We start from the raw sequence: 144,179 nt of genomic DNA on the forward strand, positions 1-144,179 counted from the left end.
CTCAAATATCTACCAAAAATATTGAATAACGAGTAATAATCTTAAAAATCATGTTTTAATTATCAGTATATTTAATGATTTAAATTCACGACATTTTATATTTGGAGGTTTACTATACATAGTTGTTGTGTTATACAGTATTACTCTGTGGCCTTGTGTTTGGTCTTAATCAGAAACTTCATTGCCTTATGCTCACAGGCTTAATTACGGAAGTTCTTTATTGTGTTTTGTAATCCCCTGTTTCATCCTCATAAAGTGTTTAAGAGTTGTTCCCGATCCTTGACCAAGCTATGACGGTGAAAAAAGAATGAACTTAATGCACAAAATTAATATTGTTGTATCCCCCTCCACAAATGGAAGCTTTATAAGATCTTTGCGAAATTTGCAATATAGTTTGGTGTAGGTGCATTATTACTTGTGTGGTTTGACTCACTGATTCGTCTCCTTAGAAATAATCAATCGCGCCCACTACACAACTTCCTGGTTATATTGTATCAGTAGTTTCTAAACCGATGCTTTATCGTTATATCAGTCTTGTATCGTCAAGTTTTGCTCAACTCTCATGTCAGTGATTTAATAATGACAACATACATTTAGCACCTATTTTACTTACTGGCCTTATTGGACTGATCAAATGAAGTCACAGACCCCCGGCTGGTATTCGTACAGGATTGCGGTTGCTAGAGCGGCTCTTACCAGGACACGACATACCTTTACGAAGGCGAACCATCTTATTCCAATAGAGTGGCAACAACCCCACAAATGTTCGCGTCAACCTGAGAAATACTCGTCTTTTTCGCACTCTTACGAATCTTTCCGCACAGACACATACGGAATATAAAATAATTTAAAATGTATGCACTTATAGCAAGAAATCCAATCAACACAAATAATTTGTGAATGTAAACATTAATAATTATATTAGATACTTTTTCAAACTGAATAGAGGCAAAGAACGAAATGCATTAAATAAAATCGCTGACTAAGGAATTGAACTCATAAATATGCATCGGATGATCATGTTAGCATTAAATTTTAACATCTTGTTTCCAACTGAAAATTGAATGTGTATTATAATATGTTCTTTTTTGTTACCACTTGTCACGTGATGCTGTATTCGCATCAACTTTGAGAGGTCATTAGTGGCTCTCCACACTACGTTGTGCTCTAGACTAAACGAACTGGGACTACATTCATCATTACCTAAATGTAAACAGAAGCGAAAAAAAGAAACGTTGTTTCAAAGCTGGCCGGCGTAGAACAGGAAGAAGAATCCCAGTTATCTCCCTTATTTCGGCACAACCATTTAAAAAAATTTCGACCGTTAATTTAGATAACCTAATTCAAATCCCTGTTAATTCGTCAACCTTTGTGTCAACTATCCAAGAAATACCTCTGCGCATTGCATTATTCAAGGCCCAGTCAGTAGGACCACCGGAAAAGCGCACAGAAATAGTTAATTTTATCAACGACCAGAATGTTGACGTATTTTTCTTGACAGAAACATGGCTAAAAACATCAGGCGATGAGCCCAAGTGTGCGGATCTAACACCCACTGGTTACTCCGTCAAGTCGTTCCCCCATAATTCTTGCATAGGTGGAATTGCTGTCATCACAAAGAACTCCATGATAAAACGTCTTAACTACACCACAACATTCAATTTCGACCACACATCGTTTGAACTAGTCCAAACCACACTCACACTGGAACAAACATCAGTCCATTTTTTTCTGCCTACACCGCCCTCCTCCTAGTAGAAAAAACAAGCTGGCTGACTCTCTCTTTTTGGAGCAGTTTCCGAATCTCCTGGACTATGGAAATTCGATAGGTGGCAACCTGGTTATTCTTGGAGATTTCAATTTTCACTTTGACTGTCCCGGAAACTCAGATACATCAAAACTCCTAGATTCCATTAATGTTTTCAACCTCAAACAGTCAGTTAACCAACCCACCCATAAACATGGTCACATTTTAGACTGGATTCTTCATAGACCTGATGATACCATTCTAAGGTCCTCCCTGGTATCCCATGACCTTGCATCAGATCACCTCTGTATTATATGCCATCTTGACGTATCAGTCCCTAACCCTCCACCTTTATCTGCTACTAAGAGAAACCTCCGTATGATAAATAGAACCAAACTAATGCACGACATCCAAGCAAACCTAACAACTTGTTTACCTCCTACCGCAGAACAACTCGATAACTTTCTGCGTTCATTACTTGACAAACATGCCCCAGCTACCAAGTGCAGAGTATCAATTCAAAAGTGTTCTTCATGATATAGCAGTGTTAGGGACCAGCTTCGCACTGCTAAAAGAGACCGCCGTAAAGCTGAGAGGCTCTGGCTTTCCACCAGACTCACTATTCATAAGCAAATCTATGAAGTCGCTAAGAAGAATGTCACAAATATAGTCCATGCAGCGAAATCAGCCCACTACACTACTAAGATCATGGAAAGTTCCAGCTCCAAAGAGCTCTTCGAGATTACTAACAAGCTAATGTCAAGTAACAAATCAACACCACTTCCAACTACCTTCTCTCCAGTCGACCTTCCGGACATGTTTGCAAATTTCTTCCATGACAAAGTACAAACCATTAGAGATAAGCTTGACACCACAATTTCAATTGACTCGTCGTCACCATACAGTTGGGATACAGAATTTGAGCGGCAACCATTAGCAGCATTTGAACCTGTCTCTATGGATTTCGTACGTACAATCCTGATGAAGAGTGCACCAAAGTCATGTGAACTTGATCCAATTCCAACATACTGCTGCTTGAGTGCTTAGATCCAGTATTGCCTTCACTAACTGATGTTATTAATACCTCTCTCTCATCAGGGGAATTCCCATCATTTTTCAAAACTGCCATTGTAAAGCCTCTGCTGAAGAAACAAACACTAGACCATAACGATTTAAAGAACTACCGCCCAGTTTCTAATCTTCCATTCATATAAAAAATCTTAGAAAAGGTTGTTCTATCCCAGCTTGTATCTCATCTAAATTCAAACAGTCTTTTTAGTAATGTACAATCTGCATATCGCCCTTGCCACAGTACTGAAGCTACTCTTCTAAAAGTAGTTAATGACATTCTCTCTGCGTTGGATAGCGGAAAGATTACAGTCCTCACCATCCTTGATTTGTCTGCAGCATTTGACACAATAGACCATGATATATTACTTCACCGTCTCCAGCATGTATTTGGCATTCATGATACAGCCTTACTTTGGTTCAAGTCCTACTTGGTCAACAGGACACAAATTGTATCTGCAAATGGAATACACTCCAGCCCAGTTGATCAATGTTGTGGTGTTCCGCAGGGGTCTGTTCTTGGACCCGTTCTCTTCATTATGTACACTCAGTCGCTCTCAAGTGTCATAGATCATCATCCAGTGTCTCACCAATTGTAACCTGATGACACCCAAATATATAAATCTAGCCACCCAACTGAAGTAGATGCTACCATCCAAGGCGTAGAGAGGTGCATTTCTGATGTGAAATCATGGATGACCTGTAACAAGCTGCAGATGAATGATGATAAAACTGAGGCCATTCTGATCACAACACAAAGACTTTCTCATTCACATCCTTTACCTCAAACAATAAATATCAGCAATGCCAACATTAAATTCACACAATCAGTACGAAACCTAGGTGTTACTCTGGACACTACTCTCACATTGCACCAACATGTCATGAACATATGCAAGGCTGCATATCTTGAGCTGAGACACATCAGCTCAATTCGCAAATATCTTTCAGTTGATGCCTCTAAAACACTTGTGTGTTCATTAGTACTTTCAAGACTGGACTATTGTAACTCAATTCTGTCTGGTTCATCTCAATATCTACTCCAGAAACTTCAAAATGTTCAAAACACAGCTGCTCGGATCATACTTAGAGTACCACGATCAGAGCACACCTCACCGCTGCTCTGTACCCTACACTGGCTATCCATTCGATCCAGAATCAAACACAAAATTTGTTCTCTGTCCTACGTTTCACTGTCGGACTCTAGTTCAACATACCTATCCAACCTCACCCATGTGTACACACCAACAAGATACTTACGCTCCTCTTCTGACAATCGTATACTCATTATCCCACTATGAAAACAAAGTCATATGGACAGCGTTCTTTTGCATACCAGGGCCCAGCAACGTGGAATGAATTGCCCACTGAACTTAGACACAAAGTCACATATTTCGACTGCAAGAACAAACTTAAAGACCTAATAATGTTTCCTACCTGAAATATTGTCAGCATGTTTTTTATTTTTTTTTAAATGTTTTTCTAATTTCATGGTGTTTGTTTTTGTAATAATATTATTATATGTTTTTTATGTTATAGGTGTTGTCTAATGTTGTAAAGCGCTTAGAGTTTCTAAAGATTAGGCGCTATACAAAGTCCCCATTATTATTATTATTATTATTATTATTATTATTATTATTATTATTATTATTAATTTGGTACAAATTTTAAGGCGCCATAGCGGACAAAAGCTAGTCCAGTCAGAACGTTGCCGTTCAAATCGTACCGTCATATGTCGAGAATTCCAATTTCACGCGTTGTATCAAGAATGCTTGTCCATAAAGTTAAATTTTTAGGTCGAGATTTTAGATTGTATCTGTTGAATTAAACAGTAGTGGTAGAAAGTTTTATTTTATATGTCGAGGTTTCAGATTGTGTCGTTTGAATTATACGACAGTGGTAGAATTTACAATATCATTTGTCGAGAGTTTCAGTTTAATTTGTTGAATCACATTGACTGTGCTGAAAGTTCCATTTCGTATGTTGAGTTTAAAGGTTGCATCTGTTGAATTACACAGCGGTGGTTCGACATTTTATTGTACTTGTGTCAGAACTGCTGTTTTTATATGGTGAATAGATATGTTGGTGTAAAAAGTTACATTACACAATGAGACTGTCCACTGTAACAATTCAGAATAATATCGAGTATTAAGATACATCATTCGTCTGTTCAATTATGAGGCGCCAAATACATTTCATTTCAGTTTGAAAGTTACTATTCACAGGTGGAGAATTAGTATGAATTTCCTCACTAGAGGTCGCTCCCGTGAACGGACCGCCTTATTTTTAAACAAGGAGGCTGCTTCTCGTTGAGGCTCGTTTCTCTTATCAGGATATAAGTACAATGAATTTGGATTTCTCCACATATGATTCTGAAATTTCAACCACCGCTGTGTAATTCAGAATATAGAATGTAAAATGTCGACATAGGAAACTTGGTTATATATTTGTTCTTTTAGATGTATATTGTTATGTATATCTATATTGTGTGTTAATTTTTTGATTATAGATTATAAGGGTAATTTTTAAACACATTACATAGCTTTAAGATAGTAGGTTTGTATTTTACAATGATGTGATTTTGGTTGAGTAAACTTGTTATTGTTGCCTTTTGATTTTAAAAGCTGCAGAGGAAATTTGTTGAAAAATTTGAGTTGAGGTTGCGGGATTCCCCCAGGTGACATAATTCCGGATTGGTTAACTGTAAATGGACCTGATCTTGTTGACAAGTAGAATATTTTGGAAATGATTATTCGACCCTCGTTCTGATACTGAAACTGCGTCTTAGTTTTTCATATAAGGTATGTTTACCTGAAAATTAGTTATTCCTACCTTAAACATCAGTTTTAGAGGAGTCATTTAGTTCTTGTCCGTTGAGAGGATTCAATGTATTTCAAATGAGGTACTCATGCATTTTGGATTCAGTAGTGTTATTTATATTTAATTGTATTGGGTTTTGAGGTCTTTTATTCGTTATATGCTTTGGGTTATGTAAAATTGTTTGTATTATTTTGTATTTGACCTGCCCAAAAATCAAGTTCATTGTGTAAACAACATTCTTTATATTTCAATGAGTGAAGGATAAATATTATGATCATTATCTTAAGCTGAGTCGAAGACACGTATTTTTCACACAGGTAAAACTGCTGTACGTTATGTTGAGGTTTTGGTGGCAGACCTTCTAATTGTAACTTAGATTGTTCTGGAACAATTAATTTTTGACCCTCATCCGGGTCTTCTTTTTATGTGTTAGTTTAAAAAAAAATATAAACCTGGTTTACTTGAAAATTAGTCATTCGTGCGATAACATCTGAGCAAAATCAGCTGTATTATCATTATGCGTTATTTTGATTTGGGTGAAATTATTTAATTAAAATTATTCTTCTCTGGAAATACGTAGTGCTCAGTAATAATATTCTTTGGCAGAGAGACTTGGAATTATAGTGAAATTCAAACAAAGATATCTTCTTTGATTATATTACTGTGATTAACAAAAAGACTGTTATCTTCTTTGATTATATTACTGTGATTAACAAAAAGACTGTTTGTACATCATTACAATTCAGGACATTGGTACATTAGTGCAGTAAAGACTACAGGACACTACAGACACATCGAAACCTTCAGCACTGGAAATTATTTGGAATACCACTTTATTCAGAACCTTATTCAATAGGAGATGTGTTAGTAATTCTATGATTTTTTGGGATCAAATTCACAATACCGTAAGTTCTTTTTACATTTTTCACTTTTTGTATTCTAGGAAAATAAATTTGTTGAACTTTGAAAGCTTGTCGCTTCTCGCTCCTCTTTTATTTATTTGAAGACCACAGAGTCGTAATAGTAGTTTATTGGAATTACTGTAAATTCATTTATGGACATTTTGGATTATATCATTGTGATACATCAAGACTCTTAGTAAATCAAACAATTCCAGACTATTGGCACACGATCGGACTTCATTCTGAACACCACTGGAACTCATTTAAAATACTCGATATTTTTGGGCTTGTGAAAGAACTTTCAGTACTAGATTTAATTTACCGTATTGTAAATTATTTTCATTTTTTCCCTTTGTATGATAGGGACATAAATTGTTTGTTGCATTTTACAAAACTTGTTGGTTTTCACTCTTTTTTATTACTTAATTTAAGACCGCGGACTCCTAAAAATATGCTAACTCAATTTTATATAGTGCTATGACTAGATTTTCTGGGTTCAGGTTATGTGTTTGTTACTCTGGTTGCAATTAATCCAGTGTAAAAATTCACTCTATTAAATACGATGAAGCTTCTTAATCTTTGCACCATGCCTTGTAATTTACAATCCAAAAGGTGTCCTCTGTTTGTCCTGTTTATTCATACACGAAACAATTTTGTAACGGTAACGTTATTTCCAGTAAATCACGTTGATCTTTCATACATAATTAACTAAAATTATACTATCACAAAATGCTTGTGTTACTGGAACTGGTTTACAGATTTGCACGCCAGTAGTAAAGTCGACTTGGTTAGTATCCATATAAAGTTCTTATCATTCGTATTTTCTGCTCAAAACCAAAGCTCGATGCTTTCTGCAGGATTCCTAAACATGGTTGCTTTTATTTCTTCACGCAGACTGCACGTTTCAACTCTCCCCAGTTAAATGGAAACTATATTTTCAATAAATCTTTGGATACACGCACCATCTAGAATCGGACTGAAAACACTGGGGCGATCTCTGCAGAAGTGTCAGTGGTGGATCTTGAAGTGACTTAGTTTTGTGAAAGATAGCCATGAAGATTGCGCATGGAACAAATAGCTATGAGGTTTCTAATCCATACATGCAGAAAGAGGTTCATCATTCTCGGGCCTACAATATCTAAGATGATAGCTGGGAATTCAAAACTCTCGTGTTCATTTTGTAAAAGTGAACTTAATTTAGATATGAGTTGTCGTTTTGAGAGAAGACTGTGGATGCTAGAGTCCTGAAGTCTGCCTTTTAAAGCACTAAAAGCTTCCAGCGACTACATTAGACTGCAGTAATTGTTTTGAGAAAGACTGGTCTTTCTTGGTTAAAATGTCGAAAAATGTCATACCAACGTGTATGATGATGATGAAGTTGTAGTTTTCTGTGATCTCAGGAGGTAAACGGCGCCAGGCGTTTTATTCATCGACGACATCTCGGCCTCAGGTGATGGCGACATTAAATAGTTTGCTGCCAAGTTGACATTGGTGACAAGGATGAGAGCATCTGCATTCTTTCAAGAATACTTTTTGGCTTTCTCATTATCTCCATAGGTAGCTGTTTGCAAACTGCCACCAATCTGTCTACTTTGTGCAAATTTTACCTCAATACAGATCATGAAGACGTGCATGTGTGTGTGTGTGTGTGAGAGAGAGAGAGAGAGAGAGAGAGAGAGAGAGAGAGAGATTAAACCTTTTATATGCTTTTTAATCCTACCATTGTTTATCTGTAATATGAGAGAATTAAACAAAGGCTGCTTGCATGTCCCAGTACAGATATAAAATCAGTTAAACACGCCAGCTTAACAGTGAAATGGATGCTAAATTGAACTAAATGCCAATGAGAATTACAGTAATGATCTTATTACTGAGAATAAAGGATCATTTGCTGGAAATAGGATGCAATCACGTTGATTGCTGACATGTGCCTTATGTACTATTAACCATTAGAATAGATAATTACTAATTATCATATGATGAAATACACAATTCAGATGCAAAATATGCTTCTATAGTGAAAATCAAGTGAAAACAGATTAAGGATACTTTCCTTATGATGAGAAAATTCTTTGCATAGCTCAAACTTAAGAAAAAGGCACAAACTCGAATGCATTGTTGTGAATGCTGGCTGATTTGGATCGTGGCTGATTTGGATCGTGACTGATTTGGACCGTGACTGATCTGGACCGTGGCTGATTTGGATCGTGGCTGATTTGGACCGTGGCTGATTTGGATCAAATACAGGTTGATTCTGACCAAATTATGGGTCGATTCAATCCAAATGCCAGACCGATTCGAACCATATGAAATATTATAAGGAAAAGAATGAAACACACATAACTGATTTATTTAAGTAGTTGTTATTGTATTCGCACACAAAGGATTACTATCTTTGAAAAATGTTTTGATAAACTGTATACATCAGACCAGAATGGTCGACTTTAAACACTATCAAAATGTTGTATATAAAGTGACCGATGACTTTTATTGATAGTAGCGTTTTCTTCGCATTATATTCGCCAAATAAATATTGTTTGAAGAGTTACTGAGAGTATATATATATATATATATATATATATATATATATATATATATATATATATATATATATATATACATACATACATACATAGAAGGCTAGGATTGTCTGCGATATTTTCACTCCTAATAATTTGCATAAAATTAAATAAATAATGCGTTATGAATTCAGAAATAAATTAACATATTGTGCTTGAAACAAAGTTCAGTAAAATACATTGCATCTTCAATCAGAGAAAAACACCCTTTTTGTTGCATTATCATCTTCTTTTATTATTATATACGAGGTCCACCAGGAAAGCAGAATATTAACGTATAATATTAATGTATGATTTTTTGTTGAAATAAATCAATTCTGAGAGGACTCCACTTTCATTTTTGTTTTTTAGTACCATTCGTATTGTAATACAAATATAAGGTATAAAGATAAATGCTTCATAAATCTAATAAAAGTGGCTACATTCCCAAATGAGTATATACTGATGAAAAAAAAAATCTAAAACAAGTGGCTACATTCCCAAATGAGTATATACTGATGAAAAAAAAATCTAATAAAGTGGCTACATTCCCAAATGAGTATATACTGATGAAAAAAAAAATCTAATAAAAGTGGCTACATTCCCAAATGATATATACTGATGGAAAAAAAATCTAAAAAAAGTGGCTACATTCCCAAATGTGTATATACTGATGGAAAAAAAAAACTAATAAAAGTGGCTACATTCCCAAATGAGTATATACTGATGAAAAAAATCTAATAAAAGTGGCTACATTCCCAAATGAGTATATACTGATGAAAAAAAAATCTAATAAAAGTGGCTACATTCCCAAATGAGTATATACTAATGAAAAAAAATCTAATAAAAGTGGCTACATTCCCAAATGAGTATATACTGATGAAAAAAATCTAATAAAAGTGGCTACATTCCCAAATGAGTATATGCTGATGGAAAAAAATATAATAAAAGTGGCTACATTCCCAAATGAGTATATACTGATGAAAAAAATCTAAAAGTGGTTACATTCCCAAATGAGTATATACTGATGAGAAAAAATCTAATAAAAGTGGCTACATTCCCAAATGAGTATATGTTGATGGAAAAAAAAAATCTAATAAAAGTGGCTACATTCCCAAATAAGTATATGCTGATGGAAAAAAATCCAATAAAAGTGGCTAAATTCCCAAATGAGTATATACTGATGGAAAAAAAAATCTAACAAAAGTGGCTATATTCCCAAATGAGTATATACTGATGAAAAAAATATAACAAAAGTGGCTACATTCCCAAATGAGTATATACTGATGAAAAAAAATCTAATAAAAGTGGCTACATTCCCAAATGAGTATATACTAATGAAAAAAAAATGTAATAAAAGTAACTTACTCAGACCAACATATAAATATGGACGAAAACAATATGTTACAGTGCAGAACCCGTGTTACGATTTTTTTTCAGCGTTAGTAATTGTAATATTACTTGATAAAATATTGCGAACTGTTTTGCACGAAGTTGACTGGTCTGTTTTTGAAAATATTTCACTATAATACAAGATAAATGATCTTACATTATGTCCAAATACAGTCCTGCGAGTCATTCTTTTGTGACCCGCCCTAATACAAAAGGTCAGTTCTATAACTATAGTATATTGATACACAACGTGTATGGCCCATGAACTCTACATATCTGGTGTTGAAGATGCTGGACCACCCTGATATTGTCATTTGATATCTGTACAGAACAGTAGCGTTATCTCGCATACAATCGGGGTTTTGTTTTCCTTAAAATACTGTAATGAACTGCTCAATGCTTCATGTACCTGAGGAAAAAAAAAATATTTTCAACAACTTTCAAGGTCATGTTTAAATCCACGAGGAAAACGTAATAATATTTCACACGGTCCTAATGTAGTCTGAATCAGACTGACATTTGGTCCCAATTAGCCCGGTCCGGATCAGCCAGTACCCATTCGTGAAACTATCGAAGAAGCATGACAACGAGACACTAGCGAATTACAGAATTTGATGCAAATATATGTACCCTAAAGACCCTCTCATCTGACTTCCGCTTCAGCAAGCATTTTTTAGCACTTTGATGGCTAAACCAAGCTACAGGATGTAGCTGATATTTTTAGCACTTAGGAGGGCTGGATTTAAGAGCTAGTGGATGTTATAACTAATGTCATCAGCTAATATATACCTGCAAAAGAAATGTGATGTTTCTTGGAAAAGATCAAGTTATTATATGGTTGTGTGGGTGTCTTTATTTCCGCATATTATCTATATTTCTGCAACACGATGTAAATTACATAATCCTGTCTCTACAAACCATAAAGGAACACTCGTAGATGTCCAGCATATACCCTACTTATGATTAACGCTCAATCCACGAGAAAAAAATAGTAGATGTAAAGAATAACAAAACAAGAAATATGTTTTAGTTATTAAAAATGAATTTATTGCGATATGGTAACTTGCGACTGATGATTTATCTTGTGTGACAGAGAATAAACAGTTTATGATACATTCATGTACCTTTACATACAAAAAGAGACGATGTTAACGTTCTCAATTCGCATTTTAACATTCAAGTTATGACATAATTTGAATGTAGAGTATATTAACTAACAGGATCAATCATCAGTGCAAAATCACAAAATGGTAACCAATGTATCTGATCACTTGCCTGGGTTTAGAATGCTTTATAAAACATAAAAAATTAAAGAAATGATTTCGGAGAATACATTACCGATGCATATTTCTAGCGTGAATTTTTGTCTCTTAATAGATGGCATTTTAAGATCTAGCTATTATACTGTAAATTAAATTATTTAAGTTTTGTTTTGTTTGGTTTGGTGGGATTAACGTCATGTTACAGCACATGATGGGCTATACCCGGCGGCCACTATTTTTGGCGGACAAAGAACCCAGGAAAACCCACAGGAAGGACCACAGACCCATAGGAAGCTATGGGCATGCTCGAGCCATGACTCGAACTATTGTGGACCTAGGTCAGACATCAGCGATCTGCAAAGGCGAAAGCCTTAGACCACTTGGCCACCAATGCTCCCTTCTGTAATTATTTTAGCTGCATTAGTTTTGGGTAGATGAAGTAAATTCAACATATTCTTGCTTCAAAAATGTCATGGCTTGTTCAGTGACAATACTTAGATCTATAAAGTTTTTGCTAACAACATGAATCACCCGGAAGATCTGATACATTTGAGAAAATTGCGTGCTCCTGCATAGTTTCTACTGCATGCAGGTCTGTAAGCTATGCAACTGAAAATGCAAAACACATACAGATCATTCGTTATTAAAAATAATGATAATTCTGCATATAAGTGTAATTTTTTTTTCTCCAAGCATTGCCTATTCGACAAACCGTATCATCAAATGCAGAAAAGCACATGGATATATACATGAATACGTCATATTTACCGTCATTAGGCATGTTGCGATATACTTAATTTAAAATGGACAATTTGTGATAATCGTACCATACAGCAGGACCGAACGAAGTACCTTAAGTATGCAACTGCTCTTTTATCTTACCCGATTTTTTTTAGGTAATTTTGCTAAATTTGTTTTTTTCTTTCTTAATTCAAATCATTCACAGGATTTGCTGCGAGTACCTTCGCACACATTAGAGGAATCGCATACTACTACAATAGTTCTCATACTTTAAAGCAAATTCAATATACATACCATTTATGCATACAAATATGGTTTATTTGGGATAAATAGCTAATGGTAAGTGTTTTTGATTTTCTTTAGACGGGTATTAAGAACAATGGACTGATGCTACACAGAGATATACATTTTGGGTGAGAACTACATTCGCTGAAAGAAGAGAGGAAAAGAAGTAAAATGTAAAGATGCAAATAAGTAATTTTATAGTAAATATTTCAGGAATGTTTCGGAATAATCTTTTCTATTATCAGTAGCGCTTACAACTGTGAGTTCAATGCGGAAAGTTTTATATCCATTGGTAACAGGAATACATGTAATATGGCTGTCAGTCTTGGGTTCGGTTTGACTAGATTATATGGCATCTTGATGTTTGCCATGTGCATTGTATGCAAGGCCAAATGCAGATGAAAAATAGAATACTCACTGCATCCTGCAACTTTATGCAACAAGATAATTACAACAGCTCAATAATATCACGATATTATTGTGTGAACACTTAAGTGACAGCTTTTTAAATAAATAGTTGATAAATTTTCACTTATCACATACTATACGTAACATTTTGTTATGTGTGTGTGTGTGTGTGATTTGGATTTTTAACATACCTACGATGTCTGCAGTGTGGCAGTTTATGGTGGTGTCAAGCACCGGTGATTTCATGCCGCAGACATGTAGCATCTTGTTCCCAATCCCATTATCTTGACACCAGGTCGACCAGTCCTAATATTAACCTCTTAATGTCGAGCGATAAGCAATGCAACTGCTATAACTATTTTTATGTCTTTGGTATGACTCGGCCGAGGTTCGAACCCGCGACCTCTTGCATCAGAGGCGGACGCTCTAGCCAATTAGGTGACCGGAACGGTCACATGCCAAGAAAGGAGGTAGGTAAAATATGAATGCTAATCATACATCATTCATAATCAGTAAATAGCAACAGCCAAACAGAGGCTCCCAGGTAATAATGACAAGATGATAAAACCGGTTTCCTATTCGGTACTTTAGAATCACATATTATAAATATGCCACAGCTATCTTTCTACATATTATGTTGACTAATTTAGTACCGCTTGAAGTAAATCTTTCTCGTGTTGATTTTGAATTCTGATTGTTATGAAAAATTCTCCAGTCAGAAAAAGAATATATTTTTATTTAGACATCAATCTACTGATAATATGAGGAATAGAAGCAGGACATTCACGAAAATCGAGTGTGAGCCAAATGTATTGGACACAATAAATGATTTATCATGCATGGAGTGACGTTTAAACAGACTGTTACAAACGTTTGTAAAGGCAGGATTCAGTGAGCAAACAGATGTCATCAGTGACGATGACGATGATGACGACGACGATGACGATGATGATGGTGATGATGCCCTTGCATGACGCGTTATGCCTACTTGAGTCTGGTAGCTTGGATGTTGATTTCTTGGATCAAGTTAATTTTGATAGTGACACTGTCATACAATGTGACACCAACAAGTGAGGATATTGTTTGTGAAATTAGGTATTTGTCAGGAAGCAACATATCTTTCTGCTACTGGAAATTATGAAAAATAAGCATGAACAAAACATCTATATTAATAGAATACGAACATGTTAAGTACTGACAATATCTTTCCATGTAAAAACCTAAAGGACGAATTAAACAACCAGTTCGTCGTTGAAAATAGACGTTTTCACATAAAAATGAGTATTATTGACCGGCTGGAACATATACATGCTGACACTTTCATGTAATTGGGCCACTCTCATCAATAACAAACTCATATACAACCTCAGAAATATTTAACACCTACTGTAACTGACAGGCGTTTCTAGTCAAGTTGGATGGCAAAATCGTAACTGATCTGGTCAAAACAAAAGTCTTGGAGGATAACAATTCAAGTTAGTTTTGTTGCTACTATCTTGTTTCCTTATTTTGGCTCAGGCTTCGCATATTTTATTTTAAAAGTATGATGTGCAAACACACAGCAACACAATTGAAACAATGTAGTGAGAGGGATTACTGTATTGTTTATAGTACAGGTTCTGGAGCAATTGTAACTGGGAAAACATCACTGCCCAGCAGGCTTAGTTAGAAACACCTCTGTTGAAGCTTGGTTGACAACATTTTCATTAAATGTCCGAAAAATCTGTAAACTTTAAATTCTGATGTTTATGTGTCATTTGATTGTTCAACTTGTAACAAATCAAAGACAATCTGATCAAATGGTAATTGAGAAACCCTATGATTAATGCCTGGTTTATCATGGCATTTACCTGTCAAAACCTTTCATCTGCTGGAATAGTCCAGCAAATATAGTGAATTCAGTAAGCGTCTATATATATATATATATATATATATATATATATATATATATATATATATATATATATATATATATATATATGCTGAAATTCTTTAGTCACTAGCCAGACATTTTACCCAAAACAGTATTTTTTGCAGCCATATATTTATAAGATTTTAACATAAAAACATCCAAAGGAAACAAGAAGCTGTTATGAGAAAAACCCAAAACATTGATACACCTTATGTTTAAATATACTGGACAATGAGCCTCTAGCTTCTGGATTAGATGCAGTTTTAGTATAACTAGTATTATCTTTCCATGGTCAACTGGTCTCAAACTAACTGCTTATAAACTATACCACAGAATTTCATCCAACAACAGTATTTTGTCCTCCTCTACTCCTTTTAAAAATTATTAATTGACAACAAGTTGACTTACAATCTGAAAAAATATGAAACACCTAATTGTTGGGAATTCCAATAGTCTTAAAGTTTTACTTGAACAGGTCACAAAATATGTCTTTAAGCATGATAATAAAAGTCAGTTGTTCCTCCTAGAATGAATGCAGGCCAAAGCTTGATATATCTTGTTCCGACGGTATGCTGTACTGATACAATGCAACACAAGCCACGTGGTGCAAGGGACAGATGTAATATCTATAGTACAAACTCTGAGGCAATCATTCAATGTAAGGGCTTTTTAAAAAACTAAGTCTGGGAGATAACATTTCATACTCCTTTTTGTCTCGTGTTTGGTAGCAATAAAGTGTTTACAAAATTTGGAAAATTTAATGACCAAACACACTTATTTGGCAACACCTCTATTGATTGTCCATTAAAAAAACAATGTGTAAACTAACTGCGGCGCAAAAAAGGCAATATCTCCAACAGAAAGCTAAAGCGCACACGTAGTTGTTGATATGTGCAGCTTCAAATGATAAACATCAGAGTGCAAAGTTTCATGGTAATCCATAGAAAGCTGTGAGACTAATATCACTAGCCTAAATATCTGGACAATTGCCAATAATTAACATTCTCCCTCTCTCGTATAATTTAAGGATTAATAACAGTTATCAATTTCCTCCTAATAGTTTGTCCAGAAAATAAATATCTTTATTTTCACAATTGTTCAATGCATCTAGCAAGAACAATAATGGTTGGAAGTGATGTACGTAGGTGGGGTTGCATTATTATCCTTGCTTACCAATAAAGAACACCTGCGTGGTAATGTTTCAGCACCAATAAAGAACACTACATAATAATGTTTTAGCATTCTTTATCAAAGAAAGAATTCTGGTCACATTTCTGATGTTTGCATTCTTTGTGTTCGTAAATCTGACAGTTTGTTCATTGTGTACATGTACTGCTGTCAACAAACATGACCTAGTTCTAATATCAATATTGTTTCATAAGGTAAAGATTGTCTTTGGCAACAGAATGTATCACCACAATGATATATAATTATTATTCACACATCTGGAAATCAGAAAGATAATCCACAATGTATCCTTTTCAAGTGCTTGCATCGATATTAATATTAAAACTCATAATATGGTCATGATTGCCCACTATATGGAAATGAATCCAAATCACTTTTTTGACTGGTTCTGGAATTTAATTGTGGAATACTATTACTGTATTCTGATTATGAAAAGTAAACCAAATATGTCCAAATGAGACTATCAAAGAAAAATATGCTGTTGAATAAAACTGAGACTATAAGAAATTGTGAACTTCTATGTTGAAGAAGCTAAATATTTTATGACAAATAAATGCAAAGCCAGTTTAATGGACTGGAAAAGGTAAATCAAAGATAATAACCTGCACACCATTTTAAACACTTTATATCATGCAAGTTAATCTAATTGTGTGAGAACAGGAATTGATATGCATGGCTGCTTTGTCTCACATAGTACACTCTCCAGATTAAGTATACATGAAGCCTGTAATCACAAGGTAACTTAATGTAACAATGATGACCACTGATTTAATGTAACACAGATGACCATAAATGTTAGTTATTAAAGTGATTCATTAATTAATTCCACAAACTATCGTAAGATGAAATATTTCTTTATTTCACTACTTACATTGTTTAGTGAACTGCTTAATCAAGAGTTATGGACTATGACAGCTGTTTTCAGTATAGTTAATAATACCTTCAGTTTTGCAGTGATCCATAGCTGCATTTAGAAGATTCTGTCATGTACCACATCCAGCTACAAAAGGGCAATAGCTCTAATGATAGGAATAATAATTTGTCGATACGCACATTTTCAGATGGTGATAGTACTACATATCAACAGAATAGATCAAAAACCCAGTGACTTGATTTCACAAAATTTTGTCAGTCATATAGCTGCAAGAAATAAAAAGCAGACAAACATGGTGGGAACAAAGTGATAATAACAATAATATTTAAAATGTTTGATGGCCTTCGACTAATAACTATCACTAATTCCATTTAAAAAGGTTTTGACATGCACTGTATTCAGCTGCACTAAAAAAGGGTGACCCTGTAATGTCTCTTGGACAACTTGTAAGCCCAAGCAATTTGTTAAAGTATGCAACTTCAGGTGATCTTTGTGATATTTAGCAAGTTTCCTGTCAATCCCTTGATGTGAATGACACAGTCCTGTTATGTATCTTTGATTTAATTTATATTGTTTGTAAGTTTTCAAATCTTTTTATTTTTTATTTCATTACATGTCAAAGTATTGTAATTTTGTTTACTAGGAATTTGATATTTTCCAGAAATTAGTTTGACCTGAATGTTAGTCGTAAACCCCGAACTTTGTATCATTTGCTGACCTAGTTCCTGGCCTTGACTGAGAATCAAGTAAACAACTTTTGTATAATTCATTTTTAAAGTGTAAATGATAATAGTGAAACTGAGGCTGTACTGGAATACATGATCTCAGACATGTGAATACCTTCTAAAATGTTCTGCAATGTGATCACGTGACCCTCATTCGGGCACCTGTTGTGCGCATTATTTGTCTGTATAACCTTTGTCTATAAAGAAATAATCTCAGTTGGGATTTTACCATGGACACTGGAAAGGTGTTTGTTTGTGACTAGTTTGGAGTTACAGCAAAGAACTGTGGATACTACAGCACCATACTAACAACAGTATACTTTTATGTTACTTGTTTAGGCTCTAATAAACAGTAACAAAAGAAAGTGAAAACAACAAACTTTGAAAAATTTAACAAATAATTTATTTCCCTGGAAAAACACTAAAATGAAAAAATAAGAACTTAGTTTTAACAATCAAATTCAAAAATAATCCAAGAATAGTCCACAAATTAAATATTAGAAGTCCTAGTAATGAATCGTTCTAATGAAATTTGAGTAAGAGTATCGACGAAAAATCCAAAATGGAAGGCGATGATGTATACTGTAGTCAGTATTGTGCTGTTGTCTACAGTTCTTTGTTGATTCACAAGTAATAATATTCCGGTGTTTGAAATTCTGAATAAAATTTAGAGAAATGTCTTTGTCCAAGAATTCTGTATGAGCACTCAAATATTTCCAGGAAAAAGAATTAATCATTTTAGAATCCAAATAATTTGAAAAAAAATTACAATATAACTCCAAAGTGGTCACAAACACACACTTTCCACTGTAAAAGCCCAAATAATTAATTTCTCTACAGACAATGACATAAAACCTGAATACTTCGCAATTTTGGAAAACCCAGACTTGTGAAATAGAGGCTGTTTACATATAAAATTACGTACCTCAGTATGACCTTGATAAAAACCAATCATTTTACTCCAAAACTAAAATAAAAATAAAAAGTTGTTTACTTGTCTCAGTGATTTCTGAATCAAGGTCAGACACGAAGTCAAAAATAGAAACAGTACTTCTATTATTAGGTATTTATGAAAAGATTCAAACTAAATTTTCTGGAAAATATCAAATTCCTAATAAACAAAAAAACAGTATATTGACATGTAATGAAATTAAAAATAATTTTTTTAAACTTACAAATTAAATTAAATCAAATAAAAATTAAATCAAATATACGTAACAATACGTCATCACCTTCCATTTTGGATATTTCATCAAGACTCGAACTTGAATTCATTAGAACATTTCATTACTAGGACTTTTAAAATTTAATTCATGGATTATTCTTGAATTATTTCTGGATTTGATTTCTTAAAACCCTAAGTTCATATTTTTTCATTTTTTACAGTTTTTCCCGGAGAAATAAATTATTTGCTAAATTTTTTAAATTTTATTGTTTTCACTCTTTCTTTAGTTAATGTTTATTTGAGCCTAAACGTGGCATAAGAGTCCTATCAGAAAAGAATTTCAAGGAATCCAAGACAATACGTTTTTTAACTGCTGAGTGTTGAAATTCTCTCTCATATTCCTCATTGATATGAAGTGATCGTTCATATTGGACTTTGTGGCACCATTTTTATTCAGGGCCAACTAGATGCCATCTAAAGTCTCCTGGTGCAAACCTCATATCAGTATTACCATGACAACAAGATTTTCAAGATGATCATCTGTCAGCCATACTGAAACATTTAAGATCAACTAGATATCATAAAAAGTGAAAAGCTCGGATTGGTATGACAATCCATTCAGGGGTAGTGATATTAAGATTTTCAAGATGGTCATCATAATGCCCTACTCAATTTCAGATCAGAATAATTTTCATTTAGTTACCCACCAAACACCATAAGAAGTCTTCTGGTGAAAGTCCCATGTCAATATGACCATCCATTAAAAAGAAGTAGTAAAAGATTTTCAATTGGCCTCTGTGGCAGCCATAATGGATGTCATGTTGGCCATGTTTTTATTTAAGAACAATTAGACATCACAAGTTTTCTGGTGAAAACATCGTACAGTGTGTCAGTATGAGCATCTATTCAGAAGGAGTAGCATTGATAAAACAATTTAAGATGGCCACTGTGGCAGTTATATGTCAGAGTGGAACCATTTTCATTTAAGACTAACTTAGATCATGGGATGACATGATCGTAGCCCCAATTCGAACCAATAATAATTTTGCAATCTTTTATCTTAACATATTAACTTTTCTACTCTTGTTTTAATTGGCAGTCTATATGGCCAGTATTGTGCTGACATCGTAAAACCACCCACCTACACACCACTGATCCACTTACCAAGCTAGCTACTTAAGAAAAAAAAACATTCTTTTCAATCATATCAAACTAGAGGAAATAAATTGATAATAAACAGATCATTCTTATTTCTGTATTTATTTTAATCATTGTTCTAAAATCTGCTTGAAAAGCTATTATTATTGTCCACCCTCTACTGAGTGAGAGACACCATCTTTGAGTAATCTTGGAGTGACAGCCTGCTGCATTCATCTTAGTTACTTTTGATTAAACAAAGGTGAGGCATCAGATCAAAAGCATCCAGCATACAGTTCATTGACTTAATTCCTACAGTCACGCACATGTACAATACACAGTTAACCTGCTGAGGGTAATATATAGTCAATAACATGTGTGTGATTGGGATTTTTAACGTAGCTTTAACAATTTTTCAGTCACAGCACTATGATGTCGGCAGTGTGGCAGTTTATAGTGATGTCTAGCACTGGGGCATCATGTCGCATGATGTCCCATCCAGTCACATTATCCTGACCAGTCCTAACACTAACCTCTTAATGCTGAGTACCTAGTGAGGCAGCTGTTAGTACCATTTTTATAAATCTTTGGTATAACTCAGCCGGGGTTTGAACCCAAGACCTTGTGCATCCAAGGCAGACAGTCAATAATATGGAAAGTCTACCACTGAATAAACATATTTATTCCTACTTTCGACTGCCCTTGTCACAAAGGGTCTTCTGAGTTGTATAGGATTTATATAGGTCTAGCATGGATGAATCAATGTGATCAGACAAATAATTAACTCAAATCAGTCAGGCACAAAATGTAGGTCACAATAACCTTTGGTTTTATGGGCATTGTAATTACAGAGATGTATCCAATTATCAAGTTTCATGACTGAAGCAGTGCCCAAAAAGTCGCTGAGCATGAAAATACGGAACTTGTTAAGAAGCATCCACTCACCAAACATCATGATTCCAGGCTGGATAGTATGCATATAGCATACCAGAAACTCTTGTGGTCATAAGCAAAATGCAAAGACCTAAATTTAGTACAAGATGAAATATAGGTCAAAATTAATCTCTTTTGTTGTAAGACCATGGTAGTAATGGACATGTATATCATCAGTTTCACAATTACAGCATAAATAAAACTGACAAATGAACCTCAAACAAAATATTTAACCTATATGGGGTCATAAGTTCATGCAAGTCTAAGTCAATTAAATGTGAAATACATGTCACAGTGACCATTTTTGATATGCATGTGTAATAACAAGAGATGCAAAAAATCTCCGAGTTTAAGAATTATAGCAGTAACAGTTTTAAAAAGTGTAAAATTGAACCAAAGACAGTGAAATGGGAAATATGAGTAATGATTCCAGGTATAGCAGTTTTACACAATAGATAAAATACCTATGTTGTCAAAAGCTAAACTCAAAAACTTAACAAAAGCCAGTGAAAAGTAGGTCAGTCACATTCCTTTGCGGCAAGGATATAGTACTAATATAGACCTGCCAACCCCAACAAGTCCGTCTAAGTAAGACAGCTGATTTTTTCCGTAAGATTGACCAGTTTTCAGTAAGGTGTAACAAAATATCAATAACTGCTATTGTAAAGCTGGAAAACATAAATTAAAAGTACGAAACAGCAATGTTTGTAGAGTAAGCGAAGACCTTAATTACCACTTGTACAGTTGCACAAACTTTAGTTCTAAACCCTATGCAACTCAACGGCTTGTTGCTATCTCTCAACTTGATGTAATTCTTGGAAATTCTTTTTCCATTTCATATGACAACATCAATCATATCTCCCGCCACGAGATGTATTCAAATTGGCATGTGAAATCCATTAAACATAATTGTGTCCTTTCCATCTTTTATTCACAAGAATCTGAATGTTCCTTTTTATTCTTCTGTGTTGATTATTAACACTTTTCTAGAGGCTTATTTTCCTTTTTGTCTTAAACATGCATCACTTTTGAGAACCATTTAAAAAAAAATTAAATAATCAACAGTTTGATCATGCAGATGCTTTGAATAAACAGGTGCAGTTTTAAACATCTGGGGTGCTGCTGTAAAGTTAGTTTGGTTCCCTAACTAATTTCACTAATTCTAATACGAAATCCTGATCCAAATAAAACACAGATGAACCAATTATCCAGATTTTTTGGCAACGATCATTTTTCTGTATGTTTTTTGCTTGCATGCCATAAATCCGTATTTTAAGGGTAATTTTTGGTAAGACTTACGGCAAAATCGTAAGAGTTGGCAGGTCTGCTAATACAAATGTGTATAATAATATAGTTTGATGATTATATCATGAATGGCGATGAGAAATAATGGAAACCACAAAATTTGATAATAATCAAAGTCAATTAAGCATGAAATATATGCCACATTGACCTATTTTTGTAATAACAGTGTCATAATCACCATGATTCATCCCCTCACCAAGTTTCATGATTCCAGGTGTACTTAAACAGTGTACAAAAATCCAGAGCAAAAACAACTGCTAATTTTCAAGTAATGTATATATTTATATAAATTTTGTACCCTCCCTTGAGGTATGTACTATGAAATGCAATCAAAGCTGTTGTCTAGAACCTAGGAAGAATGAATGATTGACATTCAATGAAGGTAATGTTTTGTATATTTTAATTTCTATTGTGTGCTTTACCTTTGTGATTGAGAGTAGAATTTTTGCCTACCTGACTTGTCATTTTTTTAAAAAGATGTTTACTTGAATTTGTGTTCAAGACCTAGCCTTGATTATGACCTTAAATGTTCTAGAAATGTTGATAATATTTTATTTTTCTATTAGAAATGATTCACTTCCAGTCCTTTCTATTCTAGGTGACAGTTTGATTAATAAATTTAGGTTGTAAACAAAGTTTTCATTCCTTTCTAAAGATCAGTCTGTGGGATCATTTTTGATGTGTTCAGGTATAATTTGAGAGGATTTATTTATTTAAATTGTTTACTGAAATTACAAAGTGCTCAGTGACTGTTGGATAACAAACACAACTTAGGGATTACTGAGGACTCATTCATTCTGGATTATATAATTGTGATAAATCAAGGCTAACGGTATATTCAGGACTAATGGTACATCAATGCATTCAAGAGCATTAGAATTCATTTCGAACATCCAATACCTTTGGACTTGTGATAGAACATGAAGGATTACTTGGAATATAATTCACAATACTGTAAGTGTTTTTTGAATTTTCATTTTGTATTCTTGGGAAATAAATGGTTTGTTGAATTCTACTGGACTTGTTGGTTTCACTTCTTTCTATCACTTAGTTTAAGACCAGTAAACATATGAATATACTTTTACCAGTGTGGATACTGATATCAACACAAGGATACCTGTAGTACAATAGATATGTAAGCTAAACATTGTGGGACAAATTTTATTCATAAGATTGTTTAATGGATGGACATGAGAATTCCTATTTACCCCCTCTATACAGGTAGGGTTCGGGCAAATAAAAAATATTATTACTATCAAAACAATTTTGAGGATTAACTTCACAAACTTGAAAGGCTGTTGGCCCAAAAAAAATTTTTTTTCACCATTTAAGCTGTATCGAGATTTCATGGTTGCATGTTAAAGAAAGCTGTGCATAAAAAAACAGACCGTGCCATTCAACCAGTAGCTATGATTTACCTGTAAACATTGGTGTAAACAGCTATGTTAAACTATTTATAAAGGAATGGACTTTAGACTCTTCAAACGTCATGCTAAAATTGATATTAAATCTTGCTAAATAAATAACCCAACACAAACCATTGCCATTGAAAAATAAGACAGATCTACTGTTGGATGAATTGGTAAATGGAAATCTGTTATATACAGTCAAACCTGTCTACAGCAGCCATTTGTATGAAAAGGTCAAAATGGCCTTTGAAGACAGGTGACCTCTGAAGGCAGTTTTAGCTCTCAATCATGGTTCAAGACATATTACATCTATCATGTACCAAATAGCATTAGCATTATTATTAACAGTAATATCATTATTATTATTTTGCCTGTATTATTATTAGCAGTAGTAGTATGCTATCAAAATACATGTATTTTGTGTAGCTATTTAGCAAAAACAGAACTAAAATAAAAAGTTCCAAACAAACATTACTGTATCCTCATTTTAATCCATTATGTACATTAGATCTTCACTGCCTCTGATAGTATTGTCACATGTGTTGAAGTTTAATAAATTTTTAGCAGTTCCTTTAATTTACATCTATATATTACCTGTGATTGTGAAACACAAGACATCTTGTTAGGTCAGATGGTATACTCAGGTATGAAAACAGGTGTTCACACTTCAAACAACTGATGGATTAAGCAGTTACTCAAACTAACTGAGATTAAAAGACAGTCAGCTTATGTGAAAGACATTTGATGATTGGGGAGTGAAAAAGCTTCCTGCAGCTATTGTAGGTAGCATTCAGACCTCAAGGGATATATATCACAGGTGCAGTGTATCTCTACTACTGAGATCAATTTTTTACATCATAGATAGCTTTAATTCAAAATCAGAAAATATTAACAGATTCATCCAATTAATATTGAAAAAGATACAAAATCCAATTACAACAATTTTACATTTAAATGAAGTATGATACAATAAAAGCAGAAGATGTTGTTGCTGCTGTTGTTGTTGTAGGGTTTAATGCCATTTTTCAGCACATGATCGGCTATACATGGTGGCCAGTATTAATGGTGGAGGAAAAACCAGGGAAATCCATGAAAAGATAATGAAATGTATCTGTCACACTGGCACAAAAGGTAATAGTAATCATGTCCCTGGATCCTTTTCCCCTTAGAGCAATCATAACCCTTGACATGTGGACTTAGTTGTACCATGCAAGAAGACATCAAGTCACATGATATACCTTTATTTAAACAATACTTTGCTCATCAAAAACGTGTCTAATTTGCAAACCTGAAGTGGTTACTGCAGATATGCTTCAATGACCACTGCTTGGTTCTCGGAAACACCATTCCACTATCTATGGAAGGCATATGACCATTAAGTACAGTAAATATGGGGCATTTACATAGGAAATTTGCTGGAAAGAAATTAGAATGGCCGTTGTGACCAGCATGATTGCCGAATACAGGTGCCTGTTAGGACAGGTTTGACTATAAAAAGATACATAACACAAAGTACACAATTGGTATATTCTTCAAAGTGTTTTACTCCAAGAAGGTTAAAGGTCAAGTTCAAATTCTAATGAACATCAGTTCCATGTAGAGTTTATTATACACCTGCTCTTTGTTTATTTTGTCCACTTGCTTGACACTAGTATGGCATGATTAAGATTACTGACCACTGAGTCTCAAGGGCATCTGGTATGTGGTCTTGAACTAATATGACAGTGCAAAAACGATAATTTTCTTATTAGACTTGTTATGATCATGACCTCTGATGTCTAGCCCACAGAATCTGTAGTTTCTTTACTACCCTAACTGCAATACATCTACAAAGTTTTGTCAGGAAACTTACTCTACAACAAATGTTATTCTGGCAAAGTCTTTTGAGCCACAACGATTTTAACCTTTGAACTTTTTAAAACCTGAAAGCAACAGATTTGTATCTTACTTCAAAAGTAATCCCTCCACAAACTTGGGTCAAGGTAACACTTTTCCTTCAATCCCTCTGACCTTGACTTCTGACTTCAAACCAATCAGCTTTTTTTAAAACTCAACATTCATAAACCTGGGTTTCTTTTTCTTGTGAAGAACTTAATTGTACTTTGACCTGTTACTCCTTAAGTTGAGTGGTTTCTTTTTCTTGTGAAGAACTTAACTTTCGAGTCTGTTGGAGGTAGGTGCTGTAGATCTGATATTTTCATGTAGGAAACAAAAAGATTAACTGAGCATGTCATAGCATAATACACAAACTCAAAATATGGGCATATAAAACTGTCAAAATTATAACAACATAGCTTTTAATGGTGTCTAAAAAGTGACTGATGTGTCTTGCAAGAAAGTGGACATGTATTTAGGTATGGATCCAAAGGCACTAACATAACGTTTTTCACCCTATATGAAATTCCAGTAAGTTTACATGCTGAGTCGTCAATTTTGTAATGTATCCCAACAATGAAATCCACAAAATTGGGATCGCACAAAAATTTGTATGATGTATATTCTTTTATAAGTCAAGTCAAACTGCAAACGGTACAGACACAGATCTGTTGCCATATAATGCACCAGCATATCTGTGTTATGACATTTGTTAGGAGTGATCATTAAAACAATCAGCAAAGACCTTTATCTTCCAATGCAATATGTGACAGCAGATTAGGGTCAATGTTGTTTGCAGTTGTACTTATAAGCAAATATATATGGTACCCCACTAAAATGGAATTCATCGCACATAGCATTAATCTCTACATCACAGCAAAATATTTTACTTCCCAATTTATTATAAAAATTTTCTGTCTTTGTACATGCAAGGTATATCTTATAAAATATCATATTCTATGTTATTACTGTTAGTTTCAAGTTTCTTACACTCATGTTTGAAAGCTGTTCAATTCTGGCAGTCAAATATTTTGCATGGCAGTCAAATAGTTTGCATGCATATAATAAGCTTTATTTTGTACACCACCTTTCAAAAATACCTCAAGCACAGCCTTCATAATTTAAATTCTCACACAGATCTTACAACATATACAACAGAAAGTTACTTAAAGGTGGAAAAATTGAAGTTTCATTCATGAAAACAGAGACAAGATAATAACAATACTTGTGTCATTACAGTCAAAGCACTCTAACATTTTTACAAAAATTATCACAGTAATACTATTTATAGCTCATCTCGATCTGCTTCTTCCTCATCCTCAGATTTGTCTCCATTATTGCTATCATTATCAGCAGCCTCTTCATCATCGGTGTCTGCAAATTCATCAGGAGATTCAAAGTCTGCTACTGGTAGTGGATCCTTCAAATCCTCCTCATCACATAATCCTGCATAGAGAGAAAGAAAAATCTTTCAGTCATGAATTTATAAGAAAGCTATCTAATTTTCATATACATGTACCATGCAATTAAACAAACCAATCAAATATGACAGGTATTAACTCCTTACACAGGTATGTCACACTAAAGACTTTATAGTCAATTCAATTACATGGACTGCTGACATAGTTCTTTTCAATTCTGACACTGAATCATTATTAGAAAATCACCTACTTTTCTATACATCATTTAAGTTAATGGGACTCAAGTGTTATTAGCACAGTTTCTATATGCAATGTACCAAAATTGTACTGTTACGAAGATATGAGAAATCCCTCCTTAAAATCTGAGGTAAATTATGATAATAGTTTACCTTTATTCATAAGCGTAAGAACACATTTTATTAACTAGAAAAGATTAATTTCAATGGATACTGAAACCAGTGGTGTTCAAAACAGTATCATTCCTTGACAGCGAAGGTATAAAGAATACACAGGTTAAGGGCATTGTTGCTAAATGCTCAACCTACTTGTTATCAAGGCCATACATATTGCATACTGATTCTATTTATAACTTTCCATGTGCGCAATGAATTAATGTGCATTATATATGCTCAACCTACTTATTCTCAAGGCCATACATACTGCATACTAATTCTGTTTATTACTTTCCATGTGCTCAAGGAGTTAATGTGCATTATATATGCTCAATCTACTTGTTACCAAGGCCATACATACTGCATATTGATTCTATTTATTACTTAGGCCGATTGAACAGTTTATTACTTAGAACGATTGAACAGATTTGGCCCAATTAGGCTCCGTGCTCACAGGGGCCCTGCGTATTAGTAATTTGTAAAAATATATCTATAGAGAGAAGGTATTTTTAAAGCGATGGAAGAAAATTTTAAGTTCAATATCATATAAAACTTGTTTAAAAGTTTACTTCCAAATGCTGTGCTCAGGAGGCCCCCACATGTAAATCCAGGGGCCCCCCGCCAAAATGATCCAAATCGGGCCCTGCATTTTCTAAAGCTGCTGCTGCATTTCCTTACATATGAAAGACCTTCACATAAGGACACGCTGTCACATTTGGTCAAATTCTGGTAACAGTTTTTTTTAGAGCACGTTATTAATTTTTTCTTTTTTAATACCAGCAGCCATATTTGATGGCAGATTGGCATTCTTTCTATAAACTTGAAACCATTCATACCAAGATGTTTTCTGTAAAATTTGGTTAAATTCTGAACAGTGATTTTTGAAAAGTCATTCAATAGATTTTTATTTTTAATAATAGCAGCAATATTTAATGGTGAATCAGCATCATTTGTATAAATTTGGAAGAACAGAGTTTTCTCTCAAATCTGATAAATTCTGCTGTGCAGTTTTTGAGGCATCATTTTACGTTTTTCAAATTTAAGTATCATTTGTTAAACCTGAAAAGCCTTTATGTCAGGGTGCTTTTTGTCAAATTTGGCCACATTCTGTCATGTAGAAGTCAAACATTTGTCTTTTCTTAGTAATGGCAGCCGTATTTGATTGCAAAGCAGCATGATTTGTAAGAAATTTAAAATCCCTTTATGACAGTATGCTTTCTGCAAACTTAGGCCAAATCCTGTTGAGTGGTTTTCCTAGAAGTCGTTTTTTTTTAGGTATTTCTGTTTTTAGTCAAGGTGGCAATGTTTGATGACAGATCAGTATCACTTTTATAAATTCCAAGACATTTATGCCTGGATGCTTTCTGTTAAATCTGATTAATATCTCTTGAGATGAACTGAAAAGTCATTGAGACGGTTATCTTCTTTCAAGGCACACAAATTTATGCTGGATCAGCATCATTTGAATAAATCTGAAAGACCTTTATACCTGGATTCAAATGTGGTAAAATATTACTGAGAAGTTTATGAAAAGTAATGTTTTGGTTTTCTAGTTTTACTTATGGCAGCCATATTTAACAGATTTGCTCATTTATATAATTTAAAAGCCATCCCCACCCCCCAGAATGCTGTCAAACTTTTATACGGTGGCTTAGGAGAAATCAATTTAAGGCTTTACTACTTAAGGTAATGGGAGCCAGATTTAATGGCAGATCATCATCACAAACCTAATGTGCCAGTGATCTCAAGCTCATTTAGGCCTCTTGTTGAAAGGTGTATCAATCAAATAACCTGTTGTCAGTCATCTGTTGTTTGTCTGTCCATTAGTGCAAACTTGTTACGGATACTAATAAACTACCTGGAGAACTGCCATGAATCTCTGTACACATTTAACAGCTCTAGTTGGTCCTAAATGAAAATAGTACTGCTTAGACATCCAGACTGAATATCTTAATTAAACCTGTTGTTATTGCTACTCTTCCTATGTTGATGGATATACTGGAATGGGGCTTTAAATAAAAGTTGGTCTTAATGAAAATTATGTCAGTCTAACATCCAATATGGCCATTTCAGCAAACTCCTGAAAATCAAAATGACACTTTTTTATCAGAAGACTTCTAATGGGTGTTTAGTTGTACTGAATGAAAATGATATCGATTTGACATCCAATATGGCTGTCTTGGTGGCCATCTTGAAAATCATGTTATCACTTCTCCTCCTCAATGGATAGTCATATCAGCATTGAGTTTTCACCAAAACATTTTATATGATGTCAAGTTGGTCCAAATCATACATCCAATATGGCCATAACAATGGCCAGCTTAAAAATATTGTTATTGCCATTTATCTTTAAAGAATAGTAATATTTACAGGTGTTTGTTTTCTTTACCAAAGACTTCTTATAATGTCTCAATGATTGTAAATAAAAATGGTACTGATTTTATAGCGAGTATGTCTACCATTGTGGCCATCTTGAAAATCTTTTTATCACTACTTCTCCTGAATGGATGGTCTTATTGACGTTGGGCTTGCATTAAAAGATTTCTAATGATGTCATGTTGATCCTAAATGACAACAGTGCATCTTAAACATCCAATATGGCCACTATGGAGGCCATCTTGACAATCTTACTGTTATTCTCCATGAAAAGGATAGTCATATCAAAAATGGAGTTTTCATTAAGAGACTTCTTTTGATGCTGTGTTGGTCTTAATTAAGAATGGTGCTGATCAATGGTGGTCATCTTCAAAATCTTGTTATCATTACTTCTATTCTGAGAGGATGGTCATATCATCATGGGTTCTAAACGAAATGATGCCATTGTGACCTATAAAATTCTGAAAAATCTACTTCTCTTGAATGGATGGCTTTACTAACATTTAAAACAAGAGTCCCTTCAAGGGACTGATGCTCTGCTGTGTGAAAATAATTTCCGGGAATTCCAGAAAAGAGCATTGTTGTTGGTGGTGGTGGTGGTTTAATGCCAATTTACAGAACATGATAGGTTATACATGCTGACCAGTATAAATGTGGATGAAGAACCCAGAAAACCTTGAGAGGAACCACTAACCCAAGGGAAATTACAGTCAAGATTTCTCACATACATTGACATAGCCTGTGACTAAAAAAAATGCAGCAGAGGTGAGATGACAGATTGGTAAAGGTGAGTGCTTTAGACCACTTAGCAACCTGGGACAAGACAAGACCATTTCTTCCTTTTAACTGTGGACTGTTGAAACTATCTCTGACACTCTTCAGCAACAACAAGATTTTCAAATTAGCATCTGTGTGTCACAGAATTGTATAAATCCTTTTATTTATTAAATACATGTACTTGGGTTTCGTTTTTTGTGGACAACAATGCATAAGGATGATTTATGTATATTGTAAAATAATATTTTGAAACAGTAAGTACGGTTCATCCTATGCCACATGTGCAAAGTGCTTTTGATGGGAAGAACCGAATACTTTCAGTGCACAGACGATGTATGGCGACATCGTCTTTGTATAAATGCCTCACCATAAGACTAAATCTAGACAATAAGGAACATCTTGTCAAAGAGTGGTCAACTTTAAGGACTTGCACATCTTCAGCAGTAGAGCTGATCTGAGTCACAGCTGTGGAGCTGATCTGAGTCAACATGGTACCAGCTGTAGCACTAACCACAGAAGTTGACCATAGCAGCTGTAAAGCTGAACCATAGCAGCCATAGAGCTGAGTTAACAGTGTTGCTGGTCGAGTAGCAGGTGATCGGTTGTTGCCAACCGATTGGTGCGTGCTGATTGCTTGATTGACCAAGGAACTGAATGGTGATCAGTGACTACCAATACTGACTGATTGATCGACCAGTGTGACTGGTAGCCAAGTGTGCTGGTGATGGAGTGTGTAACTCCACACATGTAATCTTTTAGCCCTGGGGGTAATTTTGGGGGAGGGTTTGTAATATCCAGTGTTTTGGGATTGGAAAGATATTTAGTATTTCTGTCCCTCTGTTTTCATCATTTTACTATTTGAGTAAAATACTTCATTTTTTTCATTATTTGAGTGAATACATTTTACTATATGAGTAAAGTACCAAATTTTTTACTATTTGAGTAAAACACATCATTCTTTTCGTTGTGTGAAATTACTGTGGATCATTCACCTTTGTCTTTGTACTAAGGTCATTTATTTGTATTTTCATTTGTTGCATTATTAGGTTTGTGCGGATTATGTTAATTTGTCCAATATTTGGATCTTATACACGCATGTATTAATCATAATTCTGTTCCCATTCAAGTCACCATCAAAAGTATTCTGTTGTAAATCCGAAATCCAACTCAGTTATCTTGTTACGCTGTGGTTGACATACCGTATGTCAGATTGGCACTATTTTCACTTAGGACCAAGCAGAAATCATCAAAAGTTTTTTGTGAGAACCCCATGTCAACATGATCATCCATTCAGGGTGGCAGCAAGATTTTCAAGACAGCCATTACAACTGTCATAATGGATTGGCACAATTTTCATTTAGACCCAACTAGGTATCATAAGAAGTCTACTGGTGAAAACCCCATGTTGATACAGCTGTCCAATTGGGAGAACAGATAATATTTTTTAGATGGCCACCATGGTGGTCATATTGAGTCAGTTTCCATAATTTTCATTTAGAAGCAACTAGAAACCACAAATATTCTTCTGATGAAAACACCATTTCAAAATGACTTTCCATTTAACAAGATAAAAAGATTTTCAAGATGGTCACCAAAGGGCCAATCTGGACATTAGATCAGTACCATTTTAACTTAGGACCAACAAGAAATCTTCTAGTGAAAACCCCAAGTTGATATGGCTTTCCATTCTGAATGGGTATCAATAACAAGATTTTCAAGATGGCTGCCATGATAGATATCAGACTGACACCATTTCTTTTTATGATCAAATAGACATCACAAATAGTCTTTTAATAACAGCATAAAGTCGATAAAACAAGCCATCCAGAAGAAGGAGCCATAACCAGACTTAAAGATTTTCAGACATGTTGTCTATATTGGAGGTCATGTTGGAACTATTTTCATTTATGACCTACTAGATATAATTTAAAAAGTCTTCAGTTAAAACTTTCATTCAGGAGAAGTATCCATAACAAGATTTTCAAGATGACAACTGCAACAGTCATAATGGATGTCTGACAAGAACCATTTTCATTTAGGGCCAATTAATCACAAGACTTCTGGTGACAAAGCCCATGACTTTCCAGTCATCAAGAGAAGCCATTACAAAGATTTGAAGCTGGCTGCCATGGAGGCCATACTGGACATCAGACTAGCACTATTTTCATTGGGGAGCAACTAGACATCATAAAATGTCTTTTAGCGAAAACCTCATGGTGATATGCTATCCAATCAGGAGGAGAAGCAATGATAAGACTTTCAAGATAGCTGCTGTGGCAGCTATATTTGCTGTCCAGAGAAACCACTTTGGCTTAGGACCAACTAGACATCACAAGAAATCTTCTGGTTAAAGCTCTATGTCAATATGACTTTCCATTCAAGTAAAAATAACATGATTTTCAAGATGGTTGATATGGTTGCCATACAGGATGTCTGAGCAGAAATATTTTCAGTTAGGATCAACTGGACCATGGGATGAATGTTTGTGTAAAGTTTCATGGCAATTCTCCTAGTAGTTCAGAAGAAGCAATAACAAACTTGGATGATGGGCACCAGATGATGGACAACAGTACATCTTATAAGCATTTCTAGTTTATGATCAATAGAGCTGAACAATAAAAACTTCATTTCTTGCACAATATCATTATTCCAAAATTAAAATGCTGTTGATCTATTCCACTTGCATGAACAGTGACACTGACATGGGTTTTTTGCTAGAACACTTGCTGCAATATTTAACTGGCTCTGAATAAACATGGTGCAGATCTAATTAACATAAGGTACTTTTCTGATGTTTTACAGATCAGACCTAGCTAACACTGGAGTCAAGTCAAAGGCCATTGCATGCATTTTTGTACTTCATTCAGCCTATGATCACAGTGACCAGTACATGTACAATTGAATTTTGACCTGACTTTGTACCAAATCACATTTCAATGGCAGCACTCTGACAGGGATTTTAAGGTCAAAGGTCTTGACTCGAGGATATAGTTACAGTGACCTGTCAGCATGATAACAAATCTGAAAGGATTTTAATCAAATCAGTTTGCAAATATATCTGATGAATATTTTCCATTATACCAGGTAATTTTCTTAAAAAAATAATTATAGATTGAATAAAACATTAGCAAATTATCTTCACACTTTCTAAAATAAGCTGAATGCTTTCCTTTCCAAGATATCATGTTCATGGTCAAAAATCATGACAATGAATTCTGCATCCAGGATATTAACTTTTGTTTTAAAAAATGTACCCATCTAACCACTCAGCCATGGGCTGCATCCAGGATATTAATTTTTGTTGTAAAATCACACAATAATCCTAATTTTGTGTAGATGAAGTTCAGATTACAAGGAAATCTCCGATACCTCCCTCCCATTCATGGGGTTGTATTCGGGATTCAAGATGTCTGTCATTGACACATGCTTGAGAACCATCATACTAAATATGACTACATATGTCACAGTTTACATTATCAACAGGCCCCATCCAGTCAGATGTAACTGATTACAATATATCAGTAAAACTGCAGGTGTAACAAGTTTTGGGAATCCAAGCTAATTATTGTATTGTGGGACCACTGAATCTATTCAGTCAGCTTACCTGCTACCTGTCTACAAATCCTGTCCTCTATATTTGATGAATCTTCTCGGAAAAGAGATATCATGTCCTCCTCATGGTCTTCCAACAATGAATGGCACTGGAGAGATAAAATGCATGCACTATATAAGTAGCTGGCAAAACATCTGGTATTATATGTCACTCACTGAGCTTTTCTTTTGTCCCAGCTCATTACACTAAAGCAAGCTAGATGCAAATGTCTCAGCTGAGGAGAAACAGACAACAAGACTGTTAAGTCTTTCTTTGTGAGACGGAAACAATTGACACAGAGACAACAATTAAAGGAGGGAATAAGTATCCTTATATTCAGTAAAATATTTACTAAAGAAAAAGTATGCATCAATTTTTTTATTATCTTCTTTTAGTTCATTAGTTCTGAGATAAGTGTCAAACAAGTAGGCCAAAACCGGCATGTGGAGCTAATTTCAAAAACTGCTCAGTATTATTTATATTTAATTTGCATTGCTTGTTAGTTTTTTTTAAAGTTTTCTTTTTTCATTAAATACTATTGATTACATAACACTGTTGGACTTGACCTTGTCCAAAATCAAGTTCATTTTCTACCTGACCTGAAAGATTGATTTTGGTTTTGTAAACAACATGTTTATCTCAATCTGAGTCTATAACTTTGGAAATTCCCCATGAAATGCTGGGTCTACCTTTCGTTTACCACAATTTATATAATAATTTCAGAAACAGACTACTAATTATTACTACGATTTTATCTTGTAAACATTTGGAGTCTTTCTGAAGAAAACTTTCCATTAGTTAAGTTTTTTTAAACGAAAATGGTAATTGTGATGAGGTCGAGTAGAGGAATAAACAATCTTGTTTTTCTAAAAATTGTTTATTTGTGCTTCAAGATTGTAGCACAATCAATTGTAATAATGTTGTGTCCAGTAATTAATTTGGGCTGGATTTAATTTATTCAAATTATTTATTATGAGGTCATGGACAAATTTTAAGAAGACTTAGAGTCTCTAATTGCAGAAGTAATGAAGGCAGACAAGCTCATCATGCTAAAGTTGGTGCAGATAACCAGACATGGCCAGGTGCCATTGACAAAAATAGCTTTGGTAAATACAACAAGGGACTCTTAATGATGAAATGTGAGACCACAGAACAAGAAATATCAGCTCCAAAATGTCTGTTTAGAAGACAGGTGCTTATCAACTGAGGCAACTGTCAGGAGGACTGTCCAGTAAAAACTGAGAGAATTACATGGCTCTGGCTGAGCAGTAGGGCATATGAGATTATTTCCTATGCTGAGTCAGAACTGACACGGAGAAATTCTATGATGCTTTGGAGATCAGTCATCAGGAATATCAACAATATTTTGCAGATGGCACAACACTGTTCATGGACAAAGAAAAGGTACTACAAAGATGAGTAGAAGACTTGAACAACATCCTCAATCAACAAACATCTATCACTGAGAAGGCAAATGATCAACTGCACCAGGTGGAAATCATCACACTGATTGCTCCACCAACTCTACATTGAAACTGCGAAAGCAATCAACCTGGCACAGTAGATGCTATATGCCAGTCTACAAAGCCAGAGGCTCAAACATCGCTCAGAAACTGACTGAACAATTCCAGTCAATATGGAATCAAACAACTATATCCAGAGCTGCCAATCCTCCAGACTCACAATTAGTAAAGGGGGGGGGGGGGAATAGTGAATTTTAAAAACAATTAGTCAAAAATTATACCATGACACTAGCTCCATCCACTTTGATGGTCAGTACTTCATTATATGAAAATCCCCAAATAAAAATAAAACACATTATTTACACAACTTACATGTACAAATTTATTAGCAGCCAAATTTACTGATATACACAAACTTCTCATTATTTGTCATTATTTAATACTGTGGCAGACTTGAATTTCCTCAATTGGGCTATGGTAAATTTGTTATCAAAACAGTTCAGGCTTCTTGCCTGGTGGTTGATCATGGTGACAAAAATTGTTGCAAATTTTCAGCACCTAAGTAGGCCTTGAAGTCCATTTTATATTTCCTTACGATAGAAAACACTCTTTCACTGTCGCTGATCTCCTAGAGAGAAAGACAAGTTATGTTGAACAAGAAAATTCACAATGTAATGGTATCTTGCAGTTCTTCAGTCAAAGGCTTGAAGTATTCCAGAGTTGATATCGGCTGGGTGCTGTAAATTTTCCCAATAGGCCTATCTGTGCTTTTTGCTAGCCGTCTACTTTTTCACACTGTCTCTGCCATATGCCCATTGGGACTCGCATCATTGCTTACAATTTATGTCATACATGTACTATATACTAATATTAATAACAGGTGCAACTAAAAGTTCATCTCCTTCACAACTGTACCATGAAACCAGTTGGGAAAGTAAACACTCTCACCATTACAAGCATAAACTGCATCAATTATTTACAATTTACCATGGACTAGCTCCCGCATATCTTCAAGATTTGATTCGACCTTAATTTACAGAACATGAGACCTACTCCATTTGATCTTCAAATGATCATTGACCTCCAATGTTTAGAATGATCTTGTTCTACAATTCATTTCTACAATCTACAATTCAAATATGGAACTTGTTAACCGCTGAAATAAGAAACAATCCTTTAAGATACAAGTTTAAAGTCTATTTGAACTGTGATAAAAAAAAAACCACTCCACATTACTACTATGCTGATGATAGAATGTCTCAGATCATGCATGCTAGGCTAAAAACAAATTGTATTAACTTAAATCATGTCTCTAATAATAAGTATTGCTTCTGTGGTGAAATTGAGAATGCAAAACAGAACGTTCCAAATATTCAAATCTTACAGTACAAATCCTATACACAATCCTTTTAGCTCTAGGATTGAAACATCATTATTTGGCAACCCTATGTTAACTGTAGAAAACAACACACGACTATTTTTAACTGACCTAAATTATTTTAGGATGACCAAGAGATTTAATTAATTGACTGAACTCACAAACTTGTAAACTGCAATTAATTAGTTCTTTATTCATTGTTATGCTTATGTAATTTTATGTATATTTTCTGTACAACCATTCATACTGGCATCAAAATCACTGATGTTATATTTTTGTTACTGTTCGGGAGAGTGCTAATAAGCTTATGCGTTCTTCTGAATTCCCCAAATTATATGATTGTAACTGCATCTGACAAAGTTTCTTAAATAAATATGGTTTAAACTAATTTAGTTGCACAGAAAAACTCATCATAACAGTTCGGCAATTCCATGGTGATGTGGTTGCTCACATTGTGGATGACAACAAGCCATTTTAACCATTCCGAATTATTAAGAGAGTCAATCAATGCTGCAGGTTGACCCCAGCCCTCTTCCGTAGGATGTTCTCTACCATGTTTACCATATCTTCACCCATATATCCTGTGGGTTATATAGGTTTTTACACGCCCTGCACACTCCATGCTGGGTATCTTGGTACAATGACTATACAAGTTCTTTTTCCACACAGCAGGTAGTCAGCTTAGTTTTCAATTTACACAGATATAATTTGTAATAACTGTGTGACGACGAGTCCATAAAGCCTCAGTCCAGTGTTGTACTGCAGCTTAAATAGTCACATGAATTTTATTTCATACAGTATGAATTTTATGACCTGACACTGCAAGTGTAAGCAGCTGCCCATTAAGGATGTAGTTTTCTACACTTCAACATATACACATCCATGACTACTTAAGTTGTATAATTCAGCTAAAGGAAATGAAGCTCGAATGAAAAATCATTAGCCAAGTTTTTTCAATGTTATGTTCTGTTACTTAAGTGACAAAAGTCAATACAGTTAAACTTTAAAAAACTGTAACATACTGCAAACTTGTATTTTTGCTGTTCAGTAGCCTCGACAGTTAATCCCTTCATGGACAGTACACCTCCTTCTCTGGACACTATTCTAACTAAAGTCCTCTTTCCTGTGTCCAGGGTTTTGTGTCCATAGTTTGTGAATTTGTTGCAGACATGTTCGAAAACATCCATTAGATGGTATTCTGATCTGGCATAGGATTTCTGAAAATAAGAACATAAATCTGAGAAAAATTGCTGATAAAAATAAAAAGAATTACAAATAATTACAATGTAACAAAACCTTCTGGTATAATCTGACCACATTTCTAATGCACCTTTCAAAAATCCTGAGCTGCCAACCCTCCCGACTAGCAATTAGTGAAAAGAGGGATAAAAATTAGTGAATTTTAAACACAATTAGTGAAAAATTATATCATGACACTAGCTTCATCCACTTCAATGGTCAGTACTACATTAAAAGAAAATCCCAAAATAAAAAAAAAACATTATTTAAAATGGTTATATGTACAAATTTATTTGCAGCCAAATTTACTGATATACACAAACATCACGCTACTTGACATGACATGATGCTGTGGCAGACTTGAACTTCCTCAAATGATCTATCGCAAATTAGTTTTCAAAACAGTTCCAGCTTCTTGCTTGCTGGTTAATCTTGGTGACTAAAAGTGTTGCAAATTTTCAGCACCAAAGAAGGCACTAAAGTTTGTCCTTATTTTCCTGACAAAAAGAAATACTCTTTCAAGAAATACTGTTTCACTGTCACTGTTGCTGATCTCCAACTGAGAAAGGCAGGTTATGTTCAACAAGAAAACTCACAAACAGTGCTTCAGCATTGGCAGCTTGGAGGATGTGAGTACTCAAGAGCTTAATTCTGCTGTGGGCACTCTTAATTTTCACAATATCTATATGCTTTTTTCTAGCAGTGTGCTTTTCCACATCATTCTGCCACATGCCCACAGGGGCTCATATTGTTGCTTACAATTTATCTGGCACACATGTACTACATAATATTATTATATAATACATGTATGACACGTAAATCTAAGCAACGATACGAGCACCTGTGCACGTTCCCAATTCTATAGTACAAGTCACACAGGTCATGCAGGCATTCAACACTGAATATTTCAGTAATGGGTGTCATTTTTTATAATTTGATTCTACATACATTTTAGGACGAAATGAACCTAGCGGTGTGATCTGGTACAATCCAGATTAAATGTCACATGCTGTGATGTCACAAAGAAAGCTACACACAAGGATAACAAATTCGTAAACCCTACATTGTGATGATTCCACTCATTGTGCTCTTTTCTTGACCCAAGTTTAGTACATGGCCATCAGTATAAAAGACGATAGAGATCGATAAGCTTCATCTGGAAGTTTCTTGATGACACTTATGGTTCAGAGCATTCAATAATCAGGACTGAATAGACTTTGGTTAAAACAATTAGTGTTAAATTTTAAAAGAACAATTTATATTTAATTTAAAATGAATAAGTATACATGACCCATGCAACCTTTACTATATAAAATTCGCCACATGCTATTGTCACTGTGCAAGAAGCATAATGAACACCGATGTCTGAATGCAAGGCCAATTTTTGGTGTACTCCAATCTATACTTCACTAACTGTGGAATACATATCTTTATCCATGGAGGTAACATTTTTTTAATTGTAGTGTAGCTTAATTACAAAATGAAGATGAAACATCAAATGGTAAATGGTTAGTGGTGTCGGCGCATAAACAGAAAAATATGAACTCAAGCAAATTACAGTATATGGTAATCTTTCAATATCTAAAAAATTCCTTCGAAAAATCTGTCTTCATTTAGTGTTTGTTGAAAATAAATTACAGTTGCTATGAATATGTACATATGCCATTATTTTTAAAAATCAGTCAGACCCCAGTTTTTATCATGAGTATTTTTAAAACTTCTGTTCTAAATATAGATTATATGCTTTACAATGCTTGCTACAGGGCAAACTGTATCAACTGGATATAGTTCTACTAACATCGCAATACAGGGCCATTATTGGTATCAGTGATCACTGCTTCTATTTGGACTAGCACTTAACGGGATAAAAGTTATTTTATTCCTGATTTAACCAATTGAGAATTGGGGAATACATGATTTTTTTTAATGCGACGTGAATCCGTGAATTGCCATTGGGAGTCATTAAATTCACACCAAAATTGTGAGGGTTGGCAGGTCTGCTTATCATTCTTTATTCCTCTCTTTCATAATCTTAAGTGATTACTATCCCTTTTTATTTTATTATAAACTTACAATTACAAAGTTATTAGATATGTTGTTTTTCATCATGTATTACAATACTAACAAGGAAACACTCGAATGTCATAGTGGTACAGTGTCTAAGCTCACAAATCAACTAAAGCCTAAACACACTGCCATTCTGTCAAAAGCAGGCCAAGGTCTAAACTTTAAAACTTTTATGGTTAGTTTGTTGAATGTTGTAATGGCTTTAAATCTTGGGACACCTGAAGATAGTTTTTTCCCCTGTCCTATGACTTGTATGCATGCAAAAACCCCACATATTTTTGGTGTCACAACACTCAGCATGTGCATATTTTCTGATTTCTCCAAAACGATATCAAATAAAGGTAAAAAAATTTCATAATTTATGGGCTGATTTGAGTTTACCCAGGATGTACTATGATGAACAGTACTTACACAGTGCAAATCACTCTTTGCATCACTTGTTTATTCCAAAACATATTAGATGCAGATTTTGCTTTTTTCTACCAAATTGCACTCTTCCAGATCACATTTCAGTATGTATATATGTATGTATATAGTTTCATTTAAACTTACAAGTTACAACTGTTCAGTGATATAAGCAATCTTAAAAATTGAGGTAATCTTTATGAAAAGGTACACGTTTAATTGTGCAAGGCACATAACCAACATCTTTTCACATAACTGTTACATGTTCATAAAGAATGACAATATTAAAGGCTAAAATTATTGATACTGAATTAGGTATAAACAATAAGAAAACAGAAAATTAAATACATTTATCAACTTTCAGAATGAAATTACATTAACTTATAACAATTCCATGATATAATCATACATGGCAACCCCAAGTGAACTATACGTGGAGTAGCAATAACAAGAATTTCAAGATTACTGCTGAGGCATCCATACTAGACGTACAGGAAACACTGTTTTCATTTAGGACCAACTAGACATCACAAGAAGTGAAGTTTGTGACTGTTCATGTTTGTTTCTACATGCAATTTTGAACTTTGACCTCCAAGTTTGGGGTTCCATGAGGAACTTGTGTGCAAAGTCTGAGCATAAGTAATAATGCGTATTATTAAGTGGCACATTCATGAGACATTCTTTATTTCAGAAACAGTCAATTAACATGTGAAAATAATCATTACCGTCAGACTGTCTTGTCCCCCAAGACTGCTAATATCTACAGATGACTTTGAGCTAAATTTGTATTCACACTTACTGCCAAAATTGTAGCAAGTTTCAAATGCCATCATCAATGTGAAAAAGAATAAATCTGGTGATTCTGAAATACCTCCTTGGTGGCCTGATTCCCTTTTGAGTCCACCCTGAAACTTCCTGACTCTATTTTCTTCTTGGGATCCACCTGACTTATGCTATAGTTCACCTCATCCACAACTGCTCGACAAACTAAAAATAAGGATATGAAAATTAATGAAATACAGTAGATCTATTTTGGTGAAGAAACTTACTTGAGATATCTAATGCTACTGTTTAATAACTAAATGGAAAATGGTACAAAATACTGGATTTTATATTATCAAAAAGTCACTACACTTTTACTAAAGTATGGTAAAAATGGTACGAAATACCAGATTTAATATCATCAAACAGTCACTACACTTTTATTACAGTATATGAAATTTCATATTTTTGATATACCAACATGTTAAATATCACTTTATGCGATTCTAATGCGATTCTAATTGGTTAAAGCAAGCCAATGAAATTCTTGTGCTGTATTCTCTTTGCTGATTGGCTGTATCGTGAGAAAATTTAATTACTGTACCTACAGGAACTTTTAGTTTTTACTATTAATACTAACATATTTATGGCCATTGTTTACAATCTATTGCCCAAAGGGAATTGCAAAAAAATGTCACATCTATTTGAATAAGACCATTTCACAGATTGGTGCACCATGTCTAGATTATCATGCACTAAAAAATGGCATTAAACCCCAAACAACAACAAAAAAAAAAAAAACTAAGGAAATTGGTGCATTGATAGCATGCATGTGGAAAGGGATGGGTGGTATACTTATAACATGATCATGTCTATCAGAAAACGACCAATTTACACCCACAGGGGCTCATTTTATCATGTATAGTTGCAAGAATAATACAAGTTTCAATAAACAAAAGACTGCTGACTATTACAATAAGGAATGGGTGGTCACTATACAGCCAATTTTTCAAAAAATATACTGTCTTATAATATTTTTTAAATTGTTTTTCAGTTATACAATGTATTATATCTGCCCAGAACATAAAAAAATAACAAACAAATACAGAGCAATCATCCCACTTTAATCGTAATCATCAGCGCCAAACAACCTGCAATTGTAATCGAGCACCTATAATTGACGCTGTGCCTGAATAATATAATAACAGTAACTGTTGTGTGGAACAAAGTGTCTCATCTATGAAGAGTATAATGATGACATTGCTCTGTTTTTAAGCAGACTGCGACACAGCCTATCACAGGGGTGGAACATTATCTGAAAAAGATTGCTTGCCCAACAAAGCAATCTAGTTGCACCAAATTTCTCAAGTTAGTCTCAACTAACACTTGCAATTTACTTACAGTTTTTTAAAGTAAATATTAAATGAACAGCAACTCAGTTTAGACTACAGGGAATAGTATTAAAATCTCTATTAACATGAAATAAAATATATTTTTTATTCATTTATATTTTGTTTTGTTTTTTGTAATTGGAATTTATAATGTTTGAGATAAAGTGAATAATCACCATTTAAAGGTATGTAAAAAAATCTAATTCTCAAAAAATTATACCCATTACAGAAATAGTTGGTACTGAATGCCTACATGACCTGCATGACTTGTACTATAGTAAGCCTCCTGAATGAAAATACTTGTGCCACTGAACTTCATTTAAAGCATTATCTGATGTCAATAAATTCAAGTTTATTTAAAAAATTCAAATTGACTGCTCTGGTGGTCTAGTGGTTGGATGCGTGACATCGTGTGTTCATATCCTGGCTGAGTGATACCAAAGACTTATAAAAATGGTACCAGCAGCTGCTTTGCTTGGCACTCAGCATTAAGAGGTTAGTGTTAGAACTGGTCAGCCTGGTGTTAGGATCATGTGACTGGGTGAGACATCATGCTACGTGTCTGCGGCACGATACCCCAGTGCCAGACATCACTATAAACTGCCACACTGCAGACATCGCAGTGAAATGACTGAAAAATTGATAAAGCTACGTTAAAAATCCAAAATACAGACACACAAATTAAAATCCTTCATAAAAACTTGAATAATGACATGGGGATATTTGGTGAAAACACATTTAGTGTATCCCCTAGGGTGCAAGACTGAGTCAAAAATCACCTTGATGTCAGAACTGGGAGTCAGACTGAGTAAAAAACAAATTTGTTATCAAAACTGGGGGTCATATGAAAAATTTGGGGTCTCTGAAACACAAATGAGGGTAAAGGTAAACACAGACATTATGACATCTAATGGCTGAGCTATGTCAAAGTCTCACAATCAATTATAACTTGAAAATAAAAAAACACTTAACATTAAAATGAGCATAGTCAAACAAGGCTTCCTAGTCTGAGCTCACTTTTTACTTCAGCCACTTTCCTGGAATAAAGAATTCTTATTTTATCCATTTTGATTAATATAACATACCTAGATTATCTCTTTGTTTTCTTAATGCTGAATTAAACATAAAATATGTCTGTCAAGGTGAAACAACCAACAGGTAATGTTTAATTACATTTTAAAACTTTTGGAATTGGTCGTCTAGTCGCAGTATCGTTTTCTTAAACAAGCAATGACACTCAGTCAGGATTACCACATAGGTAACTGTCAAACATTGGCGACACTTAGCAGAATTATGCTTTGCTTTAGTGAATGAAAAAACAATTTGACACACTATTATTAATTTTATGTTAAAGTAAACACAATGTTTATAAAATACCATTGGACAGAAATTGGTTGTGTAGTTACGTGCAAACTTTGAGAAGCTTTGTCACTAAAACTGTGTTGTCCCAAGCTGCTGGGCACTGTATTTTCTGTCTCTGCATTCAGGGTAGAAATTTCAGACGCAGCAACATTATCCTAATCTTTAAACAGAATACAATGGTACCCCTCTTAAATGGCCCCCTGACCTGTCACCGTCTGCCTTTTTTACAGCTGGAATTCCTTGGTTCAGAATGGTGTTCATAAGTACCCCTCTATGACTGCCATCCATTCAATGTTGTAAGCATACTAGTGCATACAATGTCAAATTATTTACCCCTCATTAGCAGACACACAACAGGGTTTACAGATGGAAATCTAGTGAATATTTGTTAATTTCAATATTCAACACACTGACATTTCTTCCAACATGCCAGTAAAATACCTAACTTTAATCCATAAAAGATGCTGTTGTTGTTGTTGTTGTAGGGTTTAACACCATTTTTCAGCACACGATAGGCTATACATGGCGGCCAGTATTAATGGTGGAGGAAGAACCCAGGAAAACCCTGGAAAGAACCACCAACCCACGAGAAGCTACTGGCAAACTTTCTCACATACCCACATTGGCCGAATCGGAGACTTGAACCCACGCAGACAGAGGTGACATGGCAATGATCTGTAACGGAGAGCGCTTTAGACCACTCTGCCACTTGGGGCCCCCATAAAAGATGTAAGTAATCTGATTACTGTTACTACTGTGTTGTTCTTTGTTGTCATGATTTGCCACTTTGACAAGTACAGGCTGTTATTACCACCAATAATTATTAAAATGATAAAAGCTAACGGATGAGCACAGTATTGTTCATTTCAAGTTGGCAAGACACACAGTCACTATAAAGCATAAATGGTATGTCAGATGCCATGGCTCCTCTCATCAATTATGAAATATACCGCCATGACAGGTAATTCTGCACGTCTGAAAATTCTGCGCAATGATACATCATTTCAGTAAACATTGGATTACTTGTTGTTTTCAGTTGAAAATCCAATTTGTATTAAAAAAAAGAACAATCGATTTTTAACTTAGGAAAGTAATATTCATAAAGTGTACAAAAATATCCCACATTTCTGCTCTAAATACATATGAAAATGTGATTTGTAAATGTCAACAGGAAGACCCACTCCATGACCTTCTTGAACTTGTAGCCCAGAAAATCCTATTTAATATTTATCTTTTAGAATGATATAAATAAATACATTTAAAAGATGGAAATGTTTACCTTAGAACAATGCTGCATCTTAATCCAAGTTTCTAATTTTGCAAGAATTTGTCCCACAAGTACTTTATCGTCTGCTACAAAACATTTCAACTTGCCACTAGAATTGGATTCTCAAGAAATTCCCTGGTGTATAGTCTGTTTCTATATTCTCTAGTAATTTAAATGAGATACTGTAAACGAAATACATCCTATTCATTGTTGTTCCTCTTCCACATAATCTTTTAACATGATCAGTTTAGTTGGCTTAATTTCTCTTACCCTTTAGTGGCATTATTATGTTGAATTATGTAAAACCAGCTACAAACCTAATTACTGAACTGAAATGCTTACAGAAAGAGTCAAAAGTACATCTTTTCAAAGCCATGTGCAGAAAGGCCAACATATCGCAAGTCATGAAAACAAAGAGTGGTATTGCAGGTGTCCAAAATTAATATTACTTTGAAAAGAATATTTCAGTGACAATTTCCTCTTTTCAAATGGTTTTAAGCATTGTAATAATTTATTTTCCTCGATCAGTCGAATTCGGTATGCGTTTTGTACCAATATTGGTGACGGAAACCTTAGATGCGCAGAAAAGACTGACAGCAGAGTACTTGAAATGCTACCACAATGAAACCAGTTGACAGCACGTTCAGCTCTCTCACTGATTATGAAATATTCTCAAATTGCTACCACAATGAAACCGGTTGACAGCATGATAAGCTCTCAATGTAGCAGCATTTCAAGTATATTTCACAGTCAATGAAAGTATCAAATATTTAAAAGTTAATTATGCCTTTCTTACTTTATATTAATTACATGTATTACTTGCATTTGTATGATCCCCATCAAGAAAGACTATCCCTCTAATATGGCCACTTTCCTGCAGAAGTAGTGGCCTTATACAAAGGGGGGCATCTGTACTGCAAATAATGCAGAAGATACATGCCTTTCAAAAACTTTAGTACAGCATCTATACCAGGGGTCTCAAATACATTGCCCGTTGGCTGCTTTTGCCAGCCAAGCCATATCCTGTGGCCTGCAAAATGACTGGCATCACAAGGTGCCATGAGAGATAACACAGGTTGTGCAGCCCTTGGGCCATCAAAAATGTCCTCATGTGGCCCTCAGGGTGGTTTGAGTTTGAGACCCCTGATCCATACAGTGTGGTTGCTGCTGCTGATGCCAGTGCCACTAGAAAAGTGTTATCTTTGTTTTGAGATTCACAGATGAAACAACACTAATAAGAAGAATAGTGCAGATGATCTCTCAAAAACAAATGACTCTACAAACTTATTAGCCTGAAAAGATGAAAAAGACAAGTCAAAGTTTAAAAAATGTAATTATCTTATGAAAGCCATAAGTAGCCAAGCTTTCTATATTAAGAGTCCAAAACACCAATATTCAGAACTTGCTTCACACTTCACTTTATGAGCTCCCTGTTTTGATAGAAATGTGTCCCACAGACATCTCTACACAGAGTCTCTGTTTCCAGAACTTCAATTTCTGGTCCATGTCTCTCTTGTCAGAATCTTGTCAACAGTTTTCCAAATTTGAAGGATTTGTGGATCTGGACTTTCTTTTACAAAATACAACAGAAAGGTAAGTCCTAGACTTTTATTTTTAAAAATAAACTTTACAGAGGATAAGGAAAAAAAAGGACATGGGAATAAAAAACAAAGGTCATACTTTGTGGATGAAAGGAGCAAATAAATATGATGAAAGACTCTGAGAAAATATAAAAGTTAGTTTACTAGTGTTTAATACAAGACCAGATTATTTCATTAAATTCAGTTTTTGGAAATCTATTCACTAATTCAGTTTTTGGAAATCTATTCACTAACTGTTAAAAAGGATAAAAATTTAAGTTATGCAAAAAGTAAGAAAATAAATATAAGGTAAAAAAAAGTAAGAAGGTTAGTATAGCAATTAATATTATAGACTGAGGTAAATAAGCTTTATCTTTTGATGCATGTGCAATTTAATGGATTTTGCATTTGTCAGAAGAAAAAAGGTTTACAAGCAATTTGTCACAAAGAAGCACTTACCTGAGCAGGATATGTCCTTACTGAGTCCATCAGTGGTATGAGCATAGAGAAGAAGTTGGAAAGTTACCAGAAGAACTTGTATATCCATGGACTGTTGGTATCTAATGCTGAATAAAATCAATAATGTGATTTCAACATAACACAGGAAGACACATTAATAAGTATTTCATTCAAACAAATTCCCTACTCAAAAAAAAAAAAAAAAGCAAAGTGTATCAAGCAAGATGAAGCAAATGAAGGGCAACAACTCTGCCCATCAGTCGCATACATTTTTTTCTTTTGTACAATTCAAGGACTTCATCAGCTGAAACCCAATTTAGAGCGATTCTTTATAGTAAAGAGAGCGATATTAAGCTCACTTTTGCTATTGATAACTTTTTATTGATAACTTGGTAGACAACTCAAAGTCATTGTGAAGAAATAATTTTTCTCCAAGTGCAACCTTGAACCTTTTGACTCTCAAGCTTCATCTTTATGCCAAATGAATGCCAGCAACAAAAATTGAAAAGTGCTGATAGTGAACTTGAGTTACTGTGCAGAAATCATTTTTCTTTCAGTCAGTGGCCTTGAAAAAAGTGAATGGAATATGACCATTTGCTTCTTCTTGCAGAGTCTTCTAAAATAAATTGATCTGAAATGTAATTAAGCAAATTAAATACACAGATATAGAATAGAAAAGTAAAGTCTCTTCCATGATTCCTTATAGCTGCAAACAAAATTTAAAAAAATAGCAAGGTAAACACATTGAGAATCAATATAGTTGTAATATCACAATCAGTTATCATGGTTGTTAACTGCCATCATTTTTCAATTGTTTATTATAAATATTTCGGAGTGAAAGAGCATTAGTAATCTAATGACATATATATTTGTGACAATACATTCATAATGTTCTGAATTACTGCATGGAAAAAGGTATCATTATTGGGATTCCTTATATTAGGGCTGGAACTGCAACTTTTTCCATGGAAGGACTGCAACAACTTTCCCAATACATGAAGAACCCTGGCTAACCTTACCAAAACAGACCCTTATTAACTCATGGAAAACTGTGAAAGGCCTTATACATGTAGATGGGTTTCTCACGACATAATTAGCCTATTCATGGAATGAATCATTTCATGTGGTAAATGACTCAGCTCTTCTATTACAAGGCTTTAAAAATCCACTTGCCCAACTCACAGGATGGAGCTCCAAGTGGCAGAGTGGTCTAAAGCGCTCACCGTTACAGATCACTGCCATTTCACCTCTGCATGGGTTAGAGTCTCGAGTTCGGCCTATGTGGGCATGTGAGAAAGCTTGCCATTAGCTTCTCGTCTGTCGGTGGTTCTTTCTGGGGTTCTTCCTCCACCATTAATACTGGCCCGCATGTATAGCCTATCTTGTGCTTAAAAATAGTGTTAAACCCTACAACAACAACAACAACTAACAGGATAAGCTCAAATTTGGCTCAGGCAAGCTCATGTTTGCAAGATATTTGCCTATATGCCAGTCCAAAAAATGGCAAAAATGAGAGAGAGATGTCTTTCTTAATTCCTAATGCTTTGTTGTACAAGCTTCATGTTTGGTGATATTGCCAGAGTACATATATCAGCACATTTATTTCATATTTATATGTACCACATTCTCCAAATACTGCCTGCAATTGTTTTCATCTATAAATCCTTTATTTCACATGATATACTGACAGTCTGTCATTTATAGTCAATGACATTCTTCAAATACATAACAACCTTGACTTTTGTCATCTATCAGTCCTTTATTTCACATGATATACTGACAGACTGTCATTTACTTATAGTCAATGACATTCTTCAAATACATAACAGCCTGCAATTGTTTTTATCTATCAATCTTTTATTTCAAATGATATACTGACAGTGTGTCATTGTTTGTAGTCTATGACATTCCTCAAATATGTAACTGCCCGCAATTGTTTTCATCTATCAATCCTTTATTTCACGAGATATACTGATAGCCTGTCATTTACTTGTAGTCAACGTCTGAGTGAAGTGCTGAAAAGTTCATTGATTAGGTGAAACTACTGGAATTTTTCATTCACTAGATTCACTCAATATTTATTTTAAATTTTTTATTTCAAATGAACGTGAATGAATACAGAATTGTACAAGCTTTAATATAAGTGACTTGCAATGGAATTAATGGTAATCAGATGCAATACTGATTACATTTCACAGATCAGGTAGGCAGCAGCCATACAAACAGCTTTATGTAAATTATACATACAGCAGCTGTTGTAATAGTATTTCCAGATGCAGTAAATGGTGGCCATGTAAATAGTCTTTCCCAGTCAAGGTGCATGGCAGCTATGCGAAAAGCCTCTGACATTAATGAAACTTTAGTGACATCTATAAGTTTGAATATTTTGCATCTTTTCTTAGTAAGGCTTATCATCATAATTTCATTAATAAAAACAATCATTTAAACCTTTCTACTGGTTTAGAATATTGGGAAATAGTTAAGATATAAGATACCAAACAATGACAAGTGACCTGCAAATTCTGAATATTAATGCTGCACTCTGAGAGAAGTGTAAGATGCTAACCAAACTTTTACTTTTTTCCCAAAATGCAATGGGTTGAACAAAATACAGTTGTTCAACCTACAGGCACGTCTGTGAACTTTTCTGTGATACTGATTTGACATGTACAAACTGAAACTACAAAGTTTTCCTGAAATAAACATCTAAGCTACTAAAATGTATGAAAATGTATAATTAGCTGTTAATAGTAAATATATCTTCAATTGCTTTACAAATAACTCCTGAGTTTTACAAATAAATTTTACAATAAACAGTTTTAAAGAATGGGTGAAAATCTTTATATTTCTTGCACAAGTTACAAGGAGATAACCGATGAGCATAATAAGGACCAAGTTGTGAAACTTTAATGGTCCGATTTGTTACGCTAATCATTTATACAGCTGACAACTCTAAATATCTTATAATCTGAACACATAAAATTAAATACAAGGCTCTAAACTGATATGTATTACAAAAATAATTCAAAGACTTTTCTTGAAACTTAAATTTAATGCGTGTTGAAATCTGATTGGTCTTTCTGCCGCTTGGTTAAGTCAAATTTTGAGGTGAAAAAACAACAACAACGATCACACCAATTGATTCGACATGTCATGGAAATATTAAAACCAGTGAATTTTACTATATTACTATTTTAAAAAAATAATGTTTCTCTTACATTTTGTACCTATTCCCCGTTAGAGTTCTGCTTCTTAACACCCCTGTACCAAATTTATCGCATGTGGCTTCTTTGGTGCCGCTCACAGCAATAACAAATGATGATGATCTGTAATATTCAGTTCGCTAGTATAGTACAGTAGTGTTTAATTTTTGTTTAAATTGATGCACATGACTAGGTGTTTTTACATTCCTCAAATATTTGTATTACTGAATAAAGTGGACCACATTATACATTTTTCTTTATGCTATAAGCGGTGTATTTACATTTTCACATTTTGGCTGCTATACCATTTTACACCATGATTGTCTTCAGAAGTAAGGGATTACGATTTTAAAATTAAAAATCCTTAAATTGCATACCTACCAATTTTACAGACAGCTTTGTTGATGTTGCTGTTCAGACTTTAAAAAAATGTATGTTGCGAAGTCTCAAAGGGGTCAGTGCTTTAGCTCTACAATGTAAGACATCGACCCTGATTATAGTTATGTTTTGGGGGACGAGCCCCGAAACATAAATATTAGGGTCGATGTCTTACAATGTAGGACTATTGTTTAAAACATTTAATACACATGCAAAAAATAGCTGGTAGACTTAACATTGTCACATATCAGCTGACATAAGCATATGTGCCCTCACTAACGTAATCACAATCACACAGATATTAAGTTCTAAACAAAAAAAAATTGTAAAAAAAATCCACAAAGTTTCTGTCCTTAAAATCCATTATACATTGTAATACAGACCGAATTTGATGCAGTCTTTGCTGCTCTCAGTGGTTTGATTGGAGGTTTGAAAGTAATGAATTTTAATTTGTATACATCTTTGCAATCACTAGAGTCTGAGAATTTGAATTTGTATACATCTTTGCAATCATTAGAGAGTCTGAATGTTGGCACTCAGCATTAAGAGGTTAGTGCTAATTTGTACAGGTAAAGAATCATAAGCGGAACATCTCAAATCATTTTAAGTTTGATGTATATCAGCAAAATGCATACTGCAAAACATTAGTTATTACACATCACTGCCTTGAATAACAATGTTTAAGTCACCTTTATTAAAGATTATCGAGAAACTGGTGATCAACAGCAAGGTTTCGCTGAAGTCGGGTTTTACTCAATATATACAATGCAAAACATGATAATTTTGGTGTTGAAACAGTGTACAAGCATGGTTGATTTTCAAAGGCAAATGTCAAAACAAGGCTGTGATTCTCAAAAGGATGAGCATCTGTGAAGTGAGCAAAGCCCAGTAAAACTACATTTCAGAACTCCTAGTTGATTGAGTTTGATTTAGTGAAGCACAGTAGTAAGAGGGAACATTTCAATATTTGCACACAAACTGCATAAGTGTGCATAACAGCCACTGACATAGCAACACCACCCATATATAAACTAACCCAGTGTTTTTATTGATTTCCAGTGTTTTCCTCACGTTATATTTATGAAATAAATATTGTATAGAGTTATTGTTGAGTAACACAATATAAAAACATTCATTATTCTTATTGTTCAGTGTTTATTTTGTAAGTGAAATTGCAAACCAACAAATCAACTTCTTTTAATTTCATTCTAACCTTTGAAAATTGTGCAAATATTAATGAATAAAAATATTTTGTTTAAAGCACATGTTAAATCTATTAAAACCTTAATTTCTTGACAGAGATTTTATTATATTAACACATAACATAATAATAACTCATTAAGGACTGGTCGGCCTGGTGTCAGGATAATGTGACTGGGTGGGACATCATGCTACATGTCTGTGGCATGATACCCCAGTGCTAGATATCACTAATAACTGCCACAGTGCAGACATCGTAGCGATATGACTGAAAAATTGTTAAAGCTACGTTAAAATTCCTAATCACACAGACATGCACACACACATTAACTCATTGCAACCAAAGATTACAAGTTAATTAAAGTCATTATATTTTGTGTTCTTTAATGGTAAAAGTGTGCTTTAATTAATAAACTATAGCCATATTGATCAACCAGGCTTTGCAAATTGCTGTTGAGACAATTTTATAATTATTGTTTGCAGTTAAATTAATTATGGACATATTGATTAAAAAAAGTAATAAGCAGACCATAAAAATGATTAGACAGTTTTAATTTATGAATTAAATATCACTAATTATTTGTTTGGAAAATAAAAATGATTAAATTTTCATAATTGGGATTAGAGCTCAATTAATTGTGTGTGTGTGTGTGTGTGTATATATATATATATATATATATATATATATATATATATATATATATATATATATATATATATATGGTACTTAAAAAGAAAATTAAAACCAGATACATCACTTCATCTATGAACTTAATAGACAAAAGTTAGCAAAATGTATTTAATCTTTCAACAGAGATAACACCATCATTTTATTATGTTATACAGAATATATACATTGTATTGAATTAAATCATGAATCCATCATGACCCTAGTCTCATTTTTAGTATTATGCTTTTTCTGTACATTTAGTATATAGTACAATAAACAGCATAAAGATAATTCTCCACAAATCTAGTAAAACCATTACATATTCAGAGCAATATAAATAGACATAAAATTATACTGCATGGGCCCTGTTCTCATTATCTTTTTTCAGTGTTATTGTCTTATTTCTAAACAGTAGCCTAAATTATTTCAGTTTTGCACAAAGGTAAATAAGTTGCTTTGAAAACATTTCAATTTTAAATTGGCAATACAAGATAAACAGTCCTATATTATTTGAGTTGATTTGTAAACAGAACTCCACCATTATCTCATGTAATATCATGGTTTTGTTTCCTTAGATGCAGTTTTGAGCTGCACAATGGACCTGGGAAATAATGAGAAATATATTGTAAACAATTATAAATGTTATATTTACATCTAAGATTAAATGTAATAATATTTCACGTAGTCCATATTCGCCCGTAATATGGTCTGAATAAGCCTGGTCCATAAATACAGTTATGACATGATACTGCTCTAAAGCTAATATTCCTGATTTTGTGACTTGTTGTACATCCATCTCTGTAGGTCTGGGACATATAGCAATCATCATGTCTTTCCGGTTTCCATCATGCTTTCTTTAGTCCAACTAGTCACACTGTTTTTCGATGGCTTGCTATGAAGCTTAGATACCCTTATTGACCATTCACTTTGCTCCCACAATTTTGTTAGAATTATTGCCTGTTTTGTCTTGTAACAGGGCTCGATACCATTTACTTATAACACAACTAGCCCCACAATTTATGATCAACTGACATGAAATTTGGCAAATATTACTGTCAGTTCTTAAAGTTGCAACTAAAATGCTCACATTGTGACTAAAAGTGCAGAATTGGCAAATGAAAATTTATCATATGATTGAGAAAAGGCAACCATAAGACTGACAAAAGGCAACCATAAGACTCATATCAACCACTTGTTGGTCAAACTACTTTTAATGCAGATATGGCTAAGGCTTTATTGATGTAAAGCATCAGAAGGAAATCAAGGTCAGGGCCATTCATCAATGAATTTGAGGCCTAACAATGCACAGAGAGATGGTTTAGAAAACTCCAAACAGTGAATTTTAGTTAGTGTAGACACATGGGCTGTGTGTGTGTGTGTGTGTGGTTTTAATGGCATTTTTGCACAGTATTGGCTATAACATATCAAAGATATGGGAGCTAAGTGCCTTTCCCAAGGACACACTAAGGTAGCTTGCCTGGGCTGGACTGGGAAGGTGTTGAACATGTGACCCATAGATTATGAGCATTGTTCTCTATCAACCAAGCTACTGTGGTTCTCCACAAGGGTAGAAGCAGAAGAGGTTTTGGATGGGAGCCATGATTTTTTAATGCACACTTCTAATATTTTGAATTTTTTCTCATTTGATTTTTAACATTCTTTGTAAGGGTAAGATTTAAATTCAGTTGTGTCAGAACAGTTTCTTAAATGCATGTACATCTATCATTTGACCCTTTCATTTACTGTTTTTTAATATGGTTTCAGAGCTTAATGTATGGAGAAAACCAAATTTTACAGTTTTGACCAAGCTTCCCAGTCTGCAATAAATATAATCTGAATTGTCATTGTTGATTAATTATCCCCCAAATGCTGTTTCCTAAAGTCCATGTTCCCTCCTTAGTAACAAAGTGCAGTGTTTCTCAGTTTTTCCAATAACTGCTACCTTTAAAATTTATTATATTTCAGAAATCTTCCAATGACAACTTTAAGGTCTATTCTTTAAAGAACATTGATATGAAATGTCTGATTTTTTTTCTGTACAGAATGCTCATATTCAGTGTGTTTGCGCTTGAAGTCATTATTTAGAACTGGCAGCCATGAGCTTCAGGCAAGGTATCCCTATAGCATTGTGAAGCCCTGGAGGGTGTCATCATTAAGGACAGTGCCAGATCATATTCCTCGTCCACAGTATGCTGTCACAGGGATAGTAAACAATATGGGAGATAAAATAGAAATTAAGAACCAAACTCAAATTGAGGGCATGAGGGAAGCTGGTAGAGTGGCAAGGCAAGTCATGAATTCAATAGCAGCTAATATAAAGGTAATTATGATATTAATGTAAGGGGCTAGGTAATCTCTTTGCAGTCCTAATCTAAGTTCATGCTCAGTATTACTGCATGTTGTTAGGTAATTACTTTGTTTGTCCAGATCTAATTTCTTTGCTCAGTATTATGCAAGTGGTTAGAAAATCACTTTGTGGTCCAGATCTCATTTCTTTGCTCAGTATTACCACAGGCGGTTAGATAATTACTTTGTGGTCCAGATATCATTTCTTTGCTCAGTATTATGCAAGTGTTTAGGTAAGTACTTTGTGGTCCAGATCTCATTTCTTTGCTCAGTATTACCACAGGTGGTTAGATAATTACTTTGTGGTCCAGATATCATTTCTTTGCTCAGTATTATGCAAGTGTTTAGGTAAGTACTTTGTGGTCCAGACCTCATTTCTTTGCTCAGTATTACTGCAAGTGGTTAGGTAATTACTTTGTGGTCCAGATCTCATTTCTTAGCTCAGTATTACTGCAAGTGGTTAGGTAATTACTTTGTGGTCCAGATGTCATTTTTTTGCTCAATATTACTGCAGGTGCTTAGGTAATCACTTTGTGGGCCTGGTCTCACATCTCATTCTGTTGTATCCATTTTGTAAAACTTGGCAATATATATATATATATATATATATATATATATATATATATATATATATATATATATATATATATATATATATATATATACATACATACATACATACATGATCCTTTTTCCAAGGTCAGGACCCAAACAGTTTAGGCAAGGTTACTCATCTTCATTAGGGTCAATGTCATTTAATTTGTGTATACATACAGCCTTCACTGCACAGCTGCCATTGTTTGGATGCTTTTTAAATGGCACTTCAAAACATTATTGGTTAAATCTGCCAAGGACACACTGAGGCAGTTGACCCAGGCTGGCCTAGGCAGGTATTAAACCCACAACCCTTGGATTATGAGCTAACACTATGGCTATAAATATATGTATGGAGCACTTTTATTTATTGACTTTACATACCTTGGATTAGAAATAATGAAGCATTACAGCCCACCAAAAGTTGTACACTACCTACCAAAATATATGTACTGCCCACCAAATCTTATACACTTCCCACCAAAAGTAATGCACCACCCACCAAAGGTTTCATCCCACTGTGGTTTATTGACATTTTCACTGGTGACATAAAACATCCAGTTTTACCAATGTAAATAATGTGAATATTGTTGTTTTAAATTTTAAAAAACACGATAAAACTTCATGTTTCAGATTTAAAATATGTTAGATTAAATACTTTTGACAATTTAGAGATCTTTCAAAAGTTATAAATAACGTAAAATTGAATCTGTTTTCTTTTCAACAACGAGGGACAAAAGTCAAGGCCACCATAATTCACGATATTGGAATTTGCAATAACTTGAGTTATGCTTAGCATTACTTCACCAAAGTTTGCACATGAGTTGCCCAGTAGTATATTATGATGGTTATCGATTTGGGGATTACAAAGGTTGAACATCAAGGTCAGCAGGATCTCAAAAAAGTGAATACTTTCACCAAAATTTGTAGAGCTGTTTTTGATTCAGTACATGTCTAATGATAAATGTCATGGTCAGTGCATTCTGGGAATAAGTTTTGTACACAGCAATAACCTGAGTTTTACCTCATTAAACACCACAAAGTTGTCATTAATAAGACAACAATGCTCCATACTTCAGAATTATTTGGTCAAGGCCAATAGCAGCATAACCTTGAAGAAGATGTGTGTTGGGCATATTGTTGATGTTTGTAGTACTATTGTGTATTAATTTAACTTGCCACTAAACAACCTCACATCATGATTGTCCACAATAGCTCCATTCTTACTTTTCATTGTGGAGCCATGGGTGGCCAAGTGGTCTAAAGCACTCACCTTTACTGATTACTGCCACATCATCCCAGTCTGTTTTGGTGCAAATCTCGGAAACAGCCAGTGTGGGTAAGCTTGCAAGTAGCTTCCTGTGGATCAGTGGTTCTTCCTCCACACAGTTATACTGGCCATCCTGTATAGCCTATCTTGCACTGAGAAATGGCATTAAACACAAAACAACAACTTATCTTTGTGATTGCTAAATTCTCAGTAAAAAAATAGTTAAATTTATTGTCTAGCCTGTGAAAAATGTCAAGAAGGTAAGACATATCAGTCACAATATCCATACCAGCACAAAAGTGTTTCATTAAAGGGCATTATCTCATGTTTTCACAAGATCATCATTAGACTTTGCCCACAAGAACAGTCAGTGGGATGGTATTTCATAGAAATTGACAACTAAGGACATGACCAGTCAAGGTCACATCAAGCAATAGTTTAAACTTTAGGTAAGTGGTGAATGGTTATAGTTTTTTAATCTTCTAGAATTACCTATTATTGCCATGTATGAATTGACATCAGACAAAATATAGAAATAAATTTTGGTTAATAGATATAAATATAAGCATGGAGGTCCAAACATCAAAGGTGGTTGTCACACTGATTCTAAGTTTCTTATATTTGTTTGCAATAAAACTTACCAGTCTTTGGATAGTCATTAAACTTTAAACAGATTCACCAATGTACTTGTTACATTCTTGCAATAATGGATCCAAGCAGTCTCAGTCACAAGGTGAACTGCTTTTTAGTTTCTTTAGGTAAAATGTTAATAACTTAAAATAAATGCCAGGGAACCATTGTTCCCTCTTTGAAAGCCCAGTCAGAATTATTGGTAAGATATGGTCATGTTAAAAATTCATAATGAAACTTTATATGCTTCATGTTCATGAAATTAACCCTCTGGATACCTGTATCAAGGTGTCATAATTATCTCCATGTAATTAAATACTCATATGTTGGGTGATTACTGTCAGTTTTCAAAGAGCCCACACTAATTCTTCTGTGTCATTTACTCATTTTCTGATTAAATAATGGCACTCCATAAAAGAACAAGACTCTTGATTGTTTCTGTTTTATGAACACATGGACATATGTGATTGGTATTTTCCAATTACGGTTTGATTTACGTAATGCATGTGAACTAGTATTATGCTTTCACATTGGTCAGTTAAAGAAATGGACACTTGTGGTAGAGCATATAATCACTGTCATCAGTATGAAAGGCAACATGGCATTACTTCTGCCTTTTTTTATCTAGTGACATTGGACACCATTATTATTTATGGACAATGAAATATTGATTTCATTGCTGTTGTGTTATAATAAACACATATAACATTTTTTGGCTTGTAAATTTGTTAATGAAGCACATACAATCATATAAACTTCAGTGTCTTTCACTTAAATTTTTTTCCATATTTAATAAGATGATTGGTACTTTTCATCACATAATAAACATATTGTATTGATTTCCAATAAAATTTATGAAACACATTAATTATTTTAATCTATAGCTCATTTGCTCTCATTGCATAGATTTTATTCTGTATGCTTCATAAAATTAATTCAAAATGAGCACCCAGGTAAGATTAGCTATTATAATTATTACACAAATTTGATCAGATTACCAGTATTTGTTCATTACATTCTGTCATTTAGGTAGGTGTTACAACAGATGAGATTGACCAAGTGGCCCATGAGGCATGTCTGTCCTTCAATGCCTACCCCTCACCGCTGCGCTACAGGAACTTCCCCAAGTCAATATGTACCTCTGTCAACAATGTAGCCTGTCATGGAATTCCAGATACCAGACCCCTGGAAGATGGAGACATCATCAGTATGGATGTTACAGTATGTCTCACAGAAAACTTACTATCCTTTGTCTGTTACTATTGGGAAATGACCTCTAATCCACTACAGATTCCCATGTTTAAACTGCTGGTATTTTATATTTTCTTTATCTCTTTTGAAGTCATGTGACAAAACAGATAGCAATTGTTACATTGTTCATTTTTGTGTGTGAACAATTATTCTTCACAATAGAAAGAAAAATGATTTTGTTATTGTCTTATTGAATTCTTCAGCTCAGTAGGCAATGGTAACTTTATTCTTTGTTTCCCATTTGATATACATACATTTCTTTATCCTTTAACCTGTAATCATTTACATGTACACTACCTGTATAAAGGATATGAACTTAAAACCTTTCGATATCACTCATACCATGCCAGCCAGCCTTCCAAGCAATTGTTATGTTTATCTATATTATGTGTTTCATTTTTTTATTCATGATGGTAGATTGTAAAGGTCATTTAGTACACAGCATACTAAACAGCTAATTTTCACCATTTTTGGTTTGTTCTTTGGGATGAGTTCATTTCATTTGTATAAAGATGTTTTTGTGGCCTTTTGACCATGGAAGGTGTAGAAGTAATCTTGTTGATGAATTTGATGGCATTTGAGTTCAGGTCAATGGTTTTCCACTAGGGAAACCTGGCTGGCCTAATTTTTGATTGGCTCTCTGTTAAAGGACCTGCACTGGTTTACAATTTAGAATGATATGGAAAAGAACTTTTGGCCCTCATCCAGGTTCTGAAATTGTCTTAGCGTTTTATATAAAGTAGTGAATGACAGAGTTATTATTCCAGTCTTAAACAGTCATGAATTGTATATAGTTATTATTTGAGAGGATTTATTTATTTCAATTATTAATTGGAATTATGTAGTGCTCATAAGCCTTCGGACTAAGTAACTATTTTTGAATTACGGTGAATTTATTTAAAGACATTTTGAATTATATCTTTGTGATACATTAAGACCGTTAACATATCAACATTATTCAAGTCTATTGGCACATCAGCACAGTAGATTGGACTGCATTTGGAACACACCGAAACTAATGGTCTGTCCCACAGCAGTATTCAAAGGACTTTTAATACAAAATCATTTAAAGCTATTTTCAGTGGTGGTGGTTTTTATTTTCCACCTTTATCTTTTAATCACTTCTGTAACAATCTACTGTATAAAGTGCACAGTGGTGATAGTTTTCCTTGAGCATTAAGCATGACTGTTTACTGTTTATACATGTAACTAGAAAGTAAACAGAATTAGAACCTTTTACACGAAGGCATATGGCTTCCAAAGTGACAGAGTTAAATCTACAGTTTGTTTGATGCAAACTTGTTACTTTTAAAAGTTCGTGTATTCAGAATTTATTATGGATGTAACTTGTTCATTTTATGTTTGAAACATTACCACTTGATCCTAATCACTCTTAGTCACTTAGAACCATATAGGGGGATAGAGAAAGAAAAACCTAGCAACTCAGTTGTCAGCTGTACTTTTTGAATAACATGGTTACAGGGTCTCAGATAACTTCCAGATGGATTTCTTGACCTCCACTGTAATTATTATAAAGAGTTCTGAGTGGAATTGGGTTCAGCCTAATGTATTTCCAAATTATATGTTTAATACACAGTTAGCATGTGATATCTCTCTTTCATGCATGAGAGACTTAATATAAGAATTATTTCCTATTTTGAATCCTCCTGAAAAAAATTCAAATAGAGATAAGAATTAATGTCATATATTTCATTTTCAAGGTGTATTATAAAGGTTTCCATGGTGATACTGCTGAAACCTTCCTGGTAGGAGAGGTGGATATACAAGGGAAACAACTTGTAAAGGCTGCCAGGCAGTGCAGAGATGCTGGAATATCTATATGCAGACCAGGAGCTAGGTTCTGTGATATTGGGAACAGTATTTGGTAAATGACAATATGAATTTCACGCAGATTTTGATTTCATGTGTGAAACAAAAAAAAGAACTTATAAAGATAAGACATGGAGGGCTGAAATACAATACTTCTATTAAAGTTATATAAATAATTGAGTAGTAAGATCTAATTTTATTGTAATGAGTATGGTCTGTCTTTGGCCTTTACTATTCTAAGCCAATAAAAAAAAATTTGTTGCATTTGTTATATATATATGTATTGTTCATTATTAAATTAAGTTTTTTTAAAATAAAATACTCTTATTTACTGCAAGGATTACTTTTGAAAGTTAAGCATATGAAAAATCAAGCAATAGTAGCCCGTGATTATGGTCAGTGTTTGAAGACATTTTTTCAAACACAGGTCTTAGGTAAGTGACTTAAACAATATTTGCCCTCACTCAGATTCCACTTGCCCCAAAGGTACATATTTTTCTTTGCTATCAGTTTGACACAGTGTGAAAATTGCTATACTATAAACAAAAGCAAACAATTGACAAATTTTCTGTGCTTTTCTTGCCTCTCAAGATAGTGTTCTTCAGAAAATGATTGTATATATTCTTGTCTTCACTATTTTTATTTGATTTGATTTCATTACAAGCAATGTTTTTTAAATAATTGTCTTGATGTAAATATGTACTCAATACCATGCTTTTTAAACATACATTTATGTGTGACCTTATTTTCTCTAAATTTTATTTGATTTCACTTAAAGCAATGTTTTCCTGATGTCATCCAGTGTCCAATTGCTCCATTAATGACAACTTTACTGATTGGATAAGAAGAGTTGGGGTTCATAAGCATTTGATATATGTCATTTTCTATTTATGCTTATTATATTGTTCATGAAACTGAATGTTCTTGTTCACATTCTGCAGTAGAGGGCTAATAACTAACATGATTTTCAACAACTTCACAATTTCTGCATCTTCTGGTGTAGAATTCTTAATAATCATAGCATACAACTTTGCTCTTGGGATCTCTGTTTGAATACCTTCAGTTTTTTCTTTGTGCTGCTGTACTCTTTATTTACTTCATTATGATTTGTAAGGAAGAGTATTCAGGGGACTTCAGTTTTATCTTTATGCTGCTGTGCTGTTTATTTACTTCATTATGATTTGTAAGGAAGAGTATTCAGGGGACTTCAGTTTTATCTTTATGCTGCTGTACTGTTTATTTACTTCATTATGATTTGTAAGGAAGAGTATTCAGGGGACTTGAGTTTTATCTTTATGCTGCTGTACTGTTTATTTACTTCATTATGATTCATAAGGAAGAGTATTCAGGGGACTTGGAGCAGCTTCATTTTCTGATTGCTGTAAAAATATCTACTTGTTGTTTGATAAAAGTTGGAAATGGAAATGAAGTTGCAGAGCCATGTTTTCTTTATTTGAATCAATTAAATTAGCTTCATGTTTTATAATTAGTTCTTGTCTTGTTAGAGTGGATGTACCACAGTTACAGATAACACTCACACCATATATCAATAGAATCAGCAGCTATCAATGCTTTCAACAAAATGACTTAAAATATAAATAATTTCTGTTTCTTTAAGGTGAAAAACATTGTCTTGGGCGCTTTTATTAATAAGTAATCATCTAGCTTAAAATTAATTGTCAAACAATCACAGAGGTACTTCTCAATACATTTAACTGATGATGCATTACTCTGTAAATGTGAGCAAGAAACTGCTTATTATTATTCATGAATGATAAATGAGTGCTAATTATAGGCAACCAATCAAATAAGGAGAACAGATATAGTATTGTTCCTCTATCATAAGTCATGTGCTTCACTTTGCAAACAAAGTTTATAGCTTTTGACATAATAGTAAGGGTGAGGGACCATCAAATGGAGCCACAGCAGAGGGATGGATATTAATAATTTACCAGTGACTTTCATGATCTTCAGAAGGAAAATGCTGCATATTTTATAGCTTATTATATTGTTGGCAAATTAGATAACACTTTTTTTATTGATAAGTCTGACAAGCAGCTCACTTAGAATATGGATGGTCCTGTTCTAGATTTAGAATATGGATGGTCCTATTCTAGATTCAGAATATAGATGGTCCTGTTCTAGATTTAGAATATGGATGGTCCTGTTCTAGATTTAGAATATGGATGGTCCTGTTCTAGATTTAGAATATGGATGGTCCTGTTCTAGATTTAGAGAGGCCCTGGGCATCAGACAATATGGTTTTCTGAGCAATGCATCATCTCACAACCAGATTAAATATAAATTAATGAGTAAATGATACGCTTTCATGACTGTTATTGCATATGTAGTTAAAGCAATGTTTTCCTGGATGCTCTGATGTCAACAAGTGTAGCTGAACAGGGCTCATCCAATTTTTTTTCAACCATTTTTTGTACAAGTGGTTTCAGAAAATTCACTTGTCCACTTATATTTTCACTTGCCTAAAAAATTTCAGTGTCTTTCCTAGAATTGATAAGAATTGATGCATTTTAATCCATATAAAAATGTACAACATGATTATTTCCTCCATGGGCTTAATTTTTTAGTTACTTTACTGTCAAGGTATTTTATATACACTGCCCATAGCTCTGATGGCATCAATACTTCCATCATCAAGAATGGAAAGGAATTTACTGGAATTCAGACCTTCTCTAACTTCTCTCAAGACTTGATCGGTTGACAGAAAAAACCTCTTGCCCGGTGTTTGTTTCTATAATTAGTACCAAGTTTATGACCATTCTTCTCCTGGAATAAACAAAGCATTTCCATGTCAGAAAATGGTTTTCCATATTGGACATGGGTGTAAGCTGTGTTAAAGAGGGCTGTCATTTTATTTGGATTTTTTTTGGGTGGTGGGAGGTAATCATTTCATTCTCATTTATTTTTAAAATGGCCTTTCCTAGTAGAGTTTTGGCAATTCTGATTTTGGGGATTTTTTGCGGTTTACAGTCAAAATGTACCACAACGAAATATACCCAAGTCCAAATGTACCCAAACTGAAATGTACACAAGTCAAAACATTACCAAACCAAAATGTACCTAAGTCAAAACATACTCAAGTGAAAATGTACCCAAGTCAAAACATACCCAAATTAAAACATTACCCACACTTGCTTTAAATAATGACATAATTTTAGTGTATTGTGTTTCATATGACAGTGACTGGCCTGATGAGCAATGGAAACTGGCAGACGCAATGAAACTATCTTATCTTATGATCCAGGTTCAAAGCACATTAAGAAAAATGTCTTTAAGTTAATAAGTATCGTTTCAATAATTTATGTTGTGTTTTCCCATGGAGAAAATTCTACCAGCTGATGTCAACCATGCTTGATGACTGCTTCATGTGTTCTAACCCGTACTCAAATGCACGTTTCATACAATTATTAGGGTCAGTTTTGAAAATTCATTCCATTTTCTATTTTGCAATAGAAACAGATATGTATACATCTGATGACTAAATCTTACTTTTGACTTTTTATAATTAAAAAAATTGAGAACACAAAAATAATTTCCATTGCGTCTATATTTGTTTTGCTTTCCATTTTTCCATTTCATATTTTATTTCCATTGTGTTCTATTTTTCCGTTGAGTATTTTAGTCATACCAGCTTGAATCATCAGTAATACTTGATTACTGTGACAATTAACTGTTTATGATAAAAAAATGCCAAAAATACCAAGAACAGAAGCACCATAAATTTAACTGGATTTTGGTGATTTTTTTCATGTGATTCAGTACATATTTCTAGTTCACTTGTCTGTATGCAACACATTTGATTAATTTAATACTTGCATTTTATAGGGCTACCATGCAAACAGATGCAAGAGCATATAATGCAAGAAAGTTGTTGGCCAGTGAATATTTTTATGATAATTAACATCTCTGCTGAATGTTACAGCGGATTTTGGTGGTTGCAGGTGTTGAATTGTTCAAGTTTAGCTGATCTGATTAATCTCAAAGTTTGTCGGAATATATCGATTTTAATGTAGCTAAATATTTTATATTACTCCTTAAAATCAGTAGTATTTAACAAAAAAAGTAAAGTATTACTGATGATTCAAGCTCGTATGACTAAAATACCCAGTAGAAAAATGGAACCCAATGGCAATAAAATAAAATACTAAATGGAAAAAAGGAATGCAATGCAAATATAGATGCTTGAAGCAGTCATCAAGCATGGTTCAGATCAGTTGGTAGAATTTTTGCTTGAAAAAGACACTTGAAGCAGTCATCAGTCATGGTTCAGATCAGTTGGTAGAATTTTCTCCACAGGAAAACACAACATAAATATATTGAAATGATACTTCATGACTTAAACATGTATTTGTTAATGCACATCAGAGCTAGATCATAAGATAAGATAGTTCCATTGCATCTGCCAATTTCCATTGCTCATCAGGCCGGTCACTGTCATATGAACATAATACACTAAAATTATGTCATTATTTAAAGCGAGTGTGGGTAATGTTTTAATTTGGGTATGTTTTGATTTTTGGTACATTTTGGCTTGAGTACGTTTGGACTTGGATATATTTCGGTTTGGGTACATTTTGACCTGTTCCCTTTTCTGCATGTGCTGGATAATGTCATGTATATACAGTGCTGCATAGATGTTATGAGGTCCAAAGACTTGCTTGGTTGAATTCTGAATTTGTCGGTTCCATTGATGACTCCTCCGGTGGCCTTGTGGTTAGAGCATCTGCCTTGCATGCGGGAGGTTGTGGGTTTGAATCCCAGCCTAGTCATAGCAAAGACTTAACAAAATGGTACTTACAGCTGCCTCGCTGGGCACTCAGTATTAAGGGGTTAGTGTTAGGACTGGTCAGCCTGGTGTCAGGATGATGTGACTGGGTGGGAATCGATGTTACATGTCTGTGGCATGAAGCCCCAGTGCTAGACATCACTGTAAACTGCCACACTGTAGACATTGTAGCAAATAGAATGCAGAATTGTTAAAGCTATGTTAAAAATCCAAATCACACACACACACAGACACACACAGAGTTCCATTGACAAATACACTGGTTGAATTTTCCGACCTGTGTCTGTTTGGGATATTGTTTGTAATAACTGCAAAACATCTTTCCAGCAGAGTCAATGAATTCAAGCCATGGATAATATGAACACTATGGCAAATATATTTTTGGATTAGTTGTATCATGTTTGACATTTTTTGCTGCCAGAGAATCTGGCTTATATCTCTATTGAGATACCTCAGACTTTAGGGCTGTCTTACATTTTATCCCTCCACTCTCACATGAATTTTCTTTCTCTGTATCATTCTTATGACCTTATTTGTGAAAATAATTTAGCAAGCTCATTTAATCCAGATAGAAAAGATCACCTCATTTCACAGTTACTTGTACTTAATATAACATATATTTTGTCATTTAAATGCAAACACAGACCACTCCTTTGGCATAAGGCCATATTTTTTCCGCTTCAGATGCAGTATTACACATTAAAGTTGAACCTTTGTATATTCAGTTACAAAAAATGAAAGACTCATTGCAGTCATTTAATCAGTTAAAAAATGGACACTTATTTTGGCAAAGTGCCTTTCACTAATTTCATTGCATTGTATTGAAATCAAAAGGTAATCTGCTCATGAGTATCATTGTTGGATAAGCACAATAAAACAAGGTCATTTTGGTTGCTTAACCCAATATGCAGTCAGGCAGTAATACAATTTACACATGCAACAGTTATAGATGAGCGCTTACTATTGTATGGCAGGATGTAAATGAATAAATGGTAGTAGATTCAGGCATTCAGTATGCCTAGAGGGCATGATAGCCAGATATATGTAGATAAAGTGATTATATTAGGAAAATTAGCTCTTGCCCAGCTTGTTTTAAACTTGGAAGAAAGCACTTGTTCCAGTTGATGGGCTATGGGATTTGATCAGTCCTATTTGATATAAACTGCAGTTGAAAAGATGTATTAAATATAAACTGCAATTGTGAAAATGCCATATTAGGCATAAACTGCAATTGTAATTGTCAAGATGCCCTATTGGATATAAACTGTAATTGTCAAGATACCATATTACATATAGATATAAACTGAAATTGTCAATATGCCATATTAGATATAAACTGCAATTGTCAAGATGCCTTATTGGATATAAGCTGTAATTGTCAAGATGCCTTGTTGCATATAAACTACAATTGTCAAGATGCCATATTAGAAATAAACTGCAATTGTCAAAAAGCTGTATTAGATATAAACTGCAATTGTCAAGATGCTGTATTGGATGCAAACTGCTATTGTAAACATGCCGTCTTAGATATAAACTGTAATTGTCAAAAAGCCATATTAGATATATACTGCAATTGTCAAGATGCCATATTAGATATAAACTGCAATTGTAAAGAAGCCCCATTGGATATAAACTGCAATTGTCAAGATGCCATAATAGATATAAACTGAATTGTCAAGATGCCATATTAGATATAAACTACAATTGTAAAGATGCCCTGTTGGATATAAACTGCAATTGTCAAGATGCTGTATTGGATATAAACTGCAATTGTCAAGATGCTGTATTGGATATAAACTGCACTTGTTAATGCTTAAGTAGGTTTTTACAAAAATGCTTGCAAACAAAGCTGTGATGGTAGATTGACACTTTTTATGCTTGAATACAATAGAGCATAATGCATTTATGATGATTACACTGAAACTTAATTAAAAGATAGAACTGAAATATATTTCACTTGACAAACTTATTTAATTGGTATTTATTTATTAAAGTGTTGTCAGCACTAGGAATTAGTGACATTTTCATTGATAAAAATCTTTATTCAATATTGTTATTTACAGTATACTGAGAATGTTATTGGAAGAGTTCTTGAAATATATGGCTTTTTATTAAAAATTGAGATTTTAATGTTGATTAAACCTTTTAGCTACTAACCACTGTTTTTCTACAGTTAAACAAGTGATATATCAAAGTTTCATTTACAATTTCGATCACAATTTTCTGCAAGTTGAATAAATTGGGGCCAATATTTTGTGTACATGTATTTGCTAATTTAAAAAAATAGGATCCATGCCAGATCTCATGTTATAAGTGGGTTTACAAGTTATTCAGGTGCGAGTTTTTTATGGAGTGATGTAATTTTTTATAAATTAGCATGTTCATCATACTTGGTAAAATATGTGCAATGAAAACTCTACAAACTTCAGAACATCAAACCCGCTATTGGAGAGTGACATCCTTTGTATAGAACAAATTGGAGAAATGAGGTGATGCATATCGTACACCTGACTCATGCATACCTTCTGAAGGGTGAACATTGACCAGAATCCATACCAAGCCAGTGTCTATTGATAGTGGAGTACATTCTTGTCCAGTGTATTGCTTTCCACCTAGTGAGCCAGAAGTATTTTGATATGAACTGCTTGAAGAAACTGTATGAGGACTTAAACACCTAAGAAAATCTTGGACTTTTTGAGGGAATGCAGTTTATACAACTAATTTTAATCCAGGATTTTATACATTATTTTATATACATTTTATAGAATTTTAACATTGTTGTGTTTTATATTTTATATTGTTCTACTTAATGTTAATATTTATTTGGAAGGGTTTGTCTTCCTAAACTTTTGAGTCCATTTTTATTTGTGCTGAGGTGACATAAAACACATACCGTATTTGCCAGCCTATAAGTCGATGCAGAGTATAAGTCAAATCAGCAAATGTGGCAAATTTTACATCCTTCATCGTTATATAAGTCGATGCTGAGTACAAATCGAAGCCAGATCAGCACCTCGGATTGTGTTTTTCACTTTGTTCCACACAGCATTACGAAGTTTTTCCTACCTGTAACTCAGAAAGCTTTCCAGTCAGGATCATTTTTGTAATTAAAAGTACCTAATTTATTTCACAAGAAGTATTTTAAACATATTATGTACTTTTAGCTACATATAATGACACTGACCCAAAAATTTATTGAGTTACAGATAGGATAAAACTTGTGATGCTGTGTGGAATTAAATTATAATAACTTCCAGTTTCATAAATATTAAAAGTATCACTGTATGCTATTTCAGATTACCAGCAATAGGGAAATTGCATCATTAATACTAAAATGCATTTTTTGGTGGGGGAAGAGATACAGAGAGAAGGATGCATATGTATTCCATCACATTTTTCTTTTTGCACCTCATGATCAAAATCAAATATGGTCCAATATATGAGAGAGAGACAGACAGACAGACAGAGAGACAGACAGAGAGAGACATACAGATAGTCACAGAGAGAGAAAGTTCAGCTCTTTGTGGGATTTTTTGTTCTTTTTTTAAACTTATTGCCCCTGTGTTGCTGAAGCTTTTGTCAAAGAGAGAAAACATTAATAAATGAAAGAGTAAATGTAAACTATGAATATATATACCATACTCCTTCAGGGTTTAAATATTCACATTAGTTATATCCATATAGTCTCCATTAGGTTAAATCCCAAGAATGACCATTTTGCATGCTGTCTAATTTTCTTTGCATTGGTATCATGACCTCTCCATTCCCAACAATTAAGATTTTGTTTAAAGTGCATGTACTCTTCCTGTACTTAGGTAGCAACTGTTTTTGATCTTTGCTCATGCTAGATGTACTTTAAATTGCTGTTTGTCATTTATTGGCAAGTTCAAAAATGTCACTGGCTGAGAAATTTACAATAGTAACCACCTGGCATTTCCTATAACTATATGGTACAGTATTCATAATACCCATGGGTAGCCTCATTTCCCTATTGGTAGCCTTGCTAATCTGATCTAGTCTACAGAATCTTGACCTCAAACAGGTGTTATCTTGGAATGACTGAATACAGCCATAGAATATTTAATTGGCATGTAAATACCAATTCAAATCCATGTGATTCTTGTAATAATGAAAGTGGAAACAAAACTTTGAAGTAATTGCTTACCTAGTGGTATTAATTGATAATGGAATATGGTACTGCACTTGTACACAAGTAAAATCAGTAATCAGGTAAATGAACTATACAGATTTACAATTGTGAAGACATCTCTCTGTCTGTCTCTCAATGGGACATACAAATTATTTGATCATTGGGTGCAAGAAGAAAATTGTGATGAATATTTCTTTGTCATGGTTATTCATCTTCTAACTTGTGAATTCTAACGCACATATATGTAATTAAATTTAAACAATGTATATTACAAACATTATACATTACTGGTGCATACTGCTTTAGCGCAGTTACATCTGATGTGTGTTAATTTTTTATACTGACGATCATGTAATTGTTTAAAATACTCACTGTGTGATCCTAATTTTGTTCACACACAATCTCTTCCCCAAAATGAAATATTTTTTGCACATTATATTTGGTACACCTGGAGAATTATTTTCCATACGAAAAATATGATAAAGCGATTTGGATGACATAATCCATATATAAGTCGATTCGGAGTATAAGACGAAGCTAATATTTTCTGGTAAAAGAGTATCATCTTATAGGCTGGCAGATATGGTACATACATACATACATACATACATACATACATACATACATACATACATACATATTGATGATGTATGTAGGACTTTAATCTCTGTCTCTTACTGTTGTATAATTTTGTGTAATAACTTCATCTTAAAGCTGTTGATATTTTGTTCAGAGCCAAGTATGAGTTGATTTATTTCAATAAGAATTTATGAGTTTTTTATCAGAACTTTTTAGGTGCATAAGATGTTTAATTTACATCAAATTGTATAGGAATGATTAATGATTTGAGTAGCTTTAGTTAATTGATCAGTCATTGGTCTTTTTCAGTGAAATGGCTCATTAATTGATTACAATTTCTTGACTAAATATCGATCAAAATTAAGTTTTGCACCATTTCTTGTGTTTCAGATTTAAGGCTATTTACCCTGTTTTGGCAAAACATCATGTGGACAAATTCATCAATTATTAATGACTCATTGATTGGTTAGAAGTAACTGATAAAGTAACCATGAAAATAAACTGTTTATTATTCCTTTAATTACAAGAAACAAAGCAGACCAAGATCTGCTTACATGTTATATGTGGGTGGCACAGATGGTTTTCCTTTGTTTGCAGGTTGGGGCTTGTTATTCTGCTGTGCCAAAACATTGAGTTCACCAGAGATATCAGACAGCATATTTGCTTCTGAGTCTGCTCACAGAGTTCACTAGAGAAATAAAACATCTTGCATGCTTGTGTCCTTGTGGACAGCATCACCACTTGAAATGACTTGTACAAGACGTTAATGTTTATTATGTCTTATGTTAAATCCATGGGTGGCCAAAGTGTATAATAGTGGAAAAATTGATGTATCCTTTAATTTTTTTCAGTAGAGAGGCTGACAGATTGGGGTTTACTGTTATTCCATTTTTCTGTGGACATGGGATAGGCTCGTACTTTCATGGACCTCCAGATATTTATCATATTGGTGAGTTTGTCATTGAGACCTGCCAGATCTATGTTCCCTAGTGTTTTTATGTCAGGCGATAACCTTTTTTCATCTCCTTTTTCTTGTAATTAATTGTCCTTATGCTGGCATGTATGTTAGGAAAATCCAACTGATGACAATAAAAAGAGATGCTTCCAGAGTATTCTGTTACATGATTTGTGTAAAATTTGTAAAATTGGAAGGTTGCGATGCATAAAAAGACCCACAAATTAGTTTCAACTCACGCAAGTTAATAAGTCATGCATATGTAAATGTACTCTGTGCAGTATACAATTTTTATTCAGCCTTCACCCATAAAGTGCTTGTCACAATTTAATACAGTCTGTTAGAAATATTGTATCACTTGTCGCGATGTATTTTTCGTAACTGTTTATACATCTGGTTTCTTCAGCTTGACATGAATGGTTGTTAAACTGAATTTGATTGGCACATTGGGACCTATAACATGCATTCTGTCATAGTTTGAACCGTACATCAAGGAATTTTTACACATGTGCATTTATAATATGGGCTATCTAGAAGACCCAAAATGGCTGATTCCCAGTATGGTTAATTTTTAGATGACAATTTCATTTGGCAAGTACTGGCCAATCATAGTAATTAAGGCAATTTACTTAGGAAGCATATCCGATTATTATGGGAAAGCGTTAATGGAGATACCAGTGTGTGATTTTGAACTCGAAAATGGTGTTAAATATGAGCCTGATGTACATGATGGATGGATAAAATCAGACAGCATGCCAGTCAACCCCTTATTTCAGCTCTATTTTGAAGTTAAATGTAGAAAAGGCAGATAAACAATCCAAATTATAATACAGACAATTTAATAGTAGAGTGCACTTTTCCTTTCTTTTCTCATCACAATTTAGCCCTGCAGGATTATGTGCTACAAAACCATATAAGCCTGACATAAAGGTCCAATAAATAAGTCTAACAAATAAGAATTTAAAAATGAAAATAAGAAGTAAAGATATTTGTTTGATCAAAATACCTCAGTTTGAATAAGTACTCTAGGACAGTAATGGACTTGAAATTCTAATACAGCATTATGGAACAGTAAATCTAGCATGGTAGTCAGCAGAGTGCTAATTCAAGAAAGTTAAACTAAATTGGCAGAGCTTTCATTAGTGAAAAATATTAGTTTGGAGCAGAAGTATCCAAAAGACAATACCAGTGAACTGTCGAAAACTGCAAATGACAACCATAACTTTTTCCAGATAACTAAGCTAGCCATGCCACTTCAGAAAGCAGATTGTGAAAGGGGGTTCTCGGTACAGAACAAGATTAATTCACAGATAAGGAACAGATTAAGCTCAGAAACAATCAACAGATTAATGCTTATACATCTAAAAGCAACATCTTTTAAAGATTGTGATTTCAATAAGGGTTTTACAGAGGAGCAGGAAGAAAGAAATTAATATTGAAGTGTTTTGTAAATACTGGACTATAGCTGTTTCCTCCTCCTCTCCCCATTTTTGTTCTACTCCCCACTTATTTTTGTGGCAAGGGGGGTGGGGGTGGAATCACCCTTTATGATAAAATCCTGCCTGCATCTCTGAATAGATACAACAATTGTTAACATAATTCATTAAAAGGTACTACATGCATAGAGTGATCTGTTGTTGTTGCTGTTTGTTTCATATTTATTGTAACAGAAAAAGTCATATATTTGTTTTGTTGTTGTTGTTGTTGTTGTTGTGGGGTTTAACGCCATTTTTCAGTACATGATAGGCTATGCATGGCAGCCAGGATTAATGGTGGAGGAAGAACCCAAGAAAACCCCAGGAAGAACCACCAACCAACGAGAAGCTACTGGCAAGCTTTCTCACATACCCACACTGGCCGAATCTTAGACTCGAACCCACACAGATAGAGGTGAGATGGCAGTGATTTGTAACGGAGAGCGCTTTAGACCACTGGGCCACTCGGGGCCTTTATATGTGTTTTGCAGCACATTCCAGTGTAAAATTTTGATCAATGGAGACTTGTGGAAATCATAAAATTTGCATTTAAGGTTAACAGCAGGTTTGAATGATTGTCATTTTAGGTTGTCAATGCTGTTGATTGCTACTATTTTAGTAGTTTTACTGGTCAAAGTCTCAAAGAGCATATGTGATGGCCTATTTGTTGCCCATTGTCCAGTTTTCCATCTGCCCATTAGCACAAGTTTATTATCACTACTACTTGGAGGATTGCCTTGAAACTGTATAGTCGTCCCAAAATCTAGTTGGTCTTAAATAAAATGGTGCCACTGAGACATCCAATATGGCTTTCACAACAGACATTTGTACAATCGTGAACAGATGGTCATATCAACTGGATGTTTTTCATTCAAAAGTTTCCTGTGATGTCAAGTTGATGCTGATGATGTTGATGAAAATGGGACCAATTTGACATATCTTGAAAATCATGTTACACTGGTCTACAGCCAAAATGCTTCCAAAATAAATGTAGTCAAACTTTACTAATTCTTGGTCACCGAGAATTGTGGAGGATAAGTGAGTTATAAAGGGAAGGGATCTCATTGTAAACCAGAATGACTAAAAATCATCTAAAAATCATCTTTGACTGGATCTATAAATAAATCTATGACTGGGTTTGGACAGTACTTGCTTTTTAGGCAAAATATTAAATGATGAAATCTGAAGCTAATGTTGCATCATACATGAAATGAATTACATGATGTTATTCCTAGAAGTCATGGATGATGCAATCATAACTAAGCTTACATCACTCTACCCTATGTCATCTCTAGAAATCATACAGTGTTGTGCTTTCTTATTTGTCAGTGTTTGATTTTGCAAAGGGACGCATTTCTATTTAGCCAAAGTGAGCATATATGCCTCGTACTTCTGTGAACAATGCAGATAACTTCTGCAATGATTGTGGTGAAGTGAATTTTGCATCAGAAAAGTGCAGTATAACCACTATGGTTAAGAAAGTCTTATCACCTTTATTTTGGCTGCAGAATTGGAGATCACGACAAGAGGTAAGCCCCACAAATGCTGCAACACTTGTGCAATAAATCTTCGCCAGTGGTTGAACAGGAAAAGGAAATCTATGCCTTTTGCAGTGCCAATGATTTGGAGAGATCCAACAGATCATATCAGCAATTGTTACTTCTGCATGGTGCCTCCAGTTGCGAAAGGTGTGTCAAAGAAGAAAAATTGCACAGTGCATTATCCAAATGTTCCATCAGCTATACGCCCAGTAGCCCATGGAGAAGAATGGCTGGTTCATGATGCACCATAATCATTCTCACTTGAGTCAGACAAGGAAGAGGAAGAGAATGAAACTTCAGTGTTACACGATCCATATTTTCTCTCATCCTCCTCTTCTAAACCACACCTCATAACACAAGGTGGACTGAATGACCTTGTCATGGATTTGGATCTATCCAATAGTAAGATAGAGCTGTTGGGCTCCAGACTATAGCAGTGGAATCTCTGGGCAGGTGATGTTAGAGTTTCCATGTTCCATGACCATCAAAAGGATCTTGTCCCATTCTTCATGGAAAGCGATCTTGTAGCCTGCAACAACATCGATGGTGTGAAAGCAGCCCTCAACATCGTTCATGATCCAGAGGAGTGGAGGGTGTTCATCGAATTATCAAAGATGAGTCTTAAATCTGTTTGGCTGCATAATGGCAGTGTTTTGCCATCAATTCCAGTTGGTCATGCAGTCCATATGAAGGAAACCTATGAAAACATGAAACAACTTTTGAGGTGCAACTATATCCAACATTAGTGGCAGCTTTGTGGTGATTTGAAGGTTCTTGCTCTCTTGCTTGGTCTACAGACTGGATGCACAAAGTACTGCTGTTTTTTCTGTGAATGGGATAGTTGTGTGAGAGATTCCCACTTCATCAAGAGAGACTGGCCACTCCGACAGTCATTGGAGCCTGGGAGGAAAATTGTTCAGCATCCACCACTTGTTGAATCAAGGAAGATTTTGTTACCTCCCTTGCACATCAAGCTGAGTCTGATGAATAACTTTGTGAAGGCCATGGACAAAACACAAGCAGCTTTCATGTACCTCTGTGGAAAATTTCCAAGGTTAAGTGAAGCTAAGGTAAAGGAAAGTCTCTTGGTTGTGAACTTCTTTGAGATGATACATTTGACTGTGCACTGCATGGCATGGAAAAGATGGCATGGAAAGCCTTACAGTTAGTAGCAACAAATTTTCTCAGAAACAACAAGGCAGACAACTATAGGGAGTTGGTGGAAAACCTCCTCAAGGCATACAAAAGCCTAGGTTGCAATGTGGCACTAAAGATACTTTTTTTGCACTCTCATCTAGATATTTTTCCTCTGAACTGTGGAGCAGTGAGCGATTTCACCAGGACATTGCAACACTGGTGAAACGCTATCAGGGCAATGGAGCCCATCAATGCTTGAAGACAATTACTGGACAGTGGCAAGAGATGCTCCATTTCATGAATATAAGAGACAAGCCATGAAGCACCAAGTAGACACTGAATAAGGACTAAACATTGTATTTATATTCATAATATTTTTTTATCTTTTGTTTCATAATAAATTTTATTTATATAACCCTTTTGCTGTTTTTTAAAGTGTTGCGTAAACAGGACAGATGAAATATTATCATGTAAAGCAACCATAAACACATGAAAAGACCTAGGTTTACAATTTATGATTAAAACTCTATCTACACAATATACATAGATGTAAAATATAAAATCTTAAAGATCTTGGAAACAGTAGCCAATCAGTTGTTTTAATAATTGACAGAGTTTTCACCAACAGACTTTTTATGATCTCTCATTACCTGGTAGTCCTAAATGAGAATGTTGTCAACTACAGCCGGTATGGTTGCCACAGCGGCCATTTTGAAAAGTTTCTTTTTTCAATAATGAGTACTTCAGACAAAGAAATGGTCCTATCTTGGATTTCTGGAAATTCTTTTTTGTCAATAGAACACCCTTTCAGGAAATCTTGTTTATTTATTTACAGAAGAAAACTGCATTTTTGGGGGGATCATAATTTACCTTCATAATTGATATTTGTGTCATATTTCAAGCCAAGGCTGTAGAGCGTGAATGTAACAAGTCATTATTTACCTTTATAAATGCCCTTTATGTCATATATGAAGCCAAGACTTCTTTGTGTCATATATGAAGCCAAGGCTCAGAAGGGTAAATGTAACAAGAGTCATAATTTACCTTCATAATTGCCCTTTGTGTCATTTGTGAAGCCAAGGCTCAGAAGGGTAAATGTAACAAGAGTCATAATTTACCTTTGTAAATGCCCTTTGTGTCATTTATGAAGCCAAGGCTCAGAAGGGTAAATGTAACAAGAGTCATAATTTACCTTCATAATTGCCCTTTGTGTCATTTATGAAGCCAAGGCTCAGAAGGGTAGATGTAACAAGAGTCATAATTTACCTTTAAAATGCCCTTTGTGTCATTTATAAAGCCAAGGCTCAGAAGGGTAAATTAACTAGAGTCATAATTTACTTTTATAATTGCCCTTTGTGTCGTATATGAAGCTAAGGCTGTAGATGGTAAATGTGGCATTCTTGATCAGTCATATTACAATAAATTGTTTACAGGTTAACTTCTTTATGTGTTATAAATCATCATCTGTCTTCAGTATTTTTCATTGTCTGTAATTTTCAGAACATGAAGATGATGCCATCATGCTTGAAGGAATGACTTTTACAATTGGTAAGTTTGGATAAAATGTATCTTGCTTGCATTAAATGTTGTAATGTTGTGATACATGGCAGTTAATATATCCATCCATCTAGTCATCAGTCTATCCATCTGAACAATCACCAACGTTTGATGAATGAATTTTTGTCCCTTGCTTGTTTCTTAGTTGTATATGTGCACTATATATTTTGCTTGATAATTCTAAAATAATGTGACTGGCTGCTTTGTATACACTGTGGTCATATATAGTGTTACTGTGGTATATATCACGATTAAATATGGTGCCACTGTGGTATATATCACAGTTAAATATGGTGCCACTGTGGTATATATCACGGTTAAACGTGGGGCCACTGTGATATATATCATGGTTAAATATGGGGCCACTGTGGTATATATCACAGTTAAATATAGTACCCCTGTGTATACCTTCTGATCAAATATGGTGGCACTGTGGTATACAGGATTTGTTATGAATACTTCCCCTTAGCAGCAGGTGGTAAAGGCATTGAGTTTTCACATTAAGCCCTATCTTAACATATGGGTCTTAATGAAAAGTGTACTGTCAGAGCATGTAAGGATACCAAGATCAAGATCTAATCTACACGAGGCTATTACAAACAATATCAGAATATAGAAGGCTATACACTGTTTTACTGAATCATTCAGACATGCCATTGGTCACCACATACACAGATTCCTAATTATTGAATCATGCCATCTTGAATATGTAGGATCTTACATGAATCATAATTTCAGATTAAAAACATGAAATGAATCAAGTAATATTAATCTTTTGTGAGCCTTGGTAAACAAAAGAAATAAATTCAGAAGTTCAACATGGCCACCATTGCAGCCATCTTGAAAATCATCATATTGCATCTCCTCTTGAACAGAAAGTCATATTGATATGGGGTTTTCACATAAAGACTTCTTATTATGTCTTGTTATTCTTAAATGAACATAGTACCAATCTGACATTCAGTATGGCCACCACAGCAGCCATCTAGAAAATCTTTTTATTGTTACTCCTCCTAAACAGAAAGTCATATTGAACTGGGGTTTCACCAAAAGACTTCTTATGATGTCTACTTAAGCAGCTGGAAGGGTGAACAGACCACGTTTTAGAAGGGTCCGTTCACAAAAATAAAGCTTCCTATGAAAATGAAAAATACAACTTCATTAATGCCAAACCAAAGCCTCTAACCAACCAAGATTTCCTAATTGAGTTACTTTATTTTTTACGCTTGTGTTTATGTGTGTTTGTTTACCTGTCGTACACTCATTGTTGGTCATCACCCTCCCTGCTGCTGTCTCTTAAACAATTTTTTTTTTCAAGACCTACCTGATATTGCCTCCAAGGTTCATGTAAATTTGTCATGATAAATCCATGTGGGGTAGCGTGCGCATGTGAAAAGAAGTTTTTGAACTTAATCATATCCCCCTGAACACCGAGTCTGATGAATATTTTGCAGAGTGTATGTATCAACTCCATTAAACACAACTAAAATATTACAGTTATCTCGGATCACTTTAGGTATTTGTGTATATCACTGAGTAACATATATAACATCAGTATTTTTGTGTCTGCCTTGAGAAAATATTCTTGTTGGATTGATTGTTTGTCCAGTATTAAGTCATCATATACTACTGAATTATTGATAAATCCATTGAGGTCATCTACAGATGGGGCTCCATCAATATCGGTGATAAAATTAATAATATCATTAACATCTTAGTCCAACAATTTTACATTTTCATTAAAATCTTTAAGTACATCATAACATCTCTGATCATCAACTGACAGAGCTACTAAATACAACTTATCCCATTTGAGCCATCTCATTATCAGATTAAGTAATAATTGCATTTTACCAGACCCAGATGGACTGTTGATAATTGCTTTGATAGAATTTGGTAGTGCTGGATGATATTTGACTGCCTTTTGCTTTCGTGTTCCTGAGATATCAATGACATCCATGTTTTACAAATATAATAAATAATATGGATTTAAATTGTGTTTGATGCAGTGCATCCACACCCCACAAGTGGATTAACAGTAATAACAAAAAATAAAAAGCGTGCACTTAAGAGGCAGATGTGTGAAATTTGGTACAAATAAATATAAATTTATTTCATCTCATATGAAGACAGGTGGTGATATCACTATTTCTTTAGGAAAATTACCGAGAACTCCATGTGCTAAATACCCAGGAGAAAAACATCTTCCAGGATATAATTATTGTTTTCCTGGAACCCGACTTGATATCTGACTTGATGAGCGAGATCAACCAAGACCTGGAGAATATCCAATAACAGCTGTTGATCAAGCATGTCATGTTGATGATGTAGCCTATAAAGGTAAAGATTTACAACAATGACATATTGCAGATGTGAAGTTGATTCATTCATTAATTCCATAAAAAATAAATCTTTCAGAGAATCATTAGCTAATTGGTTGGTAAGATCTGCGATGAAAGGTAAACTATTATTAGGAAGCGGTAATTAATCAACCCATTATTATAAAATAATGGAATCGATTTATTATAGCCCAAGAGGGTATTGGAAAGGTAGAGCAGTGATTAGTCAACTTGCTGATGCAGCAAATGTTACATGTTCTGTTGCTACAAATTGGTTAGCACAACAGGCAATATGGCAAATTATCTACCACCACCTAAAAAAATTCTGCATGCACATTTTGATGTCAGCACTTTTAATGAAGGTAATCAAGCAGATATTTTGTTTTTGCGACACGATACTATTAAAATTGGTAGACATCAATCACATACATACAAATACCCGTTAACTGTCGTCGATTTTGCAAGTAGATATCAGGAAGCAGAACCATTATCAACTAAAACAGCAGCTGAAGTTGTATCTATTTTTGGACGAATTTATCAACAAGGATCCTTACAATGTCCACAGTTGTTACAGGTTGATCCTGGCAAGGAATTTCTTGGTGCAGTATCATCTCTGCTGAAAAAACGTAACATCAAAATTAGATGAGGACATACTGCAATTCATTGTGATCAGGCAGTTGTTGAATGATTTAATTGAACACCAGCTGAGCGGTTATTTGGATATCAATATGCAAAGGAAATAATTCAGTAAGATATAAGATTCCATGAATGGGTTGCAAGATTATCAAGTGTAATAGCTGCATTAAATAATGAAATTACTAGTGCAATTTCTATGAAACCCATTAATGCAATTGCAAAAAACATATACCAGTACAACGACATGACTTTTCAAAACAACCAGTACTAGATAATGTTACTGAAAGATATTTATATGAACCTGGTGAACTTGAAGGTGGTAGAAAAAGAATGACTGATCCTATTGGGAGTATTACGACACATAAACTTTCTAGCTTTGTAAGATCCACAGGTAGACCTGCAATCTACAGATTAAATTCAACTGCTTCTCAACATGGATTTGTATGCAAGCAGTTATAAGTAATTCCTGAAGATACACCATTATCACCACATTCATATTTGTAAACTAGCACCTCGATGTCAATTACATTAAAAACATGTCAGCATCACATTTTTGCGTCTGTGACCAAGACTACTATTAATTCTGTCTATGGTAAATTGTCTTGAATTATTGTTTGAATATTGCCACAACATCACTGTGTTACAGCTTGCACAATGATTATTTTGCTGTTGTTTCAGTGTCATGATAAATTCAGCCTTGAGATCAAAGTCGCGCTTATTTTTTTTGTCACACTGTTATAACTAATTGTTTATATCATCGATAGTTTCCTGTATTTGATTATTACTTTCTGTGAAATCTATGACAATTCTCCACAGCTGAGATATTCTTCTGACTCGAGACACTGCAAGATAAACTAAGTTTGACCATTCGATACGATCAACAATGATCCAAACATTTGTACCAGAGATGGTTAATCCTTGTGATGAATGAAGGATTATCCTAGCGTCTATGGAGTTTTGTCTGTAGTTATTGTGCTCTCAAAAACACTGACAGGAACTGAAACAATGTCATTTAATACAAGATTTTGTTTCTCTGACGATCCTGTATGTCAGTGTCAATATTTTGTCATCGCATATCTGCTGATTGATAACACAATAGTATGGGTAGATTTGAATTTTTTTTTTTATGTAACATAAATAATTGTTGTTTAGTGTATTACAAACTATCTTTCTACTTGCCACTATCAAATCATTTGGTCTCCATAAATTCCAAAAATTGTTTATAGGAGTTTCTGAAATTATTTCATGCATTATTTCACATTGAATTTTATTTGTTTGTAGTCCGATTAATTTCTTAAACTCACTTAATTCTGGATCAAGTGCTCTATGATCATCAGTTATTTCTTCATAATAATCCACAAGTTTTTTCAGCCATTTATGTGGAGACAATCCAGCAAAAGGTGGTGGTTGACCATGATCGCCACACATTATTACAGCAGTATTTTTTTGTCAATAACCAATCAAGAATTTTTTTTAACATTTCTAATGAAACAGTGCATATTTCATCCCAAACAATAATCCTTGGAATATATTTCTCGCCCATTCATTCTTGAGTCCATTTATCTCCCTTCCATCAAAAGAATTTATGATAAGTGCATGATTTAATATTTCTTTCATTCATTTCTCTTGCGAGTCAATGTGTAGATGTTAATACAACTATATCAAAATTCTGAAATAATTCAATCACACGAGTTGTTTTACCAGAACCGCCAGGTCCATTGAGATAAACAATCTTATTTCTTGTCACTTGATCGTATACAGATGCTGCTGATGACAGTTTTGATATTTGATTTTTTGGTAATAAATATCCTTAATTTCAATGTCGGCAGATTCAGAATAATTAAGTATATTTTCTTGTTTTATTCTCCATTCACCCTATAATGCATAAGTGCCAGTATGTAGTTGTTCTAGAGATCCTGTATTTTTTATTGAAATAAAATGAATCCATAGTGACTCTGACAGCAAACTCAGAAACTCTATTTATCATTGATAATATATTTATCAAAACGTACGCGAGCATTTAAGATCTTAAATGAGCAAACTATGGTGACTCACCATCAATATAACTCACAATTGTACCTAATTTAGTTCCATCTGATAAATTAACATTCCTTCGACTTATAAATGGGTTTCTATTCATTGTATCAGCAATTATAAAATCGAGTTCAGCATCATCTATAACTAATCTTGTACGATGTCGTTTATGATCATATGCTCCTCCTTGGGTGAATTGTCATCATCAGAATATTTCTTTTGTTGTAGTAACCAAACTTGTTTCTGTGAACTATAAGATATAATTGCTTCACATACAATCAATGATATTAGTATTTTTACATCGAACATATATCGTAATAATACTGTTAATGTCCACATGTTTTCTGAAGAGTGTGTGCCAAACCAGACATAACAAATCGGATGAAGATCTCCAGCAAACTTAAATGACTCGACACAAGCAAATCCAGTCAGGTCAAAATCTGGTAATGGTCCATTTATTGACACTCTGGTCATCTCGTGTGTTGGAAGTCCACATCGCTCAAAACACTTAGAACACTCTCCCATACCAAGAAAACTTCTAGGATAACATGTAACCATAGCAACTGAGATAACATCCTTATAATCATAGGCTTCCAAAAAAAATTCTCTCTAGCAAAATGAGCCATGAATGATGGAATTGTAAAACAATTACTGAGTAACTTTTCATGCATGACATCGTCATGGGTGTATTTTGACGCAATATCTTACATTTCTTCATGGAGAGATTCTGTGCGATAAATATCTCCATTAGGTCATACAAATTGATCATAGTTTCCATCATCGGAACTCTGAAATAACCATACTGATACATGGTCGTTCTTGCTTATTTTGTTAATAAAATGAAATATATCTCCTTGGTAAAATTTAACAATTCCATTTCGTGGAAATATTGTTACTGCATTAGTCAATGCATGCGCATTATGATCAATAATTTCAATCAAAGCTCCTTTTGATTTATACTTTGATTCATACAAAATCTCTGTTTATCGTTTTCATCATTATTGGAAATTTTAATTTATTTCCTAGCTCAGCGATATAGATGCTCCGGTATCTTTAACTATATCTGCCCAATCATTTATTATATTACATCTTTTATCTGTTGAACCATTTCCCCCGAGTTGAAATTGTAAAATGTTCCGTTACTCATTTGGCTACACAATTTATTTTCAAAAGTTTCATCAGCTTTAGATCATGAAAGCTGGGTTTATCATTCAGTAGATATATTGCATAAATAACCACGGTCACAAGATACTCTCTTTGATAATACAGTTTGTCAATACCAGTCAACATTCCTGGTTAGGAATTTTTACTTAATACGGCGATTATTTCATTATAAAGGACAGGGTCACGTTTGTCACTGATAATCCAGGTATCGTCTACTTCCTTAATAAACTTTACTCTGAAAAAAATATCTTTGTCTAGATAATTAATAATCGTTGCTGCTCATTCGTCATTCCATTGTAGCATCCATAACATTGGTGTTGCATATGATTTTTAATGTTGACCACACATGAGATGCATCATCATTGCAAAATTCTTTTTTAGCATTACGAATGCTTTTAATCAGAGTTTCCATCAGATTAAGCAGAGATCGTCTTCATTGGTCAGGGGTTCTTCTATCAAGATCAAATCTATATTCAGAAGGCTTAATCTTAATCGCTGATAATATCTTAAATTCATCCATAATATAATTTAGACAAATATGTATTTAAATTGAAATATATATTCAAAACAAGAATAAATGCAAATGGCTTATGATAGGTTCTACAACTCCCTGAAACAAAGCTTGCATAAACGAATTCTGTGGACTTCATTTAAAAAGTGTATCGAGAGGGAGTTCAGGACCTAAACCATGTTTTAAATGTGGTGTTAGGCTTAGAGGGAAAACGCAGTTGTGTGTGCAATGTGGTGGTAAAAAATAGAGAAAACTGAAAATATATTATGATTTTAAAAAATAATAATAGCTAGATTTTCAGAAGAATCATTTAGACAAATAATTATTTAAACAAATAATATTATTACATAACTGGAGCAAAAAGAATCTGTAAAACATCCTATCATCTAGAATTATGAAGCATCTCGTTATGGTATAATTGGGAACTGTCGACAAAAAAAACCTGGTTGGTAATGTCATTAATACTGGCTATCTCCTGATCAATACTAAGGGGAATAAATATTATTTCAGTCATAGGTTTGTTTACGAATGTTTTCGGAGGGTAATCAAAGATGGTCTTGTGATGGATCATATTAATGTTTAGAAACCCGATAATCAATCAATCCTCTCTGCGCCGTCTGGTGCTTGAGGTGACAGCAAGGGAGTACCATTTTGGTCTGTCGGCTGCTGTTATGGGGACGGTCTGCAGGGTGAGGCCTCTGGTCTTGAGTTCTCGCTCCATGGTTCGGCACCAGGTCTCTTTGGGTCTGCCACGGTTCCTTTTCCCCTGTGGAGTCCATCTCAGTGCCACCCTTGGTAGTGAGTCAGGGGGCATTCTGCAGACGTGGCCGAGCCATCTCCATCGACGAGTTGCAATGGTCTCAGCGATGGTGCTTGCGCCCGCTCTGTGCCGGAATTCCTCGTTCGAGATCATGTTTGGCCAGAAGATCCTCATGATCCGTCGCAGGCACTTGGTCTGGAAGACTTCGAGCTTGCGTTCTATGTTAACAGTGGTCTTCAGACCCTTACAAAAGGACGCTCAGCACGTTGCTCTTGAAGATACGGATCTTCGTGTAGGCACTGAGGTTTGTTGTCCTCCAGATGAGCTTCAGCATTGTGAAGGCCTGGTTGGTCTTGCTGATTCTTGTGGTGACTTCCCTTGTGCAATCTCCATCCGTGGCGACCTTGCTGCCCAGGTACGTGAAACCCGATAACTCGTTAGTTAATTTGCAAGCCATTACACAAAGCCAGAACAGCCTATCTGGTGGTACTGGTAAATATTCAAAAGTTGCACAACTTGTTAAGTGTGTAAATACAGAAACTGGTGAAGAAATAATATTTCAATCAATGAACGCAGCTGGAAAATATTTTGATATTTCAATGCGTTCGGTAAAATATGTTGCAGATAATATTACCAGATCTGCTTTTTCGAAGAAATATTAACAAAAAATAACTTTTCATTATTGTTGAAGGGAGATACCTCAGTCAAGTTAAGCTCTCTCCGGTAGAGTAATTAAGTAGTTATCTCGCTTGTTACTGTGTAATTGACCGTATCTTTTGTCATCGTAATTAATTATATACAGATATTCAGTAATTTAACCATCTGTTTGATAATTAGTATCAGTGAGGTAATATAATTTTATAATGGTTACAAATAGTGAAAGGTTATTTACATCTTAATTTCGTCTCCCTTGACAGAGACAAGGTAGAAAATCAATCGCCCGCTTTGTAATGCAGTAGTTATTTTTAGATCTCTCAGTTATACAGAAATACATATATTTTAAACCTGACTTAGTCACAGGCAGAAATATATACAATATATGATTACTTTAATACGAAGTGTACTGAAAAATGAAAAATAAATCCACGCTGTAGTTATTATAATAATCATTTGTAGGAAATCCGGCATAGGCAACTTCTTAATAATTTCTGAAACATTTATCTATAAGGACGGAACATAGCACAGTGGTAGCTTGGCTAATTCTCATACTCGAGGGTTGGCGTTCTAATCCCAGTGACTGGCAAACTCTCAACTTTGGAGATAATCGCGAGTTTTCATTAAAGTGGGGGCTCCAAGCCCCAAAAAGATTTCATGTACACCTCCTTACCACGTTAAACAACGTGGTGAGTGCGTTTTCCCCTCTCCCCGGGGTTTGATATCGGGTATGTGCATGAAATTGAGAGGCCTAGACAACCCTCTAAAGATCTAAAATTTCGTTTCGTCTAGAAATTCGCTGGGTGGGTGTCTATGCAGTTCGAGCCTCCAAAAATAAACCGTAGCGTGATGTGAGCTGTCAATCTCACTGAAGAGTACCCCACACGAAAACAGTAAGAAAGAATGTCAACCAAAAAGAAAAGCCTCGTGAGGTGCCAAGAAGACCATTAGAAAGATCTCACAAAAGGACCCTATGGAAAGGATCAACGGCAAATATGAAGGGACCACATGAATGATAACCGCTCATCATGCTGCGGTTTAAACATTATATATATATATATATATATATATATATATATATATATATATATATATATATATATATATATATATATATATATATATATACTTTGATAATGTTAATGTTATTAATTATTAGCTAAAAATGAAAATATGACGGTATAAAAATTGAACCTGATCCAGAAAAAATTATTTGTGATTTTTAATCATTGCAAACACGAAATTTCGAAGGCAGTTATACACTACCAGCAGAGTACAGATTTATTAAGCTCATCCAACAATCTATGTTTCAATCTTTGGCATGGTTAAAGATACAGAAGTTCAGAAATTCGTATCTCTCACGTGCGATTGAAAAAATTAGATCAGAATTAGCTGACGAATATGAGAAGAAAAAGATTAATTATATGCGCATGAGGCAGTTGAAAAAGTTTGTCAGATCGTGAAAGTGAAAGTACTGTTAGTGACTGTATTACTAAGGGGGATTGTGAAAGTGAAAGTAGTGACAATGAAAGTTATGGCAACAGGGATCCCTGTCGTGGTTAGTGAAAGTTAATATTTATCCTTTGTCAGTTTTTTTTTTTAAAATTCAGATTATTTTTATATTCAAATTATACTATTTATTTGATGTCGATTTTCTTAGAAAAATCCGAGATTTTAGTGAATTTTTTTTCAAAATTCATCGTTTTTTCATTGATTTTAGTCTATTTTCAGTTTAAAAACTCAGTTAAATTGCATATTTACGAAGGGTCAAACCTCACGCGATTCTCTAAATGATTTTAGGATTTATCGATAAATTTTCTTGAAACACAGTCCAAAGTAATGGTTTTGTTTTACTGAATTATGTCTGATTTTGATTGTTTTATGAGCAGAAAAAGAAGAATTTATCAATAAATCGTTAAATCATTTAGAGAACTGCGTCAGGTTTTACCCATCAGATTACAAAATCTGATTTTCACAATTTCGAGTACCTATCAAATTACAAAATCTGACTAGTTTTTCTTATTTTATGTACTATTTACCGAGAATCATTATTTTAAAAACATTCTGTTATAATCTCACGAACGTGAAGATCTATGATCTTGCATATAAATTAATATTAAGAGTTTCTTGTCTTAAATTAATAAGGTGTCTGGTCTGGTCAGTAAGTTTGGAATGATTTCTTGATAATAACTGATTATGAGAACATAAATAAACCGGATTAATGGGTTGTTGTACAATCAAATATCCAGGAGGTACTTGTGGTGTAGATGTATACAGAATATGTCCTTGCTGAGCCTGATTGGATTTTTCAAGATCGATTTGATAGCTGCCATCAGTTTCATCACATACAAGATTAACTGCAACTGTTGATGTTATATAATGATTCCTGGTGAAATATGATGACTATTGTTATGTCTGAGAATATGTAGCTAATATTTTGGGGAAATTTTCATTGATAATATTACTGACATTTCTTTTTAGTCTGTCGGTTTCAAATCCTGGTATTACAAACATTGGTAATTTATGTTATATTGTGGTATTGCAATCTCTGCCTTAATTATGTGCTCAATACTTTTTTTATTAATATAGTCAAGGTCTGATAGAACTTGATATAAATGTTTTATTGTTTCAGTGATTTTCTTTATTTTAGATCATCATTAGGATACTCCAGAATATAATTTTTAAATAGATTTACTAATGTCGTGGACATAGTTATGTGTTTATTTCTAATTTTATTAGTTAATTAATTTAATGTTTGTTTATTAGCAGTATAAAATCCTTCTACCGATCTGACCATAATAGTAAAATAGAGAACATAAAGATTAGGATGTAGTGGAGATTCTTCTTTGTAATATTTTGGAGTTGTTATAACTTTTTTCAACTGTAAGGAATTCATTTAACTTTGGTTCTGGTGGTCCTTGATAAACAGGCGAAATTTCAGGCCAGCTTAACACTGATCGGATCGATGATTGATAAATATCTACAACATGATCTGGTGAATTTATTTCTATCGCAGCTGATAATGTTGGTTCATGAACAGTAATAGCTATTTTTTTATTTACTTCCTATTATTAATTCTGTGCTGGAATTCATCATTGATTTGTTCAATCTGTTAATTACATGTGGGAATTTCGACTACTTGCCAATCAGGAGTTCCATCATCTTTATTTTTATATGAAAATACAAGCGAATTATTTGCTGGCAATCCACCAAATCATTTTGATCTGATATTTGGCCAGCTGTAATATACTCGTAATTGTGCTAGTGCTATTTCTTTCCCTGGAATTGCAGTTGGAAAGTTAACGCCTAATTCAGGATTATTGGAGCTTACTGATATCATTCTTGTTTTTGATGGGGCAGTATTAATTATGATTTGCTGGAGTAATTCGTTCGGCGTTGATATTATTATTATTATTATTATTATTATTATTATTATTATTATTATTTAAATCAAGTGTGGATTCTCTCACAGTCATTACTTCCTTGTAAATTCCCATCATCTGTGTAAATTCAAAATCTCATATTTTTCCATCACTAAGACTTGATGATATTAACGATAATAATTTGGAGTACGCTAGCATCACTGTGTGTAATTTTATTATATAATCATGTAATTTTGCATTGTGCATGTGCATATTTTTTGGCAATAATATGAAGAAGGCCAGCAATTGTTGTTGCAGCTGAAACACAAATTGTTACAACTGCTGGTGCCATCGTTAGCGATGGTGTTTTTGTTGACAATAATACACTGGTTCCATCAATAACAGCAGATGCCAAATACACAACTATGTGAACAACAACTATACGTCTGCAATATTTTTTACTTTTACTGTATACTCGTCAACGATATTTTTTAGTTTTGTTTGCCATTCACATGCTTGATTATATGTGTATTGTTGCGCTGCAGGTTGAACGTTGATCAGAATGTTCATTATACATGTATTTTAATTAGGTGGGAATTTGGCAACTAATTCAAGATACCAACAGTAAATCAAGCAGAGTTTTTTTTTCTTCTTCAGGTTTCACAGTAAATGTTTCCTCATCATTTTGCTTCAACATTAATAACATAAATCCAGGAAATCCACCTGACATCAGTGGATAATGACTTGAAATTGTGGTAGATATTGTAAATGTTGTAATGCCAAGTACTGAGTGCCTGTATATACAAGTAACCTCAGCACGATGTTTAATGGATTTATTGAGTAGTGACTATAATGTTTGTCCAGATGCTACTGTATATACTACACTGTTGGTTATTTTTTTTATATCAGAGTTTAATATCTATGGCTGGTGGACTTCCAAAAAATGCAGTTAGGGATCCATTTATGTTTCTATGAAAACTCATAAACAATTGTACTTTACTAGAATAATCAGTTCTAAATGAGGTTATTTCATTATTAACTGAAACTAACGATTTCATTATTGGAAAGATGTATTTTTTCATCACAGCATCATGCCTGAGTCAGGTTCTGCAAGATCAGTAATTTGTATATTAGACATATTGAGACAACCAGTCATTGTATCACCAGATTTTGTACTTGACCACGAATATTATCTAATATCATTGACATAATAACACCGGGTTTAATTTTTCCATTATTATCAAACACAGCTATGCTATTTTCAGTTACTCCATTAATTTTAACAATAATATCTTTCAATGAAAGATTACTTGTTTGTAATTTTCCTTGCTTATCCTGAAATACAACCACTTCATTTGGATCAAAATTTGCGAGATTTAATAATTCAGATATTTCATCACTAATCTGTTTACTTATATTTTCATGAGTTATTCCATCTGTTTTTTTGTTTTTGTTTAGAGGAAGCTCTTCCATAAATATCTACCATTATACTTTATGTGGTGGTAATGTTGATGATAACACAGCGTCGAGTACAGAAATGACTTAATGGCCACATATTGGCAGGTTGGTTATTGTTTGCTTTGGTAATGTTGAATACCAAATTGGAGTTTTTATTGTGTTTACTTAATTTATAAATTCTTTTGGTGGAGCCAACCCATACAAATCAAAATGAATAATTCAACATGGATCAATTGCGTATGCCACCCAATGAGTACCAGGACCAGAACATTTTTCAAGTTTAATACCGGTTTCAATATTGTTTGGTTGTTATGGTAGTTGATCATGCATAAAAACACCTCTAAAATTTTGGATGTTTAATTTTTTTTAGCAGCATCAAGTAAATCAAAATTTGACATAGGAAGAATTAACGAAGTGTTCCTGGAAGTCTTAGGCCTTTTCCTCTTTTTTTTAAATCCTTGTCCTGTTGCTTTCTTTAATGCCATCCCAGCAGCAGTTCCAACAGCACCAAGTGCAGCTGCTTTTGCAACAGCTGGGACTGCAGTGGCTATTAATACTCGTATATCTGCAAGAAGTGGAAATATACTGCCTGTTTTAATTGAGTCTTTAATGGCACTCACAGATAACCTGAGTTTAATGCCATTTTTTTTAATTGTTTGGCATCATTGAAATGCCTGAGTTGATGTACTGACAATGATTTTATTTTGACCATCTGTGATCTGATCTTTTTTTAGTGATATTTTCATTCCAGATCTGTGCTGAATTTGGTTGAAGCTTTTTAATCTGACCAGGAGTCAGACTGACACTAACATAATGATATGACATTATAAATATCATAAGCGATTTAATTACATGTTTTCTACTGGAGCATCAATAACTCTCATTCATCCACCAATAGCTTCAAGTAGCACTGTTTTGTCTGAGAGAATAACAGTGATTGCTCTGTAAACACCAGCAGGCAGTCAAGCTTCACGGGCTCAAAAATGTATATCAATGACAGATTGCCTGAATAAATCTAAATGTTCCAACATAAAGTATAAGATTGGATATAATGTTGTGAAATCCCACTGAGATAACTGCAAACTAGTGTCAACATTTTGATCATGCCCCATAAATGTCATCAGCTGATGATAAGCACATGCAACATGATTCTCATCAAAATTTCACAGACCTTCTTCAGAAGGTTCTTGATGTCCATTTATCCTTAGAGCAACTTCAGAAACTCCAATTGTGTCAAATATCATTGGACTTCATTTCTTTGAATCTATTCTAGCATTTTCCCTGAAATGCAATAAATATATGTTTTGGTGCAGAAACTCCTTGCTGTATTGCTATTTGCCATGTAAATAAACCAGCCGCATTACTTTGAACACTATCTGTAGTCATTTTCAACCATGATAACAATGATTTACCACCTGAATTCATATAAGCAAGTAGATTTTCTTCTTCAGCAAGCAATGGAGTCATTACTGGCATCCACAGTGACAGTTTTGTTAGTATTACTTTACCAGCACCAACTTCGTTGGGTCACCAGATTGCATCATTGTCAGTAGCTTTTCTTACAAGTACAGAATCCAAAGTTATGTGATAGTGAAATCACACATGAAAAATTTTCTTCTCCATTTAACATTGATCTTCATGCGGCAAATCCAAAGTTAAAATTTTCGTTCACTGATGTAACTGTGTCCCAAGCTGCATTTAGTCTCACGTTGCTACTCTTGGGGTGATCAGTTATATCCTTTGCAAACATCATTGACGGACCAGCTGACCTCGAGTAATCAGTGCTCTATCTTGCCAAACCCAATATCATCATAGGAATATCAACATTTTCTAGACACAGTTCAATATTTTTTCCATCAATCACATATATAGCACTGTTAAATAATGCCATAACACCATTGTTAACAAAACCAGGCCAATCTAAAAGTCTATATGCTGTATCATCTGCTTCAAAAATCTACCTTCTACTTCGATTCAACCACACTGATTTGGTACATGTACGTCAAAAGAATAATACTGATAATTGTGTATAGATTAATCTTTAAGAACTGGTGCATCCTTATCAAATGCTGGTTCGGATATATGCTTGAACATTTTATTATAATTATTATCATCTAACATGAAGACCACTTCCAGCTATTAAACTTGCCATTATAGTTTTATCTTTTTCTGACTGGGGCATATTAGCCAACTCGGTTAATTTTTTATTTGCAGCTTGATTTATTATTTTACTGATATTCGCAGGCATAATGTCAGTGCTGGGTAATTTTACTGGTTGTGGTTTTCTTGTACTAATCACACTAATCTTTCTTTGATTGTGAAAATGCTTTACCAGCAAGATTACCAATAGCACTGATACCTTTATCGCGAATAGCATCAATAGCTTTCATTGCTAATTGTTTTGCAATCGGTATTGCTTTTGGAGCTGTTCTCTTAAATAAACTTTGAACAACATCACCAAGTCCATCTCCATAAATCACTTTGTATGTTGGTAATCGCGAATTTACTACCCAACTATTGCAGATCCATGTTGAGCATTTTTTATATTACAAGTTGATTAATTAATTGTTTTCAGTCGCTGTAATAATCATCAACGATTTCATTAATGAGAGAATGATAAACATTATGATCCCGTAAATAATCTTCAGCAAATATCAGATATTTCATTAATAATTTCGGGAGAAATATTTCCTCAACGTTTTCCTCTGATCAGAATTTATATTGGCAAGAACTCCATCAGGACAAATTCCTAATTCACTTCCGGTTTTTGGACCAGAGTTTTGCATCTCTTTAAGTAATTAAGCAATTCTTCTTCTCATTGCAATTGTTCTTTTCTTTCTCTTATATCATTTTTAACCTCATTAAAATATATTTGAGCATCTTCACCATTATCAGGTCTAGAACCAGTTCAGATAAAAACTAGACTGTTAATTCAATCATTTACTGAGAAAGATCAACATATTCATGTTTTAAATATTTATCTCTTTCATCATAATTTACTGCAAGATCTATTCATTTTTCATGAGAGAAATTATATTTTAAATTGTCTAAAGCCTCAAGCGTAAATTTACTTTTTATTTCAGCTTTGGTTATAAGTTTTTGTTTATGTTGAATTTGTTCTCTTTTTCTTACATCTTCTTAAAATTTTTGAAATCAGGATTATCAGTTTTGAGAGAACTTTGCTTAGTAAAGATGAGATATACATCTTTAACCCAATCATCTTTTGTCCAAGATTTATCATAATTTGCAGCAATATCATAAACTTGTTCTTCTCTTGCATTCAACATAGCATTAAAACCTTTAATCGTCAATTTATCTTTAAGAGCAGCTTCAGCTTTTTGGTTTAGGTTGACTTTTAAGATGTTGCCCTATCGCTAAATATTTATTTATTTCATTAATATATGCAATATGATCAAAATCACCTGACCTACCTTGCTTCTTACCTCCTTTTTTTTCTTCAAAATATCCAGTTGTACCAAGTTTCTTTTGACACTGGCTTATTAGCATATTCAGGTTTTAAATATCTTTCTCTATAACTATAGCTCACAGGAGCAAATGAAGCTAAATCTGCTGCTGTTTGCTGTTTTCTTATTGTCTTGATAGCTTCTTCAGTAAATTTATTAATTGATTCAACTTTTTCTTTCTTTTCTTTTTCTGATTTTGGTTCTGGTTCTCCACCAACAGCGCCTTCAAGTATTTCTTCTTCACCAAGCTGAGGAGTTGGTGGAGATAGAGTGGCAGATATTCTGGCTGGAAGATCTCTTAAAATTCTTTTTGTCTGTTTGGTTCTTCTTGCTATCCTTTCAGTTTGCTCAGCAGTTTGTTTTAATGTTGGAAGAAGACCTTCAGTAATGTCTACAACTCTTTCAGTAACCTTTGTAACAGGATTAAAAAATTGTTCTGTACCTTCTGCATGTTCAGCTTGTGCTTCTTGTTGTTCTTGCAGTTCTTGTTTGCGAGCATCACGAACAGGAAGATATCTTCTAATTGCTTCTAATCTTTCTCGAGCTAATGTACTAGTATAAAATTCCATTATGGTATATAATAATGATTCAGTTACTCACATTTGTAGCTGCAGAGAAGTTGCAACCACAAATAAGTGTCATGGTGGGTAAACAAAATTTTGAAAAACATGAACGACAAAGATAAAGTAACAAAATAAAACCTAACCCAATTAGAGAAACTCTCGGTTTTAGTTAGAGGCTTCGGTTTGACGTTATTGACCCTTTATTTTTCAAAAATGGACCTTCCAGCAAGTAGTCTGTTCACCTTCTCTGCTGCTGAAACTGAACAACAAACTCACTCATTTTGCCTCTCCAGAACAGAGGTTATGGGTGGTGGACACATTCAGTCTGAGGTGGGATGTTAGTGCCCTTCCACTTTTTGGAGTAATCATACAGATTCTTCATAGAATCCAGACCTCCAATTCAGGGCTCTTCCTGGTCACTCCCATGTGGCCTTAGTGATCAGGATTCAACTGTCTCTAAGACCTGTTGTGTGACTGTCCCAGGGAAGTACACAGAATATGGGTCTGCTATCATCGAACAGATGGTGCCTCATGCACATCACTCCTCAAATCCTCAGCCTTTACATATGATTCATCTCAAATGATCTATCCACCAGGTCAAATTATCAAACAAAGGATGCAAAATGCATCTCTCAAGAGTTCAATGCAATCAGCCTCCAAGGTTTATGAGGCCAAGTGGGGAATTTTCTATTTTTGTTGCAGTAGGAAATAAATTGATCTTGTATGCACCCCTTTAACTTCAGTTGCCTGCTTTTCTTCTTTGTCTCTTCAAAAAGAAGATTGTTCACTATCCACCATTAAAGGTTATAGGGCAGCCTTCTCTAACATTCTTAAGTTCTCTGTGGGAGCTGCCAAAGGGTTGAATTCCCATTTTTCAGAACTGATAAGGTACTTTGAGATCCAGATACCAGTCTCTTGCTCGTTGATGCCAAACTTCTTGTGTTTCTTTGGTTACTATCTAAACCTCCTTATGAATATTTGAGTGAAGCTTCTATGAAGAACCTCATCTTTAAATTTTTTAATCCTCTTTGCAAAGGTGTGAAAATCATGCTTTATCATTTATTTACTATTCAATGGTAACTATGATTTGGTTTTTCTTCTTTGCCAACTGGAATTTCAGGCCAAAAGTTGGCTACCTTCGTTAATTCCTGTTCCTATTAAAATCTCCAGTCTGTGCTGCCAACAATCAACATAGACTCCTTTACTGAGTTTTACAGTTCTGTTTATTTAAATCAAAAGGGAAAGAAACATTTTTTTCTCCCTTTAAATGGTACTTTTTATATTTTGAGAGCCACCATCCCAAAGTGGATTGTTTGAACTATTAATGAGCACTTTAGCTTACCATAAAGAGAGAGATCTAATGAAAATCGAAGTCAATAATGTAAGGGTTATTGCTGCTTCTTGTTCCTGTTTTAATCATTCCAATGGATAATATTATGAAAGTCAAATTCTGGTATTCTTGCATCAATTTCAAGTCATTTTATCTTTGATCAGTAGTGGACCAGAGCTTGTAGTATTTGTACTTTGAGTTTAGAAATATCAGCCCAACAAGTTCTCAAGTTCTCAAGCTATCCTGCTGACATCAGTGGTTAGATTGCTTGACAGCTAACCTTGGCCATCACCTTCAACAGCTTACAAATTCAGCAATGCAGTAATAGCTGGTAATTTATTACTGCTAATAAAATATAGTTTTGGGGGAGTACAAACTAATATTAGTTATGTGGTACTGCTACTTTTGCACCATTTTTTCTTTAATCCCCAGTTCTGATTTCCTTCAGTCTCCATCCATGGCAGAAAGATCCTGACCCTGTTCTGATGCCCTTCAGTCTCCATCCAAATCAAAAAGATGCTTTCCCTGCTCTGGTGTCCTTTAGTCCCCATCCAAGACAGAAGGATGCTGTCCATGCTCTGATGTCCTTCAGTCTCCATCCAGGTCAGAAGGATGCTGTCCCTGCTCTGATGTCCTTCAGTCTCCATACAAGTAGGAGGATGCTGTCCCTGTTCTGATGTCCTTCAGTCTCCATACAAGTCAGAAAAATGCTGCCCCTGCTCTAATACCCTTCAGTCTCTATCCAAGTCAGAAGGATGCTGTCCCTGCTCTGATGTCCTTCAGTCCCCATCCAAGTCAGAAGGATGCTGTCCCTGCTCTGATGTCCTTCAGTCTCCATCCTAGTCAGAAAGATTCTGTCCCTGTTTTGATGCCCTTCAGTCTCTATACAAGTCATAAAGATGCTGTCCTTGCTCAAATGTCCTTCATTCTCTATCCAAGTCAGAATTATACTGTCACTGCTCTGATGACCTTCAGGCTCCATCCAGGTCAAAGATGCATAATATTCTGAGTGTTGGATATGGACTAAAACATCAAACTGGGTTCATGTATTGGAAGTTTGGAATCTTCTCCATTGGATAGTTTGATCATATGTTGTGTCTTTTATTCTAGACTACCATTTTACTTATTGGAGGAGGGAATAATGTCTTTTGACTGGTGATTAGTGATACAAAAGATAAGCAATGAATTAATAGCAGGTAAATATTGCATAGTTTTACCATCCCCCTCAAACTACATATTGTCAGACTGTGTCACTAACTCAGTGCATACATATAAGGGGACACAGTGCCCACATCAGCATCAGAATTTTCTACCACCTATGAAGTACATTATAAATATTTTTACATGTATTGCACAAATAGTGCTGATGGACTTTATAGCATAAATGGTTGATTTGATGGACAGAAGAAATAAAAGAAAGAGAAAAGAACCCAGTGCCATATAATGGTAGCATTCAGTATCACAAGCCTTGACTAGACTTGTGTTTGGTTTAGATCCCTTAGTGGCAGGTAAGAGTGATTAAATGAAACTAGGACTAGGTGACTGTGTCATCATTAAGACAGTTGTTTGTGACATGCACTAAAATCTGCTATGCAGCCTGTAGCATACAGCTCTACATTTAAGGAAATGGTAACCAGTCTTAACCTTCCCCTCAATATTTTGTACATATTAATCAGAACAATTTGTATTCCACATGTGGACTTTACTTAGTGATCATGGTACATATATCCAAGTCTTTAGTGTTTATATCTGGTTTTGCAAAACATCCATAGCAGTGTTGAAACATAGCATATATACATGTAAGTTGAGTCCAACTGCAGAGACCCAGATCTACCATTACATAATGGACTGGCAAATCTGGGTCTACGTCGTTTGTTATGAGTAATCAATAATACAAACAAAGGCACATAATGTGGATCTTTGTTGTTTGCAATTTGCCTTGACTTATAAACAAGCATATACATTATTTTGCCTAAACACTGGCTGCTGGTCCGGTTTAACTGAGTTTTTCATTCCAGTGCATTTATATAGTAAAATCAATCCATGACATAGAAGAGTTAACTCAGATCAGGTTTTTACTAGATAAACATGTACAATAATTCTTGCTTCACTTATTTAGTTCTTACACCTCAGAACTTTCTACTGAAGCTGTCAGGATTTGGCTTAATTTTAAGATTCTTGTACTCCAGTATTTTGATTTTAAAGAAATATGACTGTGTGGAGTTGAAATTTACTTGTTGGATTCGTAGACATGTTTCTCATATATACAGAGATGCTTATCCCTTTGTCTTCTAGAACCAATACTGTCAGAGGGATCCTATGAGATCACTGTTTTGTCCGATGGATGGACAGCAGTGTCAGTTGATGACAGTCGGTCAGCACAGTTTGAACATACAGTCCTCATCACAGCAGATGGAGTGGAGATCCTTACTGAATGACAAATCACTGATACAGTCCTCATCACAACAGATGGAGTGGAGATCCTTACTAATGACAAATCACTGATACAGTCCTCAACACAACAGATGGAGTGGAGATCCTTACTAATGACAAATCACTGATACAGTCCTCATCACAACAGATGGAGTGGAGATCCTTACTAATGACAAATCACTGATACAGTCCTCATCACAACAGATGGAGTGGAGATCCTTACTGAACGACAAATCACTGATACAGTCCTCATCACAACAGATGGAGTGGAGATCCTTACTGAATGACAAATCACAGATACAGTCCTCATCACAACAGATGGAGTGGAGATCCTTACTGAATGACAAATCACAGATACAAATCATAACATTTTTAATATCAGAAAATTTTAATGAATCAAAGTTTACTGTGTGACATTATCTAAAGATATTACTAAATGTCTAGTACTTTTAAAATTTCTTACTGGTTATTATACTATGATTCTGAAGACTCTTCTCAGAGTCTGGTATTCAGGATAATACATTATGCAGTATTTTATTGGATTAGTCACTAGTTTTTTAAATAATTTTTTTTCTCACAAATATTTTCCCCATTACAAGATTTAACTGTGTAAGATTTTCTTTACCATTATATTGTTACAAATTTCATCATCTCCATTTAAATATATATACACTATTGGAAAGCAAAGACAAACTCCATGCAGATTTTATGATGCCTTTATCAGCACAAAGTAAGGCTTAAGTATCACTTTTCTGTTACGATGCTGCCAGCAGTTATTTTTATGGCAGATTCAACATTAATATTCATGGAACTTACAGCTTAAGTTGGTTGTCATAGGAACTCTTCTCTGAAGCTTCTCAGAAGCCATGGTATTTGATTTTAGATCTACTGGTTATAGACAAGATGAGACACTCTTCTGTGAAGCCATGTATTTGATTTTAGATCTACTGGTTATAGACAAGATGAGACACTCTTCTGTGAAGCCATGTATTTGATTTTAGATCTACTGGTTATAGACAAGATGAGACACTCTTCTGTGAAGCCATGGTTTTTTTTATTTTAGATCTACTGGTTATAGACAAGACAAGATACTCTTATGTGGAACACTGGCATTCGGTTTTAGGACTACTGGTTATAGACAAGAGAAGATGCTTTTCTGTGGAGTCCTGGTATTTGGTTTTAGGACTATTGGTTGTAAACAAGAAAAGACACTCTCCTGTGGAGTCCTGGTGATTGGTTTTATTACTACTGACAAGAATAGCTTTTACTATGCCATTTCATCTGTCTGTTGTCTGTCATCTGTTAGCACAAGATTAATATCACTAATTCTCTTAAACAACAGGAAGAATTTCTATAACACTTTACACACACATTTATCTCAATGTTAGTTGGTCTTAAATGAAAATGGTTACCCTTGAACATTCAATATGGCCACTATGGCAACCATCTTGAAAATCTTGTAACTTCTATTCCTCAGCAGAAAGACATATCAATATTGGGTTTTCAGAAACTGACCTCTTATGGTGTTTTGATGCTGATGAAATATCCAGTATGGCTGCAATGGTAGCCATCTTTAGAATCTTGTTATTGCTACATCACTGAATGGATTGTCATATCGACATATTGTTTTCACTGAAAGTAACTTCTTGTGATGTCTAAATTATCTTGAATGAAAATGGTTGTGATCTTACATCCAATATGGTTGCAGTGGCAGCCATCTTGTTATTACTACTCCTCCTCAGTGGATGGTCATGTGGACATGGGGTTTTTGCTAAAAATACTTACGATGTCTAGTTTGTCCTAAATGAAAATGGTACCCTTCACACTTGCTATCTGACATTCAATAAAGCTGTCACTTTAGCCATTTTGGAAATCTTATTGTCACTGTTTTTCCCGAATGGGTTGTCATATCAACTAAGACTTATAATGTCTATTTAGTACGAAATGAAAATGTGCTGATCTGACCTCCAGCATAGACACCAAATCTTGTTATTGCTACTAATTCAAAACAGATGGCCATAACTACATGATGATTTCCCCCAGAAGACTTCTTATCACATCTGTTTGGTCATAAATGAAAATGATGCTGATCTAATATACAAATAGATCCAAGGTATCAATCTTGAAAATCTTATTGTGGCTACATCTGCTAAATGGATGGCTGTAGAAACATGGAGCTTTTAAATTCATGATTTCTTGTGATGTTGAGATGGTCATAAATGAAAAGGGTGCCTTATCTGACAGTCAGTATGCTGCTTTGGTGGCCGTTTTGAAAATCTTGTTGTAGCTACTTCATATGAATGGACAGTCATAGCGACATGGGGTTGTCACTTAGTTTTCTCATGATATCTAGTTGGTCTGAAATAAAAATGGTGACAATCAGACAGGTATCTTGTTGACTTCTTAAGTCAAAGTTAAATTTCTTTCCAAATTTGCCACAATGGAATTTCTCAAAAATATTACAGATGGTTTCAAGACTCCTGGAAATTCTTTTTAGTCAGTAGAGCATCAGTCCCAGCAAGAGATTTCTGTTCACTTGATAAGGATTGCTCCCCTTAGCAGATCAAAGCACTTTAGTTGTCCCCCTCAGATTTTGCCACATCTTCCACAATGAAAAGATGGCCTTTAAAAAAAAGATGACACAATGGTAGAAATGTGCTTTTTTATTGTTGGACAGTGTGATCTTTGATCAGAGGTGGCCATTTTTTAAAAGGTTTAGTGATTATACAACAGCGTTTCCAAGTATTAAGTGGATTAAAGACACTGATAAAATACAGCAATATTAAATAATGAGTCCATTTTCAGATCTCATTTCAGTCACATTTGGAATACAGGTTTGTATCATTAAAATGTCAAAAAATAATGAGTGAGACCAATTCATATTAATGAGGTGATCTTCTGATTGGCTAGTCTTGCTACCAGTACTTGATGCCATATTTCTGTGCTGATTTTGATCTGACTTGGAATATACGCTTATATCATTCAGATCTCAAATGAGTTTGATGAGTGAAATACATGCCTAGAAAAACGGTGATCTTGCATCTATGGAGGCCATATTTCTGATCCAGTTTTGACCAAACTCTGGATAAAGGCTTATATCATTCAGATTTCAGATGAGATTGGTAAGTGAAATCCATGCACACTAATGACATAATTTGGCATCTGATTGGCTGAGTGTGTTACCACTGAGAAGGCCAAATATTATATTTGATTTTCATTAGACTTGGAATGTATACTAATATAATTAATATATTAGATGATTTCAGTAATGAGTGAGATCCACACATATTAATGAGGTGATTTTGCATATGACTGGCTGTGCTTCATACCACTCAGGATGCCATATTTTTCATCTCATTTTGATCAAACTTTAAATATAGGTTTATATGATCAAATTCACATATGATGGGATTCATGCATACTAATGAAGTGATCTTGCATGTGATTGGCAGAACTTATTAACATTTTATAGACTATTCCTGATCCAGTTTTGATTAAATTTGGTAAACAGGCTTAAATCATTAGGTAATTAGATGAGTGCAGTTATGAACAAGGGTCATGCATCTTAATGAGATATATTGTATCTGATTGGCTGAGATTGTTACCTCTCCATACATGTGAACATATTTCTCATCCAGTCTCTGTAAAACTTGGTAAATATATAGGTTTATATCTTCTAACACTTTGATGACTTTGATTCTGTGCAGGAGGCTGTGCAGCCACATGTTAAGTATGCCTTTAGAACCTTTTATGTTTATAGTAAAACAGGTACAATCAACATTATATAAACACCATGCTTACAGTGCAAAGTCTAGAAAAGTCTATTTTGTTATACAGAATGATTTACAATTTCACAAGCTCCCTCCCTCCTTAAAATCTTACACTTCCAATACATAACAAATTTAACTCATAGTTAGCTAAATTACCTTATCAGTTTACTAGACTTTGACATTTCTCAGTACCTCATAACAGTACAACTCATATTATCAAAGTACTAGAAAGCTGCACTTAAATTTCTATTTTCAGTGATAATATTTTTAAAAAAATGTTTTATCTTAAACATAAAGTTAAATAGTATTTCTGATAATATTAGCTAGTAATGATAGATGCCATTGATGTGGTACCTAAATTCCAAAATATGAAAGTCATTGAGCAAATAATTGTAAAAAATTTACAAATAATCCCTCCCCACCCACCAAAAAACGAAATTAAGATAAAGGTAAGATAAAATTAAGATAAAAAAGAATGAAAATGAGCCAAAACAAGTCCCATTCCATTAACTCTGCTCCCTCAGAAAAATTCCAACCCTTCCTAGAAGTTTCAGTAACTTTGTCTTTCCTGTCTATATGCCATATAGACAAAGTGAAGAAACTCTCACCAGTTGTCTCCCTTGCCACTGTTTTGTGCTGCTGTTGTGGGCTTTAAGGCCATTTTTCAGCACACGATAGGCTATGCATGGCAGCCAGTATTAATGGTGGAGGAAGAACCCAGGAAAACACCGGGAAGAACCAGTGACCCACGAGAAGCTACTGGCAAGTTTTCTCACATACCCACATTGGCCAAATCCAAGACTTGAACCCACGCAGAGGTGAGATGGTAGTGATCCGTAGCCATTGTCTGGTGTATAGACCAGTTGTTTAGGGGTTGTCCATTTTGCATGTATGCATGAAGGAGGGGGTTGAAGTTTGCCTTTGTGTGTGTAGGTGGGAGAGTAAGACCAAGTAGTACGTACACATAATAACACAAACTATATTATTGATACTATGAGTAAAACTCTGTGCCTTAGTTAACAACAAACAACCTATAGTATTTGCACACCTTCCTGTTTTTACCCCCTCCCCACTGGTTTTAAAAAGTAAAATCATGAAGGTTAGTCATTTCGTTCAACAGACTGTTGCCAGTGGTTCCTAACACTGTCAGCTTGTTGGCATTTGAAAGCAGATGGAAGCAATAGATGTAAACAAACATACAGACTGCTCACTTTCATTTTCTGGTTTCCTGAACAGTCCATTGCAGTCAAACTCTGTCATCTGCTTCCAATATTTGCAATGTCTAGTTTTAATATTTCTACAAGAATTTTAAGAAATAAAATGGACGAACTCTTGTACACATTTGTTCAAAGAAATTTAACTTATAAAATTCATGGAATTATTGAGATTATGAAATACAATGAATGATCACATCTGTTGCTTGAAAGCATAGACTTGCCCGTGCAAAGATGGTGACCATGCTACTAAAGAAACTCCTGTTTAATTCAAAATGCCAACAAGCTGACAGTGTATGGGACATCAGATATGAAACTGTAAATTGATGAATAAAATTACTAAGTTTGGTGTATATTTTGTATCCTTGATGTCTTTTGTTTTTAAATTAGATGTGGGGATGCTAAGCAACAGCATACCTACACAATGGGAAGAGGGGTTAGAAAAAGTACACCATGTAACAAGATGGGATGGGGGTAGAAAATTACTGATTTTTTGCTTACATACTAAATGGACAGCACCTTACCAGTTTAAACTTTGGGGGAGGGGGTCAAAATCAATCAGCATTGCCTCTCATAATCCATCAAAAATCAGCTTGAATTTTACATATCCATCTAGAAAATCATTAATTGTATCGGTTTTTAAAGTTAGTTCCTATTGGTTTTGTTATTCTAGTCATTTTAGTTACTTAATGACATCCAAATGCTTGAAGTACAAGACACAGTTCATAAAAGCTTGAAAAATCATTGAATTTGACAGGTTGCCTTAAAAACTCCTTGAAATTTAAAAAGGATGATGTTGTCTTTGACACATCCCTGTTTTTGTTGAGAAGCTTAATGAGTTTTTCCCCAGACTGATTCATTTTATCTAAGGGAATACAGAATGTTACAACTTAGTAGACAATATCAGTTTTTAAATTCAGAATTGTTTTGTTAATTATTGTACAGTGGTCCCCCTTGTGAACAGGCCCCCTGACCAGCAGCAATCCAATTTTTACAGCTAGAATCCCTTGGCACCAACATGTTTGTGTTCAAAAGTACCCCTCAAAAAATGCCAACCCTTTATCGTGACCAGCAGCCAGCATAGTAGTGCAAAAATGTAAACATTTCCTCTCACAGATGTCCACATTTTATTCTATTAGGTGTCCAGAACCAATGTTTAATTCATACATTATGGTAAGTAATCCAATTATCTTTACAGATGTCAGTTTCCCAATGTCAGGTTTTCATTAATGAAAGAAGTGTTGGCTAAAGTACATGTACTATTAAGGTTAATATTATTAACACCAACGGTTACAGGAAATAGGGTCAACAGTGTTGTGATCGAGTTTTGGGCTTCACACAGCTGTTGAGGTTTTTCTTTGATGATTACGACCAGACGTAATTGTCAAGATCATAACATGGTCTTACATTAGGTCCATTTATAGACCTCACTGAATCAAGGTGTATCCACAAACCACCTGTGTTTCATCTGTACAGTTCTGGATCCAGGAGGCTGGGTGATGTATGTTCTATCAGTGAGCTATGTTAACTTTTAATACTTTGACTTCCTGCCAACTGCTCTTGTACTGAGGCCAATATAGGAAATAGGTGGCTAGAACTGCACATTGGTTCTTACAGCACCTCTCAGGTGGGATGAATCCTGGGTGAATGAGCAGCTTAATAAAGTGATAAATGTTCTCAGGAAAATCCCTTTTTTGCCCCCAACTTGTTCAAACAACCATCCCTCCATCCAAACCATCTACACTTTCCATCTATCCACCAATAGACACCTCCAGCACACTTGACTCTGTCAGGAGAGCATGCACATAAAATAATTTATCTGTTTGATCATGGAGAGAATCTAGAAGGTCCTCCTCTTCAAAGGCAATGAAGGAAAGTGGTGCATCTCATGGAACAGATGCAAGACATCAACATCATCCTCATGCAGGCTTTCATTTCATAACCTGCTAATTTTCTTTGGTTTCTTTGAGGAAGCGTAGTTAGCACCTACTGCTCCAAGATATCTGGCACATTAAGACATCATTTGGAGAGTAAATATATGTCATGACAAAGATCTATCAGACTTGGCTAGGTCACTCATCCATTTTACCAAGTGGAATCTATCATGATTTCTGGCATGGCTTAACTCGGACAAGTTTGAGCCCCAGGCAGAACTTCACAGAGGCTGCTATTGTACAAAGTACATTTTTGATAACCTTGCTTTGCAGGGTGAGCAAAATGCATACCCTTTCCATGGACCATAACTATCTCCAGTTCTGATTGGGTGGTTCTGTGGTTCTAATGATGCAACCAGACTTCATAGCCAGGAACACATTACCAACTGCATGGAGTCAAAAGTTTTCTGTTCAGTATCCCCAATCAACTCATTGAGAGAAAGTAAATATGCATAATCCAGTCCATGTTCTCAATTATTACCTGAAATGCATGAAAAACATTCATGGGACCCAAAAATGTCCTTTTATCATCAAGGCAGAGAAACATGACAAAAGCCCTCAGGCCTTTTCATCTTGGCTAATGTGAGTGATATAGTTAGAATGCCAGATGAAACTGTCAGCTTATGAGATTAGAACATTTGAACACATTGTTTCAGCCCAAAACATTATTAAAACCATTGATTGTTATGCATAGTCAGTCATTTTGAGCTTCTTTCTCTGAGATCTAGCATTGCAGAAAAGGGAAGGGAAACTGTTGGGTTCAATGGCTGTATCCCAGATCACCATCAGACCAAACTGATGACATCACAACCATCTCATGTGAATGGGTTTATAGCCTTTGCTGAAATCACTGTTACTAGTAATTTGACACCACCTGTTGCATGATTGTCTCTGATGCTTTCTTCTCATTAAAGGAGTGGTTTATCTTTCGGATGGGAACTTTAGCCATAATGCCTTTGAAGGGTAGACATGCATTACCTCATTTTATTCTCTATTCTTCTAAAGTTAATATGATCCAGCAATGTATTTGATGGAGAAAGTAGATTTTTTTCAAGAATACTTACCAAATCTCATTACAGTATACTTACCAAATCTCATTACAGTAAAACCTTTTCATACTCCCTGCGAATGTGAGCATCTATATAAATGTATTGCTTAGCTTAAACTGGTAAACAGCTGGCTTATGGGTAGATAACTAATGGTGGCAAGGGGAAGTAACTTGTAAGAGTTTCTTCCCTTTGTCTTTTTTCTTTTTGGTATATGAAGAATTTCATCATTCTGGCAGGTCTTAATTTGAGATGTAGCAGAGTTTATTTCCTAACAATAATATCAATGGGAAATAGTCTCAGAGAAACATAATTTATATATAAAATATTCTTTTTAGTATTACTAATTAAAAGATACTTTCGATAGGCATAACTTACTCATAGTCAATTGCCAGTGTATTGTAAGTTTCTGGAAAGCTTATCATACCTTTTCTCACGATTTTCCTTTTTCTTTCTCTTTGACTTATATATATAATTAAGCAGTGTATTTGTGCCCTTGACACTTCTTGAACACCTGGCACCTGGGAGCATGCAACTGTGATCAGTATGAAGTATTTTGGAATCGGAAGAGGAACTGAATCTCCACTTAAACATTCTGAACTTGTTTTTTTTACAGCCTCCATGGATGATGATCTAGATGACAACAGTTCATCACATGCTATTGGTGTTTTGGTACTATGGAATAGTCCAACACCAGAAGTCTTTTTTTATGCAAAAGCCGGCATGGAGTACTTAATCAAAATTTAATAACATGACCTAGTAAAATGATGTCAACAAAACTTTTAATGCAGATAATTTATCACAGTCTAGCAGATTAGATTCATAATGCTTCAAATCCACCAAATCCAGTTTTTACACAATTTCAGATCTGTTTAAGGCATTGGGATATAACTTAGGCACAATGCAACTTCTGCATATTGTGAGGGACATCTAATAGTCGCAACATTTTCCCCCTTGAATGCATCCTGTAGGTATGTTCCAGATGAGAATGTGTTGAACTTTATGGCTTTTTTTGTTGTTGGATATCATCATTTTTGTCCTTGATCCTTGTTTGTATCCCCCTCTGAGATACCTGACTACTTGGGTCTCTGAAGCCAGGATTGAGTTGATGTGCTAATAAACCCTATACATGCCAACTGAGCTGGGCATGCCTTAAATTTTGTAACCATCTTGGTATTACATGTATAATGTATTTGAAGTTTTGGTAGTGTTTTGATTATCTCTCTGAGAGAAAAATTATAAGAAATATTGTTTTTGAAAATATATACTGGGTTAGGTACATTTTAAGTACTTTATTACTATTTATTCTGTCAGAAAATTGTTCATATTGGTTGGTATTTCTGTAGCAACCAACTTTTATACCAATCACATAAGTCTGTCGAGTTATCTGTTTCTTACTGTGTATCATCATCAGATCAGAGGAATGGGTTGGGTTAGAGGAATGTGGTTAGTTTAACCTCCAAGCATCTGGCTTGTGGCCTGGGGGAGTTCTTGCACTCCCAATCATTTCACACCTTCAAAACTCATAGGAGCACATGCCCTTTGATAAAAGCATCAGGTCCCACATTTGGCAGTTTTAGTTCACCAATTCATGTGTTATTGAGTGATTGATTGATCCTTACATTTCAATAAATGATATACTAGTTCATTCCAAGGCATTTGATGCAGGGTATGCTGCTGTGAGATGTATCATGGGCTAGTACAGTTTGAACCCACAGGTTGATTGTGAGTCTTCAACACTAAGAACAGAGCCATAGCAGCTTTGAAAACTGCAGAAGCAGGCCCTGTAACCATTTTAGGCCCTCCATTGACTATGGAAAACAGGCCCTGTAACCATTTTAGGCCTTACATTGTGTGAAGTTCTATGTGTCTCACTGTTATGCGTTGGGGTGGGGTGCTCCCAAATTTATTTGAATTACTGTGGAATTCCCACCCTGGCTCGTTTTTGTAGGAAGTGAAATTAGTGATAGAGAGAGGTAAAGCTCCGAGCCCCCAGTCAGCAATACCGACAATTAAATTATTAAGAACACAAAGGTGAAATCCAAAAGAATAACAATTTAATACAAATTAAATGATATTAAGTTCTCAACCAATCTGCTTCTTCTCGACCATGTGACAACCTATTTCATCACGTGATTATAGTGTGAGATGGCTTTCCCCTGTAATTGGTTTCTACTCATCTGTGTTTACTACGCCAATTGCTTTCCTCCTCCCGGCGTTCTCCAATTCTTCCTGTCCTCTTCCCCTTTTGTCTTCTTTTCTCCTCCTCCTTTTCTTTCTCTCTTCCTCCTTCAACGAGGCTTGTTCCCCGCCTACTTCTGTTCTCTATTTCTCCTTCAACGAAGCTTGTTCTCCGCCTACTTCTATCCTGTCTCTCTGAGACTCTGGACTTGACTACTCTGTCCCCAAAAGCTTCCTACAAAAAACACAAGGACATTAGCATTTGTGCTAGCCATCTCACTAAATCAACAATCAATCAATCATCAGATCAAGATTATCTACATCTTTGGTCACGCATTCGTGCACATCGAAAAACACACACGTTCTTATAGAAACAATGTTGCAATAAGAGTGGTATCCTACTTATCATACAGAAATCACTAAATTGTGTCACATCAATATATATATTTCCTTAATCTCATTATTCTCAACAATATCACAATAATCCGACGCATTTCTGTACATTACACTCCCACAAGTGTACACAAATATTCAAATATTCATATTATTTAAATTTACACACTGCAACTATTTCCAAAATTACAATTTAATTCAGCAATTGCAAAATCTAGAATATCACATTAATGAATACACTAGTTTACTACGAAGTAACTAAATGGCTAATTACAATGTTAATTCTGATGAGCGAGCAATCTACATATTCATAGCTCATTTCTCAAGTACGCATGTAAATTAAACAATACAACGGTAATTCTACGTACTAACGATTCTAGTAAGTAAATATACATACTGCACTTAATTACAATTACAATGCCGTAACATTCTGCAACAATCGAGCAAATAACTCACTGACCTTTACGAAGCTTTCTGTCCTTAGAATGTACTAAGAGTTTTCCCACCAAATCACGAGTGGCTCCCTCGGAGTGAGTATATTCTGCTTTACCAGTACAACGGCTTACAAATCACTAATTCGTTATCAGTCCGAATAACTGTTAAGTCCTGGTTCGAATTGATGGCCCCACCCTTCCTCAGTTCTGATTGGATATCAATTCTACCCCCAGTCGGTTCAGCTTAACAGACGAACCTCAGCCCATCTGTCAAAGCGGGGAGATTTACAATAGCATGGAGGGTCCTTTGTTCTTAGAACAAAGCTTTCAACATCTACATGAGAGGTTTAACACCTAATGGAGCAGTTCTTATGCAAACAAAAATTGCCATAACAGTGCAGGGTCGACCTACTCATTGCGCTAACCCATTCCTTTGTTCCTGACTTACGTAATCGCGGGCAGGCATGCGTGACACATTGACTATGGGAAACAGGCCCTGTAACCATTTTAGGCCTTACATTGACTATGGAAAACAGGCCCTGTAACCATTTTAGGCCCTATATTGACTATGGAAAACAGGCCCTGTAACCATTTTAGGCCCTACATTGACTATGGAAAACAGGCACTGTAGCCATTTTAGGCCCTACATTGACTATGGAATGTATAAATTTAGAAAGTTTAAGACATATATAATGCAGTGGCAGTCAAGAGTTGTTCACCAAAGACAATTATTATTACATGTAAAATAATTGCTTATATGCAGGATTACTGATGACCCATCTGTGGTAGGTTGAATTTCATTGCTATATGTAAAACCATACAAACATTACAATTAGTACATTTGACTGAATGGATAATTGCTATTTCAGTGACCTTTTGTCATTTCAGACTGTTTATTTCATCTGTGATTGATAAGCAGTTTGTATTTACCATAGACACTTTTATGAACTGCTTTTACAATCAGGGATGAAATTACAGATTTCAAATTGATGAGGGACTTGTTTGATTTACATAACTATGCAGCATTAAATAGCGAGTCAACACGAAGAGGAAAATGTGATAATTTTCTCTTGCAAGTCCAGTTCCTTTAACAGGTAGGATACAGGAAATTATCTTATCTTAAGGAAGAATCAGAGCAAGAATCTGTTTTTGATATGCCAGCTTCAACAAACAAATTAGCAACTGTGGAAAGCATGCACTCTGAAAACCAGAAAAAGCAAATGACAAAAAAATTTTTAGATTAAAAGAATTAATGAATTAAAATGAATGCTGACCAAAGCCAGTAAATCAAATGATGCAACTAGTAAGCAGTTTGTAAACGGATGTATTGGTCCTTAATTTTGTAAGACTTTGGATTATAAATAATTTCATAAATATCAAGATAATGAAGAGAACAATAGACAGTAAAATGTGTTCTTTTGACAGAGTGGTAACGAAATAGCTACAAAAATTCAGGATTCACATAAACAGATTGATAACAAATGAAACGATTCAGGATATGAATAACGTGTTCAAACAGAGACTGAATAATATTGGTAATATAATACAAAAATTGAAAGCTGTCAGAGATGTATTGTGATGTGATTCGGATTTTTAATGTAACTTTAACAATTTTTCAGTCATATCGCTACAATGTCTGCAATGTGGCAGTTTATAGTGATGTCTAGCACTGGGGCTTCATGCTGCAGACATGTATCATGATGTCCCACCCAGTCACATTATCCTGACACCAGGCTGACCAGTCCTAACACTAACCTCTTAATGGTGAGCACCAAACGAGGCAGCTGTTAGTATCATTTTTGTAAGTCTTTGGTATGACTCGGCCGGGGATCGAACCCACATCCTCCGGCATCTGAGGCGGACGCTCTAACCACTAGGCCACCGGAGCGGTTGAAAGCTGTCAGAGAAAGAATAGGTGAGAGACTAAGCATTCAAATATATAATTACAACCAATTGAATAAAGGATAAAGACCAAGCATTCAAATATAATTACAACCAATTGAATAAAGGATAAAGACCAAGCATTCAAATATATAATTGCAACCAACTGAATAAAGGATAAAGACCAATCATTCAAATATATATTTACAACCAATTGAATAAAGGATAAAGGCCAGGCATTCAAATATAATTACAACCAATTGAATAAAGGATAAAGACCAAGCATCCAAATATAATTACAACCACTTGAATAAAAGATAAAGACCAAGTATTCAAATATAATTACAACCATTGGAATAAAGGATAAAGGCCAGGCATTCAAATATATAATTACAACCATTGGAATACAGGATAAAGACCAAGCATTCAAATATAATTACAGCCAATTGAATAAAGGATAAAGACCAAGCATTCAAATATAATTACAACTATTTGAATAAAGGATAAAGGCCAGGCATTCAAATATAATTACAACCAATTGAATAAAAGATAAAGGCCAGGCATTCAAATATAATTACAACCAATTGAATAAAAGATAAAGACCAAGCATTCAAATATAATTACAACCATTGGAATAAAGGATAAAGGCCAGGTATTCAAATATATAATTACAACCATTTGAATAAAGGATAAAGACCAAGCATCCAAATATAATTACAACCAATTGAATAATGGATAAAGACCAAGCATTCAAATATAATTACAACTATTGGAATAAAGGATAAAGACTAAGCATTTAAATATAATTACAACCATTTAAATAAAGGATAAAGGCCAGGCATTCAAATATAATTACAACCAATTGAATAAAGGATAAAGACCAAGCATCCAAATATAATTACAACTACTTGAATAAAAGATAAAGACCAAGCATTCAAATATAATCAAAACCATTTGAATAAAGAATAAAGACTAAGCATTCAATTACAACCATTGGAATAAAGGATAAAGGCCAGGTATTCAAATATATAATTACAACCATTTGAATAAAGGATAAAGACCAATCATTCAAATATAATTACAACCAATGGAATAAAGGATAAAGAGCAAACATTCAAATATAATTACAACCAATTGAATAGAGGATAAAGACCAAGCATTCAAATATATAATTACAACCAATTGAATAGAGGATACAGACCAAGCATTCAAATATATAATTACAACCAATTGAATAAAGGATAAAGACTAAACGTCCAAATATAATTACAACCATTTGAATAAAGGATAAAGGCCAGGCATTCAAATATATAATTACAACCATTTGAATAAAGGATAAAGACCAGGCATTCAAATATATAATTACAACCATTTGAATAAAGGATAAAGACCAGGCATTCAAACATATAATTACAACCATTTGAATAAAGGATAAAGACCAAGCATTCAAATATAATTACAACCATTTGAATAAAGGATAAAGACCAAGCATTCAAATATAATTACAACCAATTGAATAAAGGATAAAGACCAAGCATTCAAATATAATTACAACCAATCGAATAAAGGATAAAGACCAAGCATTCATTATATAATTACAACCAAATGAATAAAGGATAAAGACCGAGCATTCAAATATATAATTACAACCAAGTGAATAGAGGATAAAGACCAAGCATTCAAAAATATAATTACAACCAGTTGAATAAAGGATAAAGACCAAGCATCCAAATATAATTACAACCAATTGAATAAAGGAAAAATTCTATGCTAGATGAATTACATGAAACAAATTAAAAAATCTAAGACTCTGGCCCAATGCACTCCAATATGGAACAGCCACAAAATGGCCTAAACAACAAAGTTACACTATTCCTATTCCTTGTATTTTATGCCAACCATAATTCTACCATATAATTAATTGATTAGACATGATTGTGATACAATACCAGCAAATGAATGCATCCTATGTGATGCCATACAAACAGAAGATGAGTATCCTATGATCATGGTCTGTCAGTTTTTGGGGAGATTTAAGATCAAAGTTGTTCCCATCAGTTTGTCCATTATTGTCCTACATAAGAAACGTTTCTTCACTTCTACATGTTAAAAAGGAAAATATTTGTGGAAATTTATCATATTTTCTTTACCATGCCTGGTTTTCCAAAGTGAAAACAAGTTTTTTGAAACTTGACCGATCTGATATATTCCAAATGTATTGTCAGTATTAATGTGTTATTTCTATATGTTTTTTTTTCTATTGCCTTCTCTTTAAATATACTAATATTTCTGTGAATTAGAATGTGATTTAGCACTGATGATGCTAATGCTTAATGAGATACAAGGTGTGATGTAATTCAAAACATGAATTCTACATGCCACTGTCCATAAATAATGAAAAAGATAATAAATGCAAGATGGTATCTTATTACTTTGTCACAGTTGGAAAAGACTTGAAATGATAAGTACTTGAAAAGATTTGAATGATTTAGAAGTGGATAAAAAGACTCTAACATGATGCAGTTAAAACCAAACTAAAATACAATTAGGTTTAGTTATATTATGTTGTTTGAAAGAATCCAAACACAGCAAGAGGTAATTGTTAGTGCACAAAGGAGCTCGAGGAGGAAAATAAATGTATGCCTGGATGTGTATTCCTTTATAAGTATTGCAAGGTATCATGTCAGGATCATCAAGGTGGTACAGAATTAATGGTAAATCAAGATGGTATGAGATTAATGGTAAATCCAGATGGTTTAGAATTGATTGTAAGTCCATAATGGTATAAGATTAATAGTAAATCCAGGTGGTTCAGATTTGATTGTAAATCCATAATGGTATAAGATTAATAGTAAATCCAGATGGTGTAGATTAATGGTAAATCCAGTTGGTATGAGATTAATGGTAAACCCAGATGGTATGTGATTAATGATAAATCCAGATAGTGTAGGATTAATCCAGATGGTATGAGATTAATGGTAAATCCAGATGATATAAGATTAATGGTAAATCCAGGTAGTATAGGATTAATGGTACATTCAGATGGCATAGAATTAATGATAAATCTAGATGGTATATGATTAAAGTTAAATCCAGATTGTATAAGATTAATGGTAAATCCAGATGATAAATCCAGCTGGTATAGGATTATAGTAAATCCAGATACACGAACTCAAAGAGAGACCAGCATTACAAAAAATTCCTTATGACAATAAGATAAGATAGCAAAAGATTTTTGGATAGTTCAGTGTTTGAAATTAAAATGAAAAAATATGTAGAAACTTGTGAATTTAATTATGTGAATGAATTACTTACATGCTATGAAGAAGAAAACAAAATTTTGTTTATTAGACAACATTGTTGTGTAAAGATTGAAATAAACACTTGCTGCAGGATCCAAATCTATTACAGTTGAATAGAATTGTTGCAGCAGCAGTAATGATTTAAGAAGTACAGACCAGTGCTCAAGCATTTGCAGGAAGTAAGTATATCTTTAAAATATTTTAATCCAGTGGTACAAATGAAGAGAGAATTAGGCATTTATTTTTTCAAGAGGTGCAAAGTAAAACTTCTATGAGTTCAGCAAGAAGCGAACAAAGACACCAGACCAATGCTTGAGTGAATTGTTAACCGGTACCTAGCACTTAAATAACTACTTTTGAAAACCCAACCAACCAAACTGTGTTGATTTTCCCAGCCTTGAGATGAACAATTTCAGTATATATTTATTGTTGCTGTAGTGATTGTTTTATGCTGCTTACAAGCTTCTTTAAAGCTTTGCTGCTTTGTGTAGGTATTACATAGCTCAATAAATACACAAGTTACCATTTGCTAATTTGTGTGGGTATTACGTAGCTAATAAATAGAAGGCCATGCAAGTGACAAGGCATCAGCAAGTCATCTTCAGCTGGTAATAAGAATCAGAAAAATATACTTAGAGTTTTACATCTTAATTTCCTCAAAATGTAATTTCTTATTTCTGCAGTTCCAAATTGAGCTACGCACATGGGTTCAAAACTTAATTACACAACTCATAATTGTACTGTAATTTCGACTACATTTCCAACTGCATTTAAAATAAAAATGAATGTGATATTATATTGCTTCTTTTTGATAATCTAAATTGAAAGAGTTCATATTTTCCCACATTTTGATTCTAAACAATCAATGACAGAACAGAAACACAAATGCAGCTGATTCAGTGTGGATCACTCTCTGTTAAAATCACATGTACTAAGTGTGGAATTGACACAGCTAATAAATCCAGTCCATCATAAGAAGAAAAGCAGAATTAAGATGAATTGAAAAAAATATATATGTCCATTCTATACCAACTAGAATACTTACTCATTCACAAAATGACTCAAACTTCAGTTGTAAGTAGACCAAAGCAACAATTCTTTTTAAAGCTAATGTTGAGCACGCAACGAATTTCAAAGGTCGCTAGGTGGTCGTATGTGCACATTAATATTGTTATTGTGTAATGGTGAGTGTGGTTGTGTATTTATTTTGGAATACAGCATAAATTAAATTACTTTGATTCTTCTATTGTATTTTTTTTATTTAAGCCTTGGTTAGAAAAATATGAGTTTATAATAAAAAGGTTTCTGCTTTTGTTTGGAAAAATATGAACTCTCAAGATCGTGCACTTTTACATCGAAAATTTCGTTTATATTTTCCCCATACTTACTGAACCAGAATCTTTTATCCTTCTTATTTTTTTCTGGTAGGGTTCTACTTCATCAAAATAATTCATAGAGTCTTGTTTCCGCTTAAAAATCTATATTCGTTTCATCTGGTAAATGAATCCTAAAGCTTTTTTGGAAATATTCTTTTTCTTTTCATTTTGTTTGATCATTTGTATATGCCTGCCATAAAACAAAGATGTAGTATAATGTCCGTTTGTCCATTTGTTTGTTATCAATTACTTTTTTGCACAGTAGCTCGAGTTGTACATCATCCACAGTTACCAACTTCGCGTATGGCTTGCAGTTTGAGTAAGGACTAGTCTTATCGATTTTAGGGTCAAACGCTCAAAGATCATTATCATTGGAACTGGAAGAAAAACAGTAGTATCCACTCATCACCATAGCTCTACGTCACATACGTAACGACCAGGTATTGCTTCTCTTTCATTTTTTAAAGGAATTATGTTGCTGGAAATCGTGGAATTTTGCAAAAGTGATAGCATTGTAAAACATGAATAGCAAAGCAAACGACTCTGAAAGTAATGTTTTTTATGTTTTCTAATTAAACTTAAAATTGATTTTAAAATACATGATATTTTACACACATTTCAGTGATCATGCTACTGAAATCAATAACTATTTTGTATCCTCTGCAGTTGAGTAAGTAAAACCATAATACTTGTAAAGTATATATTGATTTTACATTTGGTACAGAACATTTTCAACAATCTTTTTTGGCTGAATTGGTGACGAAAATTTTGAAGTCCGTTCCTTTTATCGAAACTTCTATACAATAACTTTACAAAAACGCAGGTGGTGTTTACATGAGATGAAATTAGATTTGAAACTATTTCAGGGACTTCTATTTATTCCATGGTTTTAATAGCTTTGATTGGTACAGTTTAGTATTAATATAAAGCCGTTCATTGACCTAACAATTTAGTATAAAAATAAATCTGCTGTAAGATATTAAATATTGAACAGGAGAAACCGAGCAAAAGGTCTGATAGAGTCGCATTAGAATGGTCAGCTCGATGTAAAATATTTACTTTTTAATACTTAATTCGCTTTAACTGATTTGAAATTATAGCTTGCAGTTTATGTCGTAATTACGTCGTGAGAAGGCATTTAGATGGCTAGCATACTTATTAGATTTAAAACCAGAAAGACCCATTTATGAAACAAAAATAGATTTATTGTATATAACAGTGACGAAATACACAATTAAAATTGCCCAACATGGTTTTCATTTCCTGAATATGTAAAAAACGAAGAATGAATCAATGTAAATTAGGAACCGTGGGTTCCATTTGGATATGGATAGGACACATAAACAACAATTAACTATTCGAATTCAAATTCCAATTATGTTTTCCATTTCGTGGACTTAAACAGGATGAAAATCCCAACCATGAGTTCTATTCGCGTACAAAGTAACTGTACACAAGCACATTTTATTTGGTCACCTACAATTATTGGAGCAATTAAATAATTTAATATATACATTATGTTTGTTTTTATTGTCTAATTAATGAAAAAAGAGAAGAAAGAAAAAACAGAAACAAAACTACAAAGTTGAGAAATAGATGATGGTAAAATTAGAGCTATATAGATATAGGTCATTCTAATATAGAATTTTGCACAATGCTGAAGAAATAAGATCATATTTGTATATAAAAAAAAATGATGACTCTTAGTCTGCTTTACTTACAATGTGTTTATTTAAATATCCCATTTTTCCCTTAAACAAAATTGTTTACTTTTGACTCTTAATGAAAATGGCAGCCTGTAATGATTAAAGCATATGATTTCATTTGACATATTGTTAAAATGAAACATCTGTCTTTTCACGTTATTAATTTACACAGTTGGAACCAGTTTATCTATACAAATTCAGAAGTGTTTAGCGGACTCCGCTGCAGTGTGGACAGCGCAAATGTAACAATTGTTCTCATTAATCATATATTATCTAACAGTTTTAATCACGTTACGACGCTTACCACGGTCGATTTGTATGTGGAGCTTAAACACTGGTATACACTTCCAGTTGTCTTTTATGCCATTTTAGTATTGAATTTTATATGTCTTTTAATGATGAAAAATGGGGAGGGGTGGTGGTGGTTGCGGTTTGTACAAACAAATGCTAATTATGTTTTTAATTTTGTTTGAGTCAATATTTTTCATTAGTTGATGACTTTGAACATTTAACAGTTGATCATGGTGGCTAAGAACATGAATGTTAATTTAGTTTGTACAACTTTAGTCCAGGTTTATGTAGCAGGGAGCCCAATCCAAATCTATATTTGATCCATATATTTCACCTGGGTTTATGATTACCATCCCTTTGAGGCAAGGCACAGACATTTCCTTGGCAAACTGAGAATTCTGATGGGCAACATTATTTAAAAAGCTTGGTGCTCAGTTACAGCCAATGCTTTAATGTATTTTTTACCCCTGTACGTTGGTCAAAAGCGTGACATATTAAAACTTCATTGAGGTTTCTTCTCTTTGAATTTAGTTTTCTTTTAATGATCTTTTACAGCTAAAAATAATATCGAAATTTCACTATTTATTGGATTAAAAAAGAAGTTTAAAATAAATTCATATACTGAATATCGTCGTGTATAAGCTACTGTTAGATACCCTGATGTCCACTGGCGTCGGGAAAAGATCGTGTTTGGATTACGATGATGGCTACGTGAATGATTTTTGCAAGTGTCAGAACTAGAACTGTTCCCTGTTATATCATATCAGTAAGGATACATACACTTTGAGCAGTCTATAATAATTTTAAGGAATAATACGTCAAGTCGAGAGTTACTGAAGTGTGTGATCTAATAAATGTACACGTATTTGCACAGTTCTGTGTATGAATCTCCTCGAGGGGGTATTAAATATATGGATTGTAAGCCGAAAGATCTAATTAGGGATTAGTATGTCGTATTCAATAGGTCCACACTTCAGTCTACGCGGGTTTATGACGAAACAAGGTCAACGTCCAGCCCTCAAATTTATGACAATATTCTGTGATATGGCATCAAGGGATGCACAACATGCTTATTGAATGCCAGGTTTGATTGAATCAATTGATTTTATTAGAGTAAAAAGATTATTTAACATGCTTCTGTGCTTCACTTGAACTCACATTTATTTGTGCTGGTTTAGTGTGGTGTGTAACATTTATCTGTGCTGTTTTAGCGAGATGTATTCAAAACAGCTTTATTAATAATTTTATGGAATAGAGTCCAGAGGAGAAGGCAAACAATGATATGAGAAGCAGCACAGCTTTACTGATAATTTTGTGGAGTAGAGTCAAGAGAAGGAAGCAAAATGATATCAGAAACAACACAGGAATATTGCAGTAAGTTTTGTTGTCATAACATAATATTGTTTATCTTTCTTTCCAATCATATAGCGTCCAGGAATCGAGCTCAGCTAGCATTAGGGTCAAAATTTAACCTGTTTATTACAACCACAAGCTCATGAAAATTATATTTTTGCATTGTTTTTTTTTTAATATTCATTTCTTAAAAGCAGACCTAGTACAACCTTATTACTTGTATTAATTCTGAAGTAGCAACATATATGCAGATAGTGGGATTATCTGGTAACAGCTAGGGGAATCCCGATAGTCTAATGCCATATACCCCAGAAGAGCCACTAACGGCCTGCACTTGGGTAAACGATCATTCCAGTGCCCGTTTGGTGCCAGTTCACCTAGGACCCACGGGTCGGACCGGAACAGATATTAGGTTCTGCAACTAATTACCCAAGCGTGCCCATACACCTTCCTATTCAGTTACTTTTCTATCTCAGAATTGTATAAGTAGGCAAATCCTTTCTGTTGATTAGAATATACCCGTTTTCCACACGATTCCTTCCCATGAAAATAAGACGATTAAATCTTCTTGATTTGCTGTTGAAATTGATGGCGTGCCTAGTAAAAATAAGGAAAAATTTCCATATATGCCCTTTATCGTTTTGAGTTAATTGCGATCTAAGCTTTTTATAAACTCGCCGCCAAAATGTACAACGCAAATTTATTTTACCAATCAGGTACCATGAATCTCGACACTTCACTACATTGCTGTTGTTGGAGCTGGATGAGGACATAAATCCTCACAAAACTTATCCAGGAGAGATGCCAAGTTTTATCCCACATTACACGTACAAATGAAACACGGAATAAGCAGTCTTGTATCGTTTTAGAGCTCTGACAACTAATACAGGCGTTGTAAAATGGCAAATTTCGTCTTAAAATTCTTTAAAATTTCATTCATTTCCACTAATTAACCGCTATAGTGTCCTTCCGCTATACGATTATTAAATATCGGCACTGTGTGTAGTATGCGCAGTGGATCTAAAACATTTGGATAATAAAAAAAACTACAAACATTTGGATTATGTTACTTGAGTTGAGCTAACAGGATTCGCTTGAAATTTTTCATGTAATATTCAGGTACGGTGTTTCTTCCATGCTATATTGATGGCAAACCATTTATTTGTGCGTGAAAACATGCTGATTTTGGAATATTAATTTAATTTTTTTTATATCCTTAAATAATTGCTCATCGCTAATTACTGTAGTCTTTTATCGGAAATGGAACTGCAAAGTAAGTTAATTACATACCCACTTCACAATCAAATATATGGCAAGATAGTTTAACAATTTTGACAATTAATATTGTATGATATACACAAAAGTGGCCAAGCATGACTGCCATGAATTCACTAAGATTATGTTACCCTTATGCCATGATTCAACAATATAGCCAATTAGCCAAGCATGACTGCCTAGTATTCACTAAGATCATGTTACCCTTATGCCATGATTCAACAATATAGCCAATTAGCCAAGCATGACTGCCATGAATTCACTAAGATTATGTTACCCTTATGCCATGATTCAACAATATAGCCAATTAGCCAAGCATGACTGCCATGAATTCACTAAGATTATGTTACCCTTATGCCATGATTCAACAATATAGCCAATTAGCCAAGCATGACTGCCTAGTATTCACTAAGATCATGTTACCCTTATGCCATGATATAACAATATAGCCAATTAGCCAAGCATGACTGCCATGAATTCACTAAGATTATGTTACCCTTATGCCATGATTCAACAATATAGCCAATTAGCCAAGCATGACTGCCTAGTATTCACTAAGATCATGTTACCCTTATGCCATGATTCAACAATATAGCCAATTAGCCAAGCATGACTGCCTAGTATTCACTAAGATTATGTTACCCTTATGCCATGATTCAACAATATAGCCAATTAGCCAAGCATGACTGCCTAGTATTCACTAAGATCATGTTACCCTTATGCCATGATTCAACAATATAGCCAATTAGCCAAGCATGACTGCCTAGTATTCACTAAGATCATGTTACCCTTATGCCATGATTCAACAATATAGCCAATTAGCCAAGCATGACTGCCTAGTATTCACTAAGATTATGTTACCCTTATGCCATGATTCAACAATATAGCCAATTAGCCAAGCATGACTGCCATGAATTCACTAAGATTATGTTACCCTTATGCCATGATTCAACAATATAGCCAATTAGCCAAGCATGACTGCCATGAATTCACTAAGATCATGTTACCCTTATGCCATGATATAACAATATAGCCAATTAGCCAAGCATGACTGCCATGAATTCACTAAGATTATGTTACCCTTATGCCATGATTCAACAATATAGCCAATTAGCCAAGCATGACTGCCTAGTATTCACTAAGATCATGTTACCCTTATGCCATGATTCAACAATATAGCCAATTAGCCAAGCATGACTGCCTAGTATTCACTAAGATTATGTTACCCTTATGCCATGATTCAACAATATAGCCAATTAGCCAAGCATGACTGCCATGAATTCACTAAGATTATGTTACCCTTATGCCATGATTCAACAATATAGCCAATTAGCCAAGCATGACTGCCATGAATTCACTAAGATCATGTTAGCCTTATGCCATGATTCAACAATATAGGAACTGTTTTACGTGTAAGTTAGTAAGTGTTCTCTAGAACGTACAATATTTATCTTGCGAATGTTGCATTAAATCTAACTGTCATTAATCTGAAAATTGGTACTGTTTCGTTCGTTCTTTGATTCTTTCTATCCGCCTCAGATCTCTGTCTCTTTCTTTCTTTCTTTTTGTTTTAAGTTCTGTATGAATCCTCTTCAGAGATATTTCACACGGCAAACCATGAAAAACGATACATGGAATTTGGACAACCGGAGAATTCGATTCTTTTTACGGTGCAGTATGATAGATAATATGTAATATATTTTACCATAATATATATTAAGTTGATAATGACGATTTAAAAGGAATACTGTATAGCGTTCAAACCTATGTGTGTTATGAACCGCATCCGTATTCATAAAACTCGTCCACTTGAATACACACTTGAGCTCGAATATTATTTCTTTGGATTTTATTGAAATATAAATTTCAATTTTTAAAAAAACCTCATAATTTGATATTATTGATTATTAACTAATTTGCAGTTTTCAAATCTCGTGTGTAAGTTATATTGTTCAGGAGGAATATCCAAAAATGAGTCAATAAATAATGCAATGCGTAATCTAAAACATTCCATATTGACAGGAAATCATTAGTAATTTTCTTTACGTCTTTAGTACGACCCATTTTGGAATATAATAATTTAGTTTGGAATAACTACGTTGTTCAAGGCAAATAAAAATCAAAAAAATACAAATTGAGGCAGCCATAAAATTGTGACTGGTCCAACAAACTTAGTACATATTGAAGCGCTACACCGAAAAATAGGATGGGGAAGTCTTGAATATAGATAACACAGACACACACTTACACTTTTGTATAGAACGACAAGAGGATCTAACCCTCCTTATCTTAGTTCTCTGATTCGATTCCACCAGCTGTTAGTGATATTGCTTGCTATGATTTACGTAATGTAAACAATTTCCATGTAGTACTGGACAGAAGAAGTCTTTATTGCAACTCGTTTCTTCCTTTGACCATTCGAGAATGGAATACATTATCAATTGAAACTCGTCAAAGTGAGTGACCCAATTAACAACTTTAAAAGCACATTAAATATTTGTGACATTTGTTTTTCCAGACACTTTTATTGGGATAGAAGGAAATTTCAAATTCTTCATGCCCGACTTGGAACAAATTGCAGCTCGCCTTATCAACATAGTTATTTTTACAAAGAATACAATCCGATCAGCGCTTGTAGATGTGGATCCGTAAAAAGTACGCAACATTACTTCTTATCTTGCATTTGTTACCAAGAACAACGCATGCAACTGTTTCAATCCCTTACACCATTGGGTAACTTGAACTTTAAATACCTTCTTAAGTGGTGGTACAACGCTTCTGTATGAAGTAAACATTTGTTTTTTTCGATGTTGTTCATACATTTATGGAAAAGTCAAGAGGTTTACTTAAGCGTACCATGTTGCCATCAAGTATGCACTTCTACGGTATATGAACAGCTGCAATCAGGCAATTTTCCTTAAGTATCCAAATGATTCGCAATCACCTCCTCAACGACTCGCTCTAGAAGGAATCACTGTTCACTTTTATTCTTACTTTTTTTTCCTTTTATTTATTTATTTATTTATTTATTTATTTATTTATTCATTCATTCATTCATTCATTCTCTCCTTTTCTGTTCTCTCTATTTTCTCAACTTCTACACAGTGTTGACACATTTTAATAGACAAGTTCTCATTTTAACTCGTTTATTTTTCTTATTCTCGTCTTTCATCTACTCCCTCGTTGTTCATTCTCCTGTTTTATATACCTTGGCTAAATGCTAATATTTAACCACGAGACTCTTCACTTTGACTATTACTTTTTTGTCATTAAAACTTAATATCATCATCATATATTCATACATATTTACAATTTTGTGTGTCGTAAAGAGAGAATAATATTATAAGACCATGGCTTCTGTTCTAATCCTTTACCTTCTGTATTGGACCTCTTGTAATCTCCAGTAAAAAATTTATTAAATCAAATATTTAAACGAAAATGAGTGTACATTTAATGTTTATACTTAAAACCATAAAAACAGTTCACTAGCTTCCAAGCTGCAAATTGGTTTAAAGATGAAGTTTTTAAAATAATGTTGCAGGATTTTTGGTGATAATAAATTAATAATTAATCCACGCGGCCCTTTAAATATTTTCCCTTGCCTTGTGACAAAAACTAGATTCTTCCCTCATGTTGTAGTTACAGAACATAAAGAGTTCGTTCACGCGACTTGAAAATTCAGTTTATGTCAGCATAATGCCTAACAGGACTTGAAAGAGTTGGCAATGCGCCCTTGGTCATGTAAGAATAATTCATTCTTTATTTCGATCGAACATATAACAAATCAAAATATTTTTTTTCGAGATGCCACTTATGGCGTCGAGACTTGAATTAATATCGAGAGAACATGATGAATCGCGTGATCTTTTACATTCAAATTGTTTTTCCTCCCCAACATGATTTAACGGAAATATGGTGTATTGGTGTCAGTTTTATAACTACTCTGATTGATTAACTGCATCAAAAACAACTTTTCTGTCGATATAGAGAACAAAAGGAAGGGGTTTGTGAGCCATAATGAAAATAACGTTCGTAAACATGCTATTGCATACAGCCTTCGATATAAATAAATTGCAATGCATGTTAGGTTTGAATTTTCTTCCCGATTATTTTACAACAGTGCCAGCATTTTTGCTTCGGTATAGTATTTAGTGAATTTTTGCATGACATTTATCATATCCATGATGACAACAGTGGGATTGTACAGTGTGGCTATCTTATTTTATCATGTGGTCGTAAGGGAGAGTAATGTATTACCTTGGGTACAGCGTGCGTCGTCCGTCGTCAATCGGCCAGAAAACGTCTTCTAAAAAAACGCCTGATCTATTTCAATCAAACATGGCAGAGAGCATGCTGTTAGAAAGTATAACATAATTCATGTGTTTAGTTTTTGACAAGGTGTGTGGGTTCCTTGAAAAGAATACTACTTAGGTCAAACATGCAACAAATTGTTTGCATGGATTTAAACATTTCACGTTTAGGTAGAGCAAGGTTCTCTAAATACTATTTATTGATCACAATTCAACAGACATTCGTCTGGCAGTGCTGTCCTCTTCATAAATGGGGTCTGACAAAAATGGTGGTCGATAAAGTCCAGACATTCTCAGCTTCCGTCAGTTGACGTTCAGTTCAATACAATCTTCTGGGTGTGTTTGCATTTCATTTCTAACCTTGACCTGACGGGAAGATTCGATCAAATGAACAATACCAGTCCCCTACCATGATAATTTCAATGCATTCTGAGCAGCCATAGAGTCTGGAATGTAAATAGCATGGTCACTGAAAGATGGGTTTAGCCTCAGCAACACTTAATATGTCAACAATTTGATCAGCAAAGCGAGACTGTAATAAATAAATAAATAAATAAATATATATATATATATATATATATATATATATATATATATATATATATATATATATATATATATATATATATATATATATATATATATATATATATATATAAAACCACAAAAAAAAAACACTTGTATTTGCACGAGCGGGCCTTGTACTTAGCTATAGTGGATCTTGGGAATATATTTTTCGATGAGATATGATTTCTGGTGTCTGATTTTCACGTCAAAACACATTAAGAGTAAATCAGGTACAAAGTGAGAGAAATAAAATTGTAGCATGTGTTCATGTTTATTGACTTGAATAGTCAACGGCGTACAATAAGAATAGAACATTTCCTCTAGAGACATTAATTTTATTACAAATTTTTAGCAGTTAATACCGGACGCCATATTGGATGCATCAAAATGCGAAGAGAAAGCTTTCACTATCTTGACAAACAATGCAGGAGAAAACTTTTAATCAGTCACTTTTAATTATTTCATTTTGCAAGCAGATGAGTATTCACACAATAGGTAATCAGCACACACACACACACACACACACACACACACACACACACACACACACATTTCTTCTGCAAAGCACGGCAGGAAAACAGTACAACTTTCAGACAATACACTAACTAGTATAGAATGTATAATCAACATTACAGCCAAGGTTCCTTCCACTAGTATGCTACGAATTCAACATCCATACAATATAAAATATAATCTGCATTTCTTACTTGCAACAGCCAACCGTAATCTGTAGCGGTGCGAGGGTGAGATGCGCCCAGGGCCAATGTTCTTTTGGGGCTCCCCGATCAAGGCCCCCCAGTGGAAATGTTCTTTAATACAGCCCGTACTTTGCTACAGGAAACAGTCTTCGTGTCAGTTACCAACCTTTCCCACCTCCATCCATCCCAACTCCCACCCCTAAATATACGTTTGATGAAAGATTGACCCCGGTACGCTAAAATAATGTGTGATACATGACAACTTCAGCTTAACAAATCTCATGACAGGGCTCCCCCCTTCATCGGGAAACTGCCTCCTCCCACCACCACCAACAACCCTTCTATCCGCAACTGAATTAAAGACAGTGTACCCGCAAATACTTTAATTTAGAGGTGGCTGAATAAGTTTAGCGACTACACGTCAAAAACCTAGTTGCTCTCTGAAATACCCCTTTAATGCTACAAAAAGGTTAAATGGTGTAGTAAATTCTGAGTGTACCAAAAACAGTTTATAGTCCAGATGACAGATATTCAAAGAAATCAGGAATCAACATTTAAGCATAATTCAAAGATTTTACGAATCACTTCGTTCTTTGCTCATATTGTAAACCATTCTGAAAATAGGTAATTTAAGATACTATAGAGTAAATTGCAGTTTAAACTCATCTGCCTTGTGTAGCGTATACTGCACAACACGTTATATAAATAAACAAAACTGTACGACATGAAATGTTTATCATATTGACTTACATTTGTTGAAATGTTTCGTACTAAGAACACGCCATCTCAGAGCATATCTCCACAAGACTGGTGTCAAAGAACTGAATAAACAGATAGCACTGGAGTGAAAGACATTTCGGTTTTAAAGAGTTGCCATGTTCGTACAGTTTAGTATTCCTAATTACACGTTAATAAGTCAGGCTAAAAGAAATGTAGTCCGATAAATCAACCCCAACCCTTTCCTGATAATGACTGACGGATTCAACGGACTGAAAGAAATGTAATCCTATAAATCAACCCCATCCCTTTCCTGATAATGACTGACGGATTCAACGGACGAAAAGAAATGGAGCCGCATTCAAATTCTTACCGGAAAAGAAGGCGTGAACATATGTTCCAATTGCAACCTTGCTGATCATGCATTTTAGAAACATTCTAAAGCGACAGAAATCAATTATAAAAAGCTAACTTAAATTAATTCATCTGCAGGGTTAAGAATAGAAAGATCAAATTAACAAAACAATACAAATAAATGGTGAAAACTTAATTAAGCAAATGTGTTAATGCAGAAAGAGATTCGAGACACAACTGTCAAAAGTCTGTTAACTGTGGACTTGTACTGCTGAGTATAAAGGTCTAATGAAATATGTTTTAACTGCGATCTTATACTGCTATTATATTTTAACTGTGGTCTTATACTGATGAGGATGAAGGTCTAATGCATTGTGTTTTAACTGTGGTCTTATACTGCTATGGATGAATGTGTAATGAATTATGTTTTAACTGTGGTTTTATACTGCTGAGGATGAAAGTCTAATGAATTACGTTTTAACTGTGGTCTTATACTGCTGGGGATGAGGGTCTAATGAAATATGTTTTAACTGCGATCTTATACTGCTGGTGATGAAGGTCTAATGAATTATGTTTTCCAAGAGATAGTTTGATAAATCAACCCCCCCCCAAAAAAAAAAGTTGATACTGATAGTCGATATATGGTCAAAACCTCCGGTCAATATCATCACGGGTGAGGGCCTGATGTATCGGCCTATTCCAAACAGTGAATTAATGAGTAATAATAATAAGAAGAAGAAAACAACAACAACACTAATTCTAAAGATGCAGGCATACATAATTTATGCCAATAAGCTTCATTTAAGGGTAATTTTCTTTAAATAAAATTTGTCAAGTAAAAAAGGCTTGAGATTCACCTAAATACCATATTTGTGTCTTGTATAATTTACCTTCCTTTTATGCAAGGGATTGTCTCCCCATGGAAGGTATACTACTATAAGTATATTGCTAAATTAGCACTTTTATAAGTGTAAACTAATTATAAAGAAATAGTTCTGAATTAATTTATTTCCAAAAGTGTGCATTTATATTCAATTGGACCATGTAGTATTTTGATTATAACTATTGTCAGCTAAAAGTAAGTAAAGAGTTCATGTTTCCACTATGTATTATTACGAAATTATCTAGTGTTTGAAGGTAAATCCTTAATAGAAAGTGAATTCTATATTTTTAATAATTAGGCAAAAGAAATTATGATCTATAAATAATATGCACCATGTCGTAAATTCTATGTTGACTGTCACTGTATTTACTGCATATAAATCTTTGTCCAATCTGACAAGCAAGATATCGTTTGTTCAATTCTTTGATTGGAATACATCTCAGCCATTTTCATCATATTGGAAAATAACATCGGGCACATTTCTCGGAAAGTTAACTATATCATATCCACTGTTGTGATAAAAAACGTTCTTTTATGGGAGGCGGTATGATTTCTGGCAAACATTTAAAATTGATTTGATGTAAATCGTTGCGCCGAGCACTATCGGAGTCTCTTGCGTGTTAAAAGAATATGGCTAGCAAAGTGGACTGTTTTAAGGGGCGGGCGATACGGGCTACCGCTAGTGGCAACAAACCCTGATTTAGGTGGGAGGACGCCATTACACGGATCAGTTAGTTTTATTCTGTATTTTACCTAAATAAACGCACATTTATTTTCATTAAAATACCTACGTTTAGTTATTATTCTCATGACGATTACTGCATTTAAAATACTGAGACAGTTTTGCGGTGTGATTTTTCGAGCTGGACGGGGGTGGGAGGGACACCGAAGGCGGCGCTCGCCTGGGCTGCGCCGTTTCGTCCAACAAAACTTTCGACGGCCCTGCTAGCAATATTCCGATTGTCAACTGCCTTTATGGTGATCATTAATAAAAAATCTGCAAATCTGCAATAAGTTGTCCTTTGCTGTGAAAGTCAGCATCTACTCAACTCAACAAAAGTAGATTCAGAATGTCCAAGAGAAATACATAATTCATAGAGAGCTAATGTTACAACTTACAATTGGTTTTCTCCAGAGATAAGACATCTTTTATTGATATTAGAGTTATGGGCAAAAATCAATTACAGAGAGATCTGTTCATGAATGTTGTATATGTAAATGTATCTGACAAACCGTTCTGTTCAAATGTTGGACGAATTTATGCGCCCAGAAAGCAATAGCAAACAGCCATCTCTCTCCGTTATCTCGATTTTGTATGCGACGATCGACCCTAGACTGCATCAAAAATAAGGGTTTTAACGGTTAATTTATGTCAGTGGTTGTTTTGCCCGTTTTAGTTTTCAATTTGTATTTGAATTAACCTAAAGTCCCTATTAAGGGAAACAAACCAGCGCGATCGGCGAATGTACCTGTTCTTGTTTTTTTTTGTTTTTTTGTTTTTTTGTTTTTTTTTGTTGCTCTGTTTTGTTCTCTGTTTTTTGTCATTTTTGTTTGTAATTTTTTTTAGGGGGAGAGGGGGTATTATCTTAATTACGTATGATGTAGCCTATGATGTGAATGATGGCGCCACCGTGGGGTAAGTGTAACATTTTTGAGGAGGGATGAGTGTAAACTGGAACTGGATAGGTGTACAACTTATAACCAAGCAAAATTTGAAGAAAAAAAGAAAAATTTCAATTGAAATTAAATTCGAAAGGTGTTTCTCTCACCATCATGTAGTTATTTAAGTGAATAGAGCTTTGATTCACACATCACCCTTACTGAAGAAAAAAATATCACAAATTAATAATAAGGGTTATATGTCATCGGTAAAAATAAAGATTTATTGTGAAATATCATAGATGCTATATTGGAGTATGCGCATTTGGTTATAGCGCCTGTTTTAAGGAATTCTTAGATTTTTGTGATTACTTGTCGGATTATTTAATTCGGTGCAATGGAGATATTCCTTAGCCCAAAATAATTAGCCAATTACTAGGACCAAACGTCACGGGTTGAAGTGTTAGTGAGTTTCCATGATGACATAGTTCACTAGTAGTGAATTCAGGTCCGAACCGAATGAATGCCCCTGGAATAGTATACCATAGTCCCTATTAAAATCTAACGGTGTAAATTGGTGGTGTGACTGCAGTGGCAGTATTTACTGTAGGAAACCGGTAAATTACACAAAGGAATAAATAAGAAGGGACTATGGTATTCCAGGGTCACTCATTCAGACAAGTAATCATACAAATCTAAGAATCCCTTTCATCATGAAATCGAGTGAGCGTTTCGAACTTAATTGTCCGGCATGTCTGCATTACCTGATGGTTGCGGGTCACTCCAGATTCAAGACAGCTAGTACGTTGAGGTACGAGGCAAGTGAATTAGTTATCCCTTCTGAGTGTTTGGACGGACGATTTATGGTTAGACAATGGATTCAGAGAAAAAGGTAGTGTTTTTACTAAATGTCCTAAAAGGTTAGTTCTGCCTCTAAGAAGGGGAAAGTTAAGGACTTGTATTTTGGAGACTTTTAAAGCGCCAAACCTAAAGCTCAAAGTCTAACACTTTCGACACTTTGTAACTTTGAGTAGAACAAAACTATCATCTTTGAAATTTCAGTATTGCTCTTTAATTCCGCACACAGCACGCCGAATGAATTTCACAAAGACACAGACAAAGACACACACACACACACACACACGCGCGCGAACATAAATTTATGTCGATCTATGAAGAGCACATTAATTTGGGTAGGAGAACAATTAATTAGATTTATGGGACAGTGCGTGTTAAATCGCTATACTGCAATGATTTGTAATGTCTGTGTCGTGAGAAGAAGTGATTCTTAATTAAGCCTTCTTTTATTTAACTGTCAGACAGACTGGAATGAACAGGTTAACTTCGATCTTTGTATCGAAAATGTCAGAGTTGAGATTGTCCTGAATCAGTTATTTAGAAATCTAGAAGTCAGGTTGACCACAATTTTGGCACCTTGGTTATAAAAGGCGGTAGATATATTCAATCCTGATTGGTGACGCTAAATAAGGGGCGTGTTTCCCACACGAAATTTCTTGGTTTTAATATGCTCCAAAGCAAAATTTAGTCAGTCTACGTTTTCCTGCAAAAGGAAAAAATATATGAGACTCCGAGATTGAATTTAGAAGAAATTCTGTCGTAAAACATTTATCCGAGGGACCGGATGTCTGGAAAGTCGACAAACACAGTTCTGGCAGTAGAAGCGAGCAAAGCGTGAAAGCACAAGGTATTTGTGTCAACCTCATGTAATTTGTTGATACCAATATAATGATTTGCTTGAATTTATTTGCTTGTATTTGCATAAATTTATTTGTTTAAATCCGTAGATCAATTTTCTTGATATGAGTATAACTGTGTTTGAGTTCATCTATCTGAATTTGTACAATGATCTTCGTTATATAAGTCTGACGAATTGTTTGAATTTGTCGACTTGATTGTTATATGAATCGGTATTCTAAGAATTTTTTGCATTAGTTGATATGAGTTACGAGAATCCGTGTGAATTCTCCGATCTTAGATGATTTCACCTATGATAAAGACTTAAGTGCGTATTGACTGAAATTAACGTTGTAAGCCATGAAGTGAGATTTCATGTATGCTTAAGACTTGAATATGTGTATTCGCTGAAAATAACGTAGTTAAGCCATTCATTCATTTGTGTAATTGAGACGAGAACGGAGCTGTTATGTCTCGTGTGTTGTTAATGTGAGTCAGTGATGAAATAGCCGTTAGAAAGTACATTAATCTTATGAAACTAGGTTTGTTCATGGTCTGCCATGTTTGGCTTGACCAGATAGCCTTTGGTATCTGTTTGAATTCCGATAGGACGATATCTCACATAACGAGAGGGGAGTAATGATCTATTCCCAGTAGGATATCTGACAGAAGATTTAGGTTGCTTCTCTGTTTATTTTGAAAGGGGAATTAGCTCCACTGACATATCCACGTATATACTTACCCAAGTATCTACGTACTTACGTATCCACCTACCCACACAAAGCTTGCGGGCCGGAAGAGGAGAGACAATAGAGAGTTTGGAGAAGAAAAAAGCGAAAGGACCAAGAAGAACAGCCACAATAAAGTTGGAGTGAACCGGAAATAAGCAGGTTATGAAGTTGTACAAGGCAATGACTTCGATTGTTCACTCGACTGTATGATGAACCAATTCTCAATTAAAACAGATCGGCTATATTTATAAGTATATTTTTGTTGAAATTCGGTGAATGATTTATTTCAGAAGTGAAGTATATCTTCCTAATGTAACGTATTATCACAGTAGTTTATGTAATTGATTAAACTGTTGTATTATATGTACGGGGGCTCGTGTCATTCTGTTCTATATCTCTGCTCAGATCTCTATTTATTCCATCCATAAGTTTCACACTTTATATTAATATTTACTCGATCCGGGAGATAACTAGATAACGATAATCAAATAAAGCGGACACCTTGTAAGAAGGTACAATCCGCCAATCAAGCCCACCAACACCGCCAGTCCATCAATATATATAACGTCCCTAAATAAGGAACAATCGAGCTCAGTTTTTATATTTCGTTTTAAATCTAACACATAACAAAATCATGACGTACATCTTATTCGACTCAATAGTAACTTCAGAGGCTCTTTTGGATTGGCGTTTTCAACGACGCATTTTCTACCAGTTAATAATATCGGCAGACCTGAGGATTAGAAATCAGCAATCCAGCATGTAATTAGATAGTTTAAACTATTCGCTGCATTGCGTCATGTATTCTGAGGTTTCGATACCTTGTAGATATCGAGTATTGCGTCTATTACATTTGTGGGTACGTATTGAAAATAAAAGAAACCAAACCGTAAGGTTATGCTTTCGATAAAAGAAGAACTGAAGTGGATTTCTGTATGTATGTATGTATGTATGTATGTATGTATGTATGTATGTATGTATGTGTGTATGTATGTATGTATGTGGGGCCCCGAGTGGCCGAGTGGTCTAAAGCGCTCACCGTTCCGGATCACTACCATCTCACCTCTGTCTGCGTGTGTTCGAGTCCAAGGCTCGGCTAGCGTGGGTATGTGGGAAAGCCTGCCAGTAGCTTCGCGTGGGTCGGTGGTTCTTTCCCTGGGTTTTCCAGGGTTCTTCCTCCACCAGTTATACTGGCCGCCATGTATAGCCTATATTGTGCTGAAAAATGGCGTTAAACCCTAGAACAACAACAACAACAAATGTATGTATGTATGTATGTATGTGACATTTACTCAGTATGTTATCTTGAGTTATGTTTTCTTTAAGACGCTGCAGGTCCTAGAATTACCAGCAGGAGATAATTTTCATTACAGTGAAGAGCATTTTTCTCGCCTGTCAGTCCTAGGATCGATGGAATCGATCATTTCAAGTCTTCGGGAAGATTGCCACACAACGTATCGACTGTGACGTGAATTACCAAAATAGAAACAAGCCATTGTCTTACTATGGAGCTTAAAGTTGGTTATTTTTTTGAAAACTGGAATAGAAGACATTTTATATGTCTTGAGAACACTTTGTGTACCTCAGTCACATGGTCTGATGAGCCAGTCACACAACGTGTGATAACAGGGCTGAGCCTATTCAGGCTCAAGGTTAATTTGGGCATTTTGGAAGGTCGAATTTAGCTTAATATTTACGTGATATTTGGCATCAGAGAATACAAGTCTGTATGCAACTTTGCCATGATTTGCCTAGCTTTGTGGATCTTTAATTCTAAAACATTTACAAATGACTGCAGAAGGCTCAGATAAAGAGATTCGAAGAATTTAATCGCAGAGGAATGTTTGCAAAAGACAGTAATCTCCGAGTTTTCATTTCTGCTCTGTAAGTGATTAATCAATTTTTTGATCATTCTTAGTGCCGCTTCATCCGATATTGAGCATAACTAGTTTGAGCAAAATGGGATCTGTGATATTTCATTTGGACGTAGGTTAGTCTCTCATAAACTAAACGAACCATTAATAGCCAATAGCTAAGACGGAGCAATGGATGACACTTTACCCCAACCAGTTCTGGATCCCATGCTAGATTCGCAGGTAAGATTTTTTTTTTTCTGTATTATTTTCCATCTTACTCAGTTTATACAGTCTTGCATTTCCGATTTCTTCGCTAACGTACTGTTTGTTCACGCACCATCATTATCGATTTATTTTGTTATGTAGTCGCTTATTCAGCAAGTTGAATATTGTTCAGTGTGGTTACTAGGAAGTTAACCGACTGAGGCTGATTTAAATAAATAAGGAACTTCCACAGCATTGGGCGCAGCTAATTGGGGTGGTTAGAGAGAGAGAGAGAGAGAGAGAGAGAGCTGTGAAAATTCAGCTCGTAATTCATCACTTCTTGTTCATATACTATTTTCATTAGATGATGTGATCAGGAGACACTGCGTATGAGCAGAACAAGTTGTGCGTTTACAAGTAATGCACTTTCACTTTTATCACGTCTAATTTGGTTGTAGTGTGAATAATTATTTTTGTTGTTGTTGTAAGGTTTAACGCCATTTTCCAGCACAGGTTATGCTGTACATGGCGGCCAATGTAAATGGTGGAGGAAAACCCCGGAAAGAACCACCGTCCCACGAGAAGCTACTGGCAAGCTTTCTCATATACCCACATTGGCCGAATCTGAGACTCGAACCCACGCAGACAGAGGTGAGATAGCAGTGATCCGTAACGGTGAGCGTGTGAATAATTACTCATTTCTCATTCTAGATTAGAACTTTAAAAAAAAGCAAACATGATCCCGATAATAATTAGCGTTGCATTGACAACAGTGCTATAAATACAATCGGAACAGCAAACAATATCATTGCTTTAACCAAAGTTAGTGTTGCAACGGTAATTGGATACCGTTGCAACGATATTTTGCAATGGCACGGGTGGTTTTGACAGTTCTCGCACAGCGCATTTAGCGACCCTGGGCAGTGAAAGTACGTGCTCTCTGTACCTTTCATCGTCACATCTCAATTTGATAATGGTTGGATGTGTACAGTTGCATGCGCCACGTTGACTGCCCGTTTGTTCGCATCGTTATACTCGTATTTCCTCCCTTTTTACTAGCGCTGGTGGACCTTCGATAAAAAAATATTAAGTCGTGACTTTTCATGGGGAGAATTAAAATATCATGCCGTGCCATTATCTCAATTTTCCATATTTTACGTGGCAACGCAGCTTTAGTAATGTATTCGATATTGAATAAAAACATTTCGCAACTATTAATAATATGTCTTCAAATAACTGAAGCAGGAGAAATACAGTTTTAATTCCTCCACGTTAAAAAATTTTGATCGACGACACTCAGTAGAATTCGAGTTTTCAAAACGAATTGGATCACAGCAAAAGATCACATCGTCACTACTCAACTTGGCCGAAAGGTAAATGCTTGGTACATATTTTTAGACAGAAAAAATGTGTAATGAATAATTAAAAGAAGAAAATTCAACACGAATAACGAAATTACATGTTGAAGGAGCACTACTACATACATTTTCAAAATCTATACTTTGCTTTCGTCTCTTTTTCTATTAGATTCAAAATGTCGAAATTTGTTGAAATTTACATTGTGTTCGATCTAAAAAGACTGAAAATATCATTTAAAGACGGTCACGTTTCGACGTACGTAGGGCTTTCCTCGTCTGAAAAATATTTTGTTGACACGTAATATGGTCACGTGACAAACTAATTTGTGATCTTGCTGAAATACTATTTTCCATCTAACTATTAATATGATATTCCAATCGTTCCAATCGTTCATAATGTATACATTTTCTATTCAGTTTGCATTATTGTAGAAGGAATGGATGAGATACACACAAATAGTGAATGGAAAGAAAAGCTAAAAAAAATCTAATCCCATCTGTACAGATGGTTTTAACACAAAGCACAGTTCCTCTTCTAGAATGTGGGTCTTCGCGTATCTTACAATACTGTCTGGCCGCTTTATAGTCAAAACGAGTTCCGTATTTCATTCGTTATTCACTGAGTAACAAGATAAGTTTAATGTTACTCTCAAATATAATTCGTTTTCTGCCTGTTTAGATATGTGTACAAGGGAGCGGGGCTACTGTGTACAGTTCCCATCTGAAGGAGTTTACCAGATGGACTGGACACAATGCAAATATTTCCATTTTTTCTCCGTCTTTGGGGAAATGCATATGCTTGCGTATGGGGGGGGGGTGTCTACTGATGATGTACGTACGCATAGGAAACGGGGTGGGTGGGGTGGGATAAACCTCGATAATAATTTCTCTAATACGTAACCTGTTCGACTGGGTTCAGTCTGCGTTTGAATTTGAGCGGACACTAGACAAACTTCTTGAAGTTACGCAGCTTATTTCTTTGATGTAGCAAGACATTCAACGTCGGTGGACTATGTGTTTTATTAAACACGTTAATATTATTAATCCTTGATCGTTTCTGCGTGGATTAAATATAGGCCGTTCTATGGGGTGGGGGGCTTCAAGGTGGGGGGTGTAAAAAAAAAGTACGCATGTGTACAGGGAGGGGTCAAGTTTTGCCAGATTTTTGCGTACGTACTAAATGGATGGCCTCTTTGGAGATCATTTACTCTCCAACAACCTTCGTCAAGGACCGTTGATCAAACTCGAGATATATTTTACATGCAAAAGCCGTGCCAGATGGTGATGTCAAGAAACAGCGAAACCAGGGAAAAAAATAGTGATCTGATGATAAACAGTGTTTCGGGAAAAATGGATGTAGTTAGAAATGTCGCCAAGGTTGCTAGAGTTAAATTCCTTCAACAGCGTCAAATACTCGAGTTTTCCAAAGTGACGTTGTTTCGATAAACATAGCAGACATATAAAATATGACTGGAATTTTCCTGTTTGCTTTAGAATGTCGAATGTGTCCCAGATTTGACTAAAATTGCACATCGCCAGGCATATAGACTTTTTGAAAGATCATAAAATTCATTGTTATTCCAAATCTCATCCGAAACAAACTTTTTTTTTAAGAGTGGATAAGTCTGACATTATGTTGGAGAAAGGCGAATATTAAATATGTCAATACCAACTTGGTCTACGTCGTTATTATAATATCGTCAGATAACGTCTAACCTACTCATCGAATTTTACAAACTTGCTCAAAATAATGCATATATCAAATATAGCCAAGGAATTTAATTTCATTGCAACGCTTATATATAGTAGGCAGCTAAATATAAGCGAAAATTCGTGGCAATTAAAACCCGAGACTTCAATTCAGTACTGTATTCCGATTTTTCCCATATCGCATTTAAGAACCTAACCTCATGGGCGCCCGCACAAAGGGGCGGTGGGGACAAGTCCCCCCCACCTCCGATTTCACTTCTAAACATGTTTAGGCCTACATCCGTTAAACTAAATAGCTGACCACTACATGTTTGCCCTCCTCCCCCCCCCCCCCAAAAAAAACCAATAATTCTGCGGGAGCCCCTACCTAACCTAAATAACGTGGTTTTCTCCGGTCTTAGGAATATAATTTACTCAAAATATATGTGAACAAGATAATATCGTCCTATTCTAGAAACAAATCGCCTTCAATTTTCATATATTTTATTATTTTGTATATAATTCTAACCGCCTTAACTCCAACCTCCATAACGCCTCAAATTTCATACTCGATTCCCGGACAAGAAAAGGTAGATACTTATATGCGTTTTTGTAGAATAGGGCCTATATCGACATCCTTTGTATGAAAAACGTTAAAGGTCACTCAGCAATCACATGAATTGTGTAAGAAATTATTTCCAGTAACATACCGTAACGTAAGGTTGTTGTTGTTGTTGTTGTTGTTGTAGGGTTTAACGCCATTTTTCAGCACACGATAGGCTATACATGGGGCCAGTATTAATGGTGGAGGAAGAACCCGGGAAAACACCGGAAAGAACCACCGACCCTCGAGAAGCTACTGGCAAGCTTTCTCACTTACCCACATTGGCTGAATCCGAGACCGTAACGTAAGGTAACATCCGTATTATACCAACATAGTTTAACTCAATAACCAAGTATAATTTGTGTGTAAAACTTAAGTTGGGAGTGAAAATAAGTTTGAGATAAGAATAAATGATTGTTTATCTTAAATTTGATGCTTTTTATATTTTGTTAATTTTCTAATCTTAATTGCAACCACTTTCCAGGAATGACTGAAAATGAATCGGAAAACTAAAAAATTTGATAGGTCTTTTATAAGCAGCAGCAAATGAACAGATTTTGCACATCATGATTTTCATTGTTTTGTGGATATGAATAAGAAATTTGAGTTATTTAGCATTGTTAAACTATTGATTGTATTGCGCAGAATTTATCTCATTGGTCACATCATACATATATTTACAGTAACAACTTGCTTCGTCCGATTTTTACAGATACTTTCGTGAAATTCAACGATTATGCGCATGAATAATGCTGACAAATAAATCCGATAGATAACAGAACAATTGTTCTTACTAACATTTCCTAAAAACCTTTTTATGGCCCAATATAGGATAGATGCTTGCTATGACAAATTCAAACTTACCAGATCCTCACGATTTTTCTCCAGTCCGCCTCCTTAACAGTAAATAACAATTATTTAAAGAAGCTTCGAACAAAAATCTATACATTAAAGAGCAAGTACTGACTGCATATAATTGTCCAGTTGTTCCCCTATGGATGCGTGTTCCGTTGTTCATTTCATTCTTAAATGTTTGTACATGTTTTTCTATCAAATTTTGTATTCTGTCCTTGTGCAATTGTTCCATCTGCCTGTTGTTCACTCGACTTTTTATGTAGCAAAATTGTATCGTTTAGCGATTCCCTGCTATATCTAACAGGACCAATATAATCCTAAAGTTTGTGGCAAAATCTCCGTTCAAGTTCTGAGTTTGTTCGTTGTCAGTGTTGGATATCTTATGAAGAATATCTTTCCATCTCGCCTTCTCACTCTGTCAATGTTAGATATCATATGAAGAATATCTTTCCATCTCGCCTTCTCACCCTGTGATCGCTTCACCTCATTCATTTTTAACGATTTGGCATATCGTAGCTGTTAACATAAACAAAAGTGAATAAGCAGAGCTTGAGAATTTTACCGGCCCAAGCCGCAGAACAAGTCACGTTCCTTATACAGCGTAACCAGACCTCTCTGGTGGCCTAGTGGTTAAAGCGTATGCCTCGGATGCGGGAGGTCTTAGGTTCGATCCCCAGTCGAGTCATACCAAAGACTAACAAAAATGGTACAAACAGCTGCCTCGCTTGGCGCTCACCATGAAGAGATTAGTGTTAGGACTGGTCGGCCTGGAGTCAGGATAATGTGACTGTCTGCGGCATGATGCCCCAGTGCTAGACATCACTATAAATTGTCACAATGCAAACATCGTAGCGATATAACTGAACAATTGTTAAAGCTACGTTAAAATCCAAATCACACACACACACACACACACACACACACACACACACACTATACAGTGTAATCCGACTAGTCTATTCGGACTAGTAAATCGAATAATGCTTGTTCCCATTTTTCTCTCTATATAACTTCCTATATTTATTATTTGTATCCGCACTTTTGCGTATGGGCTGTGATTGGTCATGCCATTACATACATAGGTAAGTCTGACTACCCGTGTGTCCATGCATCTGTACGCCCTTCGTGCATTTTGGTTGTAAGATCGACTCCATACTGGAGGGAGAGTGATTATATTTGGTATAATGTTTCACGAGAATAATTAAATGACAATAAATGTATCGGATACTAGATGAAGCCCCTGGCGACGACAGGGAATAGGAACCAATATTGAATCTTCCTTGTAATCTGAACTCCATCTTGAGATATTGATTGGCAATAATCGTATCACGTTTCAAAAGAATTAATACTTACCGAGAAAGGCACCAAGCCCTGAATGCAAACCTTGGGATGTGGATGTAGTAGACAAGGGGGTGGTTGAAAATGTTAATGCGGATATTTGAGGGTATGTGTGATGGTTTTCATCGCTTGGTACTAGCGGTAATGTTAGCAGTAGTAGTATTAGTGAATCGCAGCAAAGATTACAATTTCTATCTGAAAATGTTCATCGATTCCCCTGATTTTGTTAGACAGAGGCTGTTCATAACGACACTTCGTGGGACAGCACATACTAGCCAAATCAAATAGCAGACAATGCAATGGTTGAGAGAGAGAGAGAGAGAGAGAGAGAGAGAGAGAGAGATTCAGTATTTAGTTAGGAACACCTAAGTCCCCTCGTAGTAAAAGAATGGTCTGATGTATGCTGTTAGTGTATCTATGGTTCAAGCATAAATGGATTAGAGGAAAGATGGTACGGTTGACGGATATCGGTATTTATCTGTTATTAAACTTCCTTGTGGTTGTGTGTGTGTGTGTTCCGATCCCCGTCTCTGAATACTGAAGTTTGCCTGTATATCTATGAAGTCTTTAGACTACCTTTATAGAATGACGCATAGGTCAGTGCAAGATTGTGTTAGTATAGTTAATATAATCGCTATTAAGAACTGTATAAATTGATATTTTGTAGTCGAGGTTCTGAGAACACTGATGATGCTAATCCCAATGATTATGGGACGGAGATTTGTATTTAAAGTTGAGTTTAATTTAGCAAGCATAAACGGTAGTGTCACGCTAGGGGATACCTCAGCATACTATTAGAATATATTTCTTTGTGACCACGCATCACATATCATAACTGGTATTTTCCAGTCTGAAAACAACAATAAAAAAATCCAGCCAAGAAACAAAACCAAAACAGAACAAACAAACAAAAAGAAACAAACAAACAAAAACAAAAAACCCCAGCTCGTTCGTATTGATATTGTACATTTTTTTTCACTCGTTCAAGATCCTCCCCATGTTGCAATTTCGAAGCGAATACCATAGGAGACTTAAAATACTGACGTTTGGATTGAATATCATAGAAGACAGAAATATTGACGTTTTGAATGACAATCCACGGCACGTAAAGGTTGCGTCTCAGAGAGAAAAAAAAAAAACATAGGGCGTAATGCAAGACAAAAGCCTTATTGCAACTAGCATCATGCGCAACTAAATATGGCTTACTGAAGCTTTAAGCAACCTATCCAGAGACTTTATATTTAAAGAACAAAACGGAATGATGAAATCTGAGTTCAAATGACGTGTTATTAAAGGAATCTATAAATGGTCTGAAGAACAGAATGGAATGATACGTTCAGATTTCAAACGATGTTGTATTAAATGATATGTCTGGAAAGCAAACGTGTATATCGTGTATATAGTACCGGTTTTGTAAAACACACGACCTCTCTGAAAGTTTTAGTCCAAACAGAATTTGACAACGGATGCTCAGGTTACAGTTTGTCGATGAATGTTAGGAGTCTTCACAGCTCCAATTTCAAAAGAGGATTTTTTTTTCTCTATAGATCAGACAGAAGAGTGTATTCAGTACAGCTGTGACTGAAATTTATTGGGAGACTGAGTGAAGTTGTAACTGCATTTTTTCCACGAATCCAGCAATTGTGTTGATGTTGCTGTCGTGGTTAGAAATAATTTAGAGTTAACGATTCACTGAGACAGATATGATTGCCAGGGCTGATAGAATCCCTTGCTATCATTTGCTTGTGACTGAAACGTTGTGCAGGACACTAAGCATGATAAACACTCCATGGCTGTAATAGCAGTCCAGGACATCAATGATCGATTTGACTTAATAGATCCACGGAGAACAATTAATACCGTATATTATTTAGCTGACTGCTGACGAAAGCGTTCAAACAAGGACGGTTAGGCTTTATTTCCTTTTCACTTTCTGAGGCATGTTTTTAAATTGTTATAGACTCGTCTTTTTGTCAGGGTTTAAAAATATTCAGCAATATATAGAAATATCGGCATTTTCTACAAGTCATGGCTACTGAGATTTCAGTATCAGGTTATATAAACAAAATGATTATATTGTTTTGGGTCAAACTACAGTAGAAGAATATAAATGTGATGGTGATAAGAGGAACCCACTTCAGATGACCAAAATTTGTAATGAACAATTATGTTTTTGAAATTCTTAAAATGATCATGAGATCATACATTAATAAGTATTCACATGCCAAAGCAAAAACCGGAGAAACAAAATTTTCAGAAAAATTGATACCAACTTGTATACTTTAGCCAGTCAATATTCTTGCTTTGTTGGTTTTAACACCATTTTTAAGAACATTTTAGGTTTCACGTGGCGGAAGAAGAACCTAGAAAATGCACATACTCAAGGGAAGCTACTGGCAAGCTTTTTCACATTTCCACGCTGGACAAGCCTGAAACTCGAATTCAAGCAGACAGGGGCGTGATGTCCGTGAGGGTCTTAGACCACTCGGCCGCCCGAGACCCCGAAAGTAAATAGTAGATATTATGGAAGAAGTGAGCAAATAAAAGTAGATTTAGAGGAAATGGGGAGGAAAAAAACAGCTAGAAGGAGGAGTGTTAAGATCTAAAGCAAAGTGGTTTGAGTTGGTGAAAAAGAAATTTAAATATTTTTTTAATCAGGGAAAGAAAAAGTGCAAAAACAAAACAAGAATTAATTAATTATGGAAGACGAAAGAAAGGTAATTGGCCAAAAAGATATATTTGCATCTAATGAAAGAGTTTCATGAAAATGATACAAAAGCAAAATAAATAATTTGCACACTCCAAATAGCCTTTGAAACCATGATTTAAACAAACCGTCGGACCTTGTAAGAACTTACGTGATGGTAAGTTAACATTTGAGAAATGCGGCTTTGCGCTGAAAACTATGACAAATTAAACTGGCATTCGATGGATTTACAATCGAATTATAAACATTATTTTGTAAAGATTTAATGGGTTTGGTCTTTAGGTCTTAAAACACTTCTTACGATAGGAAACATTTTTCTCTTGGAATTATTATGTGCATTTAAAATTTATAAAGATATGATGTTTATTATAATTTCGAGACTAATTCCGCTGTTTAATGTAGATAACAAGATTGTTTCTGCGCCATTTCCTAAATAGGTCTAGGAAGTCCAACTTTTAATTATTAGCAGCAGTGACATTTTTTGTGAAAGTGGATTTATTGGTGAAACTACAGGAATGATGCATGACCTGATACATTATTTTAATCTGGTCTTGTCTTAGTGACAGACTTTAAACAAGCTGTTGACTTTTTTTTAATTAGGACTGTGTTCGAAAATGCTCTGAAATGCTTTAACTTTGGAGAAACAATTTGGAGAAATATCCAGCTGTTTAATGTAGATAACACGATTGTTTTTATCGTCTATTTCTAAATAGGTCAACTTCTGATTATTAGCAATAGTCAAAAGGATTTTATGAAAGCGATCTTAACTATAGGAATATTGTAAGACTTGATACACTATCTAGAGGAACACATTTTAATCTGGTCTTGTGTTATTGATAGACTTTGAAAAACTGGTGACTCATTTGATTGGGAATATTTTAGAAAATGCCCTGGTATCTTTTAACTTTGGATAAACTATTTGTACTTGGTTCCAGGTATTTTGAAATATGTAAAACTGTCATTTTACTAATAATGGGCATTCATCTCCTGTATTGCAAGATATTTCTCCATCACGTGATTTAAGTCAGCCATGTGACTTTTAATGACTGTGCCCTGGTCACAGTAATATTATTAAATTGAAAACTATTTGGATTGCGAATACAACAATTTTAATTCTGAAAATGCTTACTGAAGCTGATAGTATCTTGTCAACGTTAAGTTTTAGATTACTGGAAGTAGATTTTTCATTAAACGCGGGGATATGGTAGAATGTTAATAAAAACAAAAACCTGACTTAAATATAAAACTTGGTTCCTGGAGCAGAAGAAATGTATTCCTTCTTGAAAAAGTGCTTTGATACAATTGATTTTGCAAAACAATTCACGAATTTTCAGCTCTTCCAAAATCGTTTACCCCATGTTGAAAATAAACTGAATATATCAATATGTCTTGAACTGAGTTAATATAAATAATTTCCTGTCATGCGTAAGATGAAGAACAACTGGACAGTGGTCTTGTGTTGTACTTAGTCAACATCATTTTGACGCACAGGGATCAATTGTAAGTTTGAAGGAAATAAAACAAGAAAAACAATGCGCACACACGCACAGAAATTAATTTAATACGGTATCTTATTCCCATCTCAAAGAGGTCGACGAAGTGGAAAAGAAAAATAAGATTTTTTGAAAGTGAAATAGTTTTGGAAGGAGTTTAGTTCCTGAACAAAACAGCTCATTAGGGTAAGAGAAAATAGTAAATTTATTTATAAAATTGTATAAGATATACGATACAGGAACCAACTATAAGTATGAAATCTATCAGAGGAAGTTAGTGTGAGATTGGATGAGACGAAATTACCTAAAACGGCTGCACTAGATAGAAACACTCTCACAAGCCAGTTTTTGAAAACAAAATCGTTCAAGTTGCAATGATAGTCACACCTACTGTATGGATGATAAAAGCTTACTCAGCATGACACCCAGTTACTGAACTTTTTTTCT

At 34.5% G+C, this 144,179-nt stretch overlaps 2 protein-coding genes across 4 annotated transcripts; one reads left to right on the forward strand and one right to left on the reverse strand.

Annotated features, from left to right (window-relative positions):
• Window positions 1-17,121: 17,121 nt before the first annotated feature.
• Window positions 17,122-50,944, reverse strand: LOC149801565 (protein canopy homolog 2-like). The gene is made up of 6 exons (XM_089955786.1): window positions 50,856-50,944; window positions 47,638-47,744; window positions 41,688-41,803; window positions 38,128-38,322; window positions 34,277-34,373; window positions 17,122-27,152 (listed from the first exon to the last, which is right to left on the reverse strand). Exons 2-6 carry the CDS (start codon window positions 47,723-47,725, stop codon window positions 26,992-26,994), a joined length of 657 nt encoding a protein of 218 aa, XP_089811912.1. The 5' UTR covers window positions 47,726-47,744; window positions 50,856-50,944; the 3' UTR covers window positions 17,122-26,991.
• Window positions 50,945-51,112: 168 nt separating this feature from the next.
• LOC149801566 (methionine aminopeptidase 1D, mitochondrial-like) lies at window positions 51,113-103,257 on the forward strand. Of its 3 annotated transcripts, XR_016420682.1 has the most exons (8): window positions 51,113-51,172; window positions 55,131-55,408; window positions 58,958-59,149; window positions 60,901-61,064; window positions 71,397-71,494; window positions 77,154-77,201; window positions 95,934-96,681; window positions 97,781-97,914. XR_016420682.1 is itself a non-coding variant. In XM_089955787.1 (7 exons), the coding sequence occupies exons 1-7, from the start codon at window positions 51,157-51,159 to the stop codon at window positions 97,921-97,923; spliced, it is 939 nt and encodes a 312-aa protein (XP_089811913.1). In that variant the 5' UTR covers window positions 51,113-51,156; the 3' UTR covers window positions 97,924-103,257. The 3 variants fall into 3 exon arrangements, 2 of the variants coding, with proteins under 2 accessions (XP_089811913.1, XP_089811914.1); XM_089955787.1 differs by lacking the exon at window positions 95,934-96,681 and having other exon boundaries at window positions 97,781-103,257; XM_089955788.1 differs by lacking the exons at window positions 95,934-96,681; window positions 97,781-97,914 and adding an exon at window positions 86,101-86,334.
• The last annotated feature ends 40,922 nt before the right edge of the window (window positions 103,258-144,179 follow it).

Source organism: Sinohyriopsis cumingii, chromosome 4, assembly GCF_028554795.1.
Source record: "Sinohyriopsis cumingii isolate HCF-2022 chromosome 4, ASM2855479v2, whole genome shotgun sequence".
Taxonomy (NCBI): Eukaryota; Metazoa; Mollusca; class Bivalvia; order Unionida; family Unionidae; genus Sinohyriopsis; species Sinohyriopsis cumingii.

Coding starts and splice junctions, on each gene's coding strand:
- LOC149801565 (XM_089955786.1), bottom strand. CDS start 47,725: ATGGATATACAAGTTCTTCTGGTAACTTTCCAACTTCTTCTCTATGCT. Junction 38,323..41,687: donor GGAATCAGGCCACCAAGGAG/GTATTTCAGAAT, acceptor TCTTATTTTCAG/AAATCCTATGCCAGATCAGA. Junction 34,374..38,127: donor AGCAAAAATACAAGTTTGCA/GTATGTTACAGT, acceptor TTATCTCTCCAG/TGCCATTCATTGTTGGAAGA.
- LOC149801566 (XM_089955787.1), top strand. Junction 59,150..60,900: donor TCATCAGTATGGATGTTACA/GTATGTCTCACA, acceptor TTCATTTTCAAG/GTGTATTATAAAGGTTTCCA. Junction 77,202..97,780: donor AGGAATGACTTTTACAATTG/GTAAGTTTGGAT, acceptor TTTGTCTTCTAG/AACCAATACTGTCAGAGGGA.